At 39.7% G+C, this 144,179-nt stretch overlaps 2 protein-coding genes across 2 annotated transcripts; one reads left to right on the top strand and one right to left on the bottom strand.

Moving 5' to 3' along the window:
* The first annotated feature begins 12,478 nt into the window (after positions 1 to 12,478).
* On the top strand, positions 12,479 to 38,264 carry LOC124158490 (interferon-inducible double-stranded RNA-dependent protein kinase activator A homolog). The gene is made up of 8 exons (XM_046533614.1): positions 12,479 to 12,692; positions 12,975 to 13,128; positions 15,330 to 15,468; positions 20,348 to 20,529; positions 24,663 to 24,781; positions 33,007 to 33,150; positions 34,245 to 34,356; positions 37,914 to 38,264. Exons 1-8 carry the CDS (start codon positions 12,654 to 12,656, stop codon positions 38,048 to 38,050), a joined length of 1,026 nt encoding a protein of 341 aa, XP_046389570.1. The 5' UTR covers positions 12,479 to 12,653; the 3' UTR covers positions 38,051 to 38,264.
* Positions 38,265 to 38,582: 318 nt separating this feature from the next.
* Positions 38,583 to 103,751, bottom strand: LOC124158489 (serine/threonine-protein kinase MARK2-like). Its single transcript, XM_046533613.1, has 7 exons — positions 102,093 to 103,751; positions 49,211 to 49,423; positions 47,249 to 47,387; positions 46,204 to 46,330; positions 45,682 to 45,730; positions 41,580 to 41,759; positions 38,583 to 40,520 (listed from the first exon to the last, which is right to left on the bottom strand). Exons 1-7 carry the CDS (start codon positions 102,545 to 102,547, stop codon positions 39,011 to 39,013), a joined length of 2,673 nt encoding a protein of 890 aa, XP_046389569.1. The 5' UTR covers positions 102,548 to 103,751; the 3' UTR covers positions 38,583 to 39,010.
* Positions 103,752 to 144,179: the final 40,428 nt, after the last annotated feature.

A 144,179-nucleotide genomic window follows, 5' to 3' on the forward strand; every position in this document is an offset into this window, starting at 1 on the left:
TTAGTAGACCAGATATAACATATGCAACTTCATACTTGAGCAGATTTCTAGATAGACCTACTAACCAACTGTGGAAAGCAGGCAAGAGAGTTTTACGCTATCTCAAGATGACTAAGGAGCTAGCTTTAACATATACAAGAAACAGTGCTTTGGAAGAGATAAATGCCTACGCAGATACAGATTGGGCAGCTGATAAGAGTGATCGCAAAAGTGTCAGTGGATCAGCTATATTCTACGGTGGTAAACTGATCCAGTGGACATCCAAAAAGCAGCAGACAGTCGCCCTCTCTACAGCTGAGGCAGAGTACATCGCAGCAGCCAGCACAGCCTCGGAGATGATATATGTACGAGGAGTAGCTTCAGATCTCAGTCGAGGAAGGGAAGTACCAGCCCACTTGCTTGTAGACAATCAGAGTGCTATTTCATTAATTGAAAGTTACGAGAACAGCAAACGTTCTAAACATATAGACATTAAAGCACATTTTATTAAAGATCTTGTTTCAAAAAAGGTGATAAATATAAAATATATACCAACTGATGACAATGTTGCAGACATTTTTACTAAACCATTGTCATTAGGAAAATTCAGTATTCTAAGAAATTGTTTATGTTTATATTGAAAGGACTTAATCATTTTTGAGTGCATGTATGTCATTTTGAAGGATTAATGAGTGTATAATTATTTTTGAAAGAGACAATTGATTATAATTTTGTTTTGTGAAAGTGAACTTTAGTTAAATGACCAGTTACAATTTCAAGTCAAAGTGTTTAGAGTATTTTTCAATGTTTTATTTTGGTGACTTGAAATTGAGTGGGGGTGTTGTGAATGTATTATGAACTTCACGTACTTTCGTTATTCTTTTGTATAGTGGTGTGGGCGTGTTACCGCCAAACATGTGCTTTCAGTCTGTCTCGTGATCTTGAATAAAACCTATCATGGAACAAGAAAAGTTTTCTCTGCTGCCCATTATTTAACACCCCCCCTCCCAGAACAAAATCCTGGATACGGCCTTGCTTGTGCCCCCCCGCCAGAAAGAAATCTTGGATCCGCCCCTGTGTGCATACATAGGAAGGGTTAGGCTACTTTAGCCATTCATACATATAATAACATGTGTCAAAGGTAAATATCCATATGTAATTGTTTTTGGACATCAATAAGATAAGCAAGTATGGATACATATCTATATTGCAGTATTCCTGGAATATTTATAAAATGTTTGAAGTTGGCTTTAACCATCGGTAGATATTTGTAACCTAATTTGGATATCCATAGATATCGCATGCTACTTGGGATACCATCCCCGGTTATATAATTTGATTGTTTCCTGCTGTGGCGCAGCGAGGGGGGGAGTTTTGGGTGTTGGCTCCCCCGCAGAGCTTAGAGAAATTTTAAGTTTAATCCATTTTTCCTTAATTGGATTGATATTACTAATAGAATAGTGTTAGGTTTAATAAAATATCCCTCAGCCGTAAAACTCACTATTTTGAACCATTTATCTTAAAATTCCGCAATTTATTAAAATTCTCGCACCTACCGCTTATCCTGGTGGGTATTCCATACCCCACACACATAACGGTATTAGTTGCACCCATGGCCCTTATATATATGGGCCATATGTATATAAGGGCCATGGTCGCACCTAACCCCCCCCCCCCCCCCCAGCCGTAATTCCTGGCTGCGCCCCTGGTTTCCTGGTGTTATATATGGTATGGTATTATCGAGGTTCTGTAACTATAAAGGATATACCCAAAGATGAAGACTTAGTTCAAAATCCTGGCCATTTCAATAATGTTTTGTATGGAGAAATCTTAAGATCAATAATAACATTTAACCCTTTCGAGACGGTAGAGCAAGGGCGTACCCATGATGAAAACTGGGGGGGGGGGGGCAAGCCATGGTTGTTCAAGTTGTAGGTAAGATTTATGCATAGGTGAATGAAATCAACATTTTAAGGAAACTTTGAAAGCTCTTTATTAGTTTTTTAAATTATTTGCTTGAAAATATATTCTTTTCCTTAATGACATTTGAAATTTTTGCTTCTAAGGCGGCAGCTGCCCCCTCCTGCCCCTCGCTGGGTACGCCCATACGGTAGAGTTGTCTCCTTAGTATCACTGCGGGACTGAGCCCCCAGGGGCCCCAAGAGACTCTTCGGTCCCCTCTGTACGCAGGGGCGGTCTGGCCAGGTAGGCTGGTCGGCGATCGGCGAGGGCCCCCAGCTCAGGGGGCCCCGAGAGTCCTCTGAATTGTCGATAATGCACTTAATAGTTCATAACCCTGCGAGTGGTGTTTATAACTGCCATTCAAAGGACTATGGGGGCCCCGAGGTTCGGGGGCGTATATCATGAAGCGGCCGGCATACACTGGGGCGCTGGTTGCGGCTCTTCTCTCTCTTTCTCTCTCTCCTGTCCCACGCTTAGGCCAAATACGAATGCATTGTTCGTGTGAATCTCCTTCGTGACATGAGACCAAGGTGGCAACAGCAAATGCGACAGTGAGTCTCTGTATATTTTGGGGACTACTACGGATAATGTGACATGCCATTTTTCCCTCGTCCACTCTCCCCATTGTCTTCAGTTCCGCAGCGAAACCCGAGATCCTCACAGATGTTTCTGGGCTATCGATACCCCAATTTATTAATCGAAAAAATATCAGATTACAATGTTTGGGTATAGTTACGAATCTCACTTGTCTGTGTTTTTGACTAAGGGGTATCTATTACCGTGGGAATCCAAATCAGAGCCACGGAGGAGAAGTAGGGAAGGAAGCATTATTGGAGGGGGGAAGTTGCGCGCGCACAGCATAATCATTTCCTATTTTTCCTCACACCGATCGCGAAATCTGAATTAAGTAGTTCAGTGAATGCTGGTTTGGTTAGTAAGAGAGTTAGTTTCATAGTCTTAGAAGTATTTATATGGAACGTGTTCACAAAAGCGGTGCGCAGAAAAAAATGAGAAGAATAAAAAAATCTTTTATGTTAATAATATATATATATATATATATATTTTAATCTCAGGTGCTTGGCTGAGCAAGAACAGTGATTCCTTTATCGATTTATTACACAATGAGAGTTTAGATGCAGATTCAAATACTTTGGAATATTCTTATTTTCATTTTAATAGTTTAAGAAATACCGTCTTGTGACGCGCTTCGAGTCAACTTTCCTTGCGGTTCTTTCTTCTCTCAATAATCACGTTTATTTTTTAGTTCGTTTTGTTTATATATTTTAATTTCTTGTGCGCTTAGGTTCTATTTTCAATGCATTGCGTCAAACGCAAACAATGGAAAGAAACGATCTACAATGCTGCAAAACCCACAGTGATACGCCTGATACCAGAGGCGTATCTAATTAGAATTTATTGTGGAGCGGAAAGCGGATACAATTGAAACTTAAGTTTGGACCAAATGGGGGTCTAGGGAATTCCCCCCTTCGGCATATAGGATATGTGTTCGAGGATAAAGGATATTTGGGATTTTCAAGACTCAAAATCGGCGGTTTTTGGCTAATTCTTTGATAAAGAAAGACACTGTGCACATTCAGTAGGTCGTTCTGTTAGTAAAAATTTCACTGAGGTCATCTACATCTACCTACTACCCCGCAAGCTGCTTCAATAGGCGTGTGGCGGGATATGTCAGGACACCCACCGTATTTCATATAAAGAGGAAATGTTCTAACTAAATTGCGGCTAGCATTTATTAAAGTCCTTTGTCGTGCGGGGAAATAACGAATTGCCGCACCTATCCGTTCGCTTATAAATATCTCTCTTATTTTATCGTTTTTGTCATACGTGGAAATGTAGTGGGGTTCTAATATGATGATATCCGAGATATCCATTCTCAATTGCTCAAGCAATCTAAGTCTAGCGCGCAGCCTCCGAGTCTCCAGCGGCTCCCAGCCTAATTCGTTTAACATCGTCTGTGTAATGCTTTCTGTACGCCCGTAGCAGTTTTGGACGAATAGCGAATCTTGATGGGTTGGAGGGAATGAGGCCTTCAAGAGGAAGTACCTACCCCACGGAAACCTCTGCTGTCTGTCCTAAATCTATCGCTGAATTAAAATGATCCAAAAAGGTAGAAAATTGATTTCCTGAAATATTCTTCGGGATTTTCTGCGGGCGCGTTGCTTGTTTCCTTGACGTATGCATGTTTGGAAATGGTTATTCGAAATGGTCATTTTAAAGTTTTTTTTTTAATTTTAGGGCATTTAAAGGAATAAATTCACTAAATAGGTAATAGAACTGTAATACATAATTAAATTTTATAAGCTGTTCAGTTCTTACTTTTCGTAGTATTTTTTATTACGAAATTTTATTATATTAAATTCATGCTTTAATATATTAGCGTCTAAATCAATTCCCTGGCATGCAAATTCCTAAAAATTTCCGAAGGGTTGGGGCGGTATATAGCGGAGCAGTATACCTGGCTATTTCTTGGTCCCACGAAACTACCACTAACCTAGGAGCGAATCCTCTGCTGAAGGACCCCCAATCACCCCAGACCGCCCCTGTTTGTACTGAGCATTTTTGTAAGATGTTTGTTAAGAAGGGACTTGCGGGAAATCACACACTCCCAGCAGGGCCGTTTTAAGGTCATCGTAGGCCCTAGGCACTTTCAATGTCGTAGGCCCTCCCCGACTTCATTTTTATATTTTTCAAAAATGCACCCACATTTCTTTGCGATTTGAAATCTAAATGAACTTTCCGCATTGTTAATTATTCTATGCGGACTCTATGCAGTGATGATGTAGTAATTCCGGTGTTACATCATGCGATTCGGATTCGTTGTTTATTGCTAATCGTGTGCTTCTTTTTTCTTAGTTTTTTAAAAGAAGTTTTGAAGTAAGTTTCCTTTTCTCAACTCAAATTCATTAAAACGTATCTTCGGTCAACGATGGGACAAACACGAATTTCCTCCCACCTCCCTGGCATTACCTTCAATTGAAAAGGATTTGATGAGGGAAATGACATTTGAGGACGCCATATGTGACTTTGCTAAGTCAAAGAGCCGAAAAGTTAACATACTGTAGTTTACAGATCTACTACAGCACTGCAGCTTGACTTGCTCAGGTGCTCATCTCACACGGTTATATATAGTTACTTAAATACAAACATTATTAAATTTTACTGGCATTCTGAACTTGTTTTCACTTTATGTTCTGGCTTTCGTAGGCCCTTGAAAAGTCCTTAGGCCCTAGCAGTGGCGCCGACTCCAGGGGGCTTGAGGGGGCCAGAGCCTCCTCAAAAATTCGTTATGGGTGTGAGGAAAAAATGTGTCAGGCTTGTCTATTTTCCCCGGAGTGTCCTGATATCGAGATTCGAGTTATCAGGGTTCTAATGTTGATCATATGGCTCTTCTAAAATGCTTAAAAAACTTAAAACTCACTACTTATAAAATTTCCCGGGGCAAGATCCCCGGTTTGGGCCCCCCCATTATTTTTTGTAAGTCGGCACCCCTGGGCCCTAGGCACAGTGCCTACTGTGCCTAATTGATGAAGCGGCCCTGACTCCCAGTACCAACATTTTTTGACCCTTCCTGCAAAGGGTCTCCACATTATCTCCGCGGGTAGTTAGGCTCCCTCCTATGTGGGTTTATGACCCTACCAGTGGCATTAGTTCCCCGGTAGGGGCTGGGGCGATTGGGGGCCCTAGGCAGGGGCTCATGACGGGGCCACCCTGGGGGAATTTGCGGGTCCTCCACCGGGAAATTTTTACGGAATTGCATGCCGGGAATTGAATTTTGCCACTATTGTGGAACTAGATAAAATTAAATAAAAAATAGCAATTTATTAAGAAAAAATATTATGAAAAACTTCAGAGCTTATAAAATGTAATAATGCATTATGGTTCTCTTATCTATCAATTAAGGTATATTTCAGTTGAGACCGTGCTATACAATCTAAAAAAATCTAAAATAAACTTTTCGAATAACTCTTTCAAAAAAGCATCAAGTTGTCTTTTATCTTCTGACACTTTTATTTTATATTTTTAAATGATCTTATTAAACAGAGTCTGTTGTAAATGAAGCAACCAATGAAAACGTAGATTTCATAACGGCAAAAAAAGCTTTGTCCAAGTACTCTTGAGTCTTTTACGACTACGCCTTTCTTATAGGGAGCAATTATTTCTTTTCCCAATTAGACCATGAAAATCTACCAAAAATAAGACTCCGTAGCCACAATATACCTTATGAGGAAACGGTAAAAAACCTTGGAGTCATATTCGATCGAACCCTTAGCTGGAAGCCTCAAACAAATTATGCGAGGCGTAAAATTTTGGGATCACTGCATCAACTTGTCAGAGCCAGAGAAATACTTACACCCGACATACGAATTTCATTAGTTAAAACTATGTAGGGTTCTTGTTTAAAACACTAATCTTCCCTCACTTGGATTATTGTACAGCCTTATTCACTAACCAAGACGACGCAAACAATAATAGACTCCAATTGGCCATGAATTCAGCTGTAAGGTTTATTTACGATTTAAAAAAATGGGACCATATTAGTAACTATTACAACCGCCTTAACTGGCTTAAGTATAAAGAGCGTCGCACCCTTCACATAATAACTCTAGCCTTTAGTGTCTTAACGACCGGTTACCCGCCATACTTGTACGAGAAATTCGTTAGAAAATCTGAGGTTCATAATATACCTACCCGTAATCATAACATTGACCTCCATATTCCAAAACATCACACGCCTCATATGAACAAATCATTCATAGTAACCGCCTCACGAATATGGAACTCTCTCCCAGCCCAAATAAGAAGCAGTACAAATATCAATAGGTTTAAACGCAGCACATATGGGTTTCTGAAGAATGCCTCCTTATCCCCAAGTTAAATTTCTTTTGTTTATATTCACTTTCTTATGTTCATATTTCTTGTTTACATTCACTTTATTATGTTCATATCTCTTGTTCATATTTCTTTTTTTGTCACCTTAAATTTTGTATCTAGTGTGTTATATCTAAGTGCGATTATTTATTTATTTTTTTTGAAAATATTGTATGGTTTTTTTTTCATGCACTAGGCGATATGCACTGTTCACATTTGACTGTATATGTATATATATTTATTTACTTTTTTCTTTTATTTATCTATCTCAATGTGAAATGTAAAAATGTACTTATATTTTCTCATGGGTCCCAGTGCCTACGAAAATAAACGATATTATTATTATACGCTTCACGATGGACACGAACGTTGCGGGGGGTGAGGGGGCTAAGCTCGGGGCCCATGGGCGTACCCAGCGAGGGGCAGGAGGTTAAAGACTTTTGCGATTTTTGATTCTAGGGGGGGGGGGGCAGCAGCAGAACCCCCCACCCTAGAATCAAAAATCGCAAAAGTCTTTAACCAAAATCAGCACTGAATTGAAACGAAAATATTAAGAAAATTTTCTTTAAACCCTCGAAAAATGATATATACATCTACATAATACCCTGCAAGCCGCCTAAAAGGTGTATTAGGACACCAGGCCCTAAAAGGGTAGGGGGTGTTAGGACACCAGCCATATACACATAAAAAATGAAGTGCTCTAACGAATTTGGGACTAGCGTTTATTAAAGTCCTTTATTGTTCGGGGAAAAACGAGTTCCCATACATATCCGTTCGGCAAAACGTATCTCTTAATTTATCTCTAATACCTATAGGTATATAAAGGTATCTATTCTCAATTTTTCAACCAATCTAAGCCTAGCGCGCAGCCTCAAGCGGCTCCCAGCCTAATTCAATTAACATCTGAGTAACGCTGTCTGTACGCCCGCAGCGGTTTTTGACGAACCGCGCAGCCTTCGTTTGTATTTTGTTTAGTTCGCGGATTAAGTCTTTCTGCACTGGATCCCATACGCTCGCTGCATATTCAAGGTGCGGCAGGACGAGTGTGAAATAGCACCTTTCTTTTACTTTCTCATCCGAAAATGTTCCCACAATACGCTTGATGAATCCTAATTTCTTAAGGGCTATTCCGCAAATATTCCTTACATGTGTTCCCCACTTAGTATAAGATATGTAACTAAAATAATACTATTTTTTCAAGGAAATAATCTCATAAACTAAGGAAGCGCTGTTAAAATTTACTTAAAATGTTGGTTTCATTCACCTTTTCCATGCTAAAATGTCACAACTTGGCTTGCCCCCCCTAGACCATGGCATGACCTTCCCCCCAGTTATGATCCTGGGTACGCCCTTGTCGGGGCCCTCGGCGATCGCCGACCAGCCGACCTGGCCAAACCGCCCCTGGTTCCCAGTCAACTTATGATTGGTATATATGTATTAGATCCATGGATAATTGTTTCTTGCATGTAAGTTGCAGACTTTGAATTGAATTCCTCTTTTTTTCTTAGAATTATCAAGTATTGAACGAAACTCTACTGCCATTACTAAGGGATTTAATGCATCATGAATGTCCATGTTGATGTTTATACTAAAATCGAGATATAAGTTAATATATGTCGTAGAATTTCGTTTAAAAATTGAAAATGCTGCTCAAAAGACAAAAAATTCAATTCTTAGTTAAAATTTTTTTGAGAAAGGAACAAACATTTATCTCGCGAACCGACTGAATGAAGATTACCACAGCTTCTTTTATCAATGTTGGTGGTGGTTTTCGGGAGTTGCTGCGTAGGTATCATTCTCACACTCAACGTTTCACTCCTCCTACTGGGAGCGTCATCAAGAGAATATTCATCATTCTGTTTTCGTTATCAAGAGAATATTCTCTTGATGACGCTCCCAGCAGGAGGAGTGAAACGTTGAGTGTGAAAATGATACCTACGCAGCAATTCCCGAAAACCACCACCAACATTGAATGAACAATTGTATGACCACGGTCCTTTAGCGCAAAGAGTGGTAATGTAAGACAAAGGGTCCAGCTCCCGCATTTCGAGGGTAAGGCCCAAGTCCTGCTGCTTTGGGTCACGAAACTAAACTTAGATTTCCCGCGACTGTCACAAAAGGGGTAAGGGCACGGTAAACAGATATTTTTGGCCTTCGTTCACCTGCGCAGGAAAATCTCCGACGAAAATTCTTGGCTTTCGTCTCCTGGGTCAGGAAACATGCTGCGGAATATTTTCGTCGTTAGCAGCGAAAGGGTTGAGATAATTATTATTTATTTTTCGTCTGAAGATTTTCACAGCTTCTTTTATCTATGTTGGTGGTGGTTCTCGGGTATTGCTGTGTAGAAAACATTTTCACTCAACGTTTCACTCCTCCTACTGGAAGCGTTATTAGGAGTGAATCCATCGAGATAGCGAAAAGGCCTAATTACTTTAATAGGGAGGATGGATATAACCTCAGCCGTATATGGAGAGGATTCCTTGCCCAATATAATGACCAACGGCTATTGCCTAAAATTCAAATCCGGGTCAACAATGGGTAACGAAAAACATATATAAGCTCGGGACGAAAATAAATTCCTTCCATTCTCTTGATAACGCTCCCAGTAGGAGGAGTGAAACGTTGAGTGAAAATGTTTTCTACACAGCAATACCCGAGAACCACCACCAACATAGACAATTATTATTTACAAAGAAAAGCCACTTTTGTGAATTTTTGTCATTCGCTTTGAACGTAGGTTTTCGCAGCGAGAGGCATCGTTGCTAACGGCTTCCGGGTGCAGCTGCGTGTTGCGCTTTGTCTTGCGATTTCTTCATTGTTTTTTGTGCGATTTTGTCATTCGATTTCTTCCAATGGGGAAATACCAAATACTTATTCAGCTCGGTGTCAGAATGTTAATAAATTGCCTTTTCGTTGCACATTTGGTGGGAACATAATTCATCCATTTGGTAAAAGGATAGTTTCCTTCATCAAAGAAAACAAAAGGCATTCATTGCGATTCGTTACCCGCCATTAGTGTTTTCATAATATACAAATTATTTGGTTTTAGTAATACCAGTTTAGACGAATGGCAAGGGTCAATTTTATCCTCATTTGAAAAAGGCCACATTGGCGCCCATGCGATGCCACTCCACGTGACGTCACAGGGACCTAGTTTCTATACGAGTAGATAGGTGTTTTACATCGTCTGAGATTACCAATGTATGGATGAGGCAAAGACTTCAGGGAAATATCTCTTAATAATCACCTATTAAAACTGCCTATGGTCGGAAAGTTTCCTTCATTTGATAAGTTATTAATAATCCATATTTAAGCCAAGCGCTACCTGCTAGCAGGGCACTCTGCTACCTGCTAGATGCCTGTATCGCAGCGGCGCACATATCCTCGCTCCAAGGTCACCTCACATGGCGGCAGCGGGAACTAGACTGACGTCACACCGGCTTTTCCCAGCATTCATACTTAGCCGTTGCGTTTTCGCGCGCTTGAAAATTTTCACTTTTCATCGAATCGCGAAAAATAGATATCGTCATTTAAAAATCTAAAAGCGTGAAATTCGTACTCCAGGAGCAATAATGTTTCCATGGAGGCAATAAAAAAATAGGACACCACCCTATCGTGAGTGTGGAGGATAATGAAGAAGGTGAAGTGTGTTGAGACGCATATGAATCAGAAGTTAGGTACTGGACACAGTGGAAAAGGAGAGGAAAATTCAAGAGTGGTCTAGGCCGAAGCTGAAAAATATTGCCAGGGGCATTCACTAAAGAGGAGGAGCACCAAATCACTCGCAGATTAAGGGTGTAGTGGGGGCGACTCCCCTACCCCATGATTCCGGGAAAAATAGGAAAGGTAGTAATCACTGCTTTCCGATGCATGTGTATATTTAACCTGCTGAACAAAAAATGTCATAAGTTATTTGGAAAATATCTAAAATTCACTCTTCTATAAGATATCTCATTAACTTTGTGAGGTATTGATACCACTTTGGCTCGGCATGAAGTTGTGAACTTCCCCAAAACACCAACCTCAATTGGCCCCTGCTACTAATTGTAACACTGTGTCCTCCCCAATGCTGGGGCGGGTTTGAACCTCCCCCCCCCCCCCCCCCGGCCCCACTTGCTTTGGCTGCGGGAGACAATGTGGAGGTTTGATATGGGTGCGAGCCTCTTCTAAGCAAGGAGGGGTAGCTGTAAAACATATCAGAAGAAAATAATGCTAGGCGAATGGGATCAGGGGAGGAATATGATTTATAGATAGGATGCAAGCAGAAGGCAAATAATTGTGAATTTTGGAGGGAAATTCCATGTGGGAGTGGAGATAGCTTGGGCTGATTGGCAAAAAATGGAAATATTAATCCTATTATTAACGGGCAGAGCTAATGCAAAAATATGAGAAAAAGACGTAAAAATAGATACTACTTGGAGTTAGAAATAGGACTCGCACGCTCCGCGCGCTCCCGTGGGAGGTGACCTTGGGACGAGGCTTTGAGCGCTGATACTTCAAAAATATGCAAGATTTTTAATATAGTCCCAATATCATTGCGCTCGTTTTGTATTACGAGGTATCCTTGTGCCCCCCCCGAAAAAAATCCTGGATACGGCCGTGCTTGTGCCCCCCTCCCCAAAATGAAATCCTGGATCCGCCCCTGGCTAGCAGGTCGCAGAGTACACTGCTAGCAGGTAGCGCTTGGCTTAAATAAGGATTATTATTACCCTATCAAACGAGGGAAATTTTCCGAACTTAGGTAATTATAATGGGTGATTATTAAGAGATGTTTCCCTGAGTTCTCTGTCTCTTGCATGCATTCGTAATCTCAGACAATGTAAAACTCCTATCTACTCGTATAGAATCTAGGTTCCGGTGATGTCAGGTGGAGTGGAATCGTATGGGCCCCAATCTGGCCTTTTTCAAATGAGGTGAAAATTGACCATTGCCATTCGTCTAAACTGGTATTTCTAAAACCAAATAATTTGTATATTATGAATACACTGGTAGGGTAACGAATCGCAATCAATGCATTTCGTATTCCTTCATGAAGGAAACTACCCTATTCAGGCATTATTGCAGAATTTTTTAGAAACCTATGGTAATTTTGTTTTTACTTATCTATTCTTTCCACAAACACAATCACAAATTCCGCAAATGGAATCAATGGAATATTCAAGCAGGTGACGCCCAGGGAGACTTGCGCAGATTTGTCGGGCTCCTTTGAATCGTCTCGAAACATGGAAAAAGTTGTGGAAATTCCAAAGTATAATATCATTTCCCCCCTTTTATCTCTCCTCCAGTTTCAACTCATAATAATGGTTTTAAGAGTATCTCAAGAATCTATGACCAAGAAATAATAATGGAAACGGCATGTGAATGCACCATATGATTTTAAATATTAATTAACCCACAAATGTAAGTAGGTATACTTCCGTTCAATTGATCATTTTTTTATCTATCAGCATATATTATATATCCGCATTTTGTGACATCAAATTTAACTTCAATGAAGGCTGAAATCTATTCTTATGCGAAAATAACCGACTGTGCATTTTTTGTATTTGTTTCGGGTATAGCTGAACTTGAAATTGGCGGTCTTCCCTGCTCACCTACAACAGCGCTTAAACCTTGAACGGTGGATTATCAAACCGCTTGACGAAAGCAAGTCGATATTTTTGACCATATCCGTATCGGACGAATTTGTGGCGTGTGTATTCGGTGTTTACCCTAAGTTTTCATTTATGTATAAATTTTAAGTCAAGCACCGAAAGTGCATTTGGAAAGCGAATGTAGTGATTAATATGCCTAAATTAAAGAAGTAGCAATAATTCGCCACAATGACGAACTTGGATAAAATGTCATCCGGTTTATGTTTTGTAAGTTCTTGAACGCGTATCTCTGGAACTTTTTGAATTATCGATTTTTTTGGAGTCTATTGTGAAAATTGCTGACTATTACTGTTGTCAAAGGTGTCTCCCGACTCACTTAAATAAATGGTTGAATGATTTTTGAAGTTATCTGTCGAATAGGTTCACCGCATTTACCTATGCTGGATTCCTTACTACTGTAATTTTTACGAATGCCTGAAAGTATTGTAGAAATTTTAATCAGCTATCCAAAATATTCGATCAAGTACTATCTCATTATTTCGGTTATAGGACTTATCATCACTGCCCACAAAAACTCCTGTGTCTGTTCTTCAAGAACTCCTCAGCCGAAGGGGAACTACGCCTAAGTATGAGCTCGTTCAAGTTGAAGGTGCCATTCATGAACCAACATTTAGGTATCGAGTCACTGTCGCCGATGTCGTGGGTACGTAAATAGCGTATTGGAGTTAGCATCTTGTTAAACGAATTAGTTTACCCTGCGACGCCCTTAGAGAACTGAGGGGAACCTTAGCATCACTTTGAGCTGAGGATATGTATTTCAATTCTTACCTACGATACCAACCTTTTCTGGGTAAAATTACTGGTTTTCTTGAGGTACTTAATAATGGAAATCTAGAGAAAATCTTTAATTGGCGAAAGGCAACTACTACCAGTAGCAGTTTTTTTCATCACCTTATATTTGTCATTTGCATGATTTAATATCAAATTGAAATGATGGCTTGGTTCGTGCGTTGGTTTCCGCGGCGTTGTACATGTTGACTGCCAAGTTCAGGGTTCTCCAGCCGCGTCTGGCGTTTATAGTTGACTACAGTTTGGAAAGCAAGATGGCTTACGAAACTGTTGTTAATTATAAACGACAGATGCAGCTGGAGAACCAGGAACTTGGTAGTCACCAGATGATTTTGTTTTTAAGTAAACTTATGAGAGGATACATCAACCTTTAACTGGGTACCCTTAAATAGTATTGCCTTTGGGCAGGCTGGGTCAATTTTTTCCCTAGTGTTGTGACTATCTATTATTTAAGATAATAATTTCCTCATGGTAGAACCTTGAGAATTTCCTTTACCAATCATCAGAAAATGTATAGCTTTTGAATGGTTGTATAAGAGCCCTCATTCAGATTTAAAATTGTATGCATTCATACAACAGTTATGTATTCTTTGGCTTATTGGTACTTTTCATAGCTCATAAATTAAAGGAATGAATGCACCATATGTTTATGGTATTCTTATTGCTGACAGATATCTGCATGAGATATTTTGGAAATAGTATCCACATATGAGGAACTGGAAAAAGTACTCAACTCGTAATTAGAATGTTTGTAAATAGTGTTAAAGGTTTTGAAGTAGAAAATATGTGAGGTATTTCTTTTTACAATGTAAGTACATATTTGTTTTTGGAAAAATATCTGAGAGTGGTGAAAATTAGGTGTCTTTCCATGTTGTATTTTCATCTGTCTCGTAGCATAGCCAGACGAGATAGAGATTGAGAGAAATTTCACTTCCTGTACGTGGTTCTTCTCAGCTCCTGGGAAACACAATATATAATGCTATTTTTGAGTGACCACTCTGGAAATGTGTGGATACAGTACCCTTAACCCATTCCTGCAGGCACCTACAATTGGATAACGTTTTCCGTGTTAAGAGTAGTATGAGAATATTTTAAACCTCTCCGTATGGAGCTCTTTCTTGAGGTTGAATTACCCTGATATTTTCGTCCCATAGATTTGAGACCCAGCTCAACAAGTCCATCCCTTACCCAGGCCCCTATGGCCTAGACCATCTAACCCTATCATAGCGTGAATCCGTGGTCAACTTATTGGATTACCAGTGATTTTTTCAACCAAACATTGTATTTGATTTTCAATAATTCACTCGTCTAAACGGACCACTTACATTTTTTTTTAAGAATTGTGGAATTTTAAACGGATTTCAAGCGTTACTAACAACAAAGCTAGTAAATACTAGTTAGTAAGGCTATTACTCCAGCAGTCCATTTTTTTAACACTAAAATTTCATTTAAAAATTGCTTACACACAGAATAAAATGAAGAATACATTTAAAAGTACAAAACATTGTAGTGTGTCACAAACTATATAATTGAAAAAACCATTGACAATATAACCACTTTGCAACAGATTCCTGTGGCGAGGATGATCATAAATAATTTCATCTTTATTTTTTAAGCGATAAGTGAGTTTTTCAAGTGATAAATGAGTGGGAGGGTCAGGCTTAATTGCCAAGGAGTGGCCCTAAGGACTCGCTAAGCTGGGTCTCAGGCCAGGCCTGAATGTATCCGACAATTGCTACCTCAGCGCTCACCTCCCCTCCCTCACGTCGGCCAGAGCTGACGTCTGGTTGTCTGCGTTGAAAAATCCACGATAGCTATACCCGACGTCAGGTCTTCTGCTTATGAAAATGCCCGTGGGCTCCTCCCTACATCCAACACAAAAGGGTAAATATAATTCACTATGCCCCAACTCATCTTTAAACTCAACCCTCCCGAGTGATTTAAAAAATATAATTGGATGGTCTCAGGAAGTGCTCACCCACCGTAAGGTATTTCTGGGAACTTTTAATGGAGTGTAAATGCCTTTATTAAGTACCTATTAACTTTTTCTTTCAGCTATGGGAACTGGGCGTTCAAAAAAGGAAGCTAAGCATGCAGCGGCCAAGGCAGTTTTGGATAGACTCATCACATCACACAACCATGGTCCCATACCTCCAGGACAAAGTTCCTTGACGGATGTGAAAGTCAACAGCATGTGAGTTTTACTGTTACCCTTTGTATTTCTTGGCTGTGAGGTGAAAAAATTATAATTAAATGAGCATGTGCCAAACTCTTTTGCATTAGTTTACCAATAAGTTACATAAAACATTGTTTAAAGTATACTGGGACTAGCCGCGGTGATAACTTTTACGGGAGTCACCCGCAATGCACAATAGTGCGAAAGATCCACAGAGAAAAAATCATTTGCCTTGACCGGGATTCGAACCCGGATCCCCCTAGCTGGACTGCTTTTGGCATCATATGCTCAGCAGTCCAGCAACATCTTGTCCGGTAGTGTCCGAAAATATCCACAGGGAAGAAGGACGCCTCGGTAGCTTAACTGGCTAAAGCAATCGACCGGAAATCGGGGGATCCGGGTTCGAATCCCGGTCAAGGCAAATGATTTTTTCTCTGTGGATCTTTCGCTTAAAACATTGTATTTAGTACAATATGAAGTCAGTTATGTATTTTTTCATATATGTAAATATGTATAGGTTCGAACTCTCAAAACACTGTTTTGTGTGATATGAATTTGAAAATACCCGTTGCTTATCAGCCTATATTACTTGGTTAGGGCTCCAATTTGGCAGAACCAATTTAGTTCCAATACAGGTAGCAATATGATCAGTGGACAAGACTTTGCCATTAGTCGGAATAGATTTTATAGTTGATCATCACCAAATTCTGTCTTTTCGATGCCACATAGAAAAGAATAAGCAAAGTGATTGCTGGTGTAGATGAAGTGAGACAGGTTTTTTGGCTTTTCTGCAGCCCTTGGGATGGAGTTTCAGTGGTAAGCAAAGCAACTTGCTTGTCACAGTAGCCCCTTTCGACCTCTTGTCTAGAGGGCCCCTCTGGCTTCTGGCTTTTGGATTCTAGACTCTAGTTTGTAGATCTGAGATTCTGGGACATTGCTCCATTTGCTGGGGTAGTGTGAATGTATATCATTCAGGTTCTCAAAAAGCATTGAGAAAACTGAACATTTCGTGATGATGTATGTCGGCTAGGGAATGGAAGGTTTTGTATGGCTCTGGAATAAGGAAGTCAACCTTGGGCCTAACAATGGGGGCCTGAAGGCCATATGGAATATGTATCCTGGTGTTTTTGGGTCTGATTAATGTTTTTATAAATACCGCGGAAAACATCAAAGAAGTGTAAAACTCATGCAAGGGTAAGCCACAAAATGGATTAACCCTAGGCGGATATCGGGAGTCTGCTGTACTGTCCGAACTTCGGATCCAAAGTGGTTGAAGAAATTGAATCTGAATCCAAAATTTTAAATCAATGCTTTCGTGAATGCAACGTCCCATAAGAGGAAGTAAAAAGTTCCAATCCTCTCTTTGCATATGCTGTTGCACTGCGATGCCTGTCCTAGTCATGAACAATTTTGTTTAAAAGCTCCTGTAGGAGAATTGCAGTAGAATTTCAGCCGTGGAAAATTTAAAGGCAAAACATAACAGGCACATAGCGTGAATCTTCCCAAGAGATTGAACAACAATCGGGGGAATCTCAGTGCCATAATATAATGATAACAGCATAGTTTTCACAAAACCATCCTCAGCCCTCCATCAGCCCATGGCTCTAAGGTTTTTTTTTAACATTTCTGAGACCACACAGAACATAAATCATTATCTTTGAAGGAAAATATCAAGTTATGCAGGAACAATGGAAACGTGTTTCATCCTTACTCCGTCTCACTGACTGATCCTTTTCGGTCTACCAACTTTAAGTTTTCCAGTTTCTGGAGGCCAAATGCGAGGTGAGTCACCTACTGAGCTTGAAGATAGTTCGAGAGCTTTCTACAATTGGGTGACGCACATGAGGTTCAAAAAAGAATGAGACCTAATGCGAGGCATATCTGACAGCATTGTAGTTTTTTAAGCTCTAATTGATTGACCCAAAGATTTATAGTCACAAAAAGGCTACTAATTGTCAACATAGCCCAAACAACACAAATTCCGAAGAAACAAGCATAGCGTGAGCGTATTCAAACAAGACGAGACAAACTAGAAACTTCAGGCAATGCCAACTGCATGCATCACTTTGCTGCGCCTTTGCCCATTTGCTTTGAAGGGAATGACGTCACATGCAAGATCGGATGTGTTCATCCCTTGCTCCCTCGTTCGTAGCCTCGTTGCTTGAAACATGGAGGGAGTGCACTCCTTCCCCTCTGCCTCTCCTTCTGTGCTCTTCACTTGCAATAATTTTCAATTTCTTGTAAGATTAAGTCCAACAATGTACACACTTATTTGAATTTTTTTAACAGCTGGTTTTTATGCCAATATAGTTTTCAGTTGCAATAATCCTCATAATGGCGTCTGAAGATGATTTTTGAAAAATCAGGGCCTAGGCATAATGGAAATTACTCGGGACGACAGATTTTGACTGTTAACCAGGCATTGTCCTTCAAAACTATGCATTTCTCTACGTTTGATATGTGATTACTATTTGCAGTATAACTGCCGTGGGATGCCCACTCATAGCAGTAAATTTAGCGCACCCTCCAGAGCTAAAAGCCCAGCGCAATCTTTTCCATGTTCACTTTGAGGTACCGATACGATGCTTGCGAGTAAGAAACGCAAACCGGAGCACTGTAAAAATATGTCACTAAGGGAGAAACTCCCCTGCCTGCCGCTTGGTTTTAGCCCAGGGTTTCAGATGGCTGGCCCAAGCTGAAAACCAAGGCCACTCAGTTCCTCTTGGACTTGCGACCGGGGAAGGGGTGGAAGAAGAGAAATTCATGAAAGAGACGCACCCATATTTTCAGTCAGCACAATTTCTGGGAAATAAGGTGCATCTCTTACACGTGTTTATTTGGTATATACAGTAAAACCTCTATGTAGTGAACCACTTTACATCGTAAACCTCCATACATCATGCCACCCCTATGGTCCCATCTGATTTACATGTAAATTTATAGGCACACCTCTTTGTAGTGAACCTCTTTATATTGTAAAACCTCCACTTATCATACCAAGGAGATACCCCGAGACGGCCTAACTACCCCCGCATATTGTACCAAGACAAGAGACCATTAATGCAGCCGTGATTACGTGCATGGAATGAAATTTTCAGTAATAAATGTTTCACTCTTTTTTTCTTATATACCTTATTATGCTGTAATTTTCACGTTAATCATTAGTTGTGGCCATTTTGTTCAATATGAGAGCATACCAAACAGTTAATAAGAAAAAAGGTATCCAACCATCCTAATCATTTTAAGTGACTGTTGAATTTAGAGAGAGATTGCATCCTTTTCTCTTGAATCATGGTAGAAATCATTGGATAGTGCTCTCTTTCTGTAATAATCAAATCTTAAATATATTTTCACTGATGCATGCATGTGAGTTTAAACACAAAAAAATAATGGTTTGAAAGACAGTGGTGCCTTTCATTTCCAAAGGATATGAAAAAATGGTGCCTATCACTAAAAACTCTCTATAGTGAACCCCCATTCATCAAATTGCTCAAATTTTGGTCCCCTCTATCACGATGTAAAGAGGTTTTACTGTACTTAAGCTCTTGTGGTCAGTGTGGGCGAGGTGTGAATGTGGAGCTGGATGGTGGACAGAGGAGCATGGCAAGGGATAGCGCCTGGCAGTGAGTCCCCGCAGTTGCATTTAGTTGCGAGGTGTTACTGCTGGTAAATTACCATATTATTTGATGGTATATACCCTCATTTCAATATGGCACGCACTATAAAAAAGTCTGCATGAAGGCTTGGGACCCCAACAACTTAAGTGGGTTCCCTTTAGATCTTATTCAATCAAATATCTTGCTCCCAACTCCTTCAATATTGAAGACGCAAGCCAAACAATTGTAACGTATAATATAATAAATAAACAATAAATCATGTCAGTTAGGCAAAAAGTCTAATAATGACAATAACAACTGCCACATTCTTCAATTTAATAATAAATATATGCTAGTAAATATAATGGAGTCACTCTTGAACACTAACCCATGGAGGTCGAACCTTCACATTTGAGACACGGGTAATTTTATAGAGCTACAGTTGTGGAAAAAAACGAGTGTCTTATATACAGTCAAGTATGGAAGCGTCAAAGTTTTTGGCCGTTGATACAAAAAATTAGTATGGACTGGACTTCATCTTTCGTTCTTCTGAAAAATAACTGCAAACTGCCGCATACTCTTGTGTTGAAATTGAGTTGAGTGGTTATGTCTTGGCTGCCTTGGTGTCCTGTCTGGAGTTCACTTCTCCACTCTGTGTGTCAGTGAAAGCTCAGATCAATGATTGCTCATAATCCCTGGAAAAATCACTGGCTATACCCAGAGGTGAAGATTGAAGCCTCTTAATTCATTATTTCACCTTTAATTATTTATTTTATATAGTATTAGTGCATCAAAGATGAACAAAAGAATGCCTTTTTGGAGATAAGGACGGAGAAATGCCTCCGACCTTTCTGTTAGTAGAATGTACGCCATCTGTAAGGTCATTTTCATCCCCTTTGGCTCCCTTTCCCTCGTATAACTCACAGCAATCGAGGTGTTATTGCTGCGTTTGTTATTTCAGCTCTTCCCTCTCAGTCACTTGAAAACCTTCTCAGTTCCTAAATAAATATGTATTGTGTCCTCCGCCACCCATGACTCCACACTTGTATGACTTATCTTACTCTTGCTTTTAGAAGACTGTAAGATGCACACTGTTGTTTATCTTCTGCCTCTCAGGGTAATTCTTGAAGTAACTAATATAAGCAAATTAACAAGTTCAAACTATATTTTGGACAAATATCAAATGTCAAAACAGCATATTATCATTTTGTGGTAAAAGTTTTTTTTTCCTATTTATTGTTCCACACACATAATATGTATGAGCAGCATGTAATTTTAATTATTGTTTGTTTTGATGGAAGTGCAAGCCAAATAGTCTCGCCTTATGATGATAAAATTCCTGGAAATCCGATTGGCACGCTACAGGAGATGTGCATGGGACGACGGTGGACGCCTCCGACGTATGAGCTAACTTGTGAGAAAGGGCTACCTCATGAAAGGCAGTTTACAATTGCTTGCATGGCCTTTAACCACATGGAATCAGGTATTTACTTATTCTTTCCCATAGCTTGTTGAGTGATTTCGACATTTTAAGCACTAATTTTAATATGAGGATTGAACAGGAAATGTAACGTTATTTGAACATGCTTGGAAAAATTGCAATTAATGATCCTAGGAGGAAATTTAGGTGATAAAAGTGGGTTTAGCCCAAGAATATTTTGTTATAACGATGGCTAATTTCTGACAACACGTATCTCAAATTCAGCTGTTAGAGACCGGTATCTTAAACAAAGTGTAATGACATAAAAAAAATAAAATAAAAGCAAAAAACAACTCTTTGTTTGTAAATGAAAGCTTCTTTTTCAGTTTTATGAACTTTTGGTTTTTAATTTTAGTGTACAAGTACAAAAAATTAATCGTTTCTTTGCTCACCTGAAAAGTTGCTATTTTTGAGATACATACGTGTTGTTAGAACTTAGCCATCGATATATTATAACTAGCTGACCCAGCAAATGTTGTTTTGCCTTATAAATTATTTCTAGTAAATATTTTGGTGGTCAAATAAAAATACAGTAAACTCTTGATTTTACGAAGTCAGGGGGACCGGAAAATTGGCACTTCGTAAAATCGAGTTTCGTAAATTCAAACCTTTTTCATAAGTCACGAAAAAAATGTTCGCTTTTGTTTCTTCCGCCGTGTTTTGTCTTTAGTGGTCTTATTTAAACGTTTTCGGTGGTTATTCTTGGTATAATTCATAGAAAAGGCTTTTTGCTATCGATTAATGATGTGAAAAATCGTTAAATAATTATACCACCATAAAATTCCCATTTCTTGTTCATACTTCAACATCAGCGATCGCTAAAGAAATTCCCGACCAGTTTAGAAAACGTAATCAAATAATGAATTGCAATGTTTATTATAAGAATTTACAGTAATAAATTTGTGGTTAGGAGCCAATAGCTACTATTAAGTATGCAAAAGATAGATATTTGTTTCTGACACCCACGGAATTTTAGCGGCAGCCGGCCTAACCGCCATTTATGTCGCCCTCTATCGCTCAGTGACGAGAAAAAAAGAAAAACAAGGGTCTTAGCCCGTTTCCAAAATAACCTTCGTAAGTTAATATTTCGAGTTACTTCGTATTTTCAGCAGAATGTGCTCTATTTTCACTGAGATTCAATTACGATCATAAATAACGTAGGATGTGATTATCTTCTGGCGAATATTTGAAGTAAATTCTGTTTGAGTTCTCCGTCCGACTACTGTGTTCCATCATCTTCGCAGACGTTGCCATAAAAGACTTAATTCTTCATCAGGACTGTATTCTTCATACCGGGTGTGAGGTGATCTGTTCATATAGTATGTTTCTCTCCTTTTATGCCGACAGGAGCAAGGTTCCAACCGGAAAACGACAGGAGAAACATCTTACAGTATCGGAGAAATATAGATAGAAACGTTATTATCCACATTGATTGTTTTCCTACAAGAGACGTTTTATCATTTCTCAACGTGGTTAAGTATTGGTTCACTAGCGTGAATTCCCAAAAAATGACACGCAAAAACCTGTACCGTCACCTCATTTAGTTTTCGTGTTCCTTTCTCCGCCGTATTGAAAGTTATGTAAAGGATCATTGACATAGAGAAAAGATTTTCTTAGTTTTAGCACTAAAAAATAGTCGCGCCATAATCGTAAATAAATATAGTGTGGAAAGAGCAAAGAAAATAATTTCAATTGAAAAGTCAGCTGAGAAGAAGAGAGACAATTATAAGCGCGGTACCATTTTCCCGATAGTGGAAGATACTTCTTCCGCCTCTCTCCGGTGAATAACTTCCCCCCGTTGCAGGTAAAGATGAACCATGCCCTTCTCCACAATCGGGGAAAGTTCCCAGTGGGTGGGGTGAATAAGAGTGGGATGGGAATTGCCTGAGGGAAGAAGTGTGGTCATCACAAGGACTGGTGAAGGGGGCAGGACAAAGAAGGGTGGGGAAATGGCCTTCAGCTCTGCCTCAGTCTACTTTTGGGGGCCGTATTTTTTTGCGACGCACACAAGCTCAGTCACCTTAGGGAGGGAGTGAATGGGAAATGCTGGGGAAGGAGGGGTTTGGGATGCGTAAGGTGGGTGTCAGCAAGATCAGCCAAAGGCGGCAGGAGGGAAGGGACAAAGGCTTTTGAAAGACAGAACCCCAGCATGGGAGAACGGGGAAGCGCGTGAGAAGAAAGTTCATGGTTAGACTTGGAAGTGCGTCTTCATTACGAGAAGCCTGAAGTATAAATTGGCGGTAAATAGAGCCTAATACTTTAGATATTTAAGTTGTTCATTCACAAAGGCCAATATATACACAAAAAGATATTATGGCGCGGATTGCATGTATCAACGTCCATTTCGGGATGTTATTAATTTCTGTTCCCATTTATAAAAGTAGCAAATAGATTTGAAAGAATGATAATTATGAATAAAAATATCTAAATCGATATCCAAACGCACATGAGCAAAATAGATGAATGTATACATACCGATCCATCGCAAGTAATACCGCTCAAGCTTCTTCCGGTACAGGACTTTAAAATCTTGGATAATGCCTTGGTCCAAGGGCTGGGACTTGCTAGTCGAGTTCGGGGGTAAAAAGAGGACTCGAACAGTAGCCAATTTTAGATCTTCCACGTATCATTGGTCCGTATGAAGAACATGGTGTGCCTCAAAGCCATAAAAAGACGTCGTTTGGCCTTGAGACTTGTCATTGCGAATGCCAATCTAATTAGAAATTGAACAGGTTTGTATTCAATTGGCACGTCTGTTGGAATAATCGGGATTCGTGGTAGTAATACATCTTGGAACATGCCATTCATAATTTATGGTGATAGAAAGAGTTTTCAAACAACATAAACAATACTAACAGTCGTCAAGGGAACAGTAAGCCAAAAACGCTAAAATTTCATCCTTTTTATGATGTTTTTTTTTTCTAATTTCACCGTAAATTACTTAGAAAACGAAATTTGATTGAATTATTTAAAACGTGCATTTCTTTTTCTTCCAATGGTATATGCCTCAACTTAATGTGACCAATACCACTAATTTAAATATGCAAAAGAAAAAAAGGTCTGCAGTCATTAAAAACGAACTTTACATGTATTTCTAGTGGAAATGACTCAGGGCCCATTCTAGGGCCTAATGGGTCCTGGAGAAGAATGAAAAATGGTATCCAACATATTCCTAGTCCTACTGAACATACATGCTAAATCTCATAGGAATCGGTATAGCTGTTTTGGGGGAGTTTGGAAACAAAAGGCCCCGACACGAAAATTTTATATATTAGACTGAAAACATGTAATGAACAAGGCAGACCTCATAGCATGTTTAGAACCTCTTTAAGATGAGTATATCAAAATTCCCAAGTGCTGCAGGTGGGATATCAAAAGTATTGTGGAAACATCAAGAAGCCCTGAATTTTCCTAAAGATCAGCACTAATCGGTCTCTAGAAGAGCTAAAAAGCATTTTTCCAAAAGCTTTTTTTCCAAAAAAAAACTGTTTAAATGCAAAAAACTGAATGAATACGAGTATGCTTTTAGTTCATCGATTTCACAAAGTTCAAAAATTGACTAAAGTCGGCCATTGAGAGGGTTGAATGTCAGCCTGCTCATGGGGATCTTTACAAAAATTCTAATGGGCTGCTACATATTGTCGGACAAAATCTTTGTTGGTTTATAAACTTACAGTAGTACATGTCTATATCAAAATCTACAAAATTATAGAAAATTTGGTGGAAAAAAATTTGCTTCACCATAATGCAATTGTTTCAATAAAATTCATGGGATCCTAAAATTAGAATTTCGTTTTGTTTACTTTATATTATAATCTTAGAACCCCTATCCTGTGATAGTGTTCATGTCATGGATATACATAAATGTAGTTATTTTTTTACAACAACTGCGTTTTATTATCCTTGATCAAATCTTCAACAAAAACATTTTTTCTGAGGTCTAATGGATTTTAGTGTGCTTGCTAGAGGCTTATTCACTTATATGCATAGATCTATTTCTTAGTTGCTGAATTGTGTAACCTTAATTTTTAACGGTATGGATTTTTAGGTTCTTAATTAGTGAACCTATTGAGTTGATTTTGTGGGCTGTTGGTTCCAATTACTACGTTGAGTCATTCCCTGGGGTCATTTTGCAGGGACTGGGAAGTCAAAGAAATTAGCAAAACGGCAGGCTGCTTACAAAATGCTGCAGAAGCTGCAGGATACGCCTTTAGAAGAACCCAGTATATCTCAAGGTCTCGATGATGAGGACGAGGTAATGTTCCAAATGTTGTTTATGCATTCCCTGTTGTGGGCTTGTCGTGCATGGAAATACGCTGCATGGATAGTGAATGATGCACATCATGCATGCTTGCATTGTGTGCGGAAGGGAAGGGATGCATTGGTATTGAAATATTTTTACTCTTTAAATTTTATGGTGTTACAATAGGGTAGTTTCCTTCATCAAAGAAAACAAAAGGCATTGATTGGGATTCATTACCCACCATTAGTGTATTCATAATATACAAATTATTTGGTTTTAGAAAATCCAGCTAAGATAATGTCATCCAAGAATGTCAATGGTCAATTTTAACCGCTTTTGAAAAAGGCCAGATTGGCACCCATGCGATGCCACCGCACGTAACGTCACAGGGGCCTAGATACTATACGAATAGATAGGAGTTTTACATCGTCTGAGATTACCAATGCATGCATGAGGTACAGAGCTCAGGGAAACAGTTCTTAATAATCACCTATTAAAGCTGCCTAAGGTCGGAAAGTTTCCTTTGTTTGATAGGGAATTTATAATCCTTATTTAAGCCAAGCACTACCTGCAGGGTAATCTGCTACCTGCTAGCAGCCTCCATTGTATCGGCGCTCATAGCCTCACAAGGTGTCCTCACATGGCAGCAGACGGAACCACAATGACATCACAAGCTTCTCCCAGAATTCATACTCAGCCATCTTGTTTTCGTGTGCTTGAAAGTTTTTACTTCATTTGATCGGGAAAAATATATATTGTCATTTAAAAATCTAAATGCGTCAAATATGTACTCCAGGAGTAATAATCTTTTGATTTAGGCAATAAAGAGTAATAGGAAACTCCCCTATTGCATTGCTTTTTCTGATGCATTTGATGATATGAGTTCAATTCAAAAAAAGTATTCTATGGGAAGCTCACGGCAGAGACACCTCATGTAGTGCTCCAATTAAATATTATTGATGGCTTGAGGCATAATTTTGTGAAAGCGATTCATTGTGAAAAATGAAAAAGAAGAAAGATTGTGCTTTCACATGAATAGGTATTTATTCACAAATTTACACGACCGTGGTGTCAAAGTCAGACATGGTGATGACGTTTAACGTTGAAACCATTGGTCGTGTGGATGTGTGAATGAATATTCATGCCAAAGCACAATCTTTCTTCTTTTTTCATTTTTCATAATTATTATTGCTTCACAAATTTCCTTTAAAATGGATGTTTTGGGGTCTAAAACATCTAAACTGGAAGCTCAGTTTAATGAGTGTGCATAATCCCTGGAAAATCACTCGCCAACTATATTGGGCTTTTGTTTTATCCAAAAGTGAAAGATTAAGGCTTTTAATGCCCTTATTCACCTCACTTGTCTGCTCCTAATTCATATTGGTGCTATTTTGCATAGTACATAGTAAGGTGCATGTTTGCCTTAACTTGTGAATTTTTATGTAGTTTTGAAAATGAAATATTGCTAAACAAGTATTGGTGCTCATTTCTGTAAAACATGCGTCTGTGCCTGCGTGTCTCTTGGAATGTGGCAAAATCATCACAAATCTTGGATCGTCTTAGATTGGTAAAATGAATCAAATCACTGTGTGACAGCTGAAATCGTACTCAAGACATCGTGTCATTCAGTCTTATCACTCTTAAGTTGTATGAAAGGTAGTCATATCGATATGCAGAGCCAGAAGCATGCAATGCAATTGCGCCATCCGCGATGCTCAGAAACAATAAACTTAGAGCTCTTGTGAATGCAGTTAACACGCCATCGTGCCTTCACGTATCATACGGCCACAAATATGTGATTGCTGGATAAAAGTACTTGAAGCTGCAAATATTTTCATAAGTGGGATTGCCCTTGCTCATAATCATCAGTCAGTGTTGCTCAGTTTTTCTTTTTGCTCTTCAAGATTTAGAGTGACCTATAAAGTATGGCATGGAAACACTACCTGATACAGTGAGTCCTCGTTTAACGTCACTAACCGTTCCTGAAAAATGTGACGATAAACGAAATGACGTTAATCGAAACATAATATCCCATAAGAAACAATGTAAAAAGTGAATATCGGCTCTTAGACCTCACAATTCCTACGCGAAAAAATTTCAGCGTATCACATCTGGGGCATTTTTTACGATGGGCATGCCAAGCTATGGCATAAATACGAGTTCCTGTCTTAATCGATGACAATAGCAGCAGTGACGTAAATCCTTCTCCATTTTTGTATCTTCCCGCATTTGCTTTTCGGCTTCGCTATGGTGGTCGCCCGGGCGAGCGTCGCCTGGGCATCATCATCGCTGAAACATCGTTGCAGTTACAGGAACCAAAATTATTGTGAACACGGCGAAAAAAGTGATGACAAAAGCTCCGAGTTCCACACGGAAAAATTCCTTGAAATCACTTTTTAGGTTCCTGAAAACCATTATGTCAAGTAAAACGTTGCGCACCTGCCTAAGAATTCATTTTGCAGAAAATTTGCTAAAACCGTAATCGCAATTAACAATAAACACACCGTTTTACACTTCGTTTAGACTGACTGTATTACCGCCCACAAAACGAACAACCTGCAACGCCCACCGCTTCGCGTTTTTTCTCGCGCGAAATTTAAAAGCCTTGACGTTATCGCGAAGCGAAGGTGCGATAAACGAATGACGGTCTCAAAATTTTCGTGACGTTATCGCGAAATGACGTTAAACGGGGTGAAGTAGAACGAGGACTCACTGTATCTGTGTATGAAGAGTCTCTTACACATCTGTCTTATTTTAACTGTGTTTTGTAGATTTGAAAACTTGATTTTTAAAAATATAATCGGTAATAAATAAACTGAATTAACATTGGAGTGTAACAGACAAGAGACGGAAAAAATCAATCAACATCAAAGGGTGGTGGTGCAGGGAAGGTGTCGACTGATGTTGACTAGATTCTTTTCTGATTGTCTGACAGGTGTACACGGCAAATGCAAACCCGGCACAACTCTTGTGTTAACTATGCCCTTCACCCACACCGTCCCTCCTCCCAGTTGTCGAAATTGGATGGATGCTTCTCCACCTTCAGCTCTGTGCATACAAACTACATATGTAGTTTTTTTAATCTGGGCATACGGATTAGAGAAAAGAACTGCAAAACACTATGATCTCATGAAAGACATGTCAGAGGAGGCTATCAATTTTAGGTGAGCGAATCATCTGTGTATCGAGACATATTTTTTGTGTAAGAGACGGCACTCTTATATCACTGAGGATTTATTCAGTATGAATTCGCGATGTATATTCTAGAATTTAGGTTCAAGGTGTTGGTAAAAATTTATTTCCAAGAGCGATGGGATCATGTGATCATCACAGCCTCAATTTCATTTGAACTAGGGGGCCATCACATTGAGGAGCTGGCTTGGAGTTGGCTGCATAGCTAAGACAAGTCCTTGATTTCAAGGCTGTAGTCAAACTATTCATAAAGTAGAAGTGGCTTATCTCGCATTCTAACTTGTAGTTGACTAAAAATACATTAGTTGTGGAGAGATCTCTGCCCAGCTCCAGCTCAGCATTGTCAGTGGCGGATACAGGGGGCGTGCGCTCCCCTTTGCGAGGCCACCCGTATTGCCAAACATAGCAGAACCACAATTGTAACTTTTATATCATAAGATGGCATTGTCCTGAATAAGTGTAGAATTGCTTTAATTAAGAATTTCTGAAGCTCTGCATGTGACTTGATTATTTTTTATTACGATAACAGTAAAGTTTACTCAAGATATCTGTTGTGCCCTCCCCCTTGAGTTTTCTCTGTGTCCGCTACTGAGCATTGCTCAGAACGGAATGGTGCCAATCAGTCTGGTGTGTGGCCTTGCCACCGATCAGCACTTGCACTGGCAATGACACAACTTGCACTCTAACTTGTAATTGTCTGATAATACTCATTGAAGACGTGGCCATTGTTGCGAGATGCCTGCTCAGCTGTTGATCACCCTGGCAGGGTACCGATCAATCTGACGGGAGGCCTCGTTGAACTCGCCGTGCTGCCACTGATCGATGACAGGCAGCCTGGTGCACAGACTTTGTGTTGTCCCATGCTATGTTATCCTTAATGTTGCGTATCTTTGGCAAAGATCCATGCCCGCAAGCGAGGTAGTCTTTCAATTGACTTTTGCAGGTGCAGTTACGTGTATTGCATTTGTGACGTTTAGGGCCATATTCTTAGTCGACCCTGTAGGGTCAACTGACCCTGGATACGTCATCAGCCCCTACATAAACCGATCTCGCCCTACATACGCCAAATCAAGCCCTACATATGGCCGTTTTTGGAACTAAACGGGCCCTACTTGATGTAGGGTACCCGAACCAACCCTACACCCTACAAAAACATGGCGGCCAAATATCGTCTGCTGATCACTTTGATTAAAGAATCTACGTTACAATGGATATTAAGGGAGGCGACCTCACACAACCCGTTTTAAAATGTACAGTAACACAGCGGAAATGTAATAATACTACCACTTTATAACCACCAAGTTAAATAAATTATAAAATTGACTGAACTAATAAGAACAATATAGCGGTATACATCACTTTGTTTCTACGAATAAATAATAATATTTTTCACATTTGGCACTTGGTATACTTTTGGGAAACTAATACTTCGTTTACGTATAATCATAGAAAACGTATTTTCATGTTACTATTTGCCACATAATAAACTTAACTACGGAAGGTGAAAGCGAATGATGAACCTTGATGATGCAATGTAAGTTCCCACGTCAATGCTCATATTTGCTCCGTACTTATTACTATCTAGTACAGACCGCTTCTGAAGTAATTTAAAGACAATTAGGTTCTACTTTTGGCTCGATATGAGAGTATTTGTAGTGATAATTAAGGTACCGACATGACCTGGCGGACGACACGTATTGTTTATTTACCTTGAGCCGTTACCCTAACAATACGCCCGAAATTATCGGACGTCTTTTCTTAGTTTCATAGTTAAATCCCATTACGCCATCAGAGTGGAAAATTGGCGCTGCGCCATCATCTACGTCATTTCAGAGAACTTGACGACGGAATTACCCCCACCACTTATGTAGGGTCGACTGAGAAACGCATGTAGGGGCCTTTTGTTATGTAGGGACGGATATGTAGGGTCAACTAAGAATACGGCCCTTAGACTTAGTAGCTGGTCAAATTAACATCGTACACTTGTTTCATGAGTTATATATGTATCCACCAATACTGGTGAATTGGGGACTCTGGTTACTTTCAAGTTAAATAACTGTGTACAGCGAGAATGAAGAGATGTATCTTGTACCTAATACCGAGTGCACACCATGGCAGGAACTTGTTGGTCTTGCTATATTTATATTTTTTTTAACATGTCAATCATAGGCCTTTTGGCTGTGCATTGCATGTCTCTCCTAACAATGTGATTCTTGAAATGTGCAGACTCACTGAAATGAGCTTCAACTATGCTTAGCTAATAATGTGAAGTGTAGTAAAACTAATTTCTGTTCTTTAGTACACCAGTTCATGACAGAATCCACTCCAAAGTGGTACTATGGAAAGGATTAACATTGTGTGTCATTGCATCAGGCCCAAAGAGAATGGGATGGGGTTAGTGGCACTAGAAGACGAGGTAGTGGTGAGGGAAGGGGTCAAGTCACCAAGTTAACAATTACCACGCACATGCATTATCGCATAACCTGATGTCCGCTCCTCTCCTTGGGAGTTTGCTCAAGTTTCCATCACTCTTTCCGAACAATCCCCTCGACCATACTCTCCCTGCACTTCCCATATTTGGTGTATAGTTCCTTTAACATTAACATTGTACTCTTGAAAATGGTGTAAAGTGGCTGAAAGTAATTGGATAAAAAATATAACTGTGGGATACAAGGAAGTGATTCTTTTTTACCTTGGCAGTATTCAACCTAATATGTATACTTGTCAACAACGTTTTAAATTCATTCAGCTCGGGTCAAGGTTTTTGATTCTCAGAGCTTAGTGGTTAATCAAAGGTAGATCAGGCGAAGTATGTAATCTATCCTCACGCCATGAATTCTGAATCCAAAACTCTATTGCCATAGTTTTAATGAGGTCATTTGCCAATAGTTCAAGGAGGCAGTTTTTTGTTCCAGAATGTGTTGTATTAGAGAGCTTTCACTTTCATGTTTCCAGGAGTGTTTGCTTGATATGAGTAGGTGTGAAAGGAGGATTTCTGGTGGATTTTCTCTCCATCCCAACTAACAATACCCCAAATGCTACTGTGTATATTTGCTGATAATTTTCCAATTAAAATATCACAGTGAAATATTGCCGAAATAATAGGCTCCCAATAGTAATCCATGAGAGAACAATCGAGGTACTTTCTGTGGAGAATTGTGTGATGTGAAGATGATACATATGTATCACCTTTAATTCTGGTATCTGCTAAATATAAAAAGTAATGCTTTCCTTGATGCATGTGTTGAAAATTGTTCATCTTGATACCCTTTTCCCCCACTGTTGGTGTCTGGGCGGTAGAGGGCTAGTAGCCAATCAGAAGCACTGCCCCTTCCACCTCAACATCCCCCTCCCTTTCCCCCTCCATTCATACAACCAGCGTTGCCAGTCTGTGGAAATAACTGTACGTGAGGCGGAATGAGCACGATCTCCTCAGATTAAGTTTGGCAACACTGTGAGCTGGAGTGCGATGTTCACTGCACGAATGTCGGAGAGAGACAGCGGCCTCCTACAACCTCTCACGTGCCACTCTTCTGTGATTGGCTAGGAGAGTGGGTGGGTCTCGAATGCGTTCAAGGTCACCCGCCATCAGTTGGAAAAAAGGGGAATGATACCTTGAGCCAATCCCATTAGTTGATGATATATAATGTTAAGGTACAAAGATACATCCTATCTCTGAGAATGTTGCAAGAGCATTCAAGCAAAGCTTTGCAGGCCATCATAGGGAGGTTGACAGTGTATAAAACCAAAAAGAATCAAATAGCCTTTTAAGAGTTCATGATAGGCATAGGGGTGAGGCTGAGATCTGTCGTGAATGGGGCTTAGAAATGTATAATGATAAATACTGCCAAGTGAGGAAGGAAGAGAAGGCTCACAGAAGAAGGTGTGGATGCCCATCATGGAAAGGGCTTAGACAACTCATCTTAATATCTTATGGAGCATGAATTGCTTTAGCTTCTAAGTTATTAGAATAATGTAATGCATGCTATCATATCATTGTTATGCTTAGTGGTCTTTTACTTTAGTTCGTTGGTTATTTCGTATTTTGTTACCCAGTCAGTTGTAGACCTACTAGTATAGATGCATACATGGGCGTACCCAGCGAGGGGCAGGGGGGGTAGTTGCCCCCCCTAGAAGCAAAAGTCTTTAAGTAAAATCAGTACTAAATTGAAACGAAAGTGTTCAAAAAATTTTCTTTAAACCCACGATAAATGATATGTATAGCATAAGAAATGTTACTAAAATAAAACTGTTTTTTCAAGGAAATATGTAATCTCATAAACTAATATGTAAAGCACTGTTATAATATTCTTAAAATGTTGGTTTCATTCACCTTTTCCATGCTAAAACGTCACAACTTGGCTTGCCCGTCCCCCCAAGTTGTGATCCTGGGTACACCCTTGTATGCATAGTAAAGTGGTTGTGTATTCGTCTAAATCATTATGTTATTGCTAACATTCTGTAATGTCACAAGAGGTGGAAGCATGAGAAGTGCATGAGGTGGAAGGAGGAAATTATGAGTAGCTAGTGTATGCTATTTGGGTTTGGAATGTGTGGTGCTTGATGACTAGTTTAGTAGCTCAATCGTCATAGTGAAGTATGTGTGTACTCTGGAAATCTTTAACATTTTTGTGGTACAAGTTGGAAAATTTCATGTGGGCTGTTATCATTGGACTTTCTTGATGGATTTCCATGAAGTTTAAGCCATTTTCATCTCTGCAAGGTATGATTTTTTTAAAGCTTCAATCTCATTACTGATTAAAATTTACTGCACTGATAATGTCTCAATTTAAGTTTTGGTCCTTAGTCCTATGGCTTCCGTTGCTGATGTGATCGAAACTTTATTTTGTTGATTTTTAAATAGTTATGGATTTGAAAAAAAATTGAAGTATTATTCTGATATGGAGACTAATATTCTTAGTCTCCTGCAATTTTGTTTAAAACAGTCCTTTCTCCTGACACTATGTATTACCATCACATATTTTAGAAAAATCTGGCTTTTTGTAGAACACTGTGAGAATATGCATTTATATTTTTACTTAAAGATTGCACAACATGCCATAAATTCATCGGGATATGGTGATAATCGAGATAAATTATCGTCTATCACTCCGTCGCATTGTCAAAAAGTGTCACAGTTCCACAACGCTCTGAGATCTTCTAAAGGTGAAAAGATTGAAGAAATTCAGGTAAGAAATTTGACTTTTGCCAAATATTTGTCTTGGTTTAATAACATATTTACTATAAATAATCAGAGGAGCACCATATTCACACTTGCATAAGGCTCTTTTTCACACCCCTGATGAAAAATTTGGATGCTGTCTGTACTTGCTATAAAGGATTTTCAAACTCTAGTTTTTGGGATTATTTATGTTTGATTTTCTTATACATAAACTGCGAAAATAGTAAATTTTATTATGTCATCTATTGCCATTTAAAAAAATTAAAATCTTCTGTTCATCTCGAGGAAACTTCCATTTGGGTGCTATTCATGCTCCTGGGATATTTGTCTATGTTCGAGATTGGGTGGGTTTAAAAATGTGATGATTGTTGAAAGGAGAAAATTGACTAAGGAAAATCAAAGTCGGTTGAGCTTCATGCTTAAAGTTTATGAAAGAAAATTTTAGATCAGGATATTTTTTAATGAGTGTGTGTGGTAAAAAGTTTTAAATTAAATTTGATCCTTCAATGAGATAAACCTTTCAGTAATTAAAATATTTAAAAAGAAATCTACTCTAGTGAGAGTTCTGAGAACTAATTCCCATTTTTTATTTAATTTTAATTTTTAATTTAATTTTAATTTTATTCTCAAACCACCGGATACAGCTCTTATTGGCCATTTTACACCGGGGTGTTCAACAAATGTAACAAGTAAACGTACACAAACGACCATGCCCTGGACTGGGGAAACCTACCCAGGCGGGACTCGAACCTGCGACCTCTTGTTTGGCAGGCGAGAACGTTACCCCGCCGCCACCGAGGCCGGCAATAGAGCAAATTTATTTTGATAGAGCAAAATATCTTTTGCATGAAATTTTTTATTCATAAAAAAGTCATACCAGTAAATATGGTACCTTTTCACCGTCTAGCACCTTGATAATCCTGCACTTAATGAAATATTTTTTCTCAGTGTGTCATTATTTTTCTGTCGATTGTCAATTATTCGGCTCCATTATCTTTTTTACCTTTTGATTCATACTATATCATTCATTTATGATGAGTTTGTGTCACTTATTTTGTTTTTTTTTCTATCAAAATTTATTATCAGAATCTTATTTTTCAGAGAGTTTCCCTATCTGCTTCAGACTTTGACTGCATAAGCTTTTTAAGTGAGATTTCTGATGAGCAGCAGTTTCAGGTTACCTATGTTGACATCGAAGAAAGATCTGTTTCAGGTGAGTGTATTTATAAAAATTATCTATCCATAATGTCTTCAGTTTATCAATTTTTTACATATGCATCATGATAATTTTATAATTGCTCAAATATCATTAAAGTGGAACTGTGATACAGTATAGCCCGTATATAACAAAGGTTAGGGGACTGGAAGATTATTCGTTAAATCTGAGCTTTGTTATTCATGGGCCCTCATTTGTAAACTTTGAATTGAACTTTGAACCAAGCTTACTGCAGTAATATTGTGGAAATTATTTTATAACCTTACAGCCAAGGAAAAAGAGTCTGAAAGCCTTTAGAAAAAGAGCTATTATCCAATTTTTACTGAGAAAACTGCTTCCTTTCTCAATTTCTGAGCAACCTCCAACCATTTCCACCAACTCCTGAAGAATTTCTCACCAGAGGTACTCGAATGAACATACTCAATAAACTATTTATAATCTGTGTAATATGGCTTTGTGGTTATCCAACTCATCCAGTACTGCAGCATCATGGCTGAGGACCTCCCATCAGCAAGTGCAGGCCGGGAGGATTTTTGTCGGCCTCAGCCACCCTAATTTTATCCCACTATAGCTGCCGCCTGCAATACAATAGGGTGGTTTCCTATTATTTTTTTATTGTCTAAATTGAAAGATTATTACTCCTGGAGTACGCATTTCACGCTTTTAGATTTTTTAATGACGATATCTATTTTTCGCGATTAAAGGAAAAGTGAAAATTTTCAAGCGCGCGAAAACGCAACGGCTAAGTATGAATGCTGGGAAAACACCGTGTGACGTCATTCTGGTTCCCACTGTTGCCGTTTGAGGTGACTTTGGAGCGAGGCTTCGAGCGATGATACGATGCAGCCTGCTAGCAGGTAGCAGAGTACCCTGCTAGCTGGTAGCGCTTGGCTTAAATAAGGATTATTAATACCTTATTAAATGAAGAAAACTTTCCGACCTTAGCCAGTTTTAATAGGGTAATGAATCACAATCAATGCCTTTCGTTTTCTTTGTTGAAGGAAACTACCCTATTGCTGAGGTGACCATTAGCTTAGAGGCAGTTATCCTTGGACTCCCCAATTTTCCTTGTGCAGTACATTCCCGATCATCCGAATGGGCTAATGATGGGGGGAGATACGGCACGAATAATCAGAAAACACGGATAACCCAAACGTTCACCTTATTGTCTTGTAAAGTTCATGATTTACGTAAAAAAACAAATATTATTTATGCTGTTATTCTGTTATTTTAGAGTGCTTGCCGAACTCATTGAGAGCTTTCTTTGCCAGTTCGCGATCTTTTTAGCGGCGATAACATGGTTGTACTCTTATTATTAAAGCCTAATGTAAGGCCTGATTTCGAAAACCAAACATCCATGGCTTTGTGATCACAGATACGGAAAAGTGGTGTGAACGAATGCTTCAAAACCACTGCTCAACGTCGGAAACTGCACTGTCAGGCACCACGCCATGTAGTCGCCTCTAGTACTAGTTAATCTGGGTTGCAACTGCTGCGGAACGTGTATCCGTGGTCACGCGCTGCGAGGCTTGGAAAACAGGAACACGGTGCTCCCGTGAATGAGGCTAGCGGGCGATCGCTTCCATTTTACAAAGGGGAATCTAACGTAAATAATAAGCCCAGTGTATCCTAGTATTAATGCTGCAATTCCGGTGATTTTGCGTTAAGATCGCGGAAAATATTGAGCGAGAGTGAAAGTCATGCACGGATAATCCGCAACACGCATAATGCCGCAGCCGTATAATTGGGAGTCTGCTGTATATAGCTGAAGAGTGTTGGCAACCCTTATACCACCCCTAGTTCCCCTGGAGAAAATTTCAGGCTACGTGCCTGCCCATCAGCTAAAATAGTTTCTATGGTTTCAAGTGAAACATTACTTTATATGTTTAGGAATTGTTTACGTTATTTGGATGTAGGTGTGTTCTGTTGCATTCTTGTATAATCTGTACAAAGTTTTAGTGGTGTGATCCACTCTCCTGCTAGAAAAAAACAAAATTAGGTTTGAGAACTAGGTTGGCATGATCAGGTAATGGTATTAGGTTTTTTAACATTTATAGTAATCTGGCATTTCCGATAATAGGGTAGTTTCCTTCATCAAAGAAAAGGAAATGCATTGATTCGATTCGTTACCCACCATTAGTATGTTCATAATATACAAATTATTTGGTTTTAGAAATCCCAGTTTAGACGAATGGCAATGGATAATTTTAACCGCATTTGAAAAAGGCCAGATTGGCGCCCATGCGATGCCACTCCACGTGACGTCACACGGACCTAGTTTCTATACGAGTAGATAGGAGTTTTTCATCGTCTGAGATTACCAATCCATGAATGAGGCACAGAGCTCAGGGAAACATCTCTCAATAATCATCTATTAAAACTGGCTAAGGTCGGAAAGTTTCCTTTGTTTGATAGGGGAATAATAATCCTTATTTAAGCCAAGCGCTACCAGCTTGTAGGGTACTCCGCTACCTGCTAGCAGCCTGCGTCGTATCAGCGCTCAAAGCCTCGCCCCAAGGTCACCTCAAATGGCGACAGCTGAAACCAGAATGACGTCACACGGACTTTTCCCAGCATTCCTACTTAGCCGTCGCGTTTTCGGGCACTTGAAAAATTTTACTTTTCGTTTAATCGCAAAAAATAGATATCATCATTCGAAAATCTAAGAGCGTAAAATGTGTACTCCAGAAGTAATTATCTTTCGATTTAGGCAATAAAAAAATAATAGGAAACCACTCTATTGAACTTTTTCATGGTTGCACGTGTGTTGTACTTCAAGATCAAAATGCAATTAAATCCCTGCGTATTGTAGGATTTTGAATGGACTGCCTAATCATGTGCAAATATGAGGACAGGATGAAACAGAGGAATATTTTTCATACGAGGCATTATCAGGTAGCTGATAAAAAAATCTGTTTATAATTGAGGAAAGTGTAAAGTCAAAGATATCTAACTAAGTCATTTTGGGTGATACAAAGTAAATTCTCACTTGTGAAAATAATGCAGGTATCTAGTGGTTTTATAGCAATAAGCATTCAGTAGAATACGTGCACATTATTTGCCCTTTCTCATAAAATTTAATTTCAATGCATGTTTCACAGTTGATGCATTGTATAACATTATGAGCAGTGTGGAAAAATTGATTTTTTGAGATTCATTTCTGGAAGTGTTCTAATTTATAGGTATTCCCATTCTGTGATCCGTAAACCCAAGTGTGGCCTTGATGGCAATTTTACTGGGTCACTTTAATAATTTGTGTTGAAAATATTTAATAATTAATATGCCATGGCTGTAAAACAGTATTAAAAAGGATAATTCATTTTCGGAGTTCAGCATCTCAGTCCATGAATGAATTCTATTCCATGAATTGGGAGCCCTTGGACCTTCCTAAGATATGTCAAGGTGGTCTGGTAACTAATTGCTGTACCACTAAAATGTTTTAATAATATATTAAGTTTTTAGTTGTTACAATGCATTCATTTATGTCTATTTTAGAGAATAATGTTCACCCATATTTATTTTATGTAATCGTTTGCCTTTTTCTCTGTGTTTAGGGAAATATCAGTGCTTACTGCAGCTTTCAACCTTACCTGTTGCTGTTTGTTTTGGAACTGGTGTTACAGTTGAAGAAGCCCACGAAAGTGCTGCCAAAAATGCATTAGAGTACATAAGGATAATGACTAAAAAGTGAACACCAAACAAAGTTTATAATTTTTTTGTTGTATATATTAATTGTGTGACTTGAGCGTTTCATGAATCTTTGAATCTCTCTTTCTATTATCGGAGGAAAAAAAGGTTAACTTTTCCTGCTGGCATTTTTTTTTGATTCTGTGATAGAATTATTATTTCGTGTGTTTGACTAGCAGTAGTCTTGATTCGGTGCTGCAATAAATTTTTGAAATATTTCCCGTCAAGTCATTTTTTTCTTGATACGTATCATAATATTTCTGAATGCTTAGTTCAAGAGTTTCATAGAAGTGCATTTTATTGAATCGACTGCTGAGGAATATTCACTCAAATTTTCAAGCAAGTCTGTACTTACTGCAAGTGTGTAGTGGTAAACTTTTTTCAAATGCCATTATCTGTATGGCATTTATTGAATACTTTTGTACCATAATTTAAGTACAATTGATTTTCACATTTAAATCAAAAGGGCTCCATTGAAAGAATTGGTCTTCTTATGGTTGAAAATATTGAATTTCAGAAGATGGATTATTCTGCCATTTGGTAGTCTTCTTGCATTTCTGGCTTTATTGAAATTCATATATATCATGCACTTCACCTATTATGAAATAAGTACAATGATTGCACTTTATTTTGCTCTGAGAAACAGTGGTGGTGTTATCACATCCATTTCCATTAATCTCTTTACAACTTTAATAATTTAGTTATTACAATGAGTTAGGTTTACCTGAGTGTTGAATAACCAAAGATTACCAGTGTACCATTAAGTTCCTACTTATTAGTGAAGAATTGAATTCAAAATGTGCCTCCAAAGTAACTGGTGAGTTTCTCTCAATAAACCCCTGCTATGATTTTCACCGTGTCGATGGCATACTGGACAGAAAGTCATTGATTAGGGAACAGCGTGGGTGACAGTTTCACACATGGTCTCTAGTGTTCAACAGGCACACATTTGCACTCTCGGCATTCATAGGAAGGGCTTCACTAACGGTTTGCACTTCCTATGAGATCTCTCCGCTGCTTGCTCTGTCTGGGGTTTGCAGGCACGTCCCTTGTGCTCCAGACCGCGTTCCACGTTGCCAAACCTTGACATGGCCCTGTTGTATGACCCGTCGCATACCTTCATCCCCCATGTGTGGTGGAACAGGGGGCCTTGCGTGCTGCTCCTCCTCTCGGTGGCGTGGCTCCCTGGGCTCACCTCTGGCACCTCCTTCTCAGTGGAAAGGGATTTGGCCTGTTTTGTGATGCCCTCTTCCCAAGAAGCCATGCTCGATGCATCGCTCGGGGTCTCGTAACCACTTGTTTCACTAGACAAGGACCCAGACCTGAGGTATTGCACTGTCGTCGATTGGTTCCCCTCCTCCTCCTCGCCCACCCTCTCTTTCACTTCGCTGTCTTCAGCTGTCGACCTCCCCTCGTCCTCTGCTCTCCTCCCCTCTTCTGGCTGCTCTTCCTTTTCCAGTGTGTCCTCTGGCATGGTGGGAAGAGAGATTGGAGGTGGTCGGCCCACTCCTATCTTTCGACTCGACTCCATTCGCTTGTTGAATACTGATATTAATTGTGCCACTGTGTAACGTGGCTCCTCCTCTGTGTCCGCTTCTGATTCATCCTCGCCACATGTCATTGTTTCCTCCAATAATTCATTTGCTGTTGATGCAGTACCACTTGTACAATTCGCATTGTCCTTGCTGTTTTCCCTCTCATCTTCACTCCCCTCTCTCTGACCCGCCTCTGACCTTTGTTCTGCTCCCTTCGTTTGTGTCTCATCACCCCCTGACGCCCTCTCCCGATCACTCTCACCATCTGAATCACATATTTTGGCTGTGACATCATCGGGAGTTGTTCTTGCTGACCCGTCTTCCTCCCGTAGAGTTCCCTCCGAGTCGCTGCTGTCCTCCGTCGCATCTTCCCGGACGGAATCGTCAGCTGTGCTGCTCACTGGTGAAGTGTTACCGTTCGACAAGGACGTGCTATTGGTGGCTGTGGATGTGGCTTTGCTCAGCATGAACTGGTTCTCTGGCTCCAAGCCTTGGCTCACGTTGGTGTCGATCATGGAGCCGTAAAATCCGGCGAGGGGCCTTGCTCCAATCTTCTGCAAGCAGTCCCTGAGGGCAAGCGCTTCATGCGATCTCGACAGGAGGGTGGATAGTTCATCGCGGGAGCGCCTCCGAGCGGCAGTGGTGGGCGAGTCGTAGAGAGTGTCCCGAGATCTTGCGACTAAGGACAAGTGGCTCCCACATAACCTATCCCGAGATCGGGAAAGTGCCTTCCTGAAATTACTGCTGGCCACCCTTTCGTACAATGCCTCCCGAGACTTTGAAAGGTGTCTTCGTAGGAGTGTCAGATCTCTGCAACTGACTGCCGGAGATGGTGCTGCGGAAACAGAGAGGTAGCGTCGTCCTGATGGTCCACTTGTGTGATTTGATTGCTGAGAAATCCAGGGATGTTTGAGGCATTCAGATGCAGTTGGTCTTGAGCTGCATTGAGAAAATGAGGTGGTTATAGCAAGGTTTTGAATGTATGGGAGATAGTGGGTTACATGTACAATTTTTGAGGAATGAACAGTTATTTAAGGTATGCATGTGTGAGCATTATTATTGTGTATGTTCTTCTGGAGTCAGGAAAATCTTTGCCAAGCATTATGCTAATATTAAAGTTTATATTCTAATTCATGAAAGTTAATTTGGTTGTTTCATTGATGGCATGGTATTCAATATCATATGGAGAAATTGATAAGTTTATTCAGTTGAAATCATTGAGTATACATTAAGATCTAATGAATCGGAAACTTGTTAATAGATAACTTTTAAATGGTGTATCAAAATTTTTGTTCGTGATAAATATGATTTGACATTGTGTATCTATTTCAGTTGCCTTCAGTAAGGTATGAGTTCATGCATTTTATGATTTTGCTAGGTAGGGTAATGAGTGGATTTGAAAGAAAAACGCTTGAACAGAGAACACAACTTAGTCCCCAGCTACATGGAATGTTGCAGTGTGGTCATTTCAAATGTTGAAACACCTGCCCATAAAAATTACAACCTCCCTGATATCTTAGATTCTGATTTTATTATCAATTTCAGGCTTTTATGGAATTAAAGTGAGGGACATCATCACATGACCAAAATGTTCTTAATTGGTTTCTACTGAATAAAAATAATATGGCAGCTTAGAGATACCTCGAGTATGATGTAGAAGTTGTCTTCATCATACGTCTGCTCCGTTGCATTTCATGTCATTTGCATTTATGAAAATTAGCTAAAAAGAAAATATCTTTTGTACTTAATTTTTAATAGCCTTTCAATCTCAGGGCAGTGAACTCAAGGTACTGTAGTATTTATTCTTGTTGATTTATTTGATAGCTTTGGTTTAACAACTTCTGTGAGTAACCTTAGTCCTTTTCCTGTTGTAGTAAGTTTGGGTGTGATTGTGCATGTATTGTATAAAATCTGTTTTTTTTTTTATCATAGCAGTAGCATGATAGTAGTGCTGATAGCTGTAGATTGTAGTGGATATTCAAACATGTATTTATTTACCTTGGATCCCGCACGAGGAGACGAGTGATAAAATCTTTGGCCTGCTGTGATACGTCCTCAAACAGCTCCTCTGGGAAATCTAGCTGAGCTTTGGCAATGTTGCAGAATGTTTCTTGGTCAGTGTCTCCTCCAAATGGAGAGAATCCAGTGAGGAGCACGTACGTGGTAACCCCGAGAGACCTGCAAAGGAAGATGGGCATCAGGGCAATTGTGGAATGCCCACAGAATGTGTACCTGCTTTTGGAATCCCCGAATTACGTGAATCTCCTGTGACCTTTTAAAAATGTTTCAAGAGATTTCATTTTCATTTGGAAGTAATCAGTTCACTTACTATCAAGTTTAATTTATCAGAATGACTTTCCCTGTTTTTACTGTGAAAACTAGGTTATTGTTTTGCAGCAATTTGAAAGTCCTCAAATTGAAAAAATCTTATGGCTCTCTGCGGTATCATGAAAAGATCCTTGTTTTGGGGGGATAGAGGGGTTTCAGTTCACACTTCATACATGCCTCGAACTTGGGCGACACATTTCACAATTTATTTTATTGTGTATGTATGCACTGTGGCACCGACTCCATCCCCGTTTTCCCTTCATCCATTTGAGGGGCTCGAGCCCCCTCAAAAATTTGTTATGGGTGTGAGGAAAAATGTGTCAGGATTGTCGATTTTCCCTTGAGTGTCCTGATATTGAGATTCGAGTTATCAGGGTTCCAATGTTGATCATATGACTGTTCTAAAATGCTTAAAAAACTTAAAAGTCACTACTTATAACATTTCCCGAGGCAAGATCCCCGGTTTGGACCCCCCCAATATTTTTTGTAAGTTGGCATCCCTGTGTATGCATTATAAAAACTGCTGTCAAATCTTAAAAATGACTAAACCACAAATCAGTTGGCTTTAGTGAGGAGGTATATACATACCATGAAAAATTAAATATAGCTTGATACATATCCTGATTCCCATTCATAGAAATCCATTCAGTTACTATATCAGCAAAAATAAATACTGCCACTTAGATGATGACGATATCTCCATGATAGTGTTGGAGACAGGGACCTGGAGCAGCAGTGGAGCGGAGCGAATTTTCATTGTTGCTCCGGGGTGCTCCACTCCGCTCCGGTCGGAGCGGAGCGGAGTAGGTCGGAGCAATGTCGGAGCGGAGCACTCGGGTGGAGGGCATGTCGGAGCTCCTCGGAGCGGAGCGAATTGCTATGATGCTGCTCCGCTCCGGTATTAATTTTGTGTTAACTTTGTTCCATAAATTCTATTGCCACCTGGAAGTGCGTATTTTCCAAATGGAATTAACCATAATTAATTATTAATAGAAATACCCACAGTAAAACTTGATTAATTTAAATATAATGAAGGGTTACCCGCACGTGATGGCACAGCGATATTTAATAGCAATTCCCTTCTTGACATTTTTATTTAGAATACATCATTTTATAAAGAAATATCGGATTCTTAGCATAATGATACCCTTGTAAAAGTTGACTAATATTCATCAATATGTCCATAGCCAAATCAACCATTATAACGAAAATTTAATTGGAAATCAAAATTAAGTGATGCACTACTTTCCGCTATGTTTCAAATTTGAAGCATATGTCTAAGAATACGTCGGTAAAACCTTTCAACATGTTATATAATGTCTTCACAGCAATTACGCCAACTGCGATTTTTATCTTTCACGTGTATAATGTAGATTTTTTCCTGGCCGCAACAATAATTCACAATGATTATTATTTATGCGGGTTTTAATGGCATTGGATAAACATAATAAACTAATAAAATAATTTAATTTTGTGAACATGATTTTTATAGTTGAATATTACATGTTTTACATACATTCTTGGCTATCAATAAAATTCAGAGATGATAGATGGAATATTTGACAATACTGCCATATACCTGGCCTTAACTAACTGGCCTTGTAGGGTATATATGGATATTTTATCTTGTTTTTTGTTGATGTTTTTCACACTTATGAGCAAGGAAAAGAGCGTATTCCGAAGTTATGCGCTCGTGAATCCAAACTTAATTTTACTGTGATCCTCTCTGTTGAGTAAAAAATCAACAACTGATGGTTACCAAGGCCGTTTCATACCATAATTTTTACGATATTTTCATGAATAAAAGTCGTCTGCAATTATGAAATTATGCTATTATTTTTCTATAGTGATAAATATCAATTTTCCATCATTTTACAATCTAAAGATTATGATTAAAATTAATTAAAGATTTATTACAAAGGTATTGAAAATTTGTGTTTCCCTTGTATATTGCCTTTTTATTACAACTGAATTGTGAATCATCTGTATACAAGAAGTTTAAATACAACTTTTATACAATTGTATCACAAAATTCGGTACAATTTGTAAATGTACAAAAGATATACCATTTGTAAATAAATGCTTGCATTGTTTGGGAAAGAAAAACTACATTTCAAAATAGGTGTTATCGCGGAATTCAGTTTAACAGACAGACATTGCTCAGAAGAACCTTTAATTACAAAGCATGTTATTTGGAAAACAATTATGGGCTTTGGTTAAAATATATATTAATTTTAAATCCAAGTACATATATATTGTAAAATTTCATTAGAAATGCTCTTTCCACCCAACGAAGGGCCACATCCTTAATATTTTAAACGTACTACGTTATGGCATCGTAAAAAAAACGATATCCCAGAATTTTGAAAATATTAACCTACAGCATTTTTATTTTTTAATATCGCCCAACAAAGAATTTTATAATGCGATAATAAAATTAATAAATTATTAAAATGGCGACACAAAGCCTGTCAAATTATAAAACAACATAAGTAGATATAGCAATTATCGACTATCGTATTGTATTAATCCTTAATATTATCACTATCATTATTTATTATTCAAAAGTATCTAACGCAGGGTATTTAAATAGAACACATATTGGACTGCCCAATTTGAAAAGTATTTTTTACATAATGAAAAGTAAAGAAAACTTTGTAATTCCGCATAAATATTTAATTTACGACCTAGGTTTCGACGTGGCACGTCATCGTCTGGTACAAATGCACAGAAGACAGAGAATAAACAGCCGCACACAAAATTTTCTTTTTTTAATCTTTACTTTTCATCGTGTCAAGAAGGTTCCATTTAGTCACGCCTGAAACAAATACTTTTTTTTACATAATACTATTTGTAAATTGAAATGTACTGGTATTAAATAATACCGCAAATCACGTAGAATGTGTATTAATAACTCAACATAAAAATAGCCGCAGGGAATATCCGATGCGTTCCACGGCTGCAGAAGCGTGCATACGTCGATTTCCCGCCAAGAAGCGAAGCATTGACGTTTGTGTTCTGCTCCGCTATGCTCCGGCTCCATTGTCGGAGCGGAGCAGTTCCATTCCTGCTGGAGTGGAGTTCTCGCAAGAAATGCTCCGCTCCGGAGTGGAGCACCTAGGTCCCATTGTCGTCGCTCCGCTCCGGAGCGGAGCAGTAGGAATTGAACTGCTCCGCTCCGACAATGGAGCCGGAGTATAGCGGAGCGGAGGAGCGCTCCAGGTCCCTGGTTGGAGATAGAGCTATCCTAAGTAATCCACTTTAAAGCAGATGACCTGATTATGGTTGTGTAACTGGTTGCAAAGTTGAGGTTAACATTCTGGTTTGGCCCGATGACTTTTTCATCAATGGCAGATTGAGTCTTTATGTGCCAAAATGTCTTTGCACCTTATGGAACAACTCAACTAAGTTATTTTGAGTCAATAACTTAAAGAAAAAGTTATGTTGATGCTTATAAATATTACTGTTTTCTTTAGTGGATACGGTAAGACGAATTAAAATTAACAATAAAGAAGGATTTGGTTCTTTCCCGGCGAATGCTGTTGATGAAATCTTCTCGGGAAATCAGCCGGGTGATTTCCCGAGAAGATTTCATCAAAATTAACAATAGTTTTATGTTAAATTACTGATAGCCTATAATTTTAAGAGATATTATAAATTCAATTTTTGAACAATATGTCTTGCATGAATTGATTTTTCTTTTATTTTAATTATGATCAGTAATAAATTCTAAGTTGTACATAAGAACATATTTATGTCAAGTATTCCTTACCACATATCTGCAGCAGTAGACAAAGGTTCATAGTGAAGTATTTCTGGGGCTGAAAAGAGAATAATAGTAATGTGATTTTTGTGAGCTTTATCCTTGAAATGGTTATGTAATTTTGTTTTTAAGTGAGGCATGTCAATGAAATAGTTATACATACTTATGATCATTTCGTATTTGTAGGTTAATTCATGAAAATTCTATTTATATAAAATTTTATGATCAGTATACCAGTATACATTAAACTGAAGTTAAGGCAGCTGCTATAAAACTCTTTTGTAGGAAGGGTGGAAGGCTAGGTTGGCCCAAAATCAATTTTTCAACAGTTACCAATGCCTGTGAATTTCTTGGTTTAGTTTCATTAGCACAATATTGGTCCCTGCTGAATTGCGTTTGACAATGTCCATTTGAGGAGGAGGTTCATGCATTCAATTCCTTACAGTTCAGTGATTTGAATCCCCCCATATGGCATTGGCCTTGACTGTGGACATAGATTTTCACGTTTAAACACTTGCATAGTTTACTCACCTACATAGTCGGGGGTGCCTAGAATTTCCTTGATGCTCTCTCCGGGAAGAATCGCTCTCGAGATTTCAAAGTCACACAGTTTGATGTCACAGTCTGGAAATGCTCCCATCATCACCAAGTTTTGTGGCTGTTTTGAAAAAAAATTTGAGAGAAATGAAATATGTTTGTGTACAAGTATGACTTTGCTAGTTTAAAGTACTCGTTCCTTTTTTCTAACTTCTTTGAATGTTTGAAATGATTTTTGTTTGTACTTTTGAGGCTGATACCAGTTCTTTGAAAGTTTCTCTGTTTTCTTTGGCCAATATCTTTTTTTTTGCTTGCTTCGCTATGGGTATGTACTGAGTGGAATAATATAAAGTTGAAATCAACTAACTAAATGATTAAAACTCAGGCACCATGGAAAATTGATTTTCATAGAGTTTGAACAAAAGATCAGAGGCTGATTCAAAGAGGGGCTAGAGTGGGCTATAGCCCTCCATGGGGTATCCGATTTACCCTTCATAAAATGGTAATTTTGTTCAGACCCCCACTACTGCTGGGACTTTGAATAAAATTCATCAAATATTTTCCAGGAATAATGTTTAAGCAATCCGATCAGATAATTTTTAAGGCAGTTTGATAGTCATGAATTTAATCACACACATATTATATGATTGGTTAAGACTTTTGCATTCCATGATGTTCAGAGATCTTTTGGTACACCAGTGTCACATTTTAAAATTTCTATCAACACTTTCATATCCCTTGCTGGAGACTTCCTCAGGGTAATTGTATTTGCATGTCAAAGTTTTGATCATGGAAGGGGTGGAGCTGAGGGGGGAATTGAGGGTAGGAGTGGAGCCAAGTTGATGACATGAAACTTTGAATAGATCCAAATGCATAAACAGTTACCACGAGGGAGTCTCCTTCAGTGGAGATGAAATGATTGGTAGATATTTTGAACTCTGATGTGGGTCACCTGAAAGAAGATTGCAGAACACACATGATTGACTAGCGCTAACATTCAAGCAATTCAAATCCTAGTCATTACTGTACGAGCTCAAACCTTTATATCAAGGTGCGCAATGTTGTTCTTGTGGATGTACTCCAGGCCCTCCAGCACAATCCTCACAAAGTCCACGACGTCACTCTCAAAAGGAACCATATTGTCATCAATTATGCTCTGTAGGTCACCTCCAGGGGCACTGAAAATGTAAAAAAAAGTTAAAATATATCCAGATGAACAAAATAAACTGAATTGATGTAAATGGAATGTAAATGTTGCAGAAAAGAAAGAGTGCTCCTTTTCAGTGGTGTACAAAGGGAGAGTTTTCAGGAATCTGGATTACTTGACCCCGTACCTGAAAACTCTGCCCCATCCCTCTCCTATTGAAATACCAAGGGAGGCCTGAACAAGGATGCTCCCCTCCCAGCTGCTGTTAAGAGTGGGGGGGGGGGGGGGGTTGCAGAAATTGAGCCTTGAAACTTATTAATGTTTGGCAATTTTGGATGGCCGGTAAAATACCAGCCGATATTTTACCGGCAAAGCACTGCTTGCATACATGCCAGATTTTTACCTGGCAAACGATCACTTGCTAGGTTGGGCTGGTGCCAGTGATCCATAGTGACAATGGCCAGCAGCTAACTGGCATTTTACCTGTGACGGTGCATGGTCGGTCAGTGTGCAAACTCCCAAGCCCTCCTATTGTTCACTATTGGAATATGTACGGCCGATATTTTACTGGCTGTCACAATTCGGTGTGTGTGCAAGGGGCATTAGCAGACAGCCTCCATCCACTTAGCCACAATTGCCAAACACCCTTGCTATGTCACTGCTTCTGATAAAGATTTGTTTAAAAAATAATATTATTATATCCAATTTGAATGTTCTTTGTATTCATGAATAAATGAAAATTATTTATTTAATTGCTTATTTTTTATGGAACCTGATAAACAGCCTATTTTGTCCTTTTGCACATTATAAAAAAATCACTGTCAGAGTCTTTGCCAGAATAATAAAGAAGAGACCCATTTTTTTGGCCTAATACACAGTTTTTTCTCTACTTCTATGATTTATGCAGAGGAAGGTCATTTTGTGAATGTTATCTAAATTACTTATGGCTCATAATCTACTGAACGATTGTTCTTCCATTATGTCTCCTTAATGTTGGCCATAATTGAGAAGGTTCATTGATATTTTATCTATTCAGCTGAAGGTTGTTTGAGTCATTCAAAAAGATTACATATGTTCTCGCTCACTCCAGGCAATTTTTTTGTCGCCACTTCAAATAATTACTACCCAAAAAAATTGATATGACCTTCATGGATATTTCCAGATGCAGTATTGATTATCTTAATTACTATTCTTCATATGTATATTCTTTTTTGATTTTTATCCCGATGATGCTGCTAAAAACTTTTATTGTTGAAAATGAAGTGGTCACCCTCTGAACTTCATCTACATATGCCTATGAGTATTTTTATTTGCAGGCTCAATAGAGGTTCCATTCATGAAGTTGCAAACAAAATTTTTACCTAACTTGATTTATTTGAAATTAGAGTCCACTGATGAATTGATGTTTGAATTGAAATAGAAAAAACAAACTGAAAATGGATGTGGCATTTATGCAAACAATTCTATCTGAGATCAAAAATATTTGTGTATTCAATATGATATTCAATTTGAATGAGCATTCTGGTTGATGTGAAACGTATACGTAATGAGGTGATGGTTATTGTGGCAGTTCTTCATTTATGGATTCCTTGTGGGAATATTAGAGAATTATATAAACTACTCGAAACTGGTTGATAGAAATTAACTGATTTGTTTTATTTAAAAGATATCCCATCTTGATCCCAAATTGTCTTTTTTCCCATTAATTCTCTTTAGGTATGATATAAATTTTGTTTCATCTATCTGTTTGGAAATCCTCCATTAGCTTTGATGCCATTTTTGTCTGGTTTGGAATAGAATTCCGTTAGTATGTTAAGAGAGTAAATTTTTCCTCCTACTGTTTTTGATACTTACTATTCAAGCACTAGTATTATTTCCTGGGGGGTTTCAAAAATGTCACATAAGTGGACCACATGTGGGCACTGCGCCACAATTGATAACAGTGCCACCTCGTGATATATTTCAGCGGTGCAGTCTGTTCCACATCTGTTCCGGAGTGAAAACTTGGCTGCATATTCCTTCCCTGAAGCTTTGGAACGGCATTTTTTTATGTTGGTGAACATTCCCCTGCAAATAATGAAGAATAGTGTCATTTACAATTGCATGGTGTGTGTAAGTTGATTTTTCATTAATTTTGGGAATAATACTTATACTAACACTTGCCACAGTAGTCCATAGCAGTCATATATAACTTAGATAACTTTGTGCGCCTGCCCAAATATGGAGGCAAGGGAGCATTGATTCGTGATTGGGACCAACTTAAGTCTCAATTGTGCGTGTGCAAGTATGTTTAAAGGAAATTACATATGTCACTAGCCAAGGAAAACAGGACGAGGGTAGTATGCAGTGCTGTAGTTGGGCCGGTATGGCGTACCCCCTAAAATCAAACTCGTTATAAGCGCACCGGTTACAATACCTTTGTGGCCGGATGTATAATATGTACATGTCCAGCTGTTGGAATTTTTGGTGAGTACCGCATACATTTTTTTTCCAGCTACAGCACTGGTAGTATGTGTAATGTTAGCGGACATATATTATATAAATATGTACTCTGAGGGTGATTTGAAAAATTATCCATCTAAATCTACCGTCACTGGTAGAATACCTCGCATAAAAATGATATTTTGAGTCGCCACTATAGTGCAAGGGAGATTACAGGTTGCATACATGCAGGGGAAGATTAACAGTCGGTGGGGCGGCCGCGCACGCATGTTTCCTGGAATATTAGAAAAGATGGTACCGACGTTATTTTTTTAATTTTAGAGAAAAAAGTCTTTCGCATTATCGCTGTGAGATATTGCACATCACGCAGGCGGCACAGGAAATCTACAGTGGGCTTTATTCCGCCTCCTCCACCACGAAGACTTCCTCATGAGCGGAACATTTCCATAGGCATGTGGTGTTAGGAAACTAGCCGTTTATGAAATAAGAAAAGTAAATGTGATTTGGAGTGATTTTCATAGTGAATCTAGCCATGGCTGTACCCAGTGAGGGGCAGGAGGGGGCAGCTGCCCCCCCCCACCCCCCAGAAGCAAATATTGCAAATGTCTTTCAGGAGAATAATATTTTTCAAGCAAATAATTTTAAAAACTAATAAAGAGCTGTTACAGTTTCCTTTAAATGTTGATTTCTTTCACCTTTTCCACGCTTAAATCTTAACTACAACTTGAAAAACCATGGCTTGCCCCCCCTAGTTTTGATCCTGGGTACTCCCTTGAATCTAGCCTATCCTTTATCGAAGTCCTTCATTTTTCTGGGGAAACACGAATTCTTAAAGAAACCTATCCCTTTGGTAAAATATCTCTATCATTTTATCGTTTTCTTCCGACTGAGAAATAAAATGAGGTTCTAATATGACGTTCTCCATGACATTCGGAATGATGTTATTAATTGTTCAAGTAATATAAGCCCAACAAAGTAGCTCCCTATTCACTTGGGCATTGGCATAGCCAGGAATTCCGTTCTGGGGAGGGGGTCCAAAACCAGGGGGGGGGGGGAAATTTTTGAAAAATAGGGTACTAAGTAATGGATTTTTAACTAATGTTAACAATTTTCATAATCGAAAAAACTTCATTTAAGAAATATTTTGTAAATTCATGATTTTTCAATATTTTGTTTTCTTTTATGAAGGAAAATAATTGTTTTAACATTTCGGGGGGATTCAGGGGGGTTCCAAGGGGTTCGGACCCCCTGGACTCCCCCGGGGAACGCCACTGCACTTGCGGCTGACAATCTAATTCGTGTGAAAGCTGTGTGGCATTCGCTCGTAGCAGGTTTTGACGAATCGCGTAGCTTTCCTGGCACAGTGTGGAGTTTCGAGGGGGCGACCGACAGCTGAGGTTATTTGTGAGTGAGTGAAGGGTTGGAAATGGAGGATGGATAGAACCCTGGCGTCGGTATTAGCTATATCTAGCTCTTTAAGAAAAGCGTCCAGTTGAACATCGACTCCCACCCGACGGACAAGGGCCGCACTTGAAGAGCACTACTCGAAGCACTCAAGTAAGAGTCTTTGAAAAATCTCTGCCATCAACGGCACCGGGATTTGAATCTGGACCCACTGGGTGGCAAGCCATCGCCAGCCATCAACCTGATTTCCGAGCATCTTACCTCTACAACATGTTAAGGTCGCTGATTCGGAAATCCCGTCTCAACTGCTGTTTTTTTATCGCGCAAATATGAGTCCTTTAAATGATTTCGGAGCGTCGGAATGTGGGCAGCGAGCGGAGAGTCTTTCTTCCTCTAGGAGGGACGCGCAATAATTCGTGCCGCGTTTGACAGCCCCACCTGTGGAGGCCAAGAAGAAGGACGCGGGGCCGTCCGCGTGTCTCCTCAAAGAAAAAGAATCTGCGGAACTAATATGGAATTATTTGAGTGCTTGTTTTTTTCCTCCTCCTTCCAACATTCGGTTCTCTCGTGAGCGGACACATGTGCGCCCTTCTATGTATTGACATTGTCGCTCGGGAACAAAACGCACCGCGCTTCTCTTCGTGCAAGGTTTGCGTCTGGACTCCCTCTCCCTCTTCGGAAAAGACGGGCTCCGCTGCGCAGTTTTTCATGCGTCGCCTCCAGGGGATTCGTACGTTTTCCGATAAATTAGGCTCTGCGTTGTGTCTTTCAAATGTGCCCAAAGCGTGACGTGCTATTCCTCGGTCGAATGGGGCATCCACTCCGGGCTGCTCTCATGGGGTTTTGCTCGCCTTCCCATCCCAAAATTCAACGGCATAGTGTGACGCACCTAGTGACAGGAAGCGAGGGCGTACCCAGGATCAGTGGCGCAGCGAGGGTTTGCGGGATAAACCCCCACCAGAGCTCTGAGAAATTTTTAAATTTAATCCATTTTACTTAATGGATTAGTATTACTTATAGGACAGTGTTAGGATTAATCAAATATCCCTCAGAAAGCCGTAAAACTCGCCATTTTGAACCATTATTCTTAAAAAAAATTCTGGAGGAGATCCCCAGCAACTCCCATGCACCCTGGCGGGTATGCAATACCACCCACACCCCAAAGTATTAGTTGCGCCTAAAACCCCTCCTAGCCTTATCTTTTGGGTGCGCCCCTGCTCAGGGTCATAACTGGGGGGGCAAGCCATGGGATTTATGAGATGCCCCCGCACCTACCGCTTACCCTGGTGGGTATACCACACCCCATTCACCCCAGTATTAGTTGCGCCTGACACCCCCCAACCTTAATTCCTAGCTGCACCCCTGAAGGTGTCTCTTATTTTTCCGTGTTTGGAACCGTCTTCTACTTCTCAAACTATACGCGACGGAAAATAGACGACCTCAACCCTTTCGAAGATTAGTTGATGACGTCACGCTCTCTTGACGAGTGGTTCACCACGTCACCGCAAATCAAAATCCTCCAAAGGTGGCGAGGTGGCTCAGGGAAAGGAACTGACCACCCAACCATGAATGTGAGAAGTTCACACGCCAGTGACCCAGTCCGGGGTGAGCTCTACCCTCACCTAACGAAACCAACCTTCGGGTTGAACCACTGAGTGAATTTAATTCTCTCACACCGATGGCGATGGACGAGTCACCCATGGAAAAGTTGGTGAGGCTTAAAGAGTAAATCCGGTGGAAATCCCGACTTCACCAGCATTTGCCGTTCATTTCAGTCATGATTTGCTGGTCGCATATTTTATTTCTACCGTCCAACGTATAGAACTTCTCGTTTTGCTGGCTACTCCCGCTGTGACATATAAGCGTCTCTGGATCGATTCCTCACGGATTACGATGTTATGGTTGCCTTTACTTGAGGATGTCGTCGTTCTCTGATTTAATGTGAGCGACCAAGTTTCGGAGATAAGCAAACGGGAATATGAAATGAATGAATCCGCTCCTCATCTTTTCCTCTTCACGATATTTATTCAATGCCCATTTTGGAAAAATACTGTTATCTCTGCCATAAATTTTACTTGATGTTGGTGTAGCTAGGTGCTTCGTTAATGGCCAGCTCGCTGAATAGTCTTTTTCTCTCCGTTGAAAATGGTGTACTTTTTTTAAACATCTTTTTGTAATGCAAATTCTACCTGTGAGCCCTCTCGGAAGATCGTTCATGCGCGATTTATCGTGGTGGGCGAGTGTTTAAGTGCCTACGGAATGGCGATCCACATCGTCCACGGCAAATCCTGAACCGTAGGTTCTGATGGGCGTGAGCGCGCGCTCTTGACTTCAAACCACCCTTGTCGTAGCTTGACTCTTTTAAAGCGAAATTGTGGCTCCCAGAAACGTCGGATTCGATCCGCTTCATGGATATCGCCGCGACTGGAAGTACCTAGCTGGGAAATAAAGCATTTTTGAGTGCCAGGGAACAAGGCTTGAAAATTTGCCTGTGGACATTACATTTGCAGCGCCTCAGTTCCTCTGAAACGGGCGCGTAGTCAGAAATTGAGTGGGTAGGGGGAACCAGGGTGGTGAGCGAGTTGCCATTAATGGTAATGTGCTGTCAAATCGCTCGCGCAGTTAATCCATAGATTACATTAAATTATTAAATGTGGTAGTATAATTTTTGTAAAGCATCACGAGCTAGGTATGCGAGTCTCAAGAAAAAAGTAGGTGGGTAAAAGCTTAAGCAGGTAAAGCATGTTACAACTGCTAGAGCTGCTAGATTGGGGGAAAACGGACACAACAGCAGGGACATCAGGGAGAGAATAGCGTTTTTATGAACAGGAAGGACCTTATGAGAGGATTGTGATGTTGAATTTTAAAGAAAGGGCTAGTTAATAGTGTAGCGCTTTACGATTCGGGAACATGGACACTTAGGAAGGAGGACGAGAGAAGACTGGAGGCGTACGAGATGTGGGTGTGGAGAATAATGAAGAAGGTGAAGTGGACGGAGAGGAGGAGGAACGAGGAGCTGGTGGGTGAGGGGAGGCAGCTTTTTGATGAGATACGGATGAGACTGAAGGCATAGATGGAGCGAGTACTTAGCGGGGAGGGGATGTTGAAAACACACGTGAGTGTAGAATGTTGGGTAAACGAGGGATGGGAAGGAAGAGAACAGGCTTTTTGGATAGAATGAAAGGGATTGGGCCTATTCGTGAAGAGGGAAGTACATGTAGGGAGGGAATACTGCCAAAATACTTCTTAAATACTCCATGCAAACCTATCTTATTCGGTAGAATATTTAAATAAATAATGTTGAAAATTAAAGTCATCGTCTGTTACTATTGAATTAGTCAAAGATATTATGGCTTGGTATCCATTACAATTTGATCATGAGATCCGCCTAATATTTTCGAGAAATTTTAAACTCTTGAAGTGTGGCGGCATTCGTTACCACTATATATAATTTTGAAAAAATCTTTGTGCACATTCTCTTAATAAATATACTCGTATTAGAATTTATACACATTCTTAATGTATCCCCGGCTAGAAAATTCTGAATATCTAAAAAATGAGAGTATTTTCAAATTGTAGCGACTTGGCATTCGACATAGGTATATGTTATTTTTGCATTGCTGCTAAAACAAGTTTGTGTGTTATCTTGGTCAGAGGGAAGATCGTGGCTTAGTCGTCTCCTGTATCGACATAAAGGAAAAAAATCGTAAGGGGGAAGCTGATGCCCCCTAATACTTCTCCCCTCGCCAACTAGCCAGTCGGGGAACCAAGGCGACCAAAGGTGCGTGATGAAATTCCATCAGGAGCGCCGCAGTTCCGTAAATTTCCCGTAACCGTAAAAAAATCCCTGTTACTGGGATCATCCTGAAACCCCGTATTCGTCTGATTTTCCTCGTAGGCCCGTCGTTCAGATCTTTGGGGCTTGAAAGATATTTTACGTGGCGGCTCTTATCTTACTTGTGTTCACACTGCTGCCTATTTTTTTTGTATCTATTCATACGAGGCTTTACCATGGTAAACAAGCGGACGCCATTACACGAATAATACAACTAAATAAAAGAACTTGTGTGTATCTGCGCCCGTCGATGTAGATTGACGAAGCAATTCGCAGTAGTCCTGAGAGGAATTTAATTAGATGATATTCTGGGAAAAAGTAAGTGATATTGTCATAAATATTCAGTTAATTGCGTTTGAAGTATGTATCTATTCACCCTGTTTTACACATGATTATTCATTAGAGAACTTTTCGCAGCTCGCGACCATGACACGTTCCAAGGACCCTGGTAGGAGTCATTTCCATCGACGATTCTTCGGAGAGCAAAGGAATTCATTCCTGTCATTCCTTAGCGGCGTGTTTGCCAGTGATGATTGCTCAGTCAACGCTGGCCCCATCGAGCGAATTGAAAGTAAACAGGCTTTCCCATAATAGTCAAACGATTGTCTGTTTTGTGGAACGGTTTAGCAGATGTGTTTACGCTTCGCAATATTTCACAAAGACCTCGCGGTGCTTCAGGAAGAGGCGAAAGGCATTGAAATGAAAAATGGATGGGGTGACTGACGGGTAAAAACAACTGCAAACCCTCCACGTTTTTCTTATTTCCAATTCAAAAGACTCCCTTGAATTTTCCTTCCATCAGCCATTTCTCACTTTATGGAATCAGGATAACTGTTCAGCTGGAGGCGAATCACGTGTTTCCGTCTCATCTTAAACAACAAGTGAGTGTTATTTACCGTTGGGTCTCTTATTTCGCAGTAGGGATTGATGTATTTGCTTTTCCGGTACTGTTTACGTTCGTCCGTCTGCGATGCGAAGGACATAAATCATTTCAGGTTATCCACGAATCCAAATAAGTGTGTGATTCCGTGAGGCTAAGAATCGAAACTTTGTAAAGGTGTTCACGTGAATGAAGCCGTTCGAGCAAAGGTGGTTCTCGTGACTTTTCGAGAGTGTCCGTGAAGATTTCGAATGATTTTATCAACATATTATGTTATGGCTTCGTAGAAATATCCTCTCTTAAATTAGTTTAGACTGAATTAAATTTAAATACACCAACGGATGACGCTCGCCATGAAAAAATATTTGACTTAGCCGGGATTCGATCCCGGATTTTCCGATTTCCGGTCAGGTGTGTTAGCCAGTTACAGTGTGTTAGACATTTTTCATGGCGAACTTCATCCTTTGGTGTATTTAACTTTGCACCCGTGCGCGTGACTGCGTGCGAAGTCACTTGTTCCTGCAGTCCTTTGAATTAAATTTTATTGACTAGTTTCGTCTGAATAGCATTCGTTACGAGTGCACTTTCGGGGACACCTATAAAATGTCCACACCTTCCTGAAACAGGCTTGTAATGTTGCTACAGATTCAGCGTTAAAGCGCTGGCATCAAAGATTCTCTTTCCAACGAGCTATCACTCAGGCCGTTTGTAAATAATTACTTGATCGGAATCGAACGACTTTGTTTCTTCTTACAAAGGATGGTGGCCAATATCAATGTACTTTCCATGCTCAGAGACTTCAATTATCGAGGCCATCGCTAAATTGGTAAAAAAAAACACCAATCGTCAAAACATCACATATAGTTTTTGTTCGTACCTGATCAACGATCACCTGTTCGCCGGTGATGGTTCTGCAGCGACCGGCCATTAGATTCGCGTAATTGCAAAAAATTAGAAAATATTACTCTAAGTACCTGAAAAGGTACAGTCAAATATTTTATGCTTCGCTAGAATCGAGTTGGACCTATGTTAAATGAAATGCGCTTTTATCCATGCTTACGCCGGATTTATGTTGCTTAAGGGCCATTTTCGCATGGTTAACCCATGGCACCTTATTAATTATTCATTTAATTTGGGAAACTTCGACGCACAATATTTCTCAAATTTAGAAAAAGTTACGTTTCGGAACTGATGGCTTTCGACGTGTGCCTGATTGGATAACGGGGTCCCTACACTGGTCATTTTTTTCTATTCCCACGCATCAGAAAATCATAATAAAAAAAAATAAACTACATTTTGTTTGCATAGTGCTGATATTTTTAGTCATTGCTGGTTTTTCATAGAAATGTCTGTAGTTGTCATGGTTTAGTCTCAGTAGGCGTTTTTTTTTCCAAAATCTGCGTGGTTTATCGAAATCATTTTAAAATTTAGGGCATTGGCGGTAGCAGTTAAAATTATTCGGTTTAGAGAAAATTTTGTATATGAGACCCTGCTTTCAGTCTTTAGTATTCAATAGTTAAGAGAAAGTCAGGGGGTAAGTGCCCCTGAGGTAGTTTTTTCCAAGGGGCTGTATGGCGGACAGTCGCCTCAAGGGAATTAATTTCGTGGGGCGCTTAAGCCTTCCTCCTCTGGCTGCCTGCCGAGAGAGTGCGCAAAATTTAGAGGAAATATTGATAATTTTGTCAGGGTGCAATCAGGGTAAATTGGCATCATAAAATCAGAGGGATTTTAAATTCGGTAATATTGAAACAACCCTGTGAACAGTTGACACAGCACTTAAAACTTTGTCATCTCAACAGATTAAGGTGGTGCAGTAAAATTATTTCGTCTGATGAAGGAGGAAGGAAATAAAAAGGTGAGCCGTTTTTCCTCCATCTTTTTCCGATGGCCTTGTCAAAGAAGCAAGGGACAGGAGACTTCAACTACTGATTCCCACCTCCGAGGCACAGTTTCCACTATTATGGATGGGTGAAATGAACTCTTTACTCGAAGCACTGAAGCAGCGAAAACCTTGAAGCAAAGAAAAATAGTCCAGAAAGTTATGGCGTCTTGAAAGGCATGTAGCCTATCAGGGGGAGCTTCATCTCGCTTCTACGGGTCGATCTAGGTCCTCCTCCATAAAGTACCCTAGTCAGTAACGTTGGGAAGGAAGTTGTAAGAAGTTATGAATTATAAAACCCTTCTCTTCGTTTCGCTTTTTTTCAAAGGTGAATTTTCTCTCTAGTCTCTTCTAGTTATGCATATATATTCTCTCGACCGATGGTATTGGTGACTTCAACGGGTGACGCGGCTCGTAAAATTGGCCCAGATGGCGTGGCACTTGTTCGTGGGGGGTTTGTGAGGGATAGAGAGACCCGCCCAACAGCGGGCCACCACCGGAGAGAGAGACGTCTCTCACAATGATTCCGTTTTGAGGCAAACGGTCGGTTGCCTCCCTTCCCAATCCAGAAACGTGGAAGAGCCCCCCGCGTGACGCACTTGGGAAATTCGAGGTGCGGCCCGCCAAAATCCCCGTTTGCGGCCCGCGTGGGAGGCCCCCCGAGGTCGTTGGCCATCACGTTCGCCGCCAAGTGGGCGGGCGGACTTCTCTCTCTCATTCCTCGGACCCCGCTCGCCCTCCCTCCCTTCCTTCCGCCATCTAACTAGCCGAATCTAATGGGAGCCTCGTAAATGGGAGTTGCGAGGAGATTGGAGGGTACGTCTGGAAATAGAAGAATGAGTCGTTTTTGCTGTGACTAAATGTGTATATGTACCTGGCATCCCTTTCGACATTTCTGGCTTTTTTTTAACCTGGCGTCTGGTGTCCTGCTATTAACCGTTGCACAGCTTTGACAAGGTTTAGGCCGGTAGCCACTGGAGACGCGAAGGCTACATGCTGGGATTAGATTGTTGGGCAATTAAGAACAGTTTTATTTCAGAGAAACGCGGAGAGAATCGTCTTAGAACCTCTTTGTAGGGTTTGGCCCATTTCTAAGTCCGATAGACGGTAAAAAGTAAGAGAGATATTTTGTCGAACCGATAGGTATGGGAATTCGTTATTTCCCCGAAAAATTTAGAACTTAATTAGTGATAGATGGAAATCGGCATCTCCTTTTCTTTTTATCTTCGTCATTTTCTTAGCCTCTAAAAATATCAAATAGAAGTAATTAACAAATGAATGACGCTGCAGAAAAACAGCATTTTAATTGAGAAATTCCGCAAATAAATGTATCATAATTATAAAAATTTATCAATCACTTTTTTAACTACGTTATATCCTTTCTTACCATCACTCTTTGGTAGGATTGACCATTGTAAAGACTTTATTTGGAGTTTTTAAGGTAAAGATTGCCGTAAATTTCAGGCATATCGAATTTTAAATTGGAATAAATGATATTATTCAACCCTCATGTTAGAGTTTCATTTAGAAAATAAAACGAGTCCAAATACGCAACGGAAAAACGTAAATCATTACTTCGCTCGCTGCGTAAGCAGTTAAACACTTAAGGCTAATTGTAAGTGCTCACTTTTGACTTTCTTCCCCTTCTTAACTTTTCTCCTTACCCCATCGATTGATGGTACACTATCTCATCTAATAAATTAATGCCCTATTTATGGCTGAGCGGTTAATCAGCTCTCACATAAGCTTATGGAAAAAGGTTAAGTACGCTGGAAAAGTGTGGCAAGTAGCTGTAAATCAGTCAGAGGTATAGAGTAACCAAGTTACCGGCAACGACTGCTAATTTGACATTTTTAAAAAGTAAGCAAGTAAGATATTTCACAAACTTTTTAACGAATTACCTATATTTCATCAGATGTAATAGGATTTCAAGGTCCTATGAATGACCTCTATAGAAACTTTCCAACTTCGGTTCGTTATTAAAAATCTGCAAAATGTCGCAAAGTAATTATTTTAATTTCATTTGCAATGGAGTTTCACTAATTTTAGCCTGCTACCATCAAGTCACTACTTAGTGAGGTTTTCACGTATCCGTACTTCACAAACTTGAGAATAAATTGAAAATTAAGAATGCAGAGCGAGAAAAACAGTCCTAAGAAAGAGTATGGAATGGAATAGAAAGCTCTATGAAAGTAGGAAAGTGACGATAAGTGAGGTGAGTATGCTTTCGCAGAATTAGTTCGCGTTCTCTTCATACTGCAGTATCTCGCCCGAAGAAAAACTTCCATTTTTACTGTCGATGACTTTCTCCCCCCGAGTCTTTTGACAGTTCTTTTAGAATTTGCGTGGGGATTCCGCGGATGGTGAAAGGCGCTATTCAATGTTATCCCTTCGACAGCTCCTTTTATGTCGATTCATACGGCACCTCGAGGAAACACGAAAATTACACATCGATACGTGAATCTCGCTCTCGTAATACCATTTTCCCGTATTTTTGGCCATACACCCCCAGGCATTTTCGAATTTTTTTAAAGGAGTAATGATAATGATTTTGCTTTGTCCTCGATGCACTTTCACTTGAGACCAAACAAGGGTGCTCTTATTGTTACTTCAAGCAAAAAGGACCGCGTAAGTGAAACGCCGTCGTAAATAATGTTGTAATATACGTTATTAACAAAATAAGTTCTTTTTGTACACATGTATAATGTGGTTGCAGCGCCTGGGTGGAGTTCGGAAAGGCGTTGCCATGGTTGCGTTTATGTTTGATGCAACTGTTTTTTTTTGTTCTTGGTGTAAGTGTACGCTCTTGTGAATAAAAGGTTTTTTTCCTGCGTGTACTAACAAATAAAACGTGAATTTTTGTGTAATAGTACAATACCACGAACGTTTTAATGGTTGAAAAATAATCGTGACCCCATCTATAGTGAGGCCTGGTGTGACATCATACATAGACGGGATGAAGACAGTAGTCTAGAGAGTAAATTGTCATTGCTATGATCGCTAAATGTGATAGCATTCAACTACCAAGATAGGTACATGAGTACATAAAAAGTTAATCAAGCACTCTCACACGCACTTTTGGGAGAATTGGTAATCAGGCAAAAATGTAAATTGATAAGCGGCGATATTCTGCCAGAAAATGTTGTTTCGTCCCTCAAAGTGGCAAATCAAGATCATGGGAGGAAAACATGTTAAGGTTTCAGAATCGATGATATGAAATTGTTATAAAAATTAAATTGCTGATATTTCATAAAATAATATACGAATTATCTTAATTAATTCAATTCCTTTAAAATGGGCCATTGCATATTTTTTCTTTCTTCTTAAGTAATATCCGGAGATATGACGTCTAATGAGGAAACACTTTCAAAAATTTAGTTTTGCAATATTGTAATATCTTGTAAAATGTTGCATTAAAAATACTTAAGTGTTTTAGGTTTCTAATCGAATGAGGGCGATTAGCCAAATTTGGCCGAAAATAGCTTCCTCAAGGGTCAAATTTGGGAACTTTCCAGTCTAATTTGGAAAGAAGAGGAATATAACATTAGCATGCAGCCTCTGAGTCTCAAACGGCCCTCAATCCAATTTGTGCAAAAGCCGTGTGACACTCTTCGAAAACACTTAGCAGTATTTGACGAATTTCGCCTCTTTCCATCGCATTTTTTTAGTTTTCTTATGAAATCTTCTGGAGCCAGATACCATAGACTCCCCACGCATTCACGGTGTAGCCTGACGAAAATGTACCACATTTCTTTCACTTTTTAGTCCTAGGATCTTCTCACATCACGCTTAATGAATCCTGACTTCTTCGAGAGCCTGGCACAAGTATTATTATTATGAAGATTGTTACAAGTGGGCAAATTTCCCCGTGGTAACAGAAAGAAATCTAATAAACATTTTAAAATATGCAAGAATACCCGACTGAGTAGTAAATTTTTCTATGCATCTATGTGTATTTTATGGGCATTTATTCATTCACCATCTACGTAGGTTCTCGTGTTCCCAGATTCAGGGGCATTCGAGTTACTACCTCGGTATTTACTCTCCGATGCAAAACTCCGTCACCCGAGTTTGAAGACCAATATCTCAAAGACCACTCATATTTTAGATAGTGGATTTTAAAAAAAGGTACACCGTTTTAAATCTCCTTTATTTCTGCGCTGACTGAAGGCGTTCAAACTATTTGATGTTACCTACTGTGTCATTATGCACTAAGATACGGAAATTTACAGCATTTTTCATGTAGCTGCGCAGATTCATCGCGTCTACAGTTTTGTAGAAACAAAAGGGATTGAGATATCAAAATTTCAAATCAAAATAGTATAACCAAAGGCTTTTTCAATAGCCATATGTAGTTACATGTTACTACGCTCATTAGTACTTTAAAACTTGACGGAAATGAACAAGGGCGGATCCAAGATATTTTTCTGGGGTGGGGCACAAGGGGTCTGAAAAGAAAACGGTCTTCTCATATTTTGGATTAAAAAATACATGTAACAATTACTTTACGAAACATACTCTTAATTTTAATATAAAAGTTATTAATTACTAAATATTAATAAATTTTATATTAAAATATAAAACATATTAATACCTTTATTAAAAATCGCGGCACGTGCCCCCATACTACCCCTAAATCCGCCTGTGGAAATGTAAAAAGTCGTCATTTTCCGATCCGCTCACGCGACGAATTCGCAGTTTGGACCGTCTCCTTGCCGAAAGAGTTCATGATTGCACATCCGGGTTTGAGGACATGCAGCCGCCACAGAAGAGTCGGAGGTGAAGGACCCTCAAGAGAGAAATGAAGGGAGGACCACACTGAAAAAGAGGATGTTGGTCAGCTGAGAGGCTCAGGTAATTAAGACTGCCTGACCAAAACACCTGTTCGCTGGAGATGCATTTGCGGAAGATGTTAGTCAATCGATATCTTTTGAGTCGGGATGAGTCGATTCCACTTTTTTTCGATTCCGATCACAATTCCGATTCTTTCAAATCGATTCCCGATTCCGATTGCATCAATTCTTATTCACACCGATAGGTGGGATATTGATTTTTCCATTGTATTGCTGTCATTAATATTTAGGAATTAAATGGAATAAGATAACATAGACAGTTTAATGGTCCAAAAGGCATATTTATTAAAGATAGCGAATTAGTATTATAGTAAAATTTCCTAGATTTAATAAAATTACTATGACTTTAACCGTTTCACGGATAAATTATTAACTTTAAATACTACAGTGCGCAATGGCTAAGGAGTATGACGGCCTTTATACCCCAAGCTTATAATTCATTTTCAAAATATTTATCTTCCTGGAATCGATGGAATCGGAATCGATTTTAGGAGATCGATTTTCGATTCCGATTCCGTGCCCGAGAATCGGTGGAATCGAGAATCGACATTTGAAGTCGACTCATCCATACTTTTAAGGTTTATTTTGGGTTACGAGCGCTCTGACCTGCCGAGGGCGGGCCGAAAAGAGCGAGGAATGGTTGCACCGTTGCCCCGTGCAAATACCTGACGGTAGTTCCCGCATGGTTACACGAAAACGTCTTCAGTGGTGGTACGTTTGGCGATAGGGTGGTTTCCTATTATTTTTTTATTGCCTAAATTGAAAGATTATTACTCCTGGAGTACGCATTTCACGCTTTTAGATTTTTTAAATGACTATATCTATTTTTCGCGATAAAATGAAAAGTGAAAAATTTCAAGCGCGCGAAAACGCGACGGCTAAGTATGAATGCTGGGAAAACACCGTGTGACGTCATTCTGGTTCCCGCTGTCGCCGTTTGAGGTGACTTTGGGGCGAGACATTGAGCGCTGATACGATGCAGGCTACTAGCAGGTAGCAGAGTACCCTGCTAGCTGGTAGCGCTTGGCTTAAATAAGGATTATTATTCCCCTGTCAAACGAAGGAAACTTTCCGAACATAGGTATTTTTAATGTGTGATTATTAAGGCACGTTTCCCTGAAGTCTGTGCCTCATGCATGCATTGGTAATCTCAGACGATGTAAAACTCCTATCTACTCGTATAGAAACTAGGTCCCTGTGACGTCACATGGAGTGGCGTCGCATGGGCGCCAATTTGGTCTTTTTCAAATGAGGATAAAATTGACCATTGCCATTCGTCTAAACCGGTATTTCTAAAACCAAATAATTTGTTTATTATGAATACACTAATGGTGGGTAACGAATCGCAATCAATGCCTTTCGTTTTCTTTGATGAAGGAAACTACCCCATTCCTCCTTTGTTTATGGCGGAGAGAGAGGCGGTGCGCGAGTGCGGAGGAGGGATGGCAGAGGGCGTGGGATTCGAGGCGAAAAACGATCCGTGTCTCATCTCCTAAACGCCTTCTCTTCCTCGTCCCACGCACCTTTGCCTATTCCTCCTCTCCCCTTTTGCACTCGGAAAATTAGATAGCGGAGGAGCAAGGAAACTTTCTACGCCGAAAAAAAACCTCCGCAAAATCCTCTATCATGAGTCTATTTGGAAAATTTCGAGCGCGAATATTACCAAAATAGGATCCTCTCCAGTCGGCCAACGGATTATATTATGTCGTCTCTCTTTGAGGCCCGCGTTGGAATGGGTTTGCCGAAGTCGCCGCCCGCGTCGCTGACGGCAAAGCGATTCGTATTTCACGGGGATGTGAGCTATTATTATATATTTATATTCGTAGTTCTATAAAATATCAAATTTATACCTTTTCGATGTTATTAATTCCAAATGGATCTCTATGTACTCTTGGCCGCGCTTCGGGAAAATTTGAAAATCAGATGAAATGCGCCCGAAGGGGCGATAGCAAAAATCGACCTTCTACGGTACATACGGAGACCTTCTCTATGTAGTCCCTTTGTATTTTAGGTTACAAGTTGGAAAAAATCAAAATATACGTCGAGACGGGCCTTTAAACGTGTAACGCGATAAGGTGAAGGAACAAAAGGAATTGGTCGCAACGTTGTTAAAGGTGTAAATATCAGATTCAGTGGCGGATGTGGACCGCAATTCATGGGGATGGGGGAGTGTCCTCTATCTTGTATTCGTTCTGAGAGGACTGTGAGTTGCACTTGCAACTAGCAATCATAGGTTTGGCTCCGAAGCAGAGCTTAACCTCGGCGGCGACGAGAGGCAATAATGGCCATCAGGGCTTATAAGGAATACTGACGTAAAGACTTGCGATTTTCCGCGTTTATACATCAATTTATTACGGCCCTTTTTTATTCTAAACTCCAAAAAAAGTAAAAAAAAACGTCAAATCCAAAACTAAACCAAAGAAGCGTAATTGTATTCATATGTTCTGTATATTCTGCAAGAAAACAAGTACAAAGGAAGTATTTTATGATACGCCTTCTTCTATATTTGAAGCCCAATTACACAGTTTCCTTAAATCATTTTGGGAGAGGATACTTTCAACATCCAGCTAATTTCAGTCTAGTTAATTTAAACCCCTCCCTCCCAAACCAGTGGCGAAGCGAAAGGGGGGGCTTTGGGGGATAAACCCCCCCCCCTCCAGAGCTCAGAGAAATTTTTAAGTTTAATCCATTTTACTTAATTGGATTGATATTACTAATAGAATATTGTAAGGGTTAATAAAATATCCCTCAGAAAGCCATAAAACTAACCATTTCGAACCATTTATCTTTAAAATTCCGCAATTTATTAATCTCGCACCTACCGCTTATCCTGGTGGGTATTCCATACCCCCACACACCCCCGTATTAGTTGCACCTAACTGCCCCCCCCCCGCCAGCATTATTTCCTCGCTGCCACCCCTGCTCCCAACCCTTTCCTCATGGCCCAAGATACCTCAGTTGTCGTTCGCCTCCTGCGAATATCATGCCATACTATAACAAGACGGTAGAGGAAACAGCAGGAGTCATTCGCAAACGCTTCATACAAACTCACCTTAACTGGTAAAGTAACTGAATAATAAAGCGAGTGTTTTCTGCAGGTTCGTAATTTTCCGTTTCTCTTTCGTTCCACAGTACCTTATACACATTGGACGCGTTCTAGTCTTTCTTCGCATGGTGATACTTGACCTTCCGTAAACCATTGAGTGGTGGAGAGTATAAGATTCCCGCCACCGCATTCCCACTCAGATTTATGGAATATTCAATATTCCACGGGCATTTGTGGCGGCCGCAGCGGCGAGCTAATATCCTCGGTGGCCAATCTGAAGGACGGGGCTTCGCTTCTCGCTCACGTGGATTTTTCCTATCCAGGGCAGTGTGTGATAGCTGACCTTTTCATCCGTGTAAAAAAAGCGGCTATTTTCGCCGCAGATGAATAAACTACATGACTTAAACATTTGCATGTGCGTGAAATTAAGGGGATTACGTTGGGGGGATCCCTTCGATCCGCATCGTAGAAGCTTGAGTTATGATTCTTCTCGGAAGCATTTTTAGCCGTTTTCCAAAATGTCCGTAGCGCATTGGAGGAGTAACACAACAAAGTTAATTCGATAGATTCACTTCGCAATGTTATTCCTCGCGAATTCTATGTTATGCATCCGGCATTTTCATGAACATATAAGTAACGGTTAACAGCCGTAATCATCGTTTATTTTCCCTTGAAATTCAGATGCTGGTCTCATTATTTTCCAAACCTTATCGCAATCTATAATTATGAAAAATTAGTGAACAGCACTGAACTCTAATCAATGGAGTGCTGATATCCCCTCTCCAAAGTGAAACCGGTGAAACTAAGAAATTGCGCATCAGGCCATCTTGAGAAGGACCTCCAGAATTGCGCGCCATTTGACGTTGTAGGGAAATCGAGAAACTTAGAGGTTTTTCTCACAAACAGCTCTCACATATCGGATGAGGTTCTGAATTGGAAGAGAAATAAATGGATGTTGAAAGTATGCTCACCCAAAATGATTTAAGGAAATTGTGTAAATGGGTTTAAAATATTGAAGAAGGCGTATCATAAAGTACTTTCTTTGTACTTGTTTTCTTGATAACTATACAAAAAATATGAATACAATTACATTTCTTTGATTTAGTTATGGATTTAACGGGGTTTTAAACCTTTTTTGAAGCTTAGAATAAAAAAGGGCGGAATCGATATACCTCGAGCGAGTAATCGAAATGGAAAAATCGAAACTATTAAGTCAAATTAATGGGAAAATAGTAAAATTTGAGAATGAGTTATATTTTTCGTCAGAAGACGGTGAGTCAACGTTTAAAATGATACCTCATTTATCAATCACTGCAGGTGCAGTATTAACGGAGCATACACGGAATTACAGAAAAAGACCTTTCTCTAATAATATATTTGATACACGGGAATCGGCCACATTTTGAGGACCCTGACGGGCTTCAGCAGCTCCCGAGCATTGAGGTCATAGATACGTATTGTGTACAGAATTCTCCACTCCCTCCCACTCTTTATTTATGCTATTATGCATTCGTAGCTTAATTTTTAGCAATTAACGAGAAAATTCACCGCGTCACGTATCACGGTATCCGGCGTTACTTTGTGGAACTGCTTCATCATAAAATAAAATAAAATAAAAGTAGTACTTTGTTCCATTCCACACTTTATTTTGAATAGGACGACCCGGGTTTCTGCATATTATGATAGCAGGGTACCTGATGAGATATGATTTTATACTTTCCCGGCGAATAATGTGGGTAAACTTTTCTCGGGATTCCCACCGGGTTAATGTTTTTATAACGGCCAACGTTTCAAGTACCGTCTCGGCACTCATCATCAGGGCTGAATATTGATTTATTTATAGGATACCTGATGATAGCATGATATGCAGAAACCCGGGTCGCACTATTTAAAATAAAGTGTGGAATAGAACAAAGCATTTTTATTTTATTTTATGGTATCCCTTGAGGGCTAGTACCGTAAATACTCTACACGAATAGTAATATAAGCTCTATGGCTAGTACGTATGTTGACATGTATCCTAGCGACTGGAGCGCCACTATTTACGGAAACCGGCGGGAATCAACGGAGTCGCGAGGGTGGAGAATAGCGGGGTCTCCTGTATATAGTGATATAAACTCTATGAATCTGGTAAAACGCCAATCTGGTATAACCCCAATTTTAAGATCGGAATTTGATGCGGCTGTAAGAGACCTCAGGATAAATAAAGCGTCTGGCATTGATGACATTCCTGCAGAACTAATTAAAAATTCAAGAGAGAAGACGTTGAACCAGCTATACAAAATCATTAGTGAAATGTACACGACAGGTGAGATACCAAAGGATTTCGAGAGGAACATTATAATCCCTATTCCTAAGAAGAAAAGAGCGGAGAAGTGCGAAGATTTTAGGACCATTAGCCTGACTACACATGCGTCGAAGATACTGACAAGGATCATCTATAGAAGAATAGAACGAAAAGCAGAAGAGTACTTGGATGAGGACCAATTTGGATTCAGAAAAAACAAAGGCACAAGGGAAGCAATATTGGCCCTAAGACTGCTCATAGAGAAGACAATGGAAAAGAACAATCCAACGTTCGTTGCGTTTGTGGACTTAGAGAAAGCATTTGACAACGTGGATTGGAGCACAATGCTTGGAATCCTAAAGGAAATTGGGGTTCTTTATAATGACAGAAGAATCATGCACAGTTTATACAAAAACCAAGTAGCCGTGATAAAATCAGGGCCCAGCTGTGAAGAAGCAAGAATTAGGAAAGGAGTGCGACAAGGCTGTACATTGTCACCCGTAATTTTCAACGTTTACATTGAAAAAGCCATTAATGAAATCAAAGAAAAGGAATTGGGAGTGAATATCCATGGAGAAAAAATTAGCATGCTAAGATTTGCCGATGACATAGCCGTTATAGCAGAAACAGAGAAGGATTTGAAAAATATTCTAGTTAATATGGGTAGGGTAATGAGTAGATATCAACTGAAAATAAGCAGGAAGAAAACCAAGTTCTTAGTATGCAGCAGAAGAGAAGAAGTCAAGACCAACATTAAAATAGGGAGGCAAAAACTGATAGAAGTGGATGAATTCTGTTATTTGGGAAGCAAGATAACTAGTGACGGGAGAAGCAAGAAAGAAATTATCAGCAGAATAGCCCAGGCGAAGAGAGCATTCCACCAAAAGAGAGATCTGCTTACAGCGGGAAACTTAAATATGGAAGTAAAGAAACAATTTATAAGAACATACATCTGGAGTATGCTCCTATACGGAAGTGACGCATGGACAATGACCGCAGCGGAGAAAGCAAGGATAGAGGCCTTTGAAATGTGGTGCTACAGAAGAATGATGAAAATCAAATGGATCGACCGAGTTAGTAACGAGGAAGTCCTAAGAAGGGTAGGAGAGAAGAGAAGCCTCATGAAAACCTTAATAAGAAGACGGAACAACCTTATAGGCCACATCTTGAGACATGATGGCCTGATGAAGACAATCGTCGAAGGACAAGTGGAAGGCAAGAATGGAAAAGGAAGACCTCGAACAAAATATATATGGAACAAGTAAAGAAAGGTGTGAAAGAGAAGAAATACGTAGGTGTGAAAAGATTAGCTGATAGGAGAACTGAGTGGAGAGCTGCGTCAAACCAATCCTAGGAGTGATGATGATGAATCTGGTGCATAGCGACCAGTATTCCATTGTTGTGAGTTCAGTGGTGAACGAGCTCATTCAGGTTTCCACGTATCGGATGGAGTCATTGGCGATTCCCGCTTGGCGCTGCGTGGGTGTTTTCGTGGGTTCGCCTCTTGCCCGTGCGAGTGAATGGCGATTTGGGCGATGTGCCGAGGCGGACCGGATCGCTCGCTCCCGATGTAACGGTCTCGCGTCAGCGTGGCGTAAACCTGTAGAGGAGATACAATTCGTGTCCCCGGCGACGACGTGTTCGCTGACTCGTCAACAGATGCTTGTACTACGCTGTCCCTACAAAAGTCATCTCATTGAAGATCTCCTTCGTTCGTCAACCTTACCTCACCTCTTAGGCCACACAAGGTTTTCGGCCTCACCGACGACTCCTCGCCATCTCCTTCGATCTTCCACATCCACTCACCCACTGCTCCCATTATTCTCATCCAGTCCTTTCTGATATCTCGTCTTCTCTCCAGCGTGTTCGTGGTCGTCCCAAAGGTCGCTTTCCTCTTGCTAGGCCCTCTGACACTATACTCTTGTTGTTTCATTTTTTTCGTCTTCTCAACACATAACCTGCCTACCTTAGTCTTTTGACTTGAGCAATTACATCTGAATGCTTATTTAACTCGTTTTTCTCGTCGTAGATTCGGATTCTCAGCCTTCTATCTTCTCTTATTAATGCATCTTAAGATTTGTGATCGAAAGCTATCATCTTTTTTTCTCCCTCTTTAGAAATTTTCCATATAACCTCCTCGGTCCTTTCGTATTGCATACAATACAGTGACGTTTGAATTCTTTAACACTTGGCTTAGTGGAATGTGGTTATTGCAACTTGTTCAGTGCTTCCTGACAGATGACAGCATCATGCAGAAGCACATAAATCGCTGATGTTGTTTGTAAACATCTAATTAACCAGAAAACATGAAATTCAGACCATTAATTACGGCATGTATCCGGGACTGAGGAGGATAAATGTATATTCATGTTGCCCATCTTATATTCTCATTAACAATCTTCATCTCTCTTTCTATTGAGAAAATCTCATCCGATTTACTCATTGCCTGATTGAATTCACGGAGAGATGAAGTTTTGCTTGACTAAAACCCGTTTTAAACGAAGCACGTGGTTTCCCAACATAATACTCGTACGTAATTTCCTATTGCACCGACTAAAGCCGTGGATTGGATATATGCAATGCACGAATGCATTAACGAAAGGTGGCAACAGAGCCGTTGCTGGAATTCTAAATGAACGCTAGCCCGATTGAGAAAATTATATTGCCGAAGACAATCCATCGCGAAGCAAGCATTGTGCTTTTAAAACAGGCTTGATTGTATGCTCCTTCCAACGCTAGCTTTCGGATTTTGGTAACATTTAATTTCCTTCACAAGGTCAGTAAAATGTGTATGGAGTTGACCTTTCGGTGTCTAAGCGTAGCTACGTCTTTATGGTGTCGGGAAAATGACGAAAGTTCGAGTTGCAGACATTTCGGGCTAAGGGGTATAAAGATACTTTTTTCCTAAGTGAAGGCTTATTTAAGGGCTTTAAGCGAGGTAAAAGTTTTAGTGATATAATGAATGTTCTTAGAACGTTTTAGCATTTCCTTCAAAAATGTCAATAGGACTGATTTTAAATGAGAAATATTGCTTCGAGTTATTTGTCTTTGAACTTTTCGTGAAACTAGGAAGGAGGTTCCACCGAGACTTTCATTTCCCGAAAATGACGCAATTCGCGCTCCTTATTGCAGGGTACGTCATCAACAACTTACGATATTGGAAATTGGGCTTTCCGAGCCTACTTTTACGGATTTAGCTGCATTTGAAAATCAGAATTTTACGTCGGCGTTTACACATTGATGCTTGACAATGCTTAAGAAAATTGTCAAATAATGTTAGGATATAGATGTCGTTGTGATATCAAGTTCTTTGTGCTCTTAGGATTGTGATACAAATAAAACTTAGGCACAGCACAACACGAATTTCTAAGTTATTAATTACTGAATGCTGTAATCAAAGTCAATCACGTTAGTTCGAGGAAATAACGCTACATTCGGCTCATTAAGCTTTAAGTGTAAAACATTGGTTGAAAAATATAAGTTTTGAATGATCCTTATTATGCTGTCTCTAATTTTTCTGTCGAATATCATTCAATTTCGTCCATAATGAAAGATTAAACGCGTTAACTCTATAATAAAAACATTTGTTTTTCGATGTTCAGTGGTGATGTATCCGCCTGAAAAATAACAGTGTTACCTAAAAGCACAGTCAGCGAGGAACCAAGTGGACTTCACAGGGGAGAGTCCGTCCCGTAGAAACTTGATTGCAAGTTGCCACTTGTGGCACATTTTAATCGGTTTTCAAAACTGTGGCGATGTATGAGAGCGATCCACTTATTATTAATATTTACGACATAATATCGTGAGGAATAGCATTGAAAAATTATAAGTTGGATAGGTTCCATCACCACTAAGATAAATTATTAATAAGAGTCCAAATTGTAGCTTATTTCGCCAAAACATTCGGATCACCCTTGCATGCAGTGTCTAGAGCAGCGACTTTTGTTAATACATTGAAATGCGCGGTGTTTGACTACGCATTTAGTGACCGACAGAGGACTCCTTCGCTGTAATTTTCATCGCCATTCGGATTTTGGTGGGATCTTCCTCTTGCGTTCGAAACGTCGTGATTTGATGCAAGCTCAGTGTGCCTTTCAGTCCTTGGAGAGGAGCCTTGTGTAGGGTTGTTGATTGCCGCGTGATTTGGCCGCTTCCACTTCTTACGTCCTTCAATCAACCGAGGTAAGTGCAGGAAATGTGACCGTAGATGTTGAAGTGATTCCAAATATCATCGCTCACCACGCTAGCAATGTCGCAATCTCCGCTGAATTCATAATCCCTCTCGCAATGAAAATGAGGTAAGCATCAAAGTCGGAGTCAATATAAACAGGAGTGATTTTCGGCGTCCGCTCATGAAACCAATATTGAAGAGGAAAAATCCGTGATTACGCGAGAATTTACGTGCGTGGGAAGATAAGTTAATTGGATGAGTACACCCAATGAATTGTACGACTTTTCATGTTTTCTATCTCGATCGAAAATTTTATACCCATTACATTTAACACTCTCTGAATCACAGAGATGAAAATTCTGAGGATTTCTGTGAAGACATAAATGCAGAGAAAAAGGATTGAGGCGATTAAGGAGAGGAAGATATATTTAATCAGTGAATTCGTCGAAATAAATTCGAATGGCATGAACGCAGAGACAGAATGGACTGACAAGAGGATAGTGGAGGTGGGAAGAGACAATGCTCCAAACGAAAAAAAAATAGGTGGAGAGTGTTTTTCAGGTTTAATATGGCAGAATTCTAACGTTCATTATTAAATTTAGAGGTATTAACAACTTTCCGCAAATAATTTTACTTCGTCTTACAGACGAGATGCCGAATACGAATGGAGCGAGTACTGAGCGGGGAGGGTATGTTTAAAACAGTCTTAGAGGGTTGAATGTTGAGTAAACGAGGGAGAGGAAGGAAGATAATAGAAGTTTTAGATAGGATGAAAGGGAGTAGGCCTTTTTTAATTTAGGAGATAAGTCAATGAAAAGAGGGAATGCCAGAATACTTCTTAAAAACTCCATTCAAACCATGGGTGTTGACAGGAAAAATTCTTTAAAAATAACTTAGATTTCACTTCACGACGGGCCTCAGTGCATTTCATATTATCTTTAGGAGTATTATATTTCTTTTATCTTCCCCTTAAGGTGATACCCACAAAATGTATTGAAATCGCACTTGAAGTTAAGTTATGGTCTTTTTGAAAAACTCAGTTACTTTCAATTTACTAATACGGAAAAAATAAGAGTGGCTCGATAAAGGAAATGGAGAAACCGCAATGATTTGGATGTGTGCTGAGAGAAATAGGCTGAAGTACACAGGCATTAGCATGACGAAGAAGGAAAGATGTCAGTATTTATTTGAAATCCAATGATTAGTATGTAATTTATTAACCTATTCCATTTTTCGTAGTTACTATAAAGTGGGTGAGGGTATCAGTATTGTCCAAGGCTTGTCGCCAGTGCGCAATCAACTTGAGGACTCTGTATACATTCACGCTCAATGTGTGTCCGTGAGTATTGCCCGTGACCTCTGCTACCGCCGCCCGGGTGGCTGCTCCGGCTTTCCATTCGGATGTTCTTCCCTTGTTGCGGCCGTCTCCGCGTTCTCAATGACATGCGCCATGTTTATTCATCGGATGCTTTTTTCGACGACGACGCATGAATTCTGATGGGCTATATGGTTCCGGGTTGCGGATTTTATCACCAGATAGCGGCGTTTTATTTGACACCTGAGCGATTCATTAGCGTTGGATACAAACAATGAGTGAAATGCGAAGGAGATGTACCGGCAAAGACTCGTTCTGTTCCAATGTGGTCAATTTATGTGGAGCATATTCTGTGAGCTATTGTGGGCGTTTACGACTGACCCTCTTATCATTTAGTTGAGCGATCAGAAGCAATCTGTCAAAGAGGCGAGGCTGCGAAGGCCATTGGTAACTTGGCGAGTTTAAATTATTCATTTGTTTTGCTGCCAACAAAGCTACATCCTTTCGTTCATCTTACTGGAGAAATATACTTTTTGCAAACATTCATTTGAATTAATTAAAAATAAAAATAAATAATAAAAACTAAAAGACCATAAATTTACTAAATTTATTTATACGCTATGCATATTAATGATCGCCAATAATACGTTTGAAGAACACACTTTCATCGCCATTTTGAAGTGTGCTCTAGTTTCATCTCCCTAATTTAAACGGAGTTTTGAGAAGGAAGATGAAATTTGATTTAAACTGAACCTAACCTCTGGAAATTTTCAGAGTATATTGTGCCAACGGTATTATAAAGCGTGGTCAACATATGCCAATGTCTTAGTTTTGAAAACAATCCTCAAAATTTCCTCAAATATAAGTAACATATTTACTTTTGACAAACGGGAAAATGTTGAAACAGATCTACTCTCCTACTTAACCCAGAAAATTTTCAGATTGTAGAGCGAATTTTAAACGAGTAATTCTTTACCAAAAGACGAAATTCGGAAGGTCGAGAGGAAAGTATGCGTCCAATTAAATAACGAGACAAGCACTCGAATGGCCATTTATTCGTCTGAGTGCACGACAGTCTGCTTCTCTCTTCACTCCTACTCACTATACTCTGAAGAATTTCAGATGATAGCCTAAGGCCTGAATCACACGATCATTTCTTTCCGTCTATAATAGTGATAGGTTTCCAGTGAACAGAAGAGTGATCTATCGACCAATAATTTTATGAATCACGTGTTCATTCCCACCGTCCCTTATTCCATCGCCTCTTGCGTCACTTTACGTACTGACAACTGCCATTTTAAAAAGCCAAGCGTGGCGCTACAGTCGATGTTGGTGGTGGTGCGTTCTGATTGGTTGAAAGACGGTACCAGCGATGGTTTCAGCAAACGAAAAAGAGGCATGCCGCCAAGTGTTAGAAAAAAGGGTTATGATGTCCATCCTAGGATTCATCGCGGAAAATGATTGCGTGACACGGTAATTTTTCATGCATCATTGTAGCGATTGGTGGAGGTATAGCCAGTGGCGCCGACTCCATTGGGCCTGAGGGGGCCCGAGCCCCCCCGAAAATTCGTTATGGGGGGTCGGAAAAGATGTGTCAGGCTAGTCAATTTTCCCCGAGTGTCGAGGTATCGAGAGTCGAGTTATCATGGTTCTAATGTTGATCATTGACTCTTCTAATATGCTCAAAAAACTTTAAAACTCACTATTTATAAAATTTCCCTGGGCAAGACCCCAGAATGATCCCCCCAAATATTTTTTATAAGTCGACAGCCCAGGGTACAGCTCGGAGGGGACGGAAAAATGATCGTCTGATTCAGGTTGAAGATTTGAAGGAGCATGAATGCGTCATCATAAAAAGCGAGTGGGAGGGGAGCGTCCTCTTATGGCATGCGTTCATGATTCCTTGCTTCCGAGAAACAGTTCTTAAAATATTCCTGCTCAGTCGATGACTGTGGCAGGTATTATTCTTCACAGATTGGATTCCAGGGAAGGTCGTCGCGAAAACATGCTCCTATTCCATTTCCTGTGTAATATAATTCTTCATTTGAATTTCTGAAAAGCTCGCTACCGTGACTTTATCGTGCCCCATTATAAATCAGTGCTTATATTCAGCGGATGTCATAAACGACGGAGAGTGAAAATGGAGGCAATGAAATTCCACTGAAGTTCGTGACGACGGGATATATTTTGGTGGAAGCTCAGTTGGAAAGAAAAGCCGTGTGAGAAAGAAGTAGATTGATTCTATGCCATGCCGACGGAAGGCTAGTTACATTTTACCTCATCCGAAGTTTTATTTAAGGCATGAAATGACGCTCAGGTTTATGATATCCAATCGTTGAGTTGAGAATTGCAAGAAAATGTTCCACCTCTCCTCTCAAATCTTTTATTCATGGAGATTAATTCTCGGTTACCATTATTTCTTACCTATTCATTAATTTTAATTTTAAAAAGAAACTGTTTGCTATAGCCCACATTTTTTATTCCTGACAGGTCTCCATACCACATGTAAACTACATTTTGTCTCCAATTAAAGTTGCCATAACATGAAAACATGGTTTGCCTGCTTTCTCGTTCTTGCCTTCTCTTCCGCGACTATTTATAAATACCATGTTATTTTACCACGTCAGTTACTTCAAGACCAATTTAAAGTCTCGTTAGAATGAAAAATACTTTTTCAATAACGACACTTATCCAATATTTACCGCCAACTTTTTTATTACCTATTTTATATATTACTACCGATACTTAATATTAATTGAGACTCCTCACATTTATCTCCCATTCCTAATTATTTTTTTACTTCAGGTCGTTTTCTCTTTACAAAATTTTATGCTTATTTTGAGGAAGATTTCATCATCATTGCATGCAAAAAATCCTCAGCTCTCCACTCCGTTCTGCTATCAGCTAACCTTTTCATATTTGCTTAGTTCTGTTCTCTTCCACATCTTTAATAGACTGCTCCACGTAACCTATTCTGGGCCTTCCTTAGCCTTTCTTCCCAACCACTTGTCTGTCCTTCGACGATCGTCTTTATCAGGCCACAGTTGCTTTCGCTTGCGATAGAATCTCTCTCCCTATCTAACACTCTTATTTGTGTGTAATGCTTTAATTTGGGTGATAAAATTACTCGGTGGATTTCCTGAGATGTCTTAAGAAGAGTGGCATCAAAGTATGCGTTCGGCCGCCAATTTCGCTGAGTGTCTCTCACAAAAAAGACGGTGTTCTTCTCGATGGAATGCGGAGGACATCCGAGGACTCATTTGACGTTTCTTTTTAAGTCAGCGCAGTGCGTTTGTCACGACATCTACAGATTCTTCCGGGATATCCAACTTTAATTGCGCCTGCCCACGCCCGCAATAAGATTTATAAGTCCTATTTTAGGCGAATGATTATGACGATAATAATTGGAAATAACGTCTCCGAATCATAAATATTTTTGTGCTTCGAGTGATATTTGCGGGATAAAGTGGTGTGCGGTATCTTTCGTCTTTGATCTTTGCGGCTTAATCTGTTTACTTTAATGGATTCCTTACGTTTGTACGACATACTTCAAGTGTTCTCAGGGAATTGCTATGGTTATGTTCTTCCTCGGCTTGATGTGCCTGATGCTTCTCGTATCTAAGTTTCAGAACTCCACTTATACAGCATGTACTTTGCGTCTCAAATATTTATTCATCAATTGACTATTGCGAATAAATATAATTCTTTGGTTGATTATCTGAGTATACCGAATCGACTCTCATTTCCGACCTTCGCATTAGCTGTTTTGCATAGTCATTCTATTGCGACTTCTTTTGTGGATGAAAGCCGTTTTATGCGCTTGTAGCTAGTCTGAAAGTAGTCAATTAAACATACGATCATCAATGGGCCGAAGGCGTATCTGAGAAGGCATCATATTTGAAAGTCGCCATTTAAAGCAGGGGTATATAAACGTTTGTTTGATTGAGTTAATTTATCAGCCTTTTGTTTTCTGCCGTGGGTAATAAACGTTGCCCCAGATTAATCGCAGCATGGTTTGTCATAAAGGCATTTACAAGGGGGTTTAATCTATTGAATTCATAATGAATTGCAGAAGAACTGTGAAGATGGCAAGGATCCAAGCGAAGCCGGAAGAACTTCTGCGCGGTTTAGCATTCGTACCTCATTTTCCTGGTTGGAAACAAGAACGCTTTTCGCTCTCTCTCTTTCTCTCACATTACTTGCGTTTATTCGTCTACTTGCGCATATACCCCGCAAATCGCCTAGATCGGCGTGTGGTTGGGGGTGTTGGGTCACTGGTGGTGCACATGAAGAAAGATAATGCGATTTGAAGTGATTTTAATACTAAATACCACCGACTATTCATTGAGGTCCTTCATAGGCTGGGGGAGTGCAAATTTATGATTAAAAAAAATTTATTCTCAAACCACCGAATACAGCTCATATTGGCCATTTAACCCCGGGGTATTCAACAAATTTAACAAGTAAACGTACGCGAACAACCATACCCTGGGCAGGAGAAACCTATCGAGGCGAGACTCGAATCCGCGACCTCCTTTTTGGTAGGCGAGGACGTTACCCCGCCGCCACCGAGGCCGGCGAAGAAGATGTTAAATGGTAAATGATCATAAGATTTCGCGGCGAATATTATTGATAAAATCTTCTGGGGTTTGGCAGCAGGTAAGGCTGTGTAAGGCGGTCTAAAACAGCCTTACCCGGTGCCGAACTCAAGAAGATTTCATCGAATTTCTGTGCTTAGTTGTATGAAAAATTTCCGTCTTATTTTATCGTTTTTGGTTGGACTTGGGAACGTAGTGAGGTTCTAAGTCACTCTGAAAAATATTTCCTCTCAATAGATCAAGCTACTAAAGCCTTTGTGTCTCTAGCGACTCTCAGCCTAATTGTTGTAGAAGGCGCGCAACGCTCTCTGTACGCTCGTTGCAGTTTTGACGAATTGCACACCTATCCTTATTGGTATTTTTCGCATTTCGTGGATCAGACCTTTCTGCATTGGGTCCCACATGCCTATAATAAACGTGCTGATCTAGAGGTACTAGGTTCAAATCTCGTGTGAAGCCTTCGGACACCCCGAAACAAAAATCCTTGAAGTTCAAAATAGCCCTGGGAAAGGGAATACCTCCTTACCCTACATGTGTACAGTTTACACGCTCCAGGCCTAGATCGGGGTAAGCTTTACTCTAACCTAAACCCACCAACCTTCTGGTTGAATCACTGGGTGTGGTTTGTCATAAAGGCAATTATAAGAGGATTTAATCTATTATATTCATGGTGAATTGCAGACCTGAGGAGATGGCAAGGATCCAAGCTAAGAACTGGCACACGATTTAGCATGCGCGCCTAATCTTCCTGGTTGGAAACAAGACCGTTTTTTCGCGCTCTTTCTCGCATTACTTGCGCATATTTTATCCGCCGAGGGGAGCATGGACGTTGGAGGCAATTTGTACTCTTGCGGAGCGATCATAACGAGGCGGGGAAGGGTGAGGGAGGGCTCCTTGTCCGTCTGTGGGTCATGCACCTGGACGCCTGTCGCCCTTGGCGAGTTGGGAAGATAAAACGCTGGTGAGAATGAAAAGCCTTCTTCACGGTCACTCTGAATTGTGTTGCGGGTCATATTTCTTTAACATCAAGAACGATTTGCGCCCTCGGAGCCATTGTGAACTTAGTAAAATACAAGGGAAAGCTGCAAGATTCATCAAAAATCGCGACATGCGAGCCGAGAGCAGGATGCGGATTTTATTTGAATCAGGATATGAGCCGCTAGGGACTCGGAGGCTAGGTGCTTTGATTCTTTGATCATTGAAGATTAAATATATTTCAGGGTGACACGAAGAATATTGTCTCAGAACCAGGGATGCCGACTAAAAAAAAATATTGCCCAAACCGGGGATCTTGCCCCGGGAAATTTTATAAGTAGTGAGTTTTATAAGTAGTAAGTTTTTTAAGCATTTTAGAAGAGTCATTTTATTAACATTAGAACCCTGATAACTTGAATCTCGGTATCTGGAGACTCCGGGGAAAATCGAAAAGCCTGACGCATTTTTTCATCACACCCATAACGAATTTTGAGGGGGGTCGGGCCCCCTCAGGCCACACTGCTCAGAACCCCACTATATTTCCTGGTCCGACAGAAGCAATGAAATGAAATAGATATTTTGCCGAACGGATGGATTTTTGAATGAATGGAATTTGTTTTTGCCTAAAAAATAACGGATTTAAGTAAATACTGGGTTGAACTCAGTAGCAAAAAAACTGCGACTTCCTCCTTCTCTTCTTAGGTTTTCAAACAGCTTATGAAATCCCCTGCCATACGCTTTTTAAGGAAGCTTGCGAGTAGTATGCAGAGGGAGAATTGGGATCGGTAAACTCATTTTTTGCCCTCTGCGTACGAGGCCACACTCCTAACCATGATACCCGCACTTAACCACTACCCTTTCGTGACAACACCATCGGTTTGCTGATTCCATCGATAATGTAGTGGAAAACCTCTGGATTATAGAGTCATATTCAAATGGTGGTCCAGAACCACTCGCCCTCCATATCTTTAAGAGCTGTCAATTCCGCTAGTGATAACTCGCGCCAACCCAGTCGCCTTTCGAGATTTTCCCAGCCCGAAAATTTCGAAACTAGGATGTATAATCATGCAATATCTCCTCCGAAAAAATACCTCAAAGAGGAAATTCAGTAATCTTGTTTGAATTAGTTTGATGGCTCATTGGCGAGGGCAATGCTGTGACACTCTCCGTCATGCATATCATTAGTCTCGTATTATATTAAAATGTAAAGGAACATAAGACACGGTCTCAGGCGTCACTTTGTGGAACTGCTTCATCATAGAATAAAATAAAATTACTTTGTTCTGTTCCACACTTTATTTTAATTAGCACGACCCGGGTTTCAGCATCTCATGCTATCATCAGGTTGACCTGAAACCCGGGTCGTGCTATTTAAAATAAAGTGTGGAATAGAATAAAGTAACATCACTCATTCTGCTATTCAACCTAACTGTTGGTTTGGATAACATGGGGTGCCCTTATTAATAATTATTTAGTTATACGTTACAATAATATCGGTCATCCTAATATTGCTAAAGTTATCGCTGGGCACCATTAGCCATGAGGGAACGCGTGAGAGGTAGAATGAAGACCCCGAGGGCCGAAATGGCTTCACTGACTTCCACCAATATTCCTGAATTGTCAGCCGCCCCCAAGGCCCTCCGCCATGAACCCATTAAGTTGGATTGTGGGGTGATATATAGATGTCGATGAACGCTATATTATTTTACAAACTCATGTGCTCCGCCACGGTTTGAGGATTTACGTATTTCTCTTTTGTTCACTTGATGTTTCATCCCAAAAGTTGGCGAGGGTAGAGCTCACACAGAATGAGCTACAGGTGTCGTAACGTCACAAATTCAGGGGTGGCTTGTTTCTTTCCGTGGGCCACAAGTCGCGGGACAAGGATTTATTTTTTTGATGTGTAGCAAGGTTTCATGGGCGTACCCAGCGAGGGGCAGGAGGGGGCAGCTGCCCCCCCTAGAAACAAAAACCGCGAATGTCTCTAAGGAAAATAATATTTTTTCATAGCAAATAGTTTTAAAAACTAATAAAGAGCTGTTACAGTTTCCTTAAAATGTTGATTTCATTCACCTTTTCCATGCTTAAATCTTAGTACAACTTGAGCAATCATGGCTTGCCCCTCCCCTCCTAGTTTTGATCCTGGGTACGCCCTTTGCAAGGTTTCATCAAGGTTCTTGGACCTCCTCTCTCTTTGGAAGGCACAAATGGCTGCGTATTTATCGGTGAACTTTTCTGTGAAAAATCACGCACAACTTTGTCGGAAATGGTGAGAGCTCTTTGCCATGGGAAGCATGCAAAAAAACTACAACGAAAAATCAGTGGGAGTTGTAAATTTACCACGTCAGTTAAAGTTAAAAGCTCGTAAAATGACAAGTGCGATGCATCTTGATGTCCTTGTGCATTCCCCTCTAAGAGTGAGATAGTGAATGTGGTAGCTGCATCGTGGATAATAAAATTGCTGATTCCCCAGAAATTTATATTGAGTGATGTATCTATGGTTTATTTTTATTGTTATTCACTGCCTTCACTCATGTTACAATTTTTGTCTTAACAGCATCACTGTTCTTTTTGCCATCCCAATGTTTTTGCGTACCACCAAGTACCGCCGTAACAGCTTAAGTAAATTGCGCATTTTACATTGCAATTTCGGGAACAATAGATTGAGTATCACAACTATCGAGATCGCAGTCAGGAAAGCTTAGTAAAAAGGGAATATTTTAAAATTTCACCAAATGATAGATATCCTTCATTTGAGGTTAGAACTTAGTGGGCAACTGAAAGTGATTGAATCCTAAACTGGACACCTTTAAGTCTCTTGAGTATACGGCGAAAATTCTTCACTTATTGTAAAAGGTTGATCATGGTTGAGAATGATTTTGAAAGTGCGGAAAGCATTGATTCCTGAGCCTGAAACCCATAGTATAACAGAAAATTAATTATTGCTGTAATTCCTTTGCTTTGGCGGTTAGATTATTAAAAAAAAACTCCCAGCCGTTAATTAATTCAGAATTGACCTTATTGAAGTTGAGAACTTATGCATGATTGAGATCTTTTTTTAACATGCACACTTTAATTTGAATGAGCCCAAATGATGACAGAACTGTGTTAAAATCGTGGTGGTCTATAATAAAAGTGGGGATTGTCATATTAAATCATGAATTATACCTTATGCAATTTCTCGAGATGATTTTGACAGTACAGACAGGAGTATAATTTTCGTATATCATCAAGTATTGCTTAATGGCAAAAATTCATCGTTGCTGCTGGAAGTTAGGCGGATTATTTTGCGAAATGAGAATATGAGCGCGATTACTCAGTTTTTACCTTGAATCGTTCGAGTAAATGCAGGCTTGTGCGCACTTAAATGTTTCTGAGTTTCCTTTTTGCTTGGAAGAAACGAATGCGAGGTATCTCACGGAGAAAATTTCCCTGAAATATGACGCCAAGCTTTAGTGGAAACGGCGAGAGCTGTTTTTTTTTTAAGAAAGCATTATGAAAACTACAATTTACAGAAGATTGTGACGCGAAAATTTATTTTTTTTGAGACTTTAGCTGGCTGATCAACCTTGTAAAATATTTTAATCGGCTGGATAGTAAATTTTATCTACGAGTTCTTGACCAAAAAATGATCATCATGTTTATATATATTAAGGAATACTAGCATAGATAATTTTATCCGATTGTTTGCGTAAAAGAGAAAAGCTACAGGAGGCGTTATGAAGAGTAGAGAAATTCTGCGATAGAAAACTCAAAAATAGGAATGAAAAATAGAAGTTCTATTCCATGGAGCGCTTATAAATATTAGAATTGAAAATAGGTAATGAAAATTCACGCGCTAGAAAACTTTTTCATTTAAATTATTATATAATAAATTAAACTGAATTGCTGACAGTTATCAAAGAGCGCTAAAATGTATTGAAAGTTGAATAATGTATTTTTGTCACAGAATTGAATTCTTTTAGATGTTGATATCGGAGTGTTTACGAAATATAACAGTAAATATTACGTAAGACGTGCTGGTGAATAGGCCAGTGCGCACCTTAATCGTTCATGTCAAGATGTCGGACCCGAAATGCGGTTGTGTACATAAGGTCTTGCGTGCCGACTGTGAGATCGTATTTGTTTAATTTTAATGCTAAATCACTTATTTTCCAAACATCTTTGTTTGCATCCCTGCGTGTCGCGCTCCCTCTTTACCTGTCGTCATCTCGGCCATTCGCCGCGCTAAAAGTTCTCCCATGCGTCTCCCCATACTAACAAACACCGTTTTTTGACTAGCGAATGACCTAATCTTCTCATTTTTCTTTGGCCCATAGAAAAAAAAAACAGTCGCAGTTATTCCGTCTGTCCCTGTGAGAAAGCATTTTGATTCCATCCTATTTTGTTCTCATGAAATCTTTTCGGGCTTGAAGTGGGGAAATGCGACACATCCATGATAAAATCTAAACAACAAATGATAATATTCACACTTTAATGTAAAACTCCTTTCCAAGGCTTCCTTGTAAGTAGCACGGGGCGTCTAAACCGTGGTCGGTTATGGAGTTATAAAATTAAAGCGTGGGAATTACCGTTTGCTGATTTGTTTTTTATCATGGGTATTTTTTATCCGATCCACTAAACCTGAAGACGTTTTTTGTTATTATTATTTTGGTAATTAGTTTATTCGTGTACAATGAATACTTTTGTGGCGTTCATATCACAAAAATTATTATGTCTCTATATCTTAGTATGTTTTCTTCCCGGTTCACGCGGGCGTTCTGGCGATTGATGGTACCCGGATTTCATGTAATTGAAAACGGTTTCTATGGGTAAATATCCTGTTCTTCCGTGATGAACAATTGTGATAAATATAGGAAATAAGTATCTTCGTGATTTGGCCCACGAGGCTCTCTCTCTTTCGGCCCGTGGAAACATTCTTCTCTGCGAAAAGAAGGCGGAAATTTAGGAATAAGTCCATCATTCCCTCTAAAGCAGTCTTAATGTGTGGTGCAGTGGCGTAACTAGAAGAATGCTTTGGGGGGGGAATAGGGGACCTGAGAAACGGGGGGTCCGGGTCCGAAAATTTTTGAAGAATGACATGCCTGATATTTTATGCCCGATACACATTTTACATCATTTTGATCAATGATCTTTAACTTAAAGCAGATGCAGTTATTACAAGTCAAAACTAGACTATACTTTTAAATACTTTTTATTTCTCTGAGGTTTTGGGGGGGGGGGAATCTATCCCCTCATCCCTCCCTATAGTAACACCTCTGGTGTGGTGTATTTATGCGTCCTTTCATTTTAGGTAATAAAGTTTCAAATTGACTCCCCCCGAAAAATGACGCCAACTCGTCGAAATTAATAGAGGTACTTAAAAAGCTGAGTGGAAACTACGTCGTTGTTTCATTTACCGATCTGTATTTTCAATCTCCTTTAATTGTGCCTTTAGAGTGGAGTCGGCCCCCTGATTACAGTTCCACAGTTAATACGACGCTGGGGCTGAAAAGGTTTCAGAACCCTGTTCTACAGACTCACATGCAGATTTTTTTCTGGTCAATTCGTCAATGGAAAATATCGAGGACAATAACGGTTCTCATGATGTGGTCTCCCAAAAGTTCTCGCGGCGTTTCGCAAAAAGACATCGACGTGGGCCATTCTCAAGCTCGTTGCGAAAGAAGCAGCTTTTTTATATTCACCTGCCACCTCTCGTCTCCCGTAGGCGTAGCCGGGAGAGCAGCGTGGGTGTTTTGGGCAAACGCGCGAATTGAAATGAAATCGCCGGCCTACACCATCGCACACTCTCTGCCGCGGAAAAAGCGACCGAACCTAAGCCACAAGACTGGTTATTTAGAGCGAGAGGCCTTTAAGCCTTGGTTTTTTTCTCCCAACGTTAAAACACTTGAACGCGAAGAGGCGTAAATTAACTCTCATTCTTGATGAAAATTCATCGGTAAATCATTCGGGCGATGATTTAAGCGCGGCGTCGAGTCATTTAGAAATGCAAATCCGTGCAGGTGGTCCAGAAAAATCAAAGACTGAACTTCAATGTGGGATGCAATAATTGCTTCTTGCCCTCTGTTTATCCATCTTGTTACGTTCACTATTTTGCCGGCAGTCGCTAATATTCCTGCTCAAATCCTGCCAAAGAGTCGGAAATAATTGAACTCTTCCAAAGGAATGCCCGCTAATAGCAGGAAGACCCGTACCAAATCTTACATCGGATGATCTTGAAAGCTTTTTGAACGGGACGGATTAATTACGTGTAATGAGTTGATACATTCGGAGATTTCGGGTTTAAAAAAGCACACTCCTTATTCACTCCTTATTCATATGGATAATTACGGTTTGACCTCCAAAATTACAATTTTTTCCGCAATAAAATGAAATTAAAGATCATCAGTTTTTAAGATCGGCTCATTAAATACATTTTTCTATTACCGGCCGAGAAGAAAATTTTCTTTTCCAAATATAGGTCACCATGGCAATTAAATAGCAGTACAGAAATAAACTAGTGGATGCCAATCCCACACACGCACATTTTTCATGCGCGCAAAGTTTGAGAAATCAGGAACAATCGTCTCGAGGAAAACTTCAAACTTTCCAGGAAGCTAATGGCCTCGGTAGATGTAATTATAATCGTTAATAAATGCAAATTGCACGGTTGGAAATATATGCTGAGGCAGAGGGACTGACGTTGATTAACTCCATACATCATGAGATACACTTCTTTGCCTGGATATCCACGAAAATAGTGGAACACAATGTTTAGGATTGGATTGAGCCCAATGTTTAAGTATTTGAGTGGGGTACTAAGATATTTTCCATGGCATTCCACTAAAATGAGTTCATGTCGTAATGTAGTAGTATCCCCTCATTTTGTTGGAGATTTGAAACGCCGTGCATCTTATAAATATTTGCGAAATCAAGATGTTTTTAATTTGTCGTCTTTTGAGATGATTTTTTCATTATGCTTTTGAATAATTTTTGGTGGCGATGTCCATTACTGCTTGAGTTTTCTAGCGGATAAATGGTTTTCCTTGTTTTGAGATAGAGCAAGTCAGCAACATTTTCACCATAGTTCAGTGTTATTTGTTTTTTTATTACATTCGCCCGTGACCGCAAGTAGAACGATCATTTCAAAGGTTGAGTGCTATTTGGGGTGGGAGGCATTACTAATAGCGATCAATTTATTATTTAAAAACGAGGCAGTGGATTTTATAGTGTATTGTGTTTAGCCTTCAAATATCCCTATGAATTCTTTTAACAGGAAGAACGACCCAATATTGGGACCGACCTTGTTGTTTAAGAATCATCCTTAAACTTAGAAGTTTATCCGTTTACTTGAAGTATTTCTCGCATTTGAATGAAATGGTGGCTTTGTCTCCTCGACTATGTGCCTGGAACAGATATGTAATTTTATAGTAGTGCCTTGGTCCTATTTCTGCAGAACATTGTTATACACAAAGTTGCATTTTATTTCCTAGCGATTCATTTCTGCAGCAACTGTTTTAGTAACGCTTGTTACACTTCACTGTGTCTTACATTGGGCCTTAATCCTCTGCCTTCTATAACGGCCAAAATGTGATTCCAACCCTGTGTACCTGGGTATCGTTTGCTGAACCATTCTTGTGGAGACTATGGCTAAATAAATAGCAGACAATTATTTCTATATAATTTGGGGGGATCTTTCCCCACATCCCTCCCCATAGTAACACCACTGTGTGGTGTATTTATCCGTCCTTTAATGTTAGGTAATAATGCGTCAAATGGACTCCCCCCGAAAAATGACGATAACTCACTCGTATTCATATAATTTGGTGAAGATTAATATAAATGCGCTTGCCGCAAAAATGAAGATTTCTGGAATTATGAGTTGAAATCTCGGAGTGTCAACATTTGTATTGATAGAATTGACTCAGTGCATCCATTGACCAAGCGATTTTCAGTTCAACCTTGGCTTCCATTCCTGGCTTGTAATTTCAAAGAAGATTTTCTCGTCATGTCTTTTTTTATGAATTCTTTCTGTTTTCACTGAAATGTTTGTTTTGAATTATATAGTGGTTTATTGAGCAATGTATTCGCGGTTAAGTTACATCTCTGACTCACTCTCTTTATTTGTCTCAAATATCTTATTACTGATGCCTCATGTCCTACATTCACATCAAGACTGCCGCCCGTATGGGAATGAGCAGGTCTATCATTCCAGAAATAATGTCGGTATTACCTCGAAGGAATTTGATTCTTTTTTTCTCTCTCTTTCACAACTTCATATTTTGCGTAGGATGCGTCCCCAGGTAGAAAGGCGAGCAAGCGTTCAAGTCTCCGCTCCATAACTCGCTCGTTAAAGTCGTCATCGTTCACGTTCTCTGACTTCGCTCCCTCGTGGGGTTTTCCCAAAACAGACCTTAATCAGGGTGCGATGCATCCGGCTTCTGCTATGCACTAACGCTTTCTCCTTGGATGTATTCCTATTTAAACGATTATGTTCCCTCTTTTTGCATTTGAAGATGTCTTAAAACCCGTGTCACTTTTGAAGAAAGCGTGCAGTGAAATTGCTTTTTGATGACGAATACTATGGAAGATTTTCCATAATTTCCATTAAAAAAAAACTATGGGAACACCTTGAGTCAAGAACTATGGTAACAATGATACCTGGTTGAACGCCCGGATTACCTACTTGTTTACAGGAATGTATTAAAAGGAAACAGTTACGTAGGACTTACGGATATGCTTCAAACATTTATCTCAGATGTATCACCTCTATGGCGATGTGCATGAGGTTATGTGCATTTTAGATGGATTTGGAGAATTCCTCTCATCAGCAGGTGTATTAGAATCCTGCAGGGATCCCGCAAGGATATGCTCCTGAGACCGGGTCTACAATTCCGAGATTTGGGCGCCCTAGACCTATGGAATAAGGCAGAAGGGATGATTCAATTACTCATGATCTAATTTAAAAAATATACCAAAACCGTGGGGTATGATATATTTTTAGAGGGCGTTTCGGATATTCTCTGCGGCCCAAAAAACAATATTCAAGGCAGCTCATAACGGCAAAAATCACAAGGTGTAATAAACTAACGAAATCGCAGCCATTTTTAAAGGTTTCTCCATTTGTTGGAACTTCCGGTGGCCGGAGAGGAAACTCAGCATTATTATCGTTTCCGGCGGGCTTCACAAATTAATACGCGGGAAAATCCGCTTTTTCCAAGGAACAACTCTATCGAATTTCATCCCTGCCTCATAATGTGCAACTTTTTGCTCATTTTTGGTCTGTGCTGCTGGGGAAAATGGAGCGAGAAGCGCAGTATGATGAGCTCAGCGTTCCCGTTTAGGGTAGAGACGGGAGAGAAAGAAAGAGGAATTGATGGATCTCGCTACGTCATTAAGGCGACGCGAGCTACCACTAGCGGAACCGGATTCGATGTTCCTGGAAAATCGGAAGATCATCCCACGAGAAGGGCAAACCTATGATCTTTCTCTAGGTCCCTCACGTAGTCAATCAAAACGCGAGGAGAGAAATTATAAGGAATATTTATTTATTTAGTAATTCAAAAACAGCAAAAACGGCCTTTACATTGAATAGACAACTTAAAAACTGCAGTTTCAACAAATATAAACTGTAAAAAACTATAAAAAGGATATAAAAAAAGAAAAAAAGGGATTCAGAAGATGACCTCATCCATCCAATTCATTCAGAAGATGGCTTTTCGCAACTGCCTCTTGAATGATCTGATTGGGCACTGAAAGATCCAGGGATGGGTGAGTAGTCGAAATGGCATTGGAGGAGACAGGGAGTCTGTAAAAAAGTGATCTCTGAGAGAGAGAGAGACGGAATTTATGTTGGTGTAGTAGGTGGTTATTACGGAAGGAGCGGGTGGGAATGTGGAGTGAAAAGAAAGGCAGCATATCCGAGGATCGGAACTTGCCATTTAAGGCATTGTAAATGAAGGAAATATCATGAAAATCCCTACGGGAGGATAGTGGAACCAATGATAGGGCTGACATTATTCAGGGCAGAATACATAAGTTTTTAAAGAATTATCGTTTAAGATTATTGTGACCCAGTTTTGGGTATCACCGTAATGTTTCGATTCAATGCGGATTGAGCATAAGCGATTTCTTTTGCCAACATCAGTCATTATAACGCTGATGATCTCCATAGTGGTATTTCCTAGCTGTATCAGAGAATATATGAAGGTTTGAAGTAAAAAGTTATTTATATTACGATGATCCGTGATTTCTACTCGTCTTTAGTGTGACCTCAGTGTGCCATTTCTGAGTGACCTCGTAAAATGACAAATGCGATGCATCATGACCTTGCGCATTCTCGTCCGACTGTCCGATAGCCAATGTCTCAGCTCCATCGTCCATTAACCGGCCTTTGGGATACTAAGAATTGCACAGCAGAAGAGTGACTGTCCGTAACGAAAAGAGTTTTTTTTAAATGAGTAACCATGCATTTTTTGTGATAATTTAAGTATGCATCGGTTATAGAAACAATATTTCGTAAAATGTTATGAATGAATGTTTAACTATGAATGTTTGACTCTGGGAAACTAATCAACGTTATTGCAATTCTTGAGGGCGAAATATACGGGAAAAAACCTATTTGCATCCTGCACACGGAATTGATTTATTTTTGCTTGAATTCTGTGACTGATATCGTAAATTTCCCAAAAGGAACGTGAAGCATTTGTTTTAGCAGTTTATCAAAAATTAAAATGTGTTAATTTTATTGCCTAGTGGTAATAAAAATTTTATATCGTAGAGATATTATAAAATAACAATTTATCATGATTTGTTTAAAACGGAAACATCGGCGTAAGTAAAGAATCTATGTAGTAAGAGAAAGCTTCGGATTACTTAATATTTTAATGGTTTTGATTCTCGCTCTTTATCAGATTATGTGCTATGGCTTGTCTTCAAAGCTATCTATGATATCTTCTACTGAGTCATATCATTTTCCATGGCGAGACCTTGCCAAGTTTTTTGAGGTCGATGGATGGGTTTCTTGAATTTTAATGGGATAAAGGTGGTACAAATCTATAATGATGCATGATAAATCATTTGGAGGAATTTCTCAGCAGCAATTTTCGTCTAAGATATTTCAGTACTTCATATTCTGCTTCCTTATTATGCTTCGCTCCTGAAAATAAATGACAACGCTCGCTGTACAGAACTAACGGTTATCATTCGAGATAAAATTGTATCTTGTAGACGAAGGGGTTAGATAGAAGTGCAAGGAATTGAAAAGGCCTATCAGCTAAGTCACAGTTTGAAAAATTCAGATGATTGGGTTAAAAATATTAAATTTTAATGTACATTTTAGCAGTTTCACAAACAGTTTAACCAAACCAAAAATGAAAGTTAATTTAAATTTATTTTTCTGGGAGGATTCATTTTAATTCAATTTCATTGTGAAATTAAGACCCCAAAATGTTTCATATTATTTCTTCCTGACGTTTTCACTGTAAAATGTACGATGATTCCAGGCAGAATTCTTGTCATAATCACTTTATCTGCTTGGATTTCCTCATTTCTCATGATCTCGTGGAGAAGCGCGTTCTTGATGAGCTGTCTCACTTGAGGTAAGTGAGCAAAAAGCTACTGATTTCCTCTATCGGCGTTTACTTGATGGCACGATAGACTTTCAGTAAGCTGATCCAGAGTAAATAAAATATATCTATTTTTCTACGCATGAACATAATCTTTAGCAACATAATTTAGCTTAATCATTCCTCTGTTTATCTCTCATGGCATTATTATACCCTGATTTATTGAAGGCATGAGGCTGCGCGGTAGACTTAGATTGCTTGCGCAATAGGGTGGTTTCCTATTATTTTTTTATTGCCTAAATCGAAAGATCTTACTCCTGGAGTAAGCATTTCACGCTTTTAGATTTTTAAATGACAATATCTATTTTTCGCGATAAAATGAAAAGTGAAAATTTGCAAGCGCGCGAAAACGCGATGGCCAAGTATGAATGCTGGGAAAGCCCGTGTGACGTCATTCTGGTTCCCGCTGCCGCCGAGTGAGGTGACCTGGGGGCGAGGATATGTACGCCGCTGCGATACAGGTTGCTGGTAGGTAGCAGAGTACCCTGCTAGCAGGTAGGGCTAGGCTTAAATATGGATTATTAATACCTTATCAAACGAAGGAAATTTTCCGACCATAGGCAATTTTAATAGGTGATTATTAAGAGATATTTCTCTGAGCTCTGTGCGTCATTGGTAACCTCAGACGATGCAAAACTCCTATCTACTCGAATAAGAACTAGGTCCCTGTGTCGTCACGTGGAGTGGCATCGCATGGGCGCCAATCTGGCATTTTTCAAATGCGGTGAAAATTGACCATTGCCATTCGTCTAAACTGGGATTTCTAAAACAAAATAATTTGTATATTATGAATACACTAATGGTGGGTAACGAATCGCAATCAATGCCTTTCGTTTTCTTTGATGAAGGAAACTACCCTGTTGAGAATAGGTATCTGTCAGATCGACTCGGAGAAAATCATATCATAACCCCTCCAAATTTCCGAATCCGACATAAACGATAAATTAAGAGATATTTTTCCGAGCGGATTGGTGCAGGGATTCGCTTTTACCCGGAAAAATTAAGGACTTGTATAAATGCTTGGAATAACTTCGTCGGATTATTTCCTTTTTATTGGCTAAGGGCTGGTCTTGATCTAACTGCGATGACGTATGACGCATAGGAAATACTCTCTAGTTTCTAATCGCATCAGGATTGCGGCTGCTACCAACGCTTCAACGGCTACCTCAGCTATCATCATCAGAGTTTATGATAATGGCAGCTGTTGCAATTCTGGTCCAATCAAAAGCTCAAGAGAACCTCCTATACGTCTCCACCACTTTCGACTTACTTATTCTCTATTGTGGGCTGCTGAGACTAGTATTATTAGTGTCAACTTTTAGTGAAATCATTTCATCAACTACTTATAGATGTATTCCCTTTCGTGCAAAAACCAATATTTTTTTTAAGAGTGCACCTCTTTTTTTATGGATTTAGGAGCCTAATTTGGGACCGGGCCCAAGGTGAGAAGAAGAGAAGGTCGATTTCAAATTGGAGACGAAAGGTTCTGCTGAGGTTCGGTACGAGATCATTCACTCTCTCCCGAAGTGACAATTCATGATATGAATCTGTGGATAAAAGGGACAAGTTGCCATGAATGATACATCTTCTTCGTTCAGTCATTCTCTCATTAAATAAAAATAAAATAAAAACCCGAGAGATACTGCCTTTTATCATGAGTTGGCGACAACATTTGAGTTTTTGCTCATCAAATTCATCAAGAAGAACCGCTCAATCCGGGAAGAGCCGCTCGCAAAAGTGGAAACTGCAAAAAGACACGCGAGGCCGAGGTCTAGCTGAGAAACTGTGACTCGCTAGGCATTCGTGACATCACCAACTTATCTACGAAAGAGTTAAGGCCATAGATTTTTGGCCGCGAATAGCTTGAGCAGTGGACGGCGGACCGAAAACGGGTCTCGTTATATTTTAACTCTCTCGTAAGCATCATTAACATAAAACTTGTGCGCGAGCCCAACTCTGAAAGTGAGTAATTTGTGGATAGGTCTAAGTTTTGAAGCTATCTTTAATTGGTGCGCTGAATTTGCTCTGGAATCGAGGTAATAGCGTCGATAGAAAAACATTTCCGGTGTATTTTGTTAGAGAGAGGGATCATTTCAGGGTAATTAATTCGAAGGTGGTCGCAGCGAAGACCCACACATTTCTGGGGGGGTTTGAGCCCGCAAAAACTCTCCCCCCACCCTTGTTTGCTAAGGCCTTATGAAGAGGTGTACAATGTAGATAGCAAAACATGATTAGTATGTGATATAGTAATTTGTTACCCAGAGGTCCTTAAACTCCGCATTTATCGAATGATTATCTGCACGCATTTCATTTTTCTTTCGTCTGCTATGGGTTCTCCCCTTACAACTCCATGACTTGATCCACCTCTGCTCTGCGTGGTTGGTGCTGCAAATTTCTCCATCTCTTGTCTGCCGATCGCCTACGATCGTTGTTGCCCTAATAATCCGCGTCATCCTATCACCTTGGGAAACTCGTGGTCCGTGATTCAACAGTGCGGCATGGTGAAATGACTCGCGGCTCTGTCGTGCGTCGGAAACGTCTCATGTCTAGTCATTTGTCGGAGGTCCGCAAAGACAAAAACTGGAGAGTGGCAATCCAAGCGAGGTTAATCATGAGGACGTATATAAATTCCGAGATGGCGATCAATCAAAAAGGGGGCCTCGCAATAATAAGTTTATTTCGATTCTCTTCTTTTAATGCGAGCTGCCGTTGCGGTGGCGTGGCAACGGCCTCGGAGACAAATGACTATCGCCATCCGAAACCGGAGCAGGACGACTAAATTAACGAACGTCCGGCAGCGGAGATGGAGTCTGCGGTGCGGTCCTGTCGCATCTTCGCTGAAGTGTCCAACCGACACAGCTCCACTCCGCCCACTCCTCCACTATTTTTAGTCCACGGATTTCTACGTGTCTCCTCTGAAGCGCCTCTCTCTCTCTTGGAAGCGAGGGGGCGTCCGAGACACTGAACTGCAGCCATTGTCCTTGCTCAACTTGACTTCGTCACCACTTTACCTCACATTTCATACAAATAATTTATAACGTTTTTATTTTCTCCCTTGTTGTTTGTCATATTGTCCGGGTAAAGCCTTCCAACTCAATTTTAACCCACTTTCCGATTAGCTATTACGCTGAAATTTTCAGGATAACTCAGAACTAGATGACAATCATTGCGTCGATAGAAAAACATTTCCGGTGTATTTTGTTAGATAGAGGGAGCATTTCAGGGTAATTAATTCGAAGGTGGTCGCAGCGAAGACCCACACATTTCTGGGGGGGTTTGAGCCCCTCAAAAACTCTCCCCCCACCCTTGTTTGCTAAGGCCTTATGAAGGGGCGTATAATGTTGATAGCAAAACAAGATTTAAAATGTGATATAGTGATTTGTTACCCAGAGGTCCTTAAACTCCGCCTTTATCAAGTGATTATCTGCAAGCATTTCATGTTTCTTTCATCCGCTCTGGGTTCTAGCACTTTTTTATGAATTTAACAGTATCTCGATTGTTATACAGAATTTAAAATTAAATATGGAGATTAGTTTAGTAAATAGTCACCTAAATCCAATTATCAATCATCCGATCAATTGACAGTGAATTACCGTCAATTAAAATGTAATTAATAGTAGTTCACTGTATTTCATAGTTTCATTATGTTAATATGTTAAGTATTAAATGCGTGTCATTGTGGAACATGCGCCCAACCCTTTTCGTTGCATATGAAGCAATTTATTTCGAGATTCTGTCAGACTCATAGGAAGTTATTCTTTTTAGTGCACGACAAAAGTTTTTTTCTAAAAACTTGTCTTTATTTTGGTATATTATTTTTTTGATTTTATTTTTTTTAAAAACGAAATATAATGAGTTACATAAAAGCCCTACACTGTTGTTTATTCATAATTTCAGTGAGCAAAGGTGAATTTTATCAAAACAATATGATTACTAAGCTAACAGTTCTGTACAAAACTTAATAAAAAAGAGATTGGTATGGATCAACTCGATAATACTTTCTATTTAAAACCACCTCGGATTAACATGAGATTTGTATGGAGTTTTATGTTAATATTTTAGCACGTTAAAAATTAATAATGGTCAATTGCACAGCGATTATTTTCCATCATAATTTCAGTTATTTTGTGCAAGTGAAATTTTAGTGCTTTGTTTTGGACGTTAGCACTATTTCATGGGTTTAACCAGGATTATGGCGAAATTTGTCACTGCCCGCTGTGGCCGGCCTCTGACGTTGGAAAGATTATGATGCGCTATAATAACCTAGAGATGACGTTACATGAAATTCCTCTATTGTTTTAGTTATCATGAGGTGATCTTAAACTCTTAAAACTTTTAATTCGCCAAATGATAAAATAGGTTGAATATTTAGTGAATATATTTCTTGAAAATCAGTAAAATAGGAAAATTTTTAATTTCCTTTGGAGGTTGGTCAATACTAAACTAATCAAACTGATTTTTTCAGTTGAGATGTGTTTGAAAAGTTCCATCATAAATGATAGAGATCTCACAAGCTCCACTCGAGAACTTGATCCACTACCTATGCTACGCAAACCGTTTTTCATCGATTTCATATCATTTTCAAGTGTGTTTTTCCTTTTCATTTCAGTTGTGCCATTTTCATTTTTTCATTAATTTTTTTCAGTTTTAAAAGAAATACTTGAAAATTTTAGTCAAGAAATATCGAAAAGCGTCGTGTAGGGCAATGAAGAAACTCTCCAAAGTGGAAATTATAGGATCGCTTTCATTTGAGAGAGTTTACTTATTCCTCGTGCACTTTCCCAAAATTCAATTGCAATCCTCAGCCGAAGGAATTTATTTTGAAATCGGGAGACAACAATCGAAAAATTAATATTTTATATTAAATAGTATATGGATTAACAATTTTATAATTATTTTTAAAAAACTATTCTTTTAAAATCCTGAAATGATTATTTGCTGCTTCCCTGCCACGCAATTGACTTCCCATTGCCCTGAGAAGGGAAGTCGAGATGTTGGCGAGGGATTCAATATACTCTTTTATCCGCCAAACCAAAAGAGAAATTAAAGTAATACCCATAAAATTGGTCGAACTTGTTTTATCGTATAGAAGTAGAAAACCCAATATTTAAGCAGCAGTGGCCACTTATGCTGAATTAGATTTCACGCGGCCGTATCGATTACGCTAAGCGACTTCAGCCTTATAAGTTATTCCTAAATGTAATTCTAGAGAGCTTCAACGAAAAGCAATTTGAAGGCATGTTCGAGTTTTATAGTATTTTGCAATTGACATTTTCTCTCATTTGAGGGCATCATCATTCTGTCATTTCATTAATTAAGGTAGTCTACTTATTTGATAAATTTATCGATATCGAGTCTCACGTGGATGAATATTGGTACAGCTGCTATGGTACGAAATCAGGGATGCAGCATTGTGAAATCCTCAGTGTTCTTCACTTATATCTCAACTCGAATGTAATGTGAGCTGTTTATTTTCTTGCCTATTTTTCGTGTTCCGCTGACCATCATTAAAAAATCGAATAATAACACCGAAATTTGAAAATTAGAGAAAATTAAAGGGATGACGCTTATAACGACGAGTTATAGAAGAATTTTTAAAGCTTTGTTTGTGGTGGCTGCTGCTTTAATAATGCTGTTGATTTTCTTAAGTTTCGGATACAAAATAATGTAGTTTTTTCTCTAATAGACCTTCTAGATTACTAGGTTCATACACATCACAATGCATTTGAGAAATATGCTTAACTTTGTAAATTTAAACTGAGCGTAGTGGGGTTTGTTTGCAAACGATTCGTTAAATGCCAATTTATACAAAACTCTCAATGAGTTGAGAAGCCCGTTTAGGTTGTTATCGTTTTTAATGCCTATGCCCCACAATTTTATTGCATTTTTACAATTACTACAATTATTAATTACAACTAACTTCCACTGAATAACTTGCAAACCGTTGATTTTACTATAGTCATATTAAAATAATTTAATTATTTTAATTATTCCTTTTGTTGCTAGAATTCTCCTTTTCCTCTTCATCCTACCATTAATTACACCCCATAATTTTGCCTATATTGAGCTACAAAATCAAGGTATACATTTTAATTTTTGCGAATTTGCAATTAGTAGTCAAACATAAGTAAAAAGATTTCTTACTGGGTCTCAAATGAGAATTCAATAGCTTGTAAATGAAAGTTAGATTCCATCCCCAGGACTTCCAGTACATTTGAGATTACAATGCAGGACGTGCGCAATGTTCTTGCGTCTGACTGAAATATAAAAGTGATGACACTCGAGACCTTCATTGTCATTCCTTGGACTCACCGTTTATTACACCCCAAGCACGCGAATAACCACCATAAAGACCGGTTTTTTGGGTCAGAAGCAAAACACTCTGGGATGCATGGAAGCTATTCAACTTCAAGTCTTTAAAATTCCAAATGAGGAAAAAAGAGACCAGAGGATCATAGAAAACTTGTACAGAAAACAGAGAAGGAGATAATATTCTCGGTTGGTTCCCATAATGTGACGTAATGTCTCGGGAACATACATTTTAATGAAAGGGATATTAATCAAGAGATACTTTCGTTGGTACGCATACAAAAGGCTATATCAAACGAGAAATACCACTGAATTTTATGGATGGAGGGCTACCCTAAGGAATTTGAGACTCAAAAAGTTCCTTATAATTTGTAACAGTGAATATTGAGGTTTAATCTAATGACGCCAAATATAAAAATATAAGAAACCAGTGATTTTCGACAGAAATTATTTAAAAAGCTGATACGGAATGCACAGAAACCAATCGGGAATTTGATATTTTTTGTAAATTTCCAGTCTCTTGAATGAGAGACTTGATTGGGAAAAATTGAATACACTCAATACTGACATTTTTACTTTAAAATGATGCATACATATTTGATTATCGAGAAACACCTGGTTTCAGTTAACTCATGGAATATAATGACCTTTTTCCATCATGATTATTATTAATTCACTGGTCAAACGATAGCTAGTAATCACTTTAAACAAAGTAGTATCTACATACTTTAACGCTCTCTTTTCTCTCGTGTGACAGATATTTTAGTTGTTTATTTTTCTACGCTTAGTTTTCAATACGATATTAACACAGTAACATTTACTTATCATAATATCTTGCAAAAGGTTTTCCGCTGAACTCTCTTGAGCAAGTATCTCACGACTCTATATCTTGATTTCGAGGGGTAGACCTCGTGTGTAGTAAAATACTGCTTTTTATGAAATGAATACTATTTTACGTAACCCTTTATATAATTTTTCCTCCTATATCCTGGAATTGACCTCAAAACTATTTCTCAACTCTTTCCATATTGCCTACTCAGTCGGTTTAATTTATATTGCGAAATCTTCCCAGAGACGATGAGTTTACCTACTATAACATTTGAATACTCAAGTGACTCGTTAATGATTGATGTTTACCATAGAAAATAAACCTTAGTTTTTATCAGCACATTTTAGTTTCTTAAAATAGGTGCTTCGATTAAGTTTGTCAAAAAAGCCTTATTAAGATTAATTATGCGAAAATTGAAAAAAGTAACATTCTTTGAGAGTAAAATCCGAAGATTGGAGCGTGATGGAGTAGAATTTTTCCGTATTGAAATAAATACTGGCAATTTTCCTCGATTATAAAATTTATTATTATCTAGGTTTTGTTGATATATCCTTTTACCTCGTTACCTTGATGCAGTGACATTGAAAAATTAGTCGGGGAAAATAATTAGTTTTCATTTCAATATTCTATGAGTGTATGAAGGAGTTTTAATGTACAAATTTCGTCCTGTAAAGCGCATATGTAACTCAAGGCATGCTTTCTGCTAATTTAAATTTCAGCAGAAGGATTATATCATGCCCGATTCTTGAAAGATTTCGAATATAACCTCCATTCCGAGGATTTATTATAAAAATACCAGCAAATAGCCAGCAGTAAAGCCGTGGATTGATATATATTCAGTTCGAGTAAAAGTACTTCAATTTTGTAAATACTCCTTTTCTTTCAGTCGTTAATGCTTGTGTAAGAATGGTTGAAATCACCTCTGTACCCTTCATTTCCGTTGTAAAAATACCGCCGCCAAAATCGATGGAAAGGCCTGTCCTTCACAATGTTTCTCCTAAATACGGCTGAGGTCGTGAACTTCCTCGCTCCTCGTGGGTATCTCAAGGTTTCTTTTTGAGGATATGCCTCCGCCGCCGATGGATGTTTAGATAGCTCTCTTTGGCATTATGGTCTGAGGGTTTCTTTTGCCTCCTCATTATTTTCATGGCCATGGCCTAAATATTTATTCTGTCCGCCATGATTTGTTTTTCTCTGAAACCTGGAGTGTCGTTCTAATCTTATTTCACTGCATAGCATCCGTTTGTTGAGTCGGATTGCATTAATTAAATACGTAACCAAAGAACCTCATCTTTTTATTCGAACTCGCAAGTCTTCTTTCTTTGGTCCCTTTGCCTTTTTTTCATTTCGTTCTAATATTTAATCGCTAATTTCCGTCCACAAATCTGCTCTTTGTCGTGCAATGGCCTTCAAAGTCCAATTTCCTCTGATCACTTTTTCTCCTCCACTGAATGCCTTCAAATTTCATCAGATGTCTCCCTCTCTTACCAATTTCGGCACTTCCTTATTCGCCTTCCTCTTTTTACCGCTCAGGTTTTTTTTTCAAACCTCATCGTACGAATACCGGGAAGGCGTTCGCGACCCTCATTGTGTCCCTCTCAAATCTAAGCCCAATCGGCAGTATTTTTTCGGGAACTTTTTCTTCCTTCAATAGTTTTAATTTTCAGCGAAATGCAGGCCGTTTTGAACAAACTGTGATAGGACGATTTTATTCACACGTAATCAAAATTCTCATGCTTTATAAGCATATGTAAAAATGTGGAAAGTGATGTGGAGATTAATTTCGAAAGAAGTGAAACAAATGAATAACAGATGCCAAAACAACAACTTTTTCCATGCTTACATGCCAATATAAATAATTGATATTATAACTTTGTAGAAAATTAATTTTATATTACTTAGATAATTTAAATATGCTAATACTTGCATGCACTCGATATAAGTGAATAGATAATAAATTCGTGGTCACTATATTTTCCAAAAGAAATCGTAATGTTATTCTCAATGGATCGAGATTTAGGAGTAAGATTAACATGGCTGGGGATGAAATTAGTTAGATAATGAAAGTAGGGAAAGTAGAAGATTCGATCAGCTACTATAGAGGATTGGATACATATGGCGGTTCTCGTGGCATCATTCCACGCAAAGGAGAAGTTGAGAGAAGAATGATAGCCGTAAAGATTGTAGTGAAGGGGATTAAGGAACATTTTAAACTAAAGAAATTGGTTTTGATTGAGCGGTAATTTTACTGTCCATAAAGGTATGAAGTTCAGAGATTCACAAAAAGTGATTCCCGATGTAGATATTATCGGGAGGTATTGAATAAGGATCAGGTGAGACTATCATTGGAAAGAGCACCGTTTAGGACAACTTCTTTACCGGTAGAGCCAGGCAGATGGGACAAGGAAGTATGATTTAAGAACGAGGGTATCTATGTGTGCATTGAATCGATTCACTACGAGCAAGGAAATTAGGGAGCTACTTACTGGAGTTAAGTATTAAATTGAAAGGATTGCAGTAAAGGGTGTGTTGAAAGGATTGGATAGAAATAGCTATGAACGAGGAAGTGAAACAAAGCAAAGTCTGTTATAAATTACTGAATGGAGAAGCCTTGAAGTGGTATGCTCGAAGTAAGATGAAATTAGTGTCATTACGCTATGGGGTACGCCATTCGTTAGGAGGTGCTTTGGATGACAGAACGAGGATGAATCAGAAGCGCCCCAGCGAGAAAGAAAAGAGCATGAGACAAAATAGCTGCAAAGAAAAATATGAAAGGAATGATGTAGTAGGTCTCTGTATAAATACAATAGTGTTAATTACGATAGAGCAGGATAACTTCCGAATCTAGCATTCAGGCTTGATTTCGATCCATTTAGCTGAGGAATGCGAAGCAGCTGACATGGTGTATGATTGCACGAGAACTTTGGTCCCCGAGAACTTAGGTGGGGCTTCGAAACCTTTGATCCCAAGCTGACGAAGCCCTAATGAATGTACCAGAGTGTACTAATCAGAGGTGTGACAAACAATCGGAATTTAAGAATGAGTAGTAGCCGGAGTTACAAGTTGGAGATTGACAGTAAAATATATTATCTATAGCATATTAGTAAAATTGATAACATATGGTACATATTAGATAGTAAAATATATTATATATAGTGTATTACCATAAAATTAAATGGTGATGCTCATGAACAGTGAAAATTTTTAGCGCTATGCGTAGATTAGGAGAGGAAAATAGTTAGAGGAGAAAGGGCACATTATATCGAGCGCAGAGGAGGCGTTTATGAATGGGAAAGAGCAAATGAGAGGATAGCTGATTAAATGTATAAAGAACAGGGATGGTGAAGAGAGTTATATGAAGGTTTGCGAGGTGGAAATGCGGACACGGAAGACGATTGAAGAGTGGATGCTTGGAAGGAAGTGAAAATGGATGAGGTGAAATGGACGGAGGGAAAGAGACGAGGAATAACTAGATGTAGTGGATAAAGAGAGGACTTAAAAAAAAACATTCGGAAGAAACTAAGGACGTGGATGGAGCGACTTCTCCAAGCGGGAATGGGATGCTGAAAATCATATTAGAGGAGAGAATACTCGGAAGGAAAATGTTTTTCCTCGTTGAATCATCTGAAAACTCTGCTTTCAAGTGTTTGCTTATTTCGCAAAATCATTTTACTGACTCAGATAACGCGAACATACTTGCCAAATTTAACTCTCATTGTCAATCAGCTCGTTGGAGTGAGTTTTGGACTCAATGGCGGAGTACAAATCGCGTATTCTGTGCGCTGAATGTGTCGTATCGTATCGGTGAGCAGTGAATTGGGTAAGATAGTATATCGATGCCTCCACTGCATAAACGCTCAACAATCTCCCACCGAATCAAACCCGCTCATCTAGATAGCCCTTATAGTACTAGATGAGCGGATTCTATTCGGTGGGCGATTGTTGAGCGTTTATGCAGTGCAGGTATCGGTATATCATATAGATGAAATTAATAGTAATAGGACTTAATGGGAATTGAAGTTTTAAGAAATTTACCGGCCTCGGTGGAGTCTGGGTAAAGCATACCCAAGGTTCGAGTACCTAGGCAACCTGGGTAGGTTGCCCCTCTCCAGGGCATGGATGTTCGTGTGTATTTAATTGCTACATGTTATGAAAACCCTGATGTTAAGGCCAAATAGCGCTGTTTTCGGTAATGTGGGAATGAATAAAAAATATTGATTGGAAACTTCTTCTTCTAAACCTACCGGTAAAATACTTGGATAATAATGTTTAATAATGATAAAAAAGGCAATGGAGTTGAGACTCACGTGGCGATGGGTTTGGGGTCCACTTGGTAGAGCGCCTCGAAGCCCTCCCTGCGCGTGAGGGTCTTCCGGAGCGCGTCGTCCACGCTCACCACTCCTCCCCGCACCCGCCGCTCCCACGCCTCCCACTCTGCACCCTTCTTACGCCCGCCCGCATCCCTCGCCGACCCCTCCTCGTCCGCATTCGCCACCGCACCGCCCTGCTTCGCCTTCCCCACCACCTTTCCGTTGTGGTGGTGCGGCTGTTGGGTCGTCGACTGCTTCCGCCTGCTTCCTGCCTTCCTCTGCTGCTCATCCGGGACTTCCTCCGCCTTCTTCCGGTTCCCTTGCCTCCGATTTCCCGCCGTCGTCCCTCTGCTGCCGTTGTGCTGGTGGTTGTTGCTGTTGTGGTGGTGGTGGCTGGCCGTCGAAGACCTCCGTCCCTGATCATCGCCCGCGCGGGCGGAAGCACAGATCATCGCGACTCGAGTCCCCTCAAACGATGCACTAGACACTCACAGTAGCCCGTCTTCAATAGGGAACCTCTGTAAATACCAAATGGTATTTGGTACTTTTGGAGGACTGAAGGAAAACTAAGGCGCTTGGCAATTATAAGCACCCTTTGTTGATTGAGAAGGGTACCTCTAAATACCAAATTGTGTATGGAACTTGAGGATTTTTACAAGAGAGCACCTCCAAATCCAATTCGTGGCACTTATGAACACGGAAAACCTCTCGTAAAGAAGGTTGGTTAAAGCGTTCAGTGACTAAGATGTGAAGCAGAATCTATTCACGCTCACTTTTTTGGTCTTTCAAGGGTGAATGTGGGATTATGACCAGAAGGACACCTCCAAATGCCGTAATGTGGCTCTAATCAGCACTCCAAAGCAGCCCTAAAGAAGGATGATTGGTGGTGTTGGGCGACGACTAGACGGAGGGATCGTCTATGTCCACTTTTGGTGTCCTTGCTAGACTCGGCTCCGCTATTGTCCGGTGACGGCGAGCAGTGAGTTGGCGGGGAGTGAGGCGGAGGCGTCGGCCGTGCGAAAATTTGGCCGTCCGTTCTGCGGTCCGCCCACCGAGAAGACGAAGCAGCAGCGGCTCGGATTCAAACTGGAATTCGGACACTTTTTTCTCTCTCTCCCCCACACAGCAGATGCTGACGCTTTTGATTCGATCTCCTCAATGTTTCGATACCGAACAAACTCTCACAGCCTCGCAGCTAGCACCTAATCGCCCACTTCTCTCTAGAGAAAAGTTGCTCGTTACTCTCTCTCTCTTGTTAGTATCCACACTGATTTAACTCGCGTTTTTGCCGAAGGAGATTGTGGTTAATCCCTTAAGACCCTATGATCCTCGTTCATCCGCTCACTATCGAATCCTCACCGGCAGGACTCGTCCAACACGAGCTCCGCTCTTTGCGGCCTCGCGCTCCGCTTTCCCGGGCGCGGGCTCAGGCGGAGGCGGTCCTCGGCGGCTCACCGCTCCTTGCCAACGCCGCTCCACTTCTCTGCGATGCCCTCCTAGGCCTGGGCTGCTAGGCCTCCCCCGTCTGCAGACGTGCGGCCGGCCTCTGGAAGCAGAAGGCACACACGGGAAGAGCCTCGAGCCAAGAGGTGGACTCCGGTGAAGATGCGAGGAGTGGCCAGTCGCCCGCTCGCCACAACGTGCGCCGAAGCGATGAGTGAGTGAGTGGGCAGCTCTCGTGTTGGGCAGGACGGGTGGAGGAAGGGGGGTGGAAGAAGGGGGGGAGGGGAGGAGGAGGAAGACAGAGGACGAACGTGCTCCCCTCCTCGCCCGCCTTCAACCTTCAAGCGAACATACCCTAGAGGTCGCACCGACTTCCCGTGTACGGATTGCTTTTTTGACAAAAGCAAACCGATCGTGGTAGTGGCGCGACGTTGTTTTTTGTTTCGCCGACATCTTAAGTCAGTTAAAAATCATTCAAACTGAGTTAAAATAAATAAAAGTATCTCATGCAAAGATGATAACATTTTCTGTCCCGTTGAAATATTCGAATATTGTCAGCAATCTTTTAGATTTTTAAAGAAATCGAACGATGTTCCTCCGAAAGTGTAGTCATAATTTCATACCTGTTTCCAGACAACGCCGAATTAATGTAGCAATAGACATTTTGTTCCATAATTTCCAACCATTTTTTAGTACTGTTAAAGTTTCACGTTCCTTCATAAAAAATAAGTAATTTTTCTCCTTTTTGCCGATTCCAGTTGAGTGTGCTTCGGAAACTCGAGAGTATATTTTCAATTGGAAAGAAAACTTCGCGTTGTGTATTAAGCAGTATGTGGCTAGGTTCTGTGTCCCTTGCCGGCAGATGATATATGAAATAATACAAATTGGTTATCGTAGATTTCCAACTTCAATAATTCTGACGGTTTGACTAGTTGTGTCATTAGAATTAATAAAAGATGAAAACTACAATAACTTTTTTGATAGACTTATAACTATCTTCGCATTGTATAATCCAGATTGTTTACTTTGTTCGTGCCGAGGATTAATCCAATGCATTATAATAATGACATTGAATTTCGAAAAAAAGGATCCGGTAAAAAAAGGTATCGGGTGTACATTGCGGCTTTTCTGAGCAAACTCAAGTCTCCAAGAATTTCAGTCAGAAGATCTTGATTCGTTCGCGGATAGATAGTAGGCGAAGTATTGATCCAATGATTCAATCGTTTAATGAGGAAGCTGGTCGTAAAGTGGACGTTCTGCTGGTCGTACTTTACATTACACTGTGGAAAATCCTATACAGACGTTCAATGGTGGCGAATCGGCTTCTAAAGTTTTAACAAGCATATTTTTGATTCTGATTCCAGTAAAATAAATTGGTGAATTTCAAAGTTAGCCACAATTTGTGTTGATTTGTTTAAGGAAAGAAAATGGATGACCATATTGATGTAAACAGAGTCGCTTGCATTAAAATGCGCGTCAAATAATTCATTTGATGCTGGGATTAGTGATCGCAAAGGAATGGTAATTGACATGCTAATGTGACCAAAGCCGTAAATGTATGTATGAGCGCAGGACATGGCTGCGCTAAAACCTAAAGCTAAGCTCATCATATAAAAGAAACTGAATACCGTAAAGAGCCTCTATGGGAATTAAAACAGTAAATGAAAGCAAAGAAATTAGCTTCAATTCCATGCAAGGCACCTCTTCCACTCATATTGTAGATACAATGGAAAGAATTGGAGTTTTTAAAATTAACTTATATTGTCCGAAAAATGGTAACCACTGAATCCGTGATTACAATTCTCGCATGAAGGTCGTGAGGATTTGAGCACCGAGACTTCCATAATTTGAACGCAGCATCCGTCAATAAGCGGCGGCACAGTATACAATCAGTTGGCCACGAGCGGAGCCTCGTGGCCGTGCTTAAATGGAATAAAGAGTTTTTTAGTGCTTACATACGATGATGAGGTGACAAGCGGAGGTTTTATAGAGCTCAAAAAGTGAACGTCAAGATTTTCTCATCTGTTCCATAGCCATAAAAATATTTGGTTTTCCTCTTTTAGGTGACCTCAACTTTAGATACTCTGGTCATTTTAACAAGAAATCACGGTAATTAGCTGTATTTCCTAACATTCCGACCTTGCTCTCAAGGTTTTCTGCTGCTTAAAGCGTAATATGTATATACACAGTATATAGTATTCAGTATAAAGGAAGTATGATATATAGTATCGATTTCATCAGGTTAGCCCTGATTTTTAAATTTGGAGCAAGATAGAGGCAGGCAGTGAAATGCAAATTGGCAGTTTCACTTTTGGTTTCTTTTATTTTGAAGTTCGTGGTCTTCACTTGGAGCTCCCATATGATTTTTTCGGTAGTGGACTGTTGCAGCACAGCCATTGAGATTGTTCTGAGAACTGGCGATAAGCATTACGAGATTGAGACTTCAACGCCGCAGTCTAGGTTTCGCTGTTCAGTGGAGGCGGTGAGGGTAGTATTGTGGTAAAATCCCAGCATGCTAGTGCGAAGGCCGCAGATTCGATTTCCGCCTGTGTAGACAACCCACGTCCAACACATGGTCATTTGCGGCCATCGTTCGGTATAAGTTGTGGTAATTGAAAGCATACGGCCCTTTGGAGCTATTTTCGTAGGCATTTGGATTTGAATAAAAATGTGCTTCTAATTTAAGAAAGTTTCATATCAATATTTTGCGAGAATATTTATGGAATTACTAATATTGATTATTTATTCTTTATTTTTCATTGGTATTTTTCCTCAAATCCCTTGAGGATCTGGAAACAAATTTTTCAAGCATTTCCTAGCGTCTACATATTTTTCATAGTGGAAAGTCGGTATCCAGTTAACGTAGGTATATCTTACAGCTGATAAATTTGTACCAATGCCCGTGAAATAGATTCTGCTGCTTGCTTTTGTGTAGAGGAGCAAAAGATCAGAAATCATTCTGCAGGAGTCAACCCGTGCTTAGAATTACTTTCGTGTGGACAGCGACCCCGATTAATTAAAAAAATTCTCGCAAAGCATAAGGCAACTCCAGCTTTGAAAGACATTTTAACATGCACCTCAGCATTTGGATGCGGCGGATGGCTAAGAATCCCGAATCATATCATTAGGTTTTTCTCCATCACACGGCCGAACTAACTACAAGAGATGTTCAGTATTACCTGTCAAAGGCTTTTTATCAATGTCACTCAGCCTTTTGAATCTTTGTACCCTGAAAACTGAATCTATCTATTCACTTTGACTTTTCGTTTATTGACATAGAAGATAAAGTTGGGTACAAGAATGACTATTCATAATAGCCGCCTTTTTTAGTGATATCATATAGGTTAATACAAGAGACGCAAAAATAGCCCGATTTATGATTCCTGTCTCCATCTTATATTTATAAACCTGAAAATATCAAATCATGTGGTCCATGTCATTCTGATGATTGAAAATAGCGAGGTACAGCAATGCCGGGCCGGAGGTTTTCATAAATATTTTACCTCCTTCCCTTACAGGCCTTCCAATTCCACTTCAGTGGTACGAAGTATTTATTTTTCAACATTGGTCGGTTTTGAGATCACCGAAGGCCATGTCCTTTGGAATGGTACCAACATACCTGCACCTCTACACCAGCATTTACTTTTGTGAGTTCTAGCTAATAGTGGTTTTATCTCCTTAAGAATATTTTTACGGCATTTGTTTTATTTTCATATTTAATGATAGCATGGACGCTATGTAAAGTTGCGATTTCGTCAACCTTATTTAGTTTATTTTTCCTACTTTCTCCGGACATATAGTACTTCACGGTAGCCTCGATAGTGTTTATTGAATGAATTTAACTTTGCAAGGGGGGGGGGGGGGGGGAAATAAGGAGTATCATGTCATTTTGGTAGCGATATCACGTCACTGCTTGAGATATCCACTCGCACTTAGAATGTAGAGTGAATTTTGGCTTTTTTTCTCAATTTTTTTCAAGCGTTGAAAATCTCTCGTTGGCAATCAACGATGACTCACCGACCACATCAATTGAATTGCTTGAGTCGTGGTGTGCTACCAGCGTTTTTTTTAGTTATCTCTGTTAAATTTAGATCTGACGCGAAAGAAGAGAAAAAATGATTCACATTAAAACCGGCATTTAAAATATCATAATTTTTGATGCATAGGTATACCTGGACCCGAATATTCTGACAATGAGTGAAAATTTGTTCTTAGAATAAGGGATTAGGTTGAAGGGTTAGATGAGTCCTCGGATTGAAACTGGCATTTCATTGTCGGAAGATGTTCACCACTCGGTTCTCCAAAACCGACAAAATTCACTGGGGACGAAAACCCATTTGTTATTCATTACTGTATCGTAATTCGAGTTGATTTCTGGGCGAACGTTTTCCCAGTTCGTGGGCAACTGAAGGTGGAGTGAGTCAGGCTTAAGCCCTGGCTAGCTCGTGGTTACTTCCTGTATAATATGGTTATCCTAATTTTTAATTAACTAATTTTGCATTCAGTTTTCGCCCAAATATTGACTCAATCGAATTGACGCGAATGTGGCCTCACATTTTGGTATCTGCGCACACTTGCTCTCCCAATGGTGTCCGCCTCTTATCTCGTCTTAATCCCGGGATTAAAGATGGCGCACGAGCGTACGTACATTTCGTTCAGGTGCGGAGAGGGCTTTCTCGCGCGTCCCTCCACACTTGAGGACGCCCACGCGCGGCCGTCGACGACGGCATGCTGCCCTAGACGGCGCTCCGGCCGAGCCGAGTGGGAAGTCAACTCCTCCACCCCCCCTCTCATCCCTCTTTGGCCAAGAAACGGAGATGCTTGTCCGCGCGGGACACACACACAAACACGTTCGTTTTCCCCTCGTAAGCGACGAGACTGCTCCGATAGCCCCCCCCCCCCCCCGCTCCTCGAATCTCTTTCTTCCAAGGCCCACCGAAGACGGCGTCATCACAGGCGATTCCCCCTTCAACATCTCATCTCTCCACCCCTCCCCTCCCACCAACACTCCCAATGGCTCCGTCCTCAACTCTATTATCCCCTCTTCCTCCTAGTCAACGATTTTCATCGCCTCTCTCTCTCTCTTCTTGGATTTCTTCCTCATTACGCTTACTCACCTCTCCCGGAGACTTGAACGCCTGTGATGCCTTCCTGTGTTCTACATATTCATTCATCGCGCAACACTTACTTTTCTATGGTCCAGACTCAGGGAAATCAGGGGAAACACTCTCTCTCCATTCCTGTGATATATTCATCGTAATTAAATTAATTCCTCTTTGTGCCTATACTTCTGGAGACTTCAGCGCCTGAATTGTATTTCCTTCAAAATCATATTGTTTCACACAAGCTTTGCTTCACACTATATTAAATGAAAGAAAACTCCCATCTAACGCCGCCGATAGCTTCTTCTTCTAATTAATTGTTTCCATTACTCCTAGTCACCGAGTTTCATCGCCTCTCTCTCCTGGGATTACCTCCTCCTAACTGCACCATCGCTTCTTCCTCCTTTCGCGGATACCTGTGTTTCAACGTTTATTTGTTCATCATACCACCCTCACTTTCCTTCAGTCTATATTTATATGCAGCAAATCTCTCCTCCAGCACTTCCAGAGGCTTCCTTCTCACTCCATCCCATTTCCCTCTTTCTCTCCAAATCGCTGTTTTTCATCGCCTCTTTCCTTTCGTTTTTCCTTCCTTCTTTATATTCGCCGCCTTTCCCGGAGACTATTATATTGTAGCCTAACATTTTCTTTAGACAAAATGAAAATGAGAGAGCACTCCCGACTAACACTACCAATGGCTTCATCCTTTGCTCTATTATCTCCTGAATTGTTTCACTTCAGTTCAACAAACGTTTGCTCCTTAGGATCTCAGATTGCGATGGAAATTTATTAATGGGTCATAATCTACCTCAAACGAAAAACCCCCGAATCGTTTTGCCGCCTAAAAATTGTGCGTTTTGTAAAACAAATTGTGTAATATTCTCTCTGGTGCAGTCAGAAATTTTTGGAATAGGAGAAATACAATAAATCAAGGCATATTTTTTGTAAAAATGAGAAAAATGATAGAATAAACAAAAATGATTGAGATACAATGCGCATAAAACGCACAAATTTTTTTTTCGCAAACCGGTCCTGTAGCATTTAGTTTGATTTAGATACTATTTTATACCCATAAATAAATTTCTATCGAAATTTGAGATATTAAGGGGCGGAAGTTTTTTGAATTGAGGTGGAATGACCCCTCTATCATTTTTATCCACTGACTTTCATCGATTGTTTTCTTTGATTTCTTAGTCCTTTTGCCCTTCGCTTCAAGTCTCTTGTTCCAGATACTCGGACGCATGCACTTTTGTCTACATCATTGAGACTCAATTCCCTCTAGTCGTTATGAAACTGACACAATCCCAAAAGCTTCGCATTCAACTCTATTGACCACCCTTTCCCCATGTCTTCGGTTCGAATGACTTCTTCCGTGCTCCTCCTTCCTTCCACTTGCACGTCGCCCCGCCTCCTCTCCTATGTGTTCTTTGTCTTTTCCTGTGCTATTGACTCACTCTTTCTCTATCGCATTAAACTCAAAAATAGCTCTGTGATTTTATCATTCATGCCTCGTAACTTTTCTTGATTTGTATCTTCAAATCATTACTTAGCGTCTTAGCATCCCGGATAACTTTATCCCACCTATTTTTTCATAAATTATATCAACTGAAAGTATTTTCTGTGAAAAAATAATTGTTTTCATTTTTTGTCTCTCCACAAAGAACTCTTCTAAGTAGAGCTATAACTGAAATCTTTCGCCAAAAATCCCATTCTCCTCTTCTAGATTGAGGAATTGGTGTTTGCCTTATTTTGTATTTTCACCTCTTCATTATCTCATCTCTTCATCTTGTCTGTTGATATACCCTTGCTATTAAACATGCCTAACTTAACTTAATTAGCAGAAAATTTCAAAATTATGTAATTTCCTTATTATGCGTTGGCATTATTGTGCAAAGCAAAACAGAGATAGTCACTTTCCTTTCCATTCCAAATGGAATGATAGATATTTCCTTTCCTTTTTTCATACTTAAGCTAATTGAGCAATTAACACAATACAACCCTCACATGTCATAGTATGCGTACTTCTGCTTGCTTATATATAGTCTTCAACCTTCTCCCTGTGTCTTCTTTTCCTTAATAGACCCCCTTTTTCGTCTCGTTTCCCCACATTATCTGGAGACTTCAACGGCCGTTACATAGTATCTTCGTCTATCTTAGACGCTCCCCCTTTATAATCTATCACAATGAGAGTGAAACTTCCATCTTTAGTTCTCTCATTGCCAACCCATTTCCATTTCTCTCACACCAATCAAGGATCGGAAGGTTAACAGTCACGATTTCATTTCATATAAATAGGATTACCGCTATTCTTTCTGTATTAAATAAAGCAGTTAATCTTGTTTTTCCCCATCATTCTCCAAGAGGAGAGGTTCTCTATTTAAGGATATGTTTTATATATAGTTATTAATGTTATTACTTCCTACCTTTCACCGCCATGCCTTCTCGATATCTCCTCAGAATGTTAATTGATACGTCATCACCATTTAATGAAATAAAATGGAATTTGAATTAGAGAACTTCCCTTCATGTGAAATCCTTATTATTTTCATCTGATAATGTGCAAAATATCATTCAAATGAAAGATAATAAAACAATCCTCTTATATCATTCTTTCTTCTTTTATTTCTTCGCTTATTGATGTTTATTTCATCCCGTCCGCTTCGCTTATTTTAGTTTTAGTAAATCCTTTGCGACTTCTTGTCCTTCGCCAAGTACGATTCTTTCATTCCTTTCGCTCCTGTTTTCTCTGACTTCCATTTGCTTCCGATTCATCGTTATGCTTCCTTCCCGCAAATTTCCTGTCCTTTTTCCCATGTGTTTCAATTTATGTATTATTTTGCTATGTGATCATTATAAAATGGAGGAAAATCTCTCCTACAAGCTTTCAATACACATATTTCGTTTTTTTCTGTTGCATAATCTCCTTCCTTACACCTCCGAAAATTATCGATAGTTTAACCACCGATTTAAAGGAGATATTAAAATAGGGTTTGGCAATTTATAACGAAACGGTCCGACTTAAAAAAAATTCTTCCGTCCATTTTACATTACGACAAAATATGGTTTAACCAATTCTAATTCGGAAATTCTCACTAATCGCCCTTTTTCTGACATATTTTCCGTCTGATGATATTTTGATCTCTTTTACAACTTGCTAATTATGTTATCTAACTCTAGGAGTGTTCTTTATAAACTTCCTTTCTCTCCTTTGCCATTTGCATATCATCAGTCATATTTCTTACCTCCCGCGAACTGCCAATCCCTTTTATTTCCATTTCCTTTGCTATTTACTCTTTCTTTCCTCTCACATCATACGCATCCTCTAAAGCAATGGCGAGATAGTTTTCTGTCCACCTGCCTCGACCCTATATCTCATTCATTTTCATTAAAACATCTTCATCTCATGTCCTAAAATAATCCAAAGCTTCACCACCTTCGAAGCTGAAAAATATTTTTGATTAAGAGGAATGTAATGAGGAATTAATTAGTGCTACTTTTTCGTCACTGCTATACTTGTAGTTCAATGAACGTTTTAAAAAAATATTATTTAGTGTAATCTATTTTTTTCCTTTGATACTTCGTTTCTCTGAAAGGAAACAATCTGGATCGATCCTTATTATTTATTTTGGATTTTTCTTCTTCCTCTTTCCCCGATTTGTTTTGAATTGCTATTTATTCACCACTGCTGTTTATTGGTAGAAATAAAAGATTGATAGGATAAATGTTTAATTGAGTGGTCAAGCGTTTTTTTATAAACACACAAGCTTCTATTACGGGCTTCAACTCGGGAGGGAACTCAGCATTTATATAAACCTGTGGCCCTGTTTAGTACGTATTTCATAAAATACATGCAGCATTTATGCCAACTTCAGGCCCTCTTTAGTACGTATCTTATAGGATACATGAACCGCAATAATATTCTCGGGCTGCGGTGATTTCTTTCCCTTCTTGTTTCCATGTAAACCTTTTGCGTCTTTCTGTTCATCATCACCTCCGAATCTCATTAGAAAATTTAGAGAAATGAAGTAGGTACGTGTTGATATAATTTTCGTGAAAGTGCATAAAAATGCCCTTCTTACTGTCCTTAGGCTAGCTCCGGAAATTTCGGAGTTTTCCGCTATGGTTTTGCAAAAGAATGAATAAATGTACGAATTTAAAACACTTCTCTTGAAGATACTTGTTTTTAAATTGAATAATTACAATTGCGGTAATGGTTCTGTCAATAAATTGTATTATTAAAATAGGTCATAATAACATATTAATTTTCAAAGCAATTGGAAACTCATTCTACTATTTTTATTATCGCAAGAAAATTAACTATGGAGTAGCAATAAACATATATAAGTAAAATGAACATGGCGTGAATATCCACTCGAACTTCTGAGAAAACCATTGGTTGAAAAATACGAGCTTTTTTTCATTAATCAATACGAGCCTTGACTTATCCATATGCCGATAAAGGTGGTATTTCAACGTGAGCATATTTCAACGACGACAATGAAAGCTTGAACTGTGGTCTTTTCCAAAAATTCAAAGTATTTGATTGTTTTGAATCACGCAGTCATTGCCTAGGGGAAGTTGAATTCTGATTATTTTTCATTCGGAATATTCCTCCACCTTTTGTATTGTCGTGTTTTTATTTTGATGCTTCCTCCTCCACCGCGGACATGGTGTTCCTCTCCCTTCATCTCAAATCGTTTATCCGCGTCGGTGGCAATAAGCGATATGTCCTCGGGAGCGATGCTCAAATCTGAACAATCCTGAAGTGAAAAAATTGATTATCCTTGGATGAAGATTTTTTTGATGGATGAGCATCTTCCTCTCTTACTTAAATTCCTTCTTTGCCCTTTCCTTGTCCTCCGCCGTGTTTCTTGCTTTTCTTCGGCGTCTCAATGCCTTTGCTTTCCATGTTATTTATGCTCGCTATATTTCTTTTAATCACATATTCTTCCCGTGTGTTACCAAAGGAATCGCTTCCCTTTCTACCTCGCCTCCGTTTCGCCTTCATTTTCGTAATATTAGTTTAGTCTCATATCCTTAAAAGTGTTGCCATCGTCACCAAATCGGAAAATGAGATGGAATAGAAGGAATCAAATTTGGAATTGATTAGATTGCCATTTTTTCCGTGTCTGCTCTAAATAAAAATTAATGATATATTTTGTAATATTATTAATTCTAATCTTTCATTTCCACACTCCATTTCCATTCCCCAATATCGTAAGGATATCCGGAATCAGCCAATATCTCTTGCGATTTGAACTGTTGAAAAAAAAACGAATAAGGGGTGGCTTGGGTATGGATTTCCCGTTGCAACAGTTCCGGCGTTGTATTTCGGCGGCGGTTATTCAGCGTCATCCCTTTTTAGGCATATGGCGGAGGGACTGAAAAACGCCGTCCTTGGAGAGGGACCTTTAGGAGTGCACGCTTCTCCGTTAAGGGTAGGCTAATGCTGGCTTTGGCCGTCCGTCCAATTTCGTCCGCTGCCCATGAATTCTCTGTTCCCTCTCCTGCTTACTCATCTGCTCCCCCCGATGGAATCAAAGGCTTAAGCCATCTATCTCCCCGTATACTCCCTCACCACGGCACCTGATTCACCTTGAATGGTTATAAAAAAAAACAACCTTCGTTAATTTTAAGGAGAAAATGTTTGATTTTTCCAGGTTCTGTGTGACAATTCTTCAATATTCCCAAAATTGGGATGTTAGAGCTTGAAATTATTATTGCTATTTACAAATTTTTGGTGCTCCAGCACATTTAGGGTTTGATGAGTTCGCCGCCGTTCGTTAGGAGTAGGCTTAATTCCGACGCCGGGTTTCTCTCCGCCCTACTCTTACCTATGGCGCAAATGACTTAAGCCCTCGATCGCCTCCTCCATACAAACCGGGTCCAACTCTGTCAGCGAGGTAGCTGGGTGAACGGCGCACGTGGAAAATTGCCCCAAAACGTAGTGTGGAATCAGCTCGTGAATTTCTATTTGCTTGCACGAATGTTTCAAGTCCAAAAGTCAAATTATAAGGCCTTCATTTTGCAAATGCACTTGAAGTCCTCTCCAACCATTAGCTAAATAAATGTGCAGCCGTCCGAATGCCGTCGGGGATTTTAGTCCATTCATTGAAGCTTTTTCTTTTCGAATGCTTCGACACTAAACCAATTAACATTTCTCGGGGGAGGAAAATTGTTTCTCTTAACTTATTGCCCGAAAAACGATAGATGACCAAATTTTTAGCCAAATTAAATTTCATTGATAAGTGAATACTATTCGAATTATTCACGATTGTAAAATTTGCAATTTAAACCTTTTGTCGGGCGCAATATTGGAATTGCTGAGTTCAGGCGCAATGTGTCAGACAGGCACAGATGTTAAAAAACATTATTAACTGTTAGCATGGCTCAGTGGTACACCATTAAAGTTTAAAGTACCATTACTAGTGTAAAGTAAAACCTAAGTGATGTCTTATTTACAATATATTTACCCCTATACACAATGTCATACGGCCGTTGACTTTTGTAGCAATGAGCCATATAACGTGCTCTTAAGGCTATATCTTGTTCATAATTATAATATTTTTATTTTGCTTTATTGTGTCATTTTTTTGCATAATTGTGCTGAATAACCCACCACTGATCAGTCGGCATAAATGCGAAAACTGACATGCTGCGTAGAGCGTGTCAAAACGAAAAGCTACTCCAAGCAGCAAGAGTCTATGCCGCCTAGTGTCGCGGAGAAATAAAAAAGGCTCATGCTGAGCATATCAGATCCACTGCGCCCGACGGAAGGTTAATAACTGCAGAAAAGGACTTCAGCTGTCGGTAGCCTCCTCCAAATACCATGCTATTCCCATTACGATATCATTATATTCGCCCAAAATGACCCTCAACCCCACCACCTCCTCCCTTCTTTCCTTTTCATCGCTTTCTCAAATCTAATTTCCCCTCTCCCGCGCATCAACGCCATTGCGCCCTCATCTGTTTTCCTTCGCGTGTGCGGTGGTCAGCCTTCCGCCCTGAGATCGATCGCATCCAATACACGTGTTAGTGCGTCGTCGCCCGTGTTCCTCTGCCTTGCTTCACAACATCTGTAATCCCGATGCACTCCCGACCGGCCGAACGGCTGAATCCACTCCTTCCATTTGCAGCAGCATTCATGTCGCGGCACATCGCGTGCGGACCACATGCAGTATGTATGCTAATCGCTTCGCCACGACGTACTCTATCATAATACGTTCGCCGTCCGTCACGAACCTTTCAATTGCTCTGCCTGAAAAAAGATTACGGTGCGTCAACGCAGGATTACGATGGCGGGGTTTTGAACGAATATCTATTTTCTTTTTGGAAATCACTTGTAAGGGGCGGCTGTTTTTTCATTCATCCGAACAAATACAAGACAAAATTTAACGTCGAAGATTGTACACAGTTACACAGTAGAAGATTGATGGGAGGAAGTAGCTATTTAAAGCTAGTGGCTAAAACCTAATCAGAAAATTCCGTTCTGGCAGTGGTGGTCCTTGCAATTCCCGTCGACTATCTTTTATGAGGGTTTTTCTCCATGGAGGTGGTCATTATCATCACGATTCGGCTGCAGTTCGTTTTTCTGTCTTCATTCTCTCTTGTGTCATATTCTCATAGCTATCAACCATCTCTCTTTTTATTTCTTCTAGTGGACATTGTTTTGTCTCCACCATGCATCGATGAATACTTAGCTAAATATTATCTACCATTCAGTTTAATTCTTATCATCAGTGATTCTAACACCTTCCAAGTTATCCTTTCCTCAAAAGTCTTCTTTGCAAACCAATTGGAACGCCTTGATGTGTACGACCAGTCGAGGATTCCATTATTCAAGATAAACCGAATTCCCCAAGCTTCCGATTTCTTTTCCCTTTATAACTACCAAAACAGTTTTATTTAGTATTTTTTCGTAATATCCTAGGTTCGAATTTCATATCACTGTTTAGCTATTTTTTATACATACCTATTATTTATTGGTTTTCTTCGTGAAGTATTTATTCTATCCTATGTAAAGCATACCTTTTCAAGTATACCAATCACTGTGATTTCAATTGTAAATGTATAATTAACTCTTATGTGCGCTTGGGAAATATCAATGAAGTCTCTCTTCACCGTTCGCTAAGTTGACGGAGGAAGTACGAAGAATTTCAGCTGCCGCGCTAATTTTGGAATCCATCACAGCAAATCTCCCGATTCGCACAAATCAAGTTTTATGCAACGGTGACATTTTGTCCATTTGAAACGCAAAATATATGCCTCTCTTATTAGTCTATCTTATCGTTAGTTTGGTGATGTATATTTCCTCTTTTTCATTTCATCACATCAATTTATTTTTCTCTTATCTCTTAATTGTTGCCACTAAGTTTTAAATCGGCCTTACCGGGTCGCGTGCTCAAGTTTTCCATACACCGAAATTCTGATAGCCAATTGTGAATTTACCGTTCTCATTTAAGCCTCTTTGGAATAAATTTAGTTCTCTCAACGCCATTTTAGCTTCCTTATTTTCCATGCACCGAGGAAAAAGTTGAGCTTTATTCAACCAGTAGTTAAGTATACTCTTTTGTTTAATCTTCCACTGTCATCTCTCATAATTTCAGGTAATGGTTTTCATCTTCCTTATTCCATTATTTCCTCAACTAAAATTTAGTTTTATTGTTGGTATGTCTGTGTAAATTCTGTATTTATTTGGGTCTCAATTTTATTATTCAATGTTTGCATAATACCCTGCGAGCCACCTCTAGGGTGCATGGTAGGGAATGACGAAGCACAAGTATGCAAAAGGATCCCAACATCCAAACCACATTGTCACAATAAAACACAAATAATTAAAAAAAACAATGCGTGCACATTGATGAGGTGTTGTGAGCTCCAACTAAGCGTCCATAACTCCACGGAACCCGATAAGCCATCATTAAGACACTCACATAGAAAATCAAAACTTGCTAACGTAAGTAATAAATATAGTATGTCCATGCGAGGTCATAACAACGGGAAATAATGAAAAAATGCGATGAGTCTTCCTGGTAAGCGACGCCATTAATTCCATTCATCAACACACCGTTGCCCAGGCAGTTTGAGGAAAGAATGACATTTGGAATATCTCTGTTTTTTAGTCCATTTCCTCCATCTCCTTTTGGCTCTCCTGTCTTTTAATCGCTGACGCATCGTTTTCATACTCTTTCCCCTCTTACGCTGTTTGCATCCATTTGTGATGATTCTTTTCCGCGACGCCACTTTCCCGTACATCAGCTGCCCCACATCTCCGAGCTATAATTGAAACTTTTCCTCGGAAAGCGCCGCGCCCTCTTCCATCCCCGGAGCAACTATTTTTATCCCAATGCCTCACTCACTACCCCCCTCCCCTCTCCCCTCTACCAACCCTCCCGAGACCACATTTTTGCGACCCTTCCTTCGCAACCCTTTCTTTCCCTGTCTCGGCAACTTTTCTTCCTTCTTCTCCCGCCACCTTCCATTTTGATCTTGTCCCCCTCTCCCAATACACATATATAAGCATCCCTCTATACGGCCTACAGCCCTCCCAGTATCCCCTCTCTGCTGAAAGAGGGTAGTTTGGTTTGTCGAAGGACAACACGTCTCCGGATACCGTTCCTCAGAGTACGAAGGAGGAGGGGATTATTCCAAGGCCGTTGGCAAATGCCTGCACACGGGATGAATGGCTGTAATCCGTGGAATTACGCTCCATCGCCTCTCGTCAGACCCCCTCTCTGCTCTTGACGGCCCCCTAGGCCATTCTCATTTGGGACAATCATTTAAGATTTTTAAAGAAGCGCATAAGTGAAACACGGCTTGGTTCTTTCCCGAAAAATTATGTTCAGGAACTTCAATTTCCAACCGGATTTATGCCTGCATAGCCATCGACGTTTCGACTTCCGACGAGGGCACCATCTTCGGCGAAATCTCATCCTCATCTCTCCCGGGTGGAAACCCGATACGTGGTAGTTCCTGAACGCGAATAAGTGTTTCCTCAAGTCGGCAGAAAATCCGTGGAAGTCTCTTTTATACCTCCAGCACTCGAGCAGCCATTTATCTAGAGACCAGTTAGATACATTATGATGGAAAAGACTCTATTATGAGAATTGAGTGTTTAGCAGAACTATCAGTCGACGCGGTGTAATATCATGTGAACTAATATCATTTGAGAGGGGTGGGGGAATGGATAGAGCACTTAACTGCTGATTAAAATGTCCCGTTTCAAATTCTCAGCGAAGACTTGGGTCACCCCAAAACTAATACTGAATTCTCAAAGTATGACATGGCCCATGGAAATAAGATAGACCTTTACCCTGAATGGATGAAATTCACTAGCCTGTGTCTTCGTTTGGGGTGAGCTCTACTCTCAGCTATCCCGAGGCATCTTGGATACGCTAAATTTTTTATAACTTAGTGAATTTTATCGGGGGGTATTAGGCATTTTAAAATATATTCTTCCGAAGAAAAAGTCGTGTAAGTTCATATCTCATATCCAGCACTTCAGTAGTCCGGGGACCAGATAGGTGAGTGATGTAATTAGCTCGTATTATGGGAATCTAGTATTTAGGGGGAAAATAAGTTGAACGCATAGGAGGAATGCCCCTGGAGAGTCGCAAATAACAATATCTTTGATACTGTCCAAGACAAATAAAATTTGGGAATACAGTCAATATTATTTAAAAAGTTTGATAAAAAATACTGTAGAGATACATTGACTGTGAATCAAGGATAAGAAAAGCCATAAATGCTACGTCTCTTGTGTTTTTGTCTCTGCTAATTGGGTATAATTCAGCGCTCAATGTAAAATCATCATAAAGTTGCCTTTGATTTTGAAACTTACCTTGGTGTGCTAAAATTGGATCTGGATTGAGCACACTGCATGGGGCTTGAGGGGACCGAGCCCCCTCAAAAATTAGTCATGGGTGTGAGGACAAAATGTGTCAGGCTTGTCGATTTTCCCTGTAGTGTCCAGATATCGAGATTTGAGTTATCAATGTTCTAAGAGATTCTAATGTTGATCATATGACTCTTTTAAAATGCTTAAAAAACTTAAAACTCACTACTCATAAAATTTCCCGGGGCAAGATCCCCGGTTTGGGCCCCTCAATATGTTTTTGTGAATAAGTTCAACAGATTCAAGGTTCAATTGGTGGAAGTTAGACATATTTGAATATATAAAAGATCGTAGCACTTTTCCATAAGGTTTTTTTAATGCGTACAACGCGTTTCGGCTCACTGAGCCATCATCTGGTACAAGACAAACGTTTTGCAGTGTCTTGTACTAGATGATGGCTCAGTGAGCCGAAACGCGTTGTACGCATTAAAAAATCTCGTGGAAAAGTGCTACGATCTTTTATTTTTTAAAATTTTTTGTGAGTCGGCATCCCTGATTGAGCTTGCATCAAATCAGTTCTTGGACGTATTTCAATGATAATAAAGTTATTACTTGTACTCATGGTAATCGAATTAGACTCATGATTTTCGCGTTGTAAATCTCGGTATTGGAAATTCTTGAAAAGAGTGACCGCATGCTCTAAAATCGTTGCATCTTTTAATCCTGTCGAAATTGGAGATGAAGGTAACGGCCTCATAACTCGGACACTGCTTTGGCCAGTAGAGTTGACTCTACGCCATGGCTTTGAGTGAAGATCTGTTACTCAAAATCCTGCCTTGACATCCACATATTCAGTTTCTTTATTGCCTTTAATGTCGCTTCCACAGACCGTGGTAGTACGTGACCCTATAGCCATTCTAAAGTTATTCAAAGCATCCCTCTTGAAGGACAACTAGGCTCATTAACACCCAAGTTCTGACGCAGTATAATCGGTATTTATTATTTAGCTTCTCCATGAGATATCTAATACCTAGTTGTATCAAGGGAAAACCTTGAGAGTGAAACAACATAATAACACGCCGTTCGGTGCTATCATTAGTCGCAATTATTCAACGTCATGATTAAATCAGCCGCCAGAGAAAGGAAAGGCTTCCGTATTCCTTGTATTAGAAATGTTTTCATTAAAAAACCAACAGTAGTTAATGTGTTTACTCAGCCATATACTTGTGAGGCTCCTTGAGAGATTACTGTGTGTACCATTAAAGATCCAAGCAAGGAATATCTCCTGTGGTGTCGGCTGGCGTTGGAATAAAATGGACTCTTATTCAATTAATCTGATGCTGGAATACAAAACAAGCATGCAACCGTTATTGATGAGAGAAAAAACGCAGAAATAATAGCACCGGTAATTTTCTTCCTGTATTTACTATCTCCAGCAATATATTTACACAAATGCTGCTGAAGTATCGGAAACCAAAGGTTGTAAGAATTTCCCCTACTGTATTCAACCTTCTGAGTTTCGATTACTTATCTCTATTGAAAGATTTATTGGAAAAAAATACCTGTGACCTATTTCGACAGATAAAGTTCTTTATTCATCAAAATTGGAATCGTTTGAGGAATGTTATGATTCTCACGACTTGAAAAAATATGGCTAATGGCTATAAAAATGTTTCCGTTGTATTAAACGCCAAAGCTCAGTCTTCGTAGGTGAGAGCTGTCTTTGAAATAAGACGAAATTTTAATGTGTGATTGTCAAAATCAGTCTTGTATTATTGACATAATTTTCGTTTAAGCATCGCCCCTGCAATTAATTATCTGCTTTAAACTCTGTGATTATTTTGTAAGAAAGGGTGTAGTCTTTATTGCTTAGCTTGCATATATTATTGATGCTAATCTAATCATCTCACACAATCATGGCCTACTTTCTTGTAGTCTTTGATTTATGTTAAATCTAAATTAAAACTTCTCTGGAGATAACAATACACACTATTTAAAGTGCTCAAACATGCAATCCTACCTTAATAGGTAGAATATTGTAGTAATAATAGTATGGACGTCTCTCTATGCTATAGTGGCTACGCTAACTTTCGTGAGTTTCGAAGTTTGCATAAAAACGTTTTTTTTATTAGTTTTAATTTTATTGAAAACATTAATTTTAATTAATAAAAAAATATTTCGGAAATCATGATAATTAAAGGAAAAAAAGGTCATGGTTGAGAAGAAGTAGAAAAAGAATATTCAGCGGTCATTGAACATGACGACAGCTTTCAAAAGAAACACGCAATTTAGGGAACGGTAAACCTTCTGCAGGGAGCCAAGCGAGACAGCAACTACTACAAGTAGCAACTGAGATGCACTTCTATGACATGAAGGAAAAATTATAACCATTCCGAGAACATCGTAACGTCTCAAATACGCTACTTGCGTTCTCGTATAAATAAATGAATGCTTAGATTGAGGAGATTCCATCAGGCGTAACTTTATGGAACATGTTCATGTGAAGAGGGAATATTCCGCGCTTCTTTATTACAAACACCGACCTCGGCTTCAACGTCTCATCATAATAGCGAAGGAGCACGGTACAAAATTGAATGTGCCATTAAAATGTATACCATGTGTCTTGGCTGTGAATTTTGTCTTTGAAACCGCGATTGGTATTTTAACAAAGAAGTGTTGAATACACAAAATATAATAATTTCATCATGCTAAAATTCTTACAGCTTTGGTTTCCCCCCTTGTTTGTTTGATTCCCCTTCCAATGGCATTTTGAGGATTGCCCATATTCTCTTCTATTTCTATGAGTATTATTTTTCCATGGTATCGCGTCATTTGAAGTGGAGTAAGTGGGGTGCACTCGGATTATCCAGTGTCGTCTTTATTCGAATACGGGTGGACACTGGGTGGCTGCACTCCATTTCCATTCCATTGGCTTTTCCTCCCCTTCGCCTTCCGCGCGCACTGCTTCACTTTCTTCTTTCGTCCCCTCGACCGCCTCCACTTTTCAACCCTCCACCCCCTGCCCCTCCACCCCCTGCCTACTCCCACTTGTCTCTCTTTCTCGGAGGGCTTACTCATCTCCCCACCCCCACTCTCTCTCTCTCTCCCCTTTTTCCGCTTTCGAACGCTTCTTTATCTCTTTCTCCGTCTCCCGAGAAGATTTCCTTCGATTTTATGCAGCGTGGCGCTACAACTGCTCCGGTGGAGTGAATTTAAATCGAATGTGTGAGCTCGATTTTTACTGGGAGCAGGGTTATCTTCAGCACCGGCGACATTATGAGAATGTAAATGGGTATCGAAACCCAATGTCATCTTAAAATTATTGTCATCACCCTTGAGTGTACGCCGAAGGAGAAAATTGTGGATTAGCCACGTGATGAGAAACAGATGTTGTGTGGGAAACGTGACAGAGGGAAAAATGGATGAAGCAGTCATCAGAGGAAGAGCAAGGGACGAATGTGCATTGGACAGACAGAGAGGGATACGGGAAGGAAGAGCGTCAGGGAGGGGGGGTAAAACAACTATAACTATGAAGTATAGCTGAGAAGAGATAGAGAGGGATGCAGTGCACTAATATTAGAAATGGAATGCTATGGAAAAATGAGCTCTTGAGGAGTACGTGAGCGTAGTGGTAATTTCAGTGATATTATATGATTATTTTTAATAATTTCGTCGTAATTGATACTCTATAATAAGTCTTGAATCAGCATAAGTTCAACAGATTCAGGCTTCAATTGGTGGAAGTTAGACATATTTAAATAAATATAAGATCGTAGCACTTTTCCACAATATTTTTCACAGCGTACAACGCGTTTCGGCTCACTGAGCCATCATCTGGTACAAGAATTGTAAAGTAAAAAATTTGTGGAAGATAGATTTGTGATTTCATTTGAACCCGAAGACGGGAGTTGGAACGCGCCGGGAACTGTCGTCCACAAAATACAAATGAACGCGGAATGAACCCGAAAAACTATCACCAATCAACTCACCGCGGAAGCCTCCGTAATAGTGCTACGATCTTTTTATTATTTAAATCTTGAATCAGCCCCTATTCATATCCTCGCCCAATACCGCCACCAATCCGTCATTCGCTGAGACTCGAAAGTGCTCGGTGTCTTTAACGCTCAATAACCGCGTTGAGTCTGATGAAACTTGCATCGTTAAGACCGCAACTGCAGATGGGCGTATGCAGTCCTATCATTTGAGAGTCTAAGTACTAGAAGCCAGAGTCATAAAATAGTCAACTGTGCTCGGTGCGTGGAAATTTAGGCAAAACGTCGTTTTTACCTGCTCTCCTGAAACAAAATGGATTTTTAAGCTCGTAAATAATTACTCAAAGTTCATCCTGAAACGATTAGTTAAGTCATTGTTGAAGGTAGCATTAGATAAGGTTAAACCAAGGATAACTGAGCCGTATGGTTTTGTACTTCAATAATATTTTGAAACTTATAATTCTAAAATTGTTGTTTTAAATGGATAATTTGCAACTTAAATGGTTCAAGTCTTAGTTTTTTTTAATTTTAATACCTATTGGGTTGGCGTGGACGATATTGATAATTCAATATCGAAACACGATATTTGTTATAAATTGATAATTGGCGATAGCGATGACTACTATCGGAACGATAAAAATAGGACGCGATATCTGATCGCAGCAGGGATATTTTTACAGAATGATATACCGTGATACTTATTTTTCATTGATTGATAGTAGGCCTTGACAGTTTTTGCGATATGCAGTATTTTATCGGAAGATATATGGTAATAATTTCTCGGAAAGCGATTTTTTTGTGGGATACAATATTAATATCGGGCTCGAATCATCGAACAATCATTCATCGCTAATGTCCACAACTAAGTATCGGATTCTCGATATATTTTAATAGCGTGATATTTCACGATGTGTACGTGTATCTCGTTGTCAGCGGCCTGCCGATGGTCAGCAGCGGAAGTACGAATAAGGCCTCGTCTCTCCTCCGCTTTTCCCTGTATCGCCTCTCCACCCTTTCCCCCGCCCTCCCTCCCTCCCCCCACCCACTCCCTTTTTCAATCTCACACCATCCCCCTCCACCTCCTCTTTCTCCCTCTCTATACCCACACTTTGTCCAAATGCGCTTCTACTTCCTCCCTTCACGGACACTAACTAAATCCAAGGAAACTGAAATATTCTCAAGATCTTACTTTCTCCTAACATAACTAGGGAAGAAAGTTTTTTCGGGGTTTCCTACGGGTGATTGGATTCACGTCTTTCGACGTTTCGAAATGCGACTTGCTCATCATCCTCAGGGGATGTTCTGAATCAATTTGAATTCGACAGATCCCCTGAGGATGAAGAGCAAATCACTTTTCGAAACGTGAAGCCAATCACCCGGTGGAAAACCCGAAAAATCTTCCTGCACTGTAATATTCGCTTTTACTTTACTTGGGCGAATATGAATACTCCCAAGATAAAAATTTGGTAACAGTGGGGCTCTATGGAATGGCCTATTGATAGAGTCAAAAATAAACTTAGTTATATCCCACACAGCATTAATTAAATATTCAACCTTTCTCGGCCTTTTCAGGTCATTAAAGGCACAAATACTAAAATTTGACGAAAACCTGACAAAAATTGGCCGTTGGATAAAACTTGACTGACGACGACATAGATAAAACTTGTCACCGCAAGTTTTATCTATGAAAACCATAACGCCATGGTTCATGAATACACCAACGCCGCATCAGACTGGTAGGGCTCGGGGACGGACGGGCCAGGGTGCACCGGGGTCCCGGGCCTGAGAGGGCCCATGGCTTGTATCTGTGTAATGTACGTTTATGTGCGGTCCTTCCCGTGCATCTGAGTATCTTGTCAACGAGTATTCTTTTAATTTTAAGGTAGGATTTAAATCTTTCCCGGCAAACTATTGAAAAGGATTCTTCTCGGGTGTCCATCCGGGTCAGGTCTTCTGCTACCGACGTTTCATTGGCTAACTCCATTACCATCGTCAGGGCGTTGTGATGCTGTGTTTTATATCATCTCCTTTGTATATTCTAACATAAATTCTCTCTCGTGCCAGGGCTTTACTGGATCCCTCCATGATGTGTTTGGCCTCACGCGAGTCCTCTGCAGTGCGGATAAAGGCGAATTTCGGCGCGAAATCCCGGCACCTGAGGCGGAAGCGAGTTGAGAAGTGTTTGCCCTCTCCTTCCGTAGGACTTCGAAGCGGAGTACGACGCAACGCGTTTCCTCAACTTAGAGGTTGGTGATATAGGATTTGGTTCTCTCACTTCCGGATTGCATAGCTCATAGTCTCTCGAAATTTTAAAAAGATTTTGCCCTGCAGAAGGAGTGATAGGTTATAGGGTAGACGAAAATACAATTGTGGGCATATTTGTTGAGACGTCAGAATAACTGAAAACTTCGTTACTTTACATCTTCCCCATTCAGTCAGTGGGGGATACAGATGGGGGTGCAGAGGGCGCGTGCCCCCCTTGTGGGTTCGCCCGTATTGCCGAACATTGCAAAACCACAATTCTAACTTTTTTATATCATAAGATGGCACTGTATTTTATATGTGTATAATCGCTGTAAATTAAATTTTCTTGTACTCTGCCTGTGACTTCATCATTTTTTATTACGATAAAAGTAAAGACAACTCAAGGTATATTTTGCGCCCCCCTAGCGTTTTTCTGTATCCGCTACTGGATCCAGTCCTCACTCCTCACACCCTCCGCCCACCCCTCCCACCTGAAATAAAAAAGGCAGCAAAAACCAAATCCCAGCATCAATCCCTTGAAGAAGTGACCAGCAGTCGGTCGCGAAACGCCGTGGCAAACTCCACTACGTTACGCGGCATAAACCCGTTTGTCTTTCTCTATTAATCATCGTTACATTAAATTGTAAATAGAATTTTTTAGTTTGAATCACTAAAAGCGCTCGGATAAATGTTTTCTTTCACTATTTTACTCTGTGGGGAATTTGTCTCTTGGGTCCCCTTGACCGCGTCGTCCCCGGGCCCTTGGCTGGCCACTTCGTCGCCCCTGGTGTGGGCGGAGGTTCAGGTCGGAAAACTGACACCAGAGTTTATGACGGATATTGGATTCAAGCGGCGGAAAACCAGCGGCGAATAGATTTTCATCAAACAAAAAAATAATTTCTCAACTTTGGGTTTACATTTGAGAAAAAGACTTTAAAATTATTATTTTTTGAACGCGCTTTCATTCAGTTTATGACCTAAAACCTAAGAATAACTAGTCAGAGCTTTGCAATAATTGGTGCTTTATTTGAGCATTAAAACGGTGAGCAGAGGCGGATCCAGGATTTATTTCTGGGAGGGGGGCACAAGCAAGGCCGTATCCAGGATTTTGTTCTGAGGGGTGCACAAGAATACCTCGTAATACAAAGCGAACAAAATGATAATGGGACCGTATTAAAAATCTTGCATATTTTTTAAGTGTCTTGGGGGAGGGGGGGGGGGGTGGGCACGTGCCACCGAGCCCACCTACGACGGTGAGTATCACTGCATTTTTGTACAAGTATGAAGATGGTGCTGCGAAGAAGAAGAAAGACTGCGTGATATTTTTCATGTAGTACCGTGTGAAATGAAACCTCTTGGCTAATTCACTCAAATACTTGCTGTTATTCCCGCTTGGCCCCTAATTTATTTGTTAAGTTTGCTGCTATCTTCTGTAAGGATATTTTAGTCGTCGATTGATCAGTTCGTGGATTGGGTTAGTGTGGTGGCTAGATTGCAGGCTTTCCACCCTGTGAGTCCGGTGTTCATATCCGCGCGATGGAGGTTTTTTAGACACCCATCTTCCTTGAGTACTTTTCACACTTCAAGTTTTTCCTTTCTTCCTTCGTACAAGATTTGAACCGTGATTCCCCTAGTAAGGAGCTAGATAATGCCTGCGCCGGATTTATCTCCACTTTTCCTTCCTGCTCTTCCTTACGGCAAAAATGACATCGGGGTCGGGCGCCTCCGCCAAATACCACGCCCGATCAAATATATTTTGCATTCTCCCTGAATTTTCCCCTTTTTTTACCATCGCTTCTCTACCATCTCAGCTATTTTCAAAGAAACTTTACCCCAAGAATCGTGTGATAATTTTATATAGGGCGATTATGAACTTGCTTCATTTTTAGCACTGGTAATCCGGTCGGTGGTACAATTATGGGGGATGAGGAAATCGAACCCCTACAAAGCCCTAAAAATAAAAAAAATATTCGTATCACAGCCATCCTAATTGTTTGAAGTACAGGAATTTAATGTTTTAGTTTCAATTGGCCTCACTAATTCATTCAAACTGTCAATTTATTTGAATCATTAAAGAATTCTAACAGGGGTCTTTAATTTATGCTCCCTGGGCTCTTTTTTGGTCCAGTTATCATTACTCCGTGTGATCTTGATCTTTCAACCCCAAAGTCAAATCCTAGTTAAACCACTGAGTGTTGTACTCACTGTCATTATGGGGCTTGAGAAAAATTGAATATCCTGTGACTCAGGAATGACCGCGCTAATAGCAAGGCCACAAAATTAAAAAAAATATCTCCCGTGAATATTCGGAGTCACCGGATTTAATAATCCATTAAGGAGGGATAGGCGGGGACGAAGGACTGACACTGAGGACTCTTTTAATGAGTCCAAATTTCATTGGAAGTGATATTTGTTTCTTTTTTTTGTGTAACCTTTTTCACGCCAAGAGAAATTCTCGACGGGGCCGAGGTTGCCGAAACATTTGCATTAATGGAATTGGTTGTCCGACCGAAGAGGTCGCAATTTCTACTTCTCTGGACTTCGAACGTGTGAAATTCCACGGTTTCAAAGCCAGAGAATCCGGTTTTTTGTTGCTGTTGTTGAGGTGTCGGTAGTTTTTTCAGCTCTAAAGCTATAAGTAGAGGTGCCAAGCGACTTGTCGAGATCGGGCTAGGACGGCTGCGCCGCGACCTTAGCATAATTTAATAATCCTTCAAGTAATTTAGGTATTGATGCTGCTCAAAGTCAACTTGCCCAACCGCTTTGTCCAATTTATGATATTCTTACGATAACTTCTTCAATTTAAACGTTGGAAAATTACTCTCAAGATTTCCATGCTGGTAAATGTGTATTATTCCCATTTAAATGTGCTAATGTATCAGCCCTTTTTTAGATAGCATCATGGCCTTGAGCAGTGGCTGAAGCACGCATATTAAATTACCTACGTTATCAACGCGGTGTAAACCCGGAAAACCATCACCAATCAACTAGCCGCGGAAGCCTCCGTAATAATTTACCTACGTTAAAATACAAATGCCAGCTTCCAGTTAATTTATGATAAGCTGACGGGATTATTTAACGTATTCAGCGAGGAGTATAAAAATTACTCATAGAAGTGTCCTCTTTTCCTTTTGGTATTCATGCCAATCCGAGGATTGCTGCCGATGATAGTGTTTAAATTTTTACCTGAGGGGTAGTTTTCAAATTCGCGACCTTGCGTACCGACACGGGCAAGCGCTTTTGTCAATAAAGCAATTATGGGTGCGGCTTTTTCGCTACTGCTTTCAGCAGACTCCTTTGATTCTGATTCGACCGCTTGATACTCATGCGTTTTGGAACATGTAATGCGTCCTTTGAAATCAGTGTCCAATATGTCATTTCCTACTCTAATTTATAACGGGATTAACTCTGCAAATTAATGCATGAGGGGCAGTATATTTTACAATGGAGATATTCTTCCTGTATGCTATATAGAATATGAATTTCTATTCTGATGACTGTTTCGCTGTGGAAAAGTGAAAACTCAAGGTACTTTTTTGGCGCCAAAGCATTGTAATTCCAATGACTGTGATTCATAATATTTCGGCTCTAAAATAAATCTTATGGCGAATAAAAAAAGTTCTAGCGTAATCGATTCTAGTCTTATCGTCAATATGGCTAGTTTGCTTTCATTCTATCAGTAATTCGTATTCTCTTCCTCGCTCTTTCCTGATGACCCATTATTCTTCCCTCTTACTCAGCTTTAGGCCACCTCACTTGCTTAGTGCTCGCTTCATCCGAGCCATCTGTCTTCTCCGTATCTCCTCTAAAAGTTTCCTTAACTTTCCCTTTCCTTTTCCTCTCCATCTATTTCACCTTCTCTATTCTTCTCCAAACCCACAACTAGAATCCATCCAGTCTTTTCTCGTCCTCTTTCCTCAAGAGTTCACGTTTCGGCACTGTTAAAGCGCTACCCTCCAGGTGACAGTCTTAACCAGCCTTTTCTTGAAGTTCTTCCTTAGCAATCCTTTTTGCATTTATTTCGTATTCATAAATTCCGCCTTGGCTAAAGCATTTCTCGTGCTTCTTACTGCTGCGCCTGTCTTTCTCCAAATAGTTGAGCTGCTCCACTCGCTACAGTTTGAATCTGGCCAGGTTCTTGACAAATACAAGGACATTTGAGATTCCTTTTGTGGACTGGAATGCCTAATTAACTCAGTAATGCAACCATGAGATTGATTTTAATATCTGAGGGTAGATGTCACCCCATATCAAGCCATAGGTGTGTGATATTCACATTTGTTTGGCTGGGATTACCGAATTACCCAGGAATTAAAAACGGGACACCTCGATCACTTGTCAGTAACTCTAGGCTACGACTCTATCCCATTTGAAGAGTTGACGATCCAAACAAAACTGTTATCACTCTTCATAATTTCAACTCGATGGGTGATATTAGAACTCTTCACAAACTGAGCCAAAGTCGTATGAAATTCAATCATTTAAGGTAGTGGTCCGGATCCTACTATTACATCCCAGTAATACAAAACTAAATATAAAAGAATGATCCACACCATTCTTTTATATTTCGATTTCACCATTCCACACCATCTACCTTTCTCCCTCTCCCAAGCCATGAAACTATCAATTGATGCGCAAAGTTCCGAAATCCATTAATTTCGAAGATATTTCTTTTCGAGGTGTCCGAAGGCCGGAATTTGAACTTGGGACCTATGCATTAGTAAGAAAAAGCTCTGCTCCCTAGGCTACCACTCTTCTAAGTATTGGTTTGCACGTCGGCAGTAAATTGCTTTATCAGTAGCACCATAGCGATGTCTCTCTACCACTATCAACATATAAAGTGGCAATGCGATTCATGACGGCGGAGACAGTAAAAAAATGAAGTGACAATTGACTTGACTTGACTTTAGTTTATTTAACCTGGGTTGTGTGAGGCCAGGTGGCCCCATCTTCCCCTAAACCAGGGCTCTTTGTACAGAGTTTCAAAAAACATGTCATGACATAGGGGTGGCTCGCGGGCCGGTAAAATGTCTTTTATATCAATTATATATATAGCAATTTAGGTTTCATTTCTAGATCATCTGGCGATTACGAGTCAAGCCTTTCGGGCAATGTGGTGTTGCCGTCGCCGGTACGCCCCAGCTTTAGCCATTTGTAAATGGAAGGCATTAGTTAATAAATAAATATTTGAACATATAAACGCAGAAATAAATAAATAATTCGTCTGAAAACATTAAAAACAGACGAGAGGGATGAAACGTTGCATAAAACTTTGTAAAACTTTAGATAGCTACAAACATAATGAAAAAAATAATAGGGATAGTATAAAATCAATAAAAGGGGAAAACAAAATGCCAATAAATAGGTGTAAAAAACTATAAAATTTTGTGTATAAAAAGAAAATTTAAGTACATATTGTTCTACAGAATATAAGAACTGTACTAAAACGATTTTAGGATAAAGACTATAAAAATGGTAAAATCATTAGATATAGGCTAAAAATGGTTTTTAAATACTTTGAAAATTACAAAATAATTAAAAAAAAATTGCGCCGAAAGGAAAGGAATTTGAAAGGAAATAATGTCATCTCCTTTTCTTTACGAGAAAATTAAAATACATTTTACTTATCATTGATCTCCTCATACAAATAATTTAAAAAAAAAATCTTTATTTATATTCTTTTCCTCCATTGTTAAATCAGTAATTGCCGCATGTGTTGTATTCATAGCCAATCGACCCAAACTGAGTTCAAAGTAAAACTACTTCAACTTCGCTAATAGGTCAATTCCTGCTCTCCTCGCAGTCGCATTCCACTCGAACGAGTCGAGCCTTAACAGTGGAAGTGTAGACGCAGCTTAGTAGTCGCTAATTTCTCTCTCTCTAGCCCATAGAGCGATGTGGATTCGCGTGTGAGAGATGGCGAGAGCGCTGGTGTGGCCTGCCCACGCCGCGCCGCACAGTGGTCCGGATCGCGAAAAAGTTGGACAAAAATCAGATTTTCGATGTATGTCTTTGAAAATTGCTCTCTTCATGTTTTTTGGCATGCTATTTTCATTTCTGTAGTTATTTTTGCGAAAAAAACATTATTTTAGGCGATATCGTGGAACTTTAACTTTTTATATGGCTAATTGTAACGCTGACTGCATAGACGAACGCAAATCATGATAAAACATAAAAATAAATGATAATTAGTTATGAAGTATGAGTTAATGATCTTTGAAATTAGTCAATAAACAAAAAATCGGCTAAAAGTAGGGTTGTTGGGTTCATTGACTTACGTTAAAGAGGTGCGATTTCCAGATTTCGTGAGGTTCTTCTGTATGGACTAAAAGTAATTTTTAAATAAATGTCAAAATAGTATTTAAGTGACTCTTTTATTCTCATATAAGCATGGTTAATGATTTATAACTTACAATTATGTATTATGATTATGCATCATCAGATTCCTCTGAATCCCACCCGTCCTCCTCTTCGCATTCGCTCGCAGAATTTTGAGACCCTTGCAAGACCAAGAGATCTCGAACCTCCTGCGGAAGATCTTTAAGGCCCCGGCATTTGTTCAGTCAGTTCCTAATGTGCTAACAAAAGGGTGCGATGTTAGGATCAGTCTCCGAAAATATATATATATGATATATATGCTCGCGATATTTTCTAATATCTTTATTGCGAGATTCCTGGGCCTCCTGCAATAGTTCTCCAATAGGAAGAAGAGCCGCCTCGATGACATCTGTACCATGTATTAATACTTTGTGCTCCGAGGGTGGCATGTAAAACCAACCATAATGTCTCACAAAATTTTCCGCTGTATCTAAGCAGAACTTTTTAAATTTTACCGGATAAATCAAAAATCCGCAAGACAGAGATCTCAAAATTGTTGAGAATTGAAAGATTAACTTTTTTTCTACTCCTTAAAATTAATTGACTTCAAGCAACTTCGTTTTCCTAATTTTGGAGCGCGTAGTAAAAAGTGGCCTACCCGTTTTTATATCGGAAGTACCTGTTAAAAAGTAAGACTACTAGAGCAATATCCCCGGGGACCTCATGTCACCATTAGAATAATAGGAAAATACGAACCTGAGGTGCTTGGAAGGTTGCGAAATACATCAGGGAAATCAACAATTTTGTCCAACCAGGTGCCATTTCTCTCCAAAAAGAGAGATTAATCGCGAACTAGCTCGCCATCTTCTCTCGTCGGAATAAAAAAATTTTAAAAAATTAATAAGCTTAAGTTTTGCCCCCTCATCTCCATGTAATCTGAAACAACCCTCTAGATATGCATTCAAATTCCTTTTTCGTGAAACTATGGTCTTCTCTTTTTTCTCCAGCATTTTTTCGTGCAGTTCTCGCCCCGTAAATGTCCATGACATTTTTGACAGTCAATAATAAAAACAGAGGTTTGTAAAAAGCTACAAAACAATCTTCTTTCTACAAAGTTTAAATATCAAATAGAAGGGAAAATATGAAAAATTAGTTCGGTACCTCGTCTCAGACCAATTTTAAAAAACGGAAACTAGAAACGGTAATGAATGACACATAGTACACCTGTTCATTAATCCTTATTTATGTGGTTGTCAGGAACTAATAGCTTGCAATTTGTTTAGCTATCACAACACTATAACGTCTTTGGGAGATGACTGTAAATCACAAAAACTGTAGCCAAAATAGGACTTCTCAATTAGTGATGGGTATGTGTTCACATCGACAGAAAAGGAGAAACTGAAGGGTACCAAAATGTTACGACCGATATTTGGACGGGGTTAAAAAGAGGAGAAATCTTCGCCCATGGAAATGTGGGTATTCTCCTGGATAACTTGTAGGAGTAGGGTTAGACACCGTAAAGAGAAATGTGAAATGTTTAGATTTTGTGTGAAAATGCATACTAGCGGCGGACCTGCAATACAACCCGCCCAAAAGGAGGCGGGTGGAGGGTAAAGACCTCATCTATTAACACGTGCAGCTTCACTTGCAGGTAAGACCGCCCCTAGGATAGCAATAAACTCAAGTTGGGTGGTGCACCAAGTTATAAGATAGTAAAATGTCCCAACTAAGGACCCCTTCCCACTTCCCTAAGCTCCGGCGCGTGTTCGGGTAACGGGTCTCTTGCCACTTCGGATTGAAAGAAAGGGAAGCCGGTAGTGGGATTTCCCAGTAGAAGTGCATGCTGCCTGTCGTATTTACTTCAATAGATTACCAAAACGCGATTGAAGTCGTTCAGAGAAGCGATCGAAGAAAATATTTTATCTCCTCTCCCAGCGTCCTAACTGCGCTTAACCTAATTCAAAATGTTCCGAAATTACTCTATTGGTCCACACACAGATAAAGTTTGGATGATTACAAAGTATAAAATAGGTTTTAAAATGCTAAAATTCTTATTTTTGTGATTCTGGCCCATGAAACATTGGGAGACACATTTTACCATGTGCCTACACTGCGCTGATGCTAGCGTGTCGACGCTCACGTCTACCGCGGCCAGGAACATAAATCGTTGTTATTCGCTGACTCGCACAGATTTGCAGCTGATTTCTTTACTAATATCTTTATAATACTGTACTTCATTGTCACCAATAGCCGAATTCGCGCAAATCGACGTCACTTTTTTTATAACTCAACATATATGCGAATTTTTCCGAAAAAAATTACTCCTCTTCAAATAATTCTACAGCAATCATCAACACCTCTAAAAGGTTGAAATCTATATTTTATGACAGTGCAATGTCTATATTACTATATTGCAAAGTTAGTTTACGAATATAATGGGCGGCGTAAAGTCAAAAATAAATCTAAAATACGTAATTTTCGAAAAAACGGAAAAATCGAGTTTCCATTAGAAATAGTGCTACTTTGATGCAATATATCTAAGCAAACAATTTTTTTAATAAAAAATTAAGCATGAGAGATGATACCCCAGATATATTACTACATAACTTGTATAGTCTAAGCGAGTTTCAAGAAAGTCGGAAAAATGATTTTTGTCCACCTTTTTCCGGATCCGGACCACTGTGCGCCGTCGCCCGCGTGGTGTGAAGGACTGGACTGGCCCCCCTCTGCTGAGGGTCTCCTCTCCTGTGGTCGTCGCCTATCGTGGGAAGTGGCTATCTCACCGGCTGACCTCCAAACGGACGTGGGTTTGTATCCCGCCGCCGTCAGTCCGTGCACACTCGCACACATGTGTTGCCTGCACTCAACCTCTTTCCGTATTGAAATGTATGACACTAATGCTTCGGCGCGGTGCGAAATGGCCTTATTGGCGAGAGAGAGAGAGAGAGAGAGAGAGAGAGAGAGCGTGTCGTTTTGAACTGTGGGCGGAGCATTGAATCATGCGAGAGCCGCTTCTTCTCTGCAAAGGGGAAAAAACTCTCCATCCAGCCAGACCTTATGAGGAGAATGTTGGATTGGCTTCTGAGCGGTGAGGAAGTCAGGGCGTGCGGTCAGTATGCGATTCGCTCAATGACGAACGTTGACTCTTCAGCCCGAGTACTTATCCTACACTGACTCAGTAATTTCCACGTTTTATCAACATCATCTTAAGATGAGGTTACTCCAGATTCCCTTCCACCTTTTGTAGCCTTTGGCTACACATCGCGAATATTTCGTATCTGCGTAAACAAATAAGAACTCAAAGAGAGAAGTTAATTTATTATTGCAAGTTTATTATCCTGTTTCGATTTATTGTGTTTAGGTGTAATGATCCTTTCGTGTGAAATTACGACATCATCTTAGGATAAGATGATGATGATGAGATCTTCTTTAGGGTTGATGGTGGATTTACTATACTTATACAGCACATGGATTTGCTATTGGAATTGATAACCATTGCCAAGGGTTTTCATTCCATGAATGTGCACATATTTTTATTTATTACGCGCGTAATATTTTTTATGGCCGTGTGGTATGCATGTGGGGATCCTCTTGCATGCTGCATGTGGTTGATTGGTCATCCTCTGCCAAGCACCCTACAGTTAGCTCGCAGGGTATGATGTGTAGTCACTATCAAAAGTTTTAGGACAAAGTATGGGGCGCCACTTTTACTTCTCAAGGGTTTCCCTTTTTTAGTTTTTTTAGTTTTTTTTTTTCCCTTTTTTTTTCCCTAGTTTCCCTTCCACCTTTGCTGCACATCGCGAATATTTGTATCTGCTTAAAAATATGCGAACTCAAAGGGAGAAGTTACTTTTTTATTGCAAGTTTATAATTCTGTTCCGATAAATTGTGTTTAGATGTAGTGATCCTTTCGTGTGAATTTACGGCATAATTGCCTCGGATTTGACTATTGGTTTCTGCCCTACGTGTTGCATGTTGCGGTGGCCTAGCGGAGAACGTGCGTTGCTGGAATGCAGTAGTTTTTACCATCGTAGATTATCTATCATTTTTTCAGCTCATTCTCTCACTCTGTAATTATTTATAGGTTTCTGCGATCACCGTAAGTTCACTGAAATAGCTCACTGCTAGGTTATTTATTCGTTTGAGTGCGTATATATTCACTCACAAACAACATATATTTACGGTGCTTAGCTAAAGACTACAAAAGAGAAATGGAATCTAAATTTCCATGAGTAGCACAAACAGTGCTGAAAAATTTGTCCTAAATTTTTGAAAGTGGCTGTGCATGTAGATGGTGATTAAAATGCCGTAAGAGAATAAATACGTAAGCGTGAAAAGATTAGCTGATAGAGGAATTGAGTGGAGAGCTGCGTCAAACCAATCTAAGGATTGTTAATCAGTGATGGTGATTTCTTAAATGTAGTTGTGTGATAAATGACAAGTGTAATACTATAAATTACGAACACATGTTAGTAAACTTTAAAAATTAGACGTTACCATCACTCGACTTCTGCCCATCTTTTACTTCTATTCTATTTAAAATATTACTTTAATTTCAGTTGTTTTCCTGGTGATATATTGGAAGCATTATACCATTGAGGGTATCCACAGAGAAAGACATATATCATATATTGGCTTGTGACAATAACCCTGATGGAGATGCTATTAACGGAATAATTGTTGCGTTTATAAAATTTTATATTGGTCGTTTTTGGTTCTTTGATATTGAATATATGAGAACAGATTTTCTAATTACTAAAAATAAAAATGTTTGACGTTAGGCTTTAAAGAGTTGTATTAAAATATTAAAGATTTGTTGAAAAATTTTCTATTGAGCTCACGTTATTGTCATAGACTTAATTGTGTGGGCATGATATTAAGGCATTGAAAGAATGCTATATTTCGAGTAATCGGAGCTCGGTTGTCTCTTTAGGGTTTAATTGTGGCAAGATAAATGAAACCAACCTACGCATAGTGATCAATGCACTGAACCTGAAGGTATAAATATTCCCGTCCGCAGTCATGATCTCATCCTTTTCTTCATTGAGAGGACGGGTTCTTGTCTCTTTATCAGTCCTATTTTGTCTTCTTAGGTGACGTATTTCTCATTATAAATGTATGCGATGTTCATGAAATTATCAGGGTGTAGGTATGCAGTAGAGGATCAGGTTGGTGTTGTGGCTAGAGTGTTGGCTTTCCACCCAGTGGGCTCGGGTTCAAATCCCGGCAGTGGCAGAGAATTTTCAAAGACTGCCCGATCCCTGCTTGAGTGTTACGTGGAAGACATTTCAAGTGCAACACTTCGTCTGTAGGGTGGAACGTTAAGCCGTGGTCCCATTGGCGCTCTCATTAGGAATAGGCTAATGACGACGCCGGGTTTCTCTCCACCCTTCCTTACCTACCTTTCCCTCATCGCTAACTGTATAACTTTGCTGTCGGTCGCCTCCTCCAAATACAATGCTATACAGGTATGCAGTAGACATTTTTCCTTTCTCCATCTGCATCTTTTAAATAAAATTTACATCTTAGAAAAAACAGCGGTAAAATTTTAAAGTTTGGAATACAGATTCTTAATAATTATTAACAAAGGTTTACTCTACGTTCTCTGAAAATTTCATGGAGATAAAATAAGTGCTAAACGAGTGATAAATCATCACAAGTGACGGGTACATCGGGACGCCTATTCACAACCTCTTCCTCTCCACACGTGCCATCAATCTCAAAGGTATCAAACCAATTGACGATGAAATTGACTCTGTGCCTCAACCTTTCTCCGAGAACCGTTCGCGGTTGGCGTGAGTAGTAGTCACGGCGTTGAAAGCATCATGAAGTCTTGAAATAGTCTTCAAGTTCGTTGGCTTCGCAAATGGAGTTCAAGTAATGATTTCATTTGGCGTGTTAGGAGAAAAAAAAACATAAAGGGATAAGGATTCCGACCGTGTGTTGCAGACGGTCGCGTCTCTTATGGACGGCCGTCTTGCATCAAGCCGCCGATTAAAGTGCAGTCCGAGTGTCATGCGTCGATCGGAATAGCGTGGAATTATAACAAATGCCGATCACGGAGAGCGTGAGTCACACGTCCAGCCGTTAGGAGACAGCGCGTGGCGGCGGGTTTCAAAAAAGGGGAAAAGGTAGCTTGTATGCACTTAATGTCGGCGTTGCCTCAACTGCTTCCGGAACTCATACTCCGATATAACTAATGAGGAATACACGGCAACGGTTTTTCTGTTGCAATTCAATGAGGCTGCTGAGGCTTCACGTTGACGGAGGGAAACGGAACTGCAGGGGTATAATTTCCGTCAATTGACCCCCTCGAAAAGTCGCCGTTTTTTTTACGTACTATGATGTATCGCTTGGAATTATATCGCTCATGTTTGGTTGATGGCTCTTTGCATTCACTGAGTGACAACGAGTTTCTGGTTAGCGCAGTCAGGATTATAATCATTACGGCATGGCAGGTGATGAGGAAATTATAGCCCTGTAAAATTGAGTGCGACGCGTATGCAAATTTTCCTGGAAATTTATCGCTTCTTAGTGCTACACAAAGGTAGTTTGGTTTTATTTTACGTAAAGGTTAATCTAGCACTAATTAAGATCAAGGTAGATAAAGGTTTTTAGGTCAAGTTGGTTGTGCCATTCAGTTCCAAAAACCACGTGAGGGGAAAACGAGTATTTTGGTAATTTTATGGTCATCGTAAAGGCTTGATTTTATTCTCAGGAATGTTGAATGAATTCAAGGAATGACATTTAAGATTTAATAATATTAATCCAGGATTTGCTCTGCTAGGAAAATGGATATCTTTCTGATTTTTTTGCCGATTCAGGTTTAAGTTTTATGCCAGTTTTTCAAAAATAACATTATTAAATTTAGTACTTATGGAGAAAGGATAAGAAGAGGAGATTAAATACTACGTGGACAGTTAAAAATGATACAAAGAGGGAAATTGAACAAATTATTGGGATTATTGTATGGAAAAAATGGTTATGGTATTAAATGAGACCTTTAATGGCCAATAATGGAAAGATTATTTAAGTTGGAGTCTAATTATAGATTTCGATTTCACGTCCTCACATCCCATCATCTTATGTTAAATGAATGAATAATTTTGACATTTAAAAACCATTTTGGCTCAATTTACAGTTTAAAAAGTAGAAAATTGCAATTTAATTCACCGGTAGACTATGAAAGTTGAGCTGCATGGATATACATAGGAAATGAGTGCCAAAGTGTAGGACGAATTATTGCTCGATGGCTGCTGATCAATCAATTGTTTATTACAAAAGTGAATGAGTTTTAATCCAAAGAACCATGTGTAAATTTTGCGCTTAGCGTTGCGCTGTGACATTCGTTATCCGAGTGGCGAAAAAATTTATCGGACCATCCACGTTGATGTTACAATACTTTGTAGGCTCTGATTTGGAATCATACTGCTTTACTTAAAAAAATCACCAGCTGGATAAAGTGCTCCCGGGTTTCCAATCGGGTGAGAGAATTCTTTATCTCTGACGTTTCGAGGTATTTTTCTTCTGGGAATGATGGGGTTTCTTTGTGGCTTGTATTCCTACCACTTTCTTTGCCCAGGTGTCTTCTCATTGGCTGGAATATTCCACGGGTCTCTTTACTTCTTATCGATGCCAGTCAGTACTGGTCTTCAGGAGTTTCTCAGTGAGAATCCGGTGTTTTGGTTGAAAAGCTGCTTCTCTAAAAGGGTTTCAATTGTCATAGGAATCCTGTCACTATAGCTTAAGATTCGGAAAAGTATTTCTCCTTCTTCAAATCATCGGCTCATTGCCATCTTGTCATCGAACTTGTGTAAAACAAGGGTGGAGCACTGAAAGTAATTACTAATGAATTAATTATCTGCCTCACTAAAATATTTTAAATTTGCCTTTGCAGTTCAAAAACTTGAAATTGATTGTAGAATTTTATCCAAACTGTTCTACTATATTGCCCTAGATTTGCTTTTTCTGCGTGTTGTCTCTCTGAAGTTGGCTTACGACCTACATGCCCATACTCTTGGGAGGTGATACTGCCTTGGATTGTCCCTAAGCACTAATAGAAGTAGTTTTATTGTTCTGCGATTGATATGAAGTGCCGTTATACTCTCTGCCTCCCCATTAATCAATAGTCGCGCCTTGTTTGTGACCTGATTAAATGCTTTGATCTCGATATACCTTTCACATCACGCCTATTGTTCAGCGCTCACGTGCCCGGCATTGCGTCACCGCATAATTCTTGTTATTCAATACTCTTTTTCCAAAACCGTAAATGCGTGCCCTTGAGCACCGGATAGAGATAAATGGCGGGCATCGTGTGAATTTGGAAAGTGTGACTCGTCACATAAAAACATATTTTGTGGAGTGCGCATTGGTTTTTCCGATTGAGTTTTCCCTCTTCACGGAGGCGATTTCTCGCAAATTAGATGGTGCAGCTTCGGAATACGTGGAATACCGCGCAACGGGCTTTCAAAACGGTTAAATTGCTTGACTTATTTTTTTTTTGTGTGTGTGACCGAGCGGGCAAAGGAACTCGGGTGGGAAGTAAAGCGAATGAAATTATAGCCTCGTGGTGGTGGAATAATATCAATTCGGTGCCGGCGAATGCTAAACGATCATTTAAGCGTTCACATCCGTGCCCACAACGAATCGAATTTTTTAGTTACGCCTTATAGGCAAACCGCCTCTGCTCGAAAGAAAACACCCACTTTGCTTTCATCTATAGTTCCGCGTGCATTCATTCTCCTCTCTAGAAGCTGGATAAAAGCAATACAGTCAAGTTTGAGGAGCTCTATCGCTCGAGCGAAGCAGTCAACTTCAATGCAACAAACAGTACTAGAGGGAATGAGAGTAATAGGGAGTGTACTTCCATGTTAAGTGATGCACTCAAAAATATTCTCTGCCCGTTCAATTCAATTTATTTTGCTCGATTTTTTCTCAAAAATGTACCGCTAATGAAATCAAGTTTTCTGACTTTTAGCGCTTGGTATATCCATAGTTCTCACAACTTGCAATTTCGATGCATGGAAACTACATCTATTCTCAACTGTTTGCAAAAAAACATATTGTCCATGACACTAACATTAAAGTAGTTGCAAATTACGAAAACCTCCGCCAACCTTTAAAGCAATGAATAATGATTGGTACTGTAGTGCGCTGGAGAATGAGTTCAAAGCTAAGATCAATGTGGATTTTATTTTGACTCAACATGATTTTACGCCTAAAAAACAAAATTATTATTGAGAAAAGTTTTATTCAGAAAAAAAATTATGTAAAAATGCGGATGGGCAGAGAATTTTTAACGATCGTTCGTAGAAAGAAACGATCTAATTATTTATAGCATTAAAATTGGTCGCTTCGTTTGAAAGATACAGCTGCTCAAACTAATAGGGTATTTTTACATGCAGTAGAGAGGCGCTGCTTTGTCCTTAGGTACTTTGCTTTCTTTTCTTCGCTCGCGTTTGTCTCTAGATTACAGTCTTCCTTTCGAAAATCCCCTGCTTCATGTTCTCTCCCTACAAGACGCCTCATCTTCTCTTCTCCTCGCAATTAATCCCCGATAATCCCTCCTCAACTGCACCCTTATCAGCGCAGTTGCCCCATATCCTTCCAGTTCCTGCAGTAGGGTTTTCTCCTCAGAAAAATCAAAATCCCTCAGTTTTTCTCTCGAATTCACTTATATTTTTGCACTATATATCATTGTTTTTGCTTTTTCGGGAGATAACGTTTTTTCTTTGCGTAAAAATGATATTATCGAGTAAATGCATTAAAAATTTTCACTCAGTACACAACTTTTCACTGATTCATTGCAACAATATATGTACTACCTGTTTCATTTATTAATAGGTAGTAATTTTGCGTAATGATTGTGTATGATTGCGTATGATGATATAAATCGAATTCGGTTGTATTTTATTGTGATGAATCAGTGGTGAACACATTGTTATGCTCTTTTTTTATATGGAATTATTCTACAAAGGGAGATCCTCTTTATTAGGTTATATGAGTTAATGTAGAAATCTTAACTCCATCTTTAAGGCCGGTCTTTAAAAAAATAGCAATTATCCATAAATTAGGAGAAAAATTAGCTTCAAAGGGGCATATGTGGGAAAAATAGTATGAATTGCTCGTCATCTGTTATTCCTATGCAAAACTATGATGGCATTTTGCCGCGTCTGCCTTAAGACCAGGAGATTACAGGCTCGAACCCTGCAAAAGTAGGATTATTTCTTTCTATGTTTGAATGTTAGCGAGCTGATTTAACGCATCTTCCATCATTTTAAGCCTTTCTATTTCGCACTTTATACGAGAAAGTTTTTGATATCCTCATAGACTTCACTTTTATGCCATTAAATTATGAAAATAATACTAAAATTTATTAAAAATATTTATTTATATTGCATGTATTTAAATATAAAAATGTATTTAACTCATAGTCGATAAAAAGTCACAATAATTTTCGCACTGATATTACCTGGTAATGTATGCGCTCATTTTTTCCATGAATTCCGCCATTGGTGTATTGATGCTGGAAACTCACGCTTTAGTGCTCCACAAATGTCCGGCCTTTACCGGCGATCGCTTTCCTCCTCTCCTCCCCTCCATTCCCTCTCTGTGGACTCCCCCTCCCCTCCACCCCCTCGGGGTCGACTCGATGACCATGCCGCGCCGGCAGGAAAGCCATTATTCCTCCATTTTCGGGATGCACGATCGAGGAAGTGGCCGGAGGACGATTATTAGGCCAAGATCATCCGCCTTGAGGCTCTCGGGCCAGCCGAGAGTGACTGTGTCATCACTTTTCCTTGACGCAGCGTGGAAATGAGCCTATATTAGGTCCCACCGGGATAGCGCCTTTTTTATTCATCATCTCGCCTTCCATTTCTATCATCCGCTCGCCAAGTTATTCATTTTTTTTTGGTTTGGGTGACTATGCCGGTGGGAGAAGAATCGAAGCCGTCCACTCGAAAGAGAATTTCCTTTTTTTTCTGACGCCAGTCATCAATAAAGCAGTTTTTTTATTTCACCAGCGATCAGAAAGAAAAAAAAAAACGTACGTAGAAACATATTCGACCTTCGATATTCATTTATTTTTCTTCCGTGTGAAAGCATGCTGTGGGAACGAGACATTGGAAGAGCGATTTCCTCCTCCTTTGCTGCATTTGTGATGGATTCAGGCCGTACATCACCCAGTGGTTCAATCCGAAGGAGAATTGGATAGGTGAGGGTAGAGGGGTCACTACATACTAAGACACAAGCGAGTGAATTTCATAGCTAAGGGGAGGAGAGCAGTTTCTTTCCCCTCCTCATTTCACGAGGATTTTGAATTAGGTGTTCTGAAGGCTTCAGCCGGGATACCGGAACCCGGAACCCTTAGTTCAGCATCCAAGCGTCCTAGCCACTGTAGTACCACGTTTCCCTTTAGGGCGTTAAGAGTAAGCTCATTGAATCTGGAAATTTTCGTCCATTATAGACAGGAAAACCAACGAAAATTCTCATGCATGATAAACAAAAATAAATGGAATACTCGATTGATGATAATAATCGTTCATCAACAATTTAAAATTGGCTTTCGTGGAACACCAGATTTAAGAGCGCATAGAATGATGAATATTTAGGCTTTGACGTATGCACGTATGTTATAAATGCAATAGAAAACCTTCAATAACTTTAAATATAAAAGTTGTCATGGAAAAAAACAATAATGGGTCGTTGTTGATTTTGACGGAAGATAGAGAACACGGAAGTTTTATAATTTTTGTGCGTCAAGAGATTAAGAGGAAGAACAAAGAATGTGAATTAACTCCAATTAGTGATGGAAAATTAATTCTATCGCTGCATTACGATAGCTTCTTCGCGATATTTTAAGCTCGGAAATGCAATTTTCTCACACTTAAAATTCTCACATTTCGCCTGAAGATAAATCAAGGTTCCTATGACTACTTACCAATGTACACAGTTCTGCTTCGGCTGATTTGTACTGAGGTTTTCTGTTGAGTTCAGTTTAGGTTGCGTAAAATTGTGCATTGTATTTGTTTTTCAATTTCCTTATGCGGTTATTTATTTTTTCGTGAAACAGGGCACAGAGGCACAGTATGCTGAGCAGACGCTTATGGGGACGGAATGCAGGCATTTTACTCCCGAAAATCGGAAATTT

This window comes from Ischnura elegans, chromosome 5, assembly GCF_921293095.1.
Source record: "Ischnura elegans chromosome 5, ioIscEleg1.1, whole genome shotgun sequence".
In the NCBI taxonomy this organism is placed as follows: domain Eukaryota; kingdom Metazoa; phylum Arthropoda; class Insecta; order Odonata; family Coenagrionidae; genus Ischnura; species Ischnura elegans.

Excerpts from the sequence above, each read along its gene's own strand:
- LOC124158490 (XM_046533614.1), top strand. The coding sequence starts at position 12,654 with ATGACGAACTTGGATAAAATGTCATCCGGTTTATGTTTT. Across the intron at positions 15,469-20,347 it reads GATGTGAAAGTCAACAGCAT|TGCAAGCCAAATAGTCTCGC; the intron begins GTGAGTTTTACT and ends TTTTGATGGAAG. Across the intron at positions 33,151-34,244 it reads AAAAGATTGAAGAAATTCAG|AGAGTTTCCCTATCTGCTTC; the intron begins GTAAGAAATTTG and ends CTTATTTTTCAG.
- LOC124158489 (XM_046533613.1), bottom strand. The coding sequence starts at position 102,547 with ATGATCTGTGCTTCCGCCCGCGCGGGCGATGATCAGGGACGGAGGTCT. Across the intron at positions 49,424-102,092 it reads GACCCCAAACCCATCGCCAC|GGGAATGTTCACCAACATAA; the intron begins GTGAGTCTCAAC and ends CATTATTTGCAG. Across the intron at positions 45,731-46,203 it reads AGGCACCCCCGACTATGTAG|CCCCAGAAATACTTCACTAT; the intron begins GTGAGTAAACTA and ends TTCTCTTTTCAG.